This window comes from Pyrgilauda ruficollis, unplaced genomic scaffold (genome assembly GCF_017590135.1).
Source record: "Pyrgilauda ruficollis isolate IOZ18807 unplaced genomic scaffold, ASM1759013v1 scaffold3, whole genome shotgun sequence".
Classification (NCBI taxonomy): Eukaryota; Metazoa; Chordata; class Aves; order Passeriformes; family Passeridae; genus Pyrgilauda; species Pyrgilauda ruficollis.
The window spans coordinates 23,610,236-23,739,032 of NW_024524377.1; the positions used below are offsets into that span (position 1 = coordinate 23,610,236).

The 128,797-nt window shown below is 37.6% G+C and overlaps 3 protein-coding genes across 6 annotated transcripts in view; 2 read left to right on the forward strand and 1 right to left on the reverse strand.

Moving 5' to 3' along the window:
- The window catches only part of CMKLR2 (chemerin chemokine-like receptor 2), a 13,510-nt gene extending 9,357 nt beyond the window's left edge, over positions 1-4,153 (reverse strand). Inside the window, exons 1-2 of one of the 2 annotated variants that reach the window (XM_041473444.1) lie at positions 4,036-4,153; positions 3,839-3,952 (exon numbers count right to left, since the gene is read on the reverse strand). The gene's annotated coding sequence lies outside the window, so the exon portion shown is untranslated. The remainder of the gene's footprint in view (positions 1-3,838; positions 3,953-4,035) is intronic. The other variant, XM_041473443.1, reaches the window with a different exon arrangement.
- An 11,692-nt stretch (positions 4,154-15,845) lies between these two features.
- On the forward strand, positions 15,846-31,573 carry ZDBF2 (zinc finger DBF-type containing 2). 3 transcript variants are annotated; one of them, XM_041473270.1, is made up of 8 exons: positions 15,846-16,106; positions 18,158-18,264; positions 18,857-18,908; positions 19,472-19,523; positions 20,083-20,188; positions 21,036-21,163; positions 24,248-26,960; positions 27,103-31,573. In XM_041473270.1, the coding sequence occupies exons 2-8, from the start codon at positions 18,163-18,165 to the stop codon at positions 27,142-27,144; spliced, it is 3,195 nt and encodes a 1,064-aa protein (XP_041329204.1). In that variant the 5' UTR covers positions 15,846-16,106; positions 18,158-18,162; the 3' UTR covers positions 27,145-31,573. The 3 variants fall into 3 exon arrangements, with proteins under 3 accessions (XP_041329204.1, XP_041329205.1, XP_041329203.1); XM_041473271.1 differs by having other exon boundaries at positions 24,248-26,825; XM_041473269.1 differs by having other exon boundaries at positions 24,248-31,573.
- A 20,162-nt stretch (positions 31,574-51,735) lies between these two features.
- On the forward strand, positions 51,736-111,055 carry ADAM23 (ADAM metallopeptidase domain 23). The gene is made up of 25 exons (XM_041473494.1): positions 51,736-51,988; positions 53,025-53,251; positions 62,385-62,461; positions 72,019-72,082; positions 74,239-74,321; positions 74,995-75,058; positions 77,299-77,371; positions 77,840-77,916; positions 78,793-78,858; positions 81,751-81,822; positions 84,193-84,359; positions 86,283-86,367; positions 87,143-87,233; positions 88,833-88,881; positions 90,428-90,527; positions 92,935-93,006; positions 93,773-93,859; positions 94,041-94,121; positions 96,014-96,064; positions 96,535-96,598; positions 97,833-97,938; positions 99,373-99,492; positions 100,466-100,634; positions 102,511-102,622; positions 110,961-111,055. The coding sequence occupies exons 1-25, from the start codon at positions 51,835-51,837 to the stop codon at positions 111,053-111,055; spliced, it is 2,406 nt and encodes an 801-aa protein (XP_041329428.1). The 5' UTR covers positions 51,736-51,834.
- Positions 111,056-128,797: the final 17,742 nt, after the last annotated feature.

Sequence of the window (128,797 nt, forward strand, 5' to 3'; positions counted from 1 at the left end):
AGGTTTTCATGCAAAAATTACTTGGAATTTTTACTTTGCAACTGTTTCACGTATTTCTGATGAAAGAATATTCTGACTAGCATTCATGTGATCATTACATGATCATGCAGCTCCGAGCATGTTCTAAATGCTTGTACTGTTTCAACAAACACATGCTTTAACCACAACTCCTCCAAACAAAAAATAGTAAAGTGAGAGTAGAGGATACAGAGTAAATGCAGAGATTTTTTTTTTGTGCAGTTGACTCACCAGACTAATTAAGGCAATTAAACATATGTTAGACAACAGCCATTCAAAAGGTATTGCAGGTAACAACAGATCATTACAGAAAAAATCCAAAGTAACATTCTCTCCAGCAAGATACAAAATATCTATTGAATAGCAGATAAAAAATAGGTTACAATCTGCTATACTTACAGTCCTTTAAACAAGAAGAGTTAAAAAATAACTCAGAGAACCACAACTCATTCCTCTAATATGCCTTCTGATATCCTATTCAATTTCCTAGTCATCTATTACAGTATGCTTGGTTGTGTACTGCCCTCTAAATTAATCTCTGTTTTCCTAGGTTTATTCTACCCCTCATTTATATAACTCAGCAGTTTATTCTAGCATAAATGTAATATTGCTATGCTTATATTACTCTTGACACATACACTTGCATGAGTATATAAGAACATCCAATTCCAAAATACTGACAGTACATGTCTTATCAGCTGGAATGTTTTGGATAACATACTTTATTATGTCCTCACAGTTAATACATTAGGGTCACTGTGTACAGTAGATTAAGGGTGTCTACTCCTGTATCAGTGTTATTCTAGTTTTCCTACTCACACAAAGCCAACTATTTTTTTTTTTTTTTTTTTACTTTAAGATCAAGTCTGTAATAAGTACTGGCTTTATTCCTGCAAAACTGAAAAATTCACATTGTTAAACACAGTTTCAGGAGCACTGGATATTTATCCGTTTCCCTAACATGGTATTGGGAACACTCCCCAGCACTGATAGGAACAGATGGCACCTGTGATTAAAGTGTTAAATTAGGAGCTTGGAAGTACTGGTTTTACAGGCTTCCCATATTACCTTTACAAATCACTTCTCACTTGACTCTGCCAGATATGGTACAACACCCTCAGTTAACAGTACTCAGGTTTCTTAAATAGGCAATGGTTCTTAACATCTCCAAAACATATCATGAAAATGATGTGGGGCTGAAACTCATTAAAAGGGCATCACTAGAAAGAAGAGATGGGAGTGTAGGAAGTGGCATTACATTGACAGCACAGAACTTTCTACACATCACTTTCTCTGTCTCCTCTAGAAGGCCTCAGAAGGGAATAAAACTCGTGTGCCAGGCTCACACTTGCTGAAAGAAGCAAGTATTTTTTGTTGGGAAAGTACCCAAAGGCCCTAGTCCTGGAGATCAAAGCCTCACAGAGTCTAGGCACTATAGCACATAATGAAAGACAGTTCCTGCTTTGTTTATAATTAAACAGAATAAACACATACAAGAGTAGGGAAAGGAAGAGGCATATCTTGCCCTAAGCCAAACAGTAAATTTGAAGGTAAAGTTGGGAGCAGAATAACTTGCCAAAAGAATAAAGAGGCAAATATCTTCAGTGGATAGAGGGAAAAGATTCTGGTTCTTCATACTTGTGCCTTTTGATTCTTGAAATACATCCTTCAAGAATTATCAGAAAGGGACAAGAGAGCCTGGGTAGGGGAAGAGAAATAGGACCAACAAGCCAGCAGGAATTCCTTTTGGAAAAAAGCAACCACGGGCTAATATGTGGATTTTTGCTCCTGCTTTAAGGCCCCCAACCCCTGGAACATACTGGAGATGGAAAGAGTACAGAAGTAGCTGAGCTCTCCTATACTATATGTATATAAGTACTATATGCTACCTTTGAGGAAGGACACATAACTTTTCTTTTTGGCTCAGGAGCCCCAAGCACACTATAAAAATAAAAGAAATTGTGAGAGAGCTCATGTCCACATAATGGCATCTCCCCTCTAGAAGAATTGTCTCTTGGACACTGCCTACCCCAGTCACAGCAGTCCCTTTCCTCTGCTAAGAGACCACAAGGAACTGCTCCTCACAGTCAGCTCTCTTGTGCAAAGCCAGCCACAACAGAGCCCAGCACTGCGGTGAAACTGCTAGCTTCAGACTGAATGAACACAAATTAAACCATTATCAGAAATAATGAGTGCAAATTAGCCAGAGAAGCAGCCACCACAGTAAGAGAGACAGCTGAACTGCTGGCACATTCCATAAGACAAAATAAATAAATAAGCAAATAATAAGACCATTCAAAAGATTTAAATCTCCTGGAAACCTGGCTGCTGCTTTGTGCTGGGAATAGCAGAGTTATTAATTCAAAATTAATATCGAATAGCAGATCACAAACTTCAAGTGCCTGTTAAAAAACACAACGAGAAGAAAATTCTTTAATGCAACTGGCTATGTTAGGAAACAGATTTAAGTTTTCCTCTTGAAACAATTTACCAATATAAATGATTAAAAATAAACAAAAAATTGAAGCATTTCAGAAGTTGCTCATTTGGCTGTCAGCAGAAAAAGAAATTCTTAAAATTAAAAGAAAGAATACATAATGCACAGGACATGGAAACTGCATTATTTTGATCAACAGTTTTCTTCTGCTCTCACCCATGCAATAAAAATTTGTAATCAGGTCCTAACTAGGAATCCTTAGACAGAGCTTCCCTGACTTTTCCACAAAGGCAATTAGAGAATCCAAACCATAAATTCATTCTCCAGAGTCAAATAACTTCCACTGTGCCACAATCAAAGAGATTCTCCATTCAAGAGAAGTGGACTCACTTATGGCACATAAAAAATCCCTAGGACTGAAGTAAAGTTAACAGAACCTCTATCCTATCTGTCTGGCATAAGATGCTGATAATGCTTTAAATTTGGCCAGAAGTTTCAGTGACATCAAACAAAATTAAATTGGGTTATAAAAATATTTGCATTTCCCAGTTCTGAGGCAGAACAATAGCACTATGATAATGAAAGTAAGCTATCCTAAGTAAGTTAATCCTGAAATCAGTTTCTACAAATCTCCTCTGACAAACTACTTTACCTTGACATACCCTTAGTCACTCTCTTCTCCTTAGCTATGAATTAATAAGCTTTTTATATTATTCAGTGATACTATTTTATTCAGGTAGAAATCAAATGTGTTTTAATTCACAGACAAGGTTCAGTGTATACATGTTTTCTAAGTCCACAAAAACAGGTCTGGGATATTGTTTAGCTTGCAAGATCACATCTAGAAAGGCGACAGGTGACAATGACACTGTTATCACTAAGTGTGAATAGCAGGTGGAATTTATTCCTGTCTCATTGTGTGGTAGCACACAAGGCTTCAAATCTTATTGTCACTTCCAATACACTTACTGAAAGCTAGATCCACATCCTACCTTATTCCACAATGGTTAGGGAAAACACACACACTTTCCAGCTGAGACCACAGAAACCTTATTTAATTCTGCAGAACTGCAATTCTTCAGAAGTATTCTGTTAATCTGCCATTTAAGTGGAAATGATTTCCAGTTTCTGTTCTAGAATCTGTTCTGTCCAGATCAGAACTGATGTATTTTTAACTAATTATACTGGAAATTGCTATAGCTATGGAAGACACACTATCCCTGAGCAAATAAAAAAATTAAATCCAACACACTAGGGAACACAGAGGGGAGAGAGAGATTTAAGTCAGGGTCACTTACCATTTGCTGACGGGTAAAACTCCTTGGAGTGTGTATTAACATATTCAAAAGTAATTAAAAATTAAATTCACACACATTTTCATACCTTTTCTTGGAGCTGGGGTGGTTCAAAGTAACCTTTGAAGTAAATGAGTATCACATTCTTTCTTCCAAGAAGCTCTTTTAGCCAATATATGCTATTCCACCTTACAACATTTGCCTGCAAGTGTTGTTGCAGCTGTAGACTCACTATTTAGAAGGGAAGGGAAAGAAAGATCATAAATATAAGAGAGTTTGACCTACCTTGCTTAGTTCTTTGAAACAAAAGGCACTGTAAATCAGGGATCTGAGCTCTGTAGCAGAAGGAGGAATGAAATGATCTGCAGAGTTCAGAGTCACTTCAGTGTGATTCCAGCTGCTTCACTTGGCCACTGCCTTCCCTCTAATAAAGCTGCAGGATGATATAACGCCGTGTTTGTTTTCAGCTGAGGAAGTTGTTTCCAACTTCCCTTGGTTTTCTAGACCCATTTTTGAAATATTGCCACGCTGTATAATCCCAGTATTTCACCAAAAATAAATGTTAGACATTTGAATGAATCATTTTGGTCGGTGTCCAAGCAAGCAACAGATGTGGTGGCTGATGAATGGAAAGAGACCTTACAGTTGTGGGCTGCTTTTTGTTCTGCAGAGGAGAGGATGAACAGTATTCCTTTATAAGCACTCTGTTTTATAGAAAATAGTGTTGAATGAGCTGAAAGATGTTTAAAAAGTCACACTGAAAGCATCATTTTGTAACTGTACAGTGTGATACATTCACTCGGTATTGAGGATTAGTAGATTAATCTCCTTTTGTGTGTAAGAGAGAAGTAAGACCTTCAAAACACTAATTAGTGACTCTCTCTGTCAGATAGTGTAACACTGGCCAGGAATTTGAACTGGATTTTAGGTGACTGGGCCTGGCTCCTAGTTCTGTAAAGAGCCTGATGAGGTTTTGTGGCCATGCCTCATGATCTCCATGTCGCTCAATTTCTCAGTCAGTAAAATGGAAATATTATTCCCCTGGTATCTACCTACCACAGCTTACATGACTCTGATGGTACCACACTAACCATACCATTTTAAATCAGCTAAGCATCTGCCAGCCTCCCCTGCCAGTGCAAACAATAATCTAATAGTGGTAGTCCGCTGTCACTAATGCAAAACATGTAAGATGTGCAATACTGATTGAATCTAGTAAAGGCCAAATTTTCCAGATAGCAAATCTATTGATTCCAGTGAAAAATTAGGAAGAAAAATATCCAACAAACCAACCAAGCATTAAAAAAAAAAACAAAAAAAAAAACAAAACAAAAAAAAAAAACCACCAAAAAAACCAAAACCAAAAACCCACGGAAAAGTAAAATGCTTAGTGAGATCAGCTAAACTGGGATTTCAGCATCTGGTTAACAAAGCTATCAGCTCTTAAGCAATTCTCTTTAGGTTCACAGACCACAGATTGTTTTAACAGGAACCAAAAACTCCTTCTAGCAAAACTAGTCTTCTCTGTCTTTCCTCCATGACAGTTCTTCTTGTTCTGCCATTATAACTTTGAAAGTTATACATGCATATTAAACTTTTACATGTACATTGTACATGAGTGGGAAAGCCTCTAATTCCATGAAAGGAGGATGGGAATTATGCACAGAGATCCTGGACCATAAGGAAAGGACAGGGGAGCAGGATTCCTGGGAATATATTGGGGCAAACAGGGGGGGTTGCCTGAGGAAAGCACCTCACTTGTCTATTTCTTGTATTTTAAAGATTTACTGTTTTCTCTAGTTACTGATTGGTGAATCTTCACTAATTAAAGCTCTTTTAACCGTAATTATTTTCTTTTGTAAATACTGGGATAGGGTAAATAGAGGCACCTTTTAACAGCAGATCTGCTGAGGGTTTTTTCACCTTTAATGGCACACTAGTCTGTGTCTCTCTAGGTATTTTGCCAAACCTAATTATTGTAAGGCAGTTAATTCAAAGGTTTGCTCAGTACTATTTCAGCAGGACAGAAGAGGAAATTAAGAGGTAGATACCCCCAGACATGATCCACAAAAAAGATAAAACCCCCAGCAAACAGTCACAATTTTCCAAATGCTCTTCACCTTCTCGGTGAAGGGAGTATTCTGGAGAGTGCAAAAGATTCATGCAGTTTGGGGTAGTGAAGGATTGTCCCTAAGGCATTGTTCCCTTCACCATAAATTAAAAACAAGTTTGTGACTACTGTAACATACTGGTGTTGATACCTCAGCTCTTCCATCCTTCAGAATCAAGGGAGGATTAAACCCCACCGAGCAATTTTCCCCACCCTTCCTTACCACTGCACCAAATAGGAAATACCTAATGCTGAGGGCCCAGAAGTCACTTTGCAGAGGAAGTTAGAATGAATGGATGAATGAATTCCTAATTTCACAGGAAAATAGATTTTTTTTTTTCCAAGAACAGCAGATTACTGCATTTAAAATAATTTTCTACCTCTCTGTCCTACTGACATTTTCTCCTTTTCCATTGAAAAGGACTTTTGATTGATGAGCAATTACCCAACTTGCACAGTATAACCAGCATAGTAACATACCTGGGAGAAAAAAAAAAAAAAAAAAAAAAAAAAACCCCAAAAAAAAACCCACAACCCAGATTTTTACAGACAAAATTGCATTAAATAAGAAAGGGTTTAGTTCTGCTTGTTTACTCTTTATATCTAACTGCAGCATTTTAGTCATATATAGTTTCAATTAACCACAGTGGAAATCTTAAACCCCTAAAGAATGTAAGCTTAGGCTCTAAATCTTTCAGTGTTTTAGTTCTTTCTATGCTCAGACACAGTGAAACTGGAATGGTGAGTCACAAATTACATGGCTTTTTAATATACACTTTTTTGCAACCCATTAACCACTGACATCATTTGAGTGTGATCTTTGCAGATAATTTTGTGCAAGTTACATGCTTGGAAGAAAATTAGTGAATAAAAAAGAACACCTTTTTTCCTTTCATGTATTTTCCTTCTCTATTTGGAAGTTATATTTCTATTTTGCCGTGTTATTTGTGCTTTTTCTACTGGGCAAGTTATCAAAGCCAATATGCCAGAGGGCTCTGAAGAGGGATGTGCATTCATGAGCATACAGTGCACCTGGATCTTGCAAAGCAGGGAAATTCTACTTTATACCTGATGGAAAAACAACAAAGGAGAGGATTTACATACAGATAATAGACATTGGGTCGTCCAGCAGCGAATAAACTGGGTTTATTGTTATTTCTAAAAGCACTTCTGATTCTTTGGGGGCTTTTTAACCCTATAAAACAAAACAAAAGCACAGGATGTATGGAAAAAATATACAGGGGAGAAACTTCCAGAAATGCATTGCTGGTATTAACCAAAGCACAAATTACAAAGCAATAAAAAAAACCCCAAAGTAACTTTAATTTCTCTGGATTGCCAACAATTGCCTGATAGTTCTGACAATTAAAGCCACGGCTGGGACCACTGGATCTTATCAAGTTACCTATTAGTATGTGCAGATAATCTCAGCCCTAATCAACATCCTATCAATGTTTCTTAATTCAGGTAAATTGTACAAACCAGGAATTTGCAAATTAGCTCAAACAAAAGGTATTTAGTTTTTCTCAGGGTTAATTTAAGCTGAACAACACAAAAAAGCAACTACTTACTGCTGTTTACAGTTAGGTCTTTTTTTTTAGAAACGTAATTCTTCACTGTTCCTTTGTCCTCACTGTTTGAATACCTCATGGACTAAAATCCACCCTGGAAAGACCGCGTTTAACTACCTGACAATCAGGAAAAGGGTCATTTCCTCCCTTCCTGTGAAACTAATGGCTATTCATGCCTATCCTTTAGGTAAAGCTGTAATGTTTACTTGTGGCTTAACTACCCACTATATACCAGAGTCAGCAACTGTGACAAAATTCTCCAGCGACACATTTGAACAAACCACCCGATGAAGGAAGGTTTGGCTCATTTAGGCAGGTCCACACCTCTTTCCATGCTGATATTAAGGAGCTGAAAGATTTTCATGTATAACACATTGAAGAAATTCAATAATTCTGCAGAAGGCAAAATCTTTCCTCATTACTTTAGTCAGGTCAAAACACACAAGCATATATTGCTATACATCTATGAATGAATGTATGTATGTACATACCAGTTCAAGCTCCAGCAAGATGTTCAATTCCATGAAATAATGAATATTAGAGAACAATTTATTACAGTATATATTTCTGTGATGTTTGTATTATACGTTATTATATAATATAAGTAAAGTATTCTTATGTAATGTATTTTATATGATAGCTGGGAAAAAATGCCATTAGAAATACCTTTTTTCCTCCATAGATTTTGCTTTTATATGTGCCTTTTTTCTCATTTTCCACAAGTAAGTAGGAATTATTTTCTACATAACTTTCAGACCACAGGTATTCAAGTTCTGTATTCATATGACAATAAGAAATTATACCTGCCACTCAGATAACACTTGAAATCCATGGAATTTTCAGTGTGTCTTGACAACCAAACTTCTGATCTATGTCATTGAGTGCTAAAGATTATATTAATTGAATAGCTAACCAGCCAACTCAACGACAGTATTTTTCCATTTTAGCCAAAGTGCTGTCTCCTCCCATGGAAAGGAATGTCAGTGTTTGGAAAATTTATTTCAGAGAGATCTACAGAGATTAGAGGCACAAAAAAGGCTATGCAAACTACAGTTGTTTCACTACATATTCCACAAAATGCTTTCATATCTTCAGTACTGGTTTACGGATTAACCAATTTGCTCTTGTTCACCTCACATCAATTACCTGGAACTATAGAGTTATCTCTGTAGACAGGACTGACGAGTGAAGCCAGAATTTACTGCACCTTGGATTGAGTCAGATGTCTCAAAATCTGCCCAAAGCCTAGCCAGTCTGGGTTCAAAGAAACCCAAAGCACAGGGATGAACTTTAACCACATTTTTTAGGGATTGAGGTTGCTCTACCCACTCAGCATTCAAGTCTCAGCACAGTTGTTTACACCTATGCTTACAACAGAGATCTTTTCCATTTCAAGTGCAAAGATTGTTTCCACCTTTTATATAATGTTTCTTTGCATTAAAATCCACAAATCCCCAAATCCAGAGTTCAAATAGGATTACATTATGATGCTACAACGGGCAGAACTCCTGACCCAAGAGATGCTTCTGTTTCACATTCTGCAGTCAGCTATTAACAATTCACAGCCAAGTTGCTAAAGACTATTATGATGAATAACAAGACAAAAAGCAAGCAGATTTGCATGAAGGAAACAATCACCAGTTCCTGTCCCTCACTATTCTACAACTAGACTATTGCTCTTGGCTACCATGATCACTGAGACACAGCTGGTCTTAAACACAAACAAAATGGAGACAGGGAAACTGAAAAGGATCCCTTTTCTCTACAGAGGACACAGAGCAAAACTGAGTGTTGAAACAAAATTTGAAAATAAATGCTAATAGTCAGGGTGCCTACACAGGACTCGCATACGATCAAGCAAGGTTGTTGCTTTGCACCATTAATGCTCAAAATCTAAACTAAGAGAAACACCTGTGCACATGTGGAATTGTACAGCCTGCTGGTTACTCTTTACAATACTTGATCAGCCATTGACATTCCTTACAAATTATGAACATGCTAAGGTTTTAAATTGGACAGTTGCTCCTTGCAATGAGGAATGGTTCCTGACCACCAAGTGCAAAGCTGATGCAAATCAAATCTAAATCAAACTCAATCACCTATAGATGTTCTGAGCATGTTCTGAGATCCTCCTGGTTTGGTGGTTTCAATACCTATTCATTTGTATTTTTAAAATTGCTTTTTATAGTCAGCTACGTTTGTCAGTCTATTTTTCTGTTTAGTGGATGCAAACATGTTTTGTGAAGAACATGACCTTGACTCCACAAGGACTTAAGTTATTTATCCATAGAAATGAATGTGAGATAGGGAGAACCAATGCAAGTTTCTGTCTACTGCTCTGCATTTGTCCTCTCTGATATCAATTTTGCTTCTAAACCCTACCCAGTTCTCAGCGTCTAATGAGTTGGGAGCTGATAAATCCCTATAAACCTGCTACTTGTGAGAGAGGCAAAGCAAATTATTAGATGCTCTGAAAAACACTTTGCTAGTTAAGGGCTCAGTGTATAAGTCAACCTTCACTCTTTCTTGGCCTTCAGTAAAAGCTAAACTACCACCATCTCTAATAAATCAGCAGTGGGCTCAGGGGATGAGGCATAGGACATCAGTCTAAGCAAAGAGACAGCGAAACTCTCCAATATTTATTTGTCCATTCTAGTTCTGATTCTTAAGCTCTATCAAGACACATAAAGCTTAATTTGAAATCCTCCTCACTTTGCAATCTATTTTTAAAGAAGATTATATGACCCAAATTCAGCACTTAGCATGAACTTCAATATGGAATTTACATGAATTGGAAGTCTATATCTTTTACATAAAATGCTAAATCCATGTGATTGAACTCAGCATTTTATGTAAAGGATATTTAAGTTGCTACTTGTATTTTAAGGACAAACAGGCTCCCTTCTGAGAAAAGAGAAGAGAAGAGAAGAGAAGAGAAGAGAAGAGAAGAGAAGAGAAGAGAAGAGAAGAGAGAAGTGAACAGCCACTTCTCTATTTCAGGTTGAGAGACTAGGCAAAGGGAAATTACACTAATTGTATGAACCTTGGGTGTAAACTAGAAACTGAACTCCAATTACTTCAGTATTAGAAACACAGACAATTAACAACATAGAATAGATCAGAAAAAGAGAGAGGCTAAATTCTCATCCAAAGTAATAGTATGTGAAATGCTGAAGAAACACAAATCAAATAAAAGGCTTTTTGTTTCAAAGTTCTTTTTCTCCCTTTTAAAATTTTTCTATGAAAACCTCTGTGTTTTCAAACTATAAGAGAAAGAGACTTTTTTTCAAAGGCTAATGTTTTTGCATACCAGCATTCTTAGCCTAAAATTAAGTTCTGTCCTTGGGAAAAAAAACTCAGGACTTCTCTTGTTTAACTTTCTGCTTGCTTCCTGAATAGGAAAAAGAAAACTTTCTTTAAATTATTCCCATGGTAAAGCAAAGTAGAGTCAACTTTTTCTCAGATGTAAGAGTATATCTTATGTGGTTTATTGCGGGAACATTAAAAAAGTTTTACATTATTTAGAAGAGCCAGAGCAGAGAAAAATAGCACTTACTTAACTTCCTTGGGAAAACATTTTGACCCCACCTTAAACTGCAGAACATCCAGTGACTCAACATAATAGCATATATTTGGAACTCCTCAACTCCTAAAGATTGCACTACAGACAAGGAAGCTGCAGAATAATTTTACATTCTGGATTATCTTAAATTCATATCCATCTATTTAAAATCAGAAAAGGTCCATTAAAATAGATGTATATAAACATTTAATTCAGAATATTACAAGGGGTAAAAGCTGGTTTGAAACTTCTGGGAGCTTGAAAATTCTTGATAAACAGAATTAATAACCTCCAAGCAGCTTTGAGAAAAATATCTTCGTATCAGAAAGACATTATTGTCTTCTGGAGTAATGGGAATTAATATTTACTTATGCAAAAATGCCTTGAGTTCCTACTATGACAAAATGTGATGTAGGCTATAAGAGAGTATTAGTCATCTACTATACTTATTTAAAATACTTCAAGACACTCACATTGGCATCTGATTAAAAAAGCCACATTAATTTGTTACCTTATCTGTTAATAAAATTGATGGTTTAAAACAGGCTAAAGCAAACATTGTGTATGCAGATGAGATTAATTCATTTCTGAGTATAAGTGCATTTCCATCATGTTGTTCTGACTGTGGCTAGCACAAGAACCTCTGGTGTTTCTGTTCCCTTCATAGCTAAAGGCTCTCAGCTTCAGAGTCCCCTTCAGCGTAGAGGAAATGGAGTAATGTTACAACTTTCCATTGCATCTTCCAGCATATACATGTCAGAAATTATCATACATTTCCAAGTAATTTGGTGATCAATAATACTTGAAGATCTTGCAATTCTGAAGGGTAAATCTGACTACATCAGTCAGACAATTTTAAAATTTGAAATTAAGTATGAAATATTTGAAAGTAAATATGAAACAATGGAAAAAACGAATAGAGAAATTCTAAGGAACAGCTGTTTTTGAAGTTATAAAAAAACTCCATGCACAACATGAAGGCAAAGAATATCCTGCAATTCTTGAGCAGGCACCAACAGGCAACTCCTAGCCTAATTACTGACCTAGACTCTTCCTTTACATCACTACCCTAAAAAATCAGGCAGAGTTATTTTGGAGAAAATAACAGACTGATCATTAACTGAAAACAGAAATTACTGTAACAGTAAACTATTCAGCATTTTATGATGAAAACGTGTTCTCTGAAAACAGGATGCTCTTTAGCATACAAATTCTCAACTGCTGATTTATGTTCTTTGCATTTTCTTTTAGAACAGAACACCCTAAAAACAAGTTAATTTAAACTGATGGAGAGATTCAAAACAACTGCAGCAGAGCTAAGGTATGGATTTGAAATCTAATATAAGATGATTAGAAGCCCATCATACAGAAACTTTCTGAAAGCACTGGATTTGGATACATTTTGTAGCCATACTGTTTAAAGCAATCCTTTCAGAGTTGTCTGATCAGCTGTTCCTTCTGGATGACCTGCCAGCAAATGAACAGCAGCAGCAGTCCTAACAGCAGTAATAAAACCTTCTGGGATCAGTGCATCCCAGAATTTTTCTCAGCATTATTATAATAAGAACCTCTAGATTTTGTACATGTATACAGAAATAAAATACAGAGAGCAATTTTAGTGGGAAAAAAAGCAGAGAACACACAAACTGACAAGGTAAGCCTGTGAAGGCAGCAGCATGGCCTCCAAATAACAATAAAAAATAGACTATAGGAGAATTTTCTTCTAATAAGATATTGGAAAAAGAGTCAAACTGTTTCATATTTCAAGTCATGTTTCAAAAAATTAAGACCTGATTACAAGAAAGTAAAATAATATTTTTAGGAGAAAATTATCAGCCCATGCATTCCAAAAATGATTTTTTTAAAGCTGTCTTTTAAAACTTCTAAATGGTATCTCAAATTTTTTTTCTTGGTCACTATCCAATCATGTTTCAATTATTACACAACTGTCAAGCTTTGTGGTTGATTAAACAATTAAGCAATTAGAAAGAAAATTTAAGTCTCAAACTTAAGAAGATTGTTCTGGCAAGAAAATGAGAAGCAAAACCAATAACCTTTACAGTATCTTTTAAGTTTTGAGGTTAAGCTAATATCCTGCATATTGAGGTTGTCTTTATTAGCTCAGGTAAAGCTCTTATGCTAAAATTAAAAAAACTTTGAATGCAAAACAAAAAGCAAAGTTCAGTTTTAGATAATGAGAAAGCAAGCAGAATGCCCATAGTCAATTTGCCTCCTTCAAAAAAGAGAAAAAATTGGCTTTGGTTTTAATTTAGTTTCAGTGCCATATCCAAGTAAATAAAAGAGCATTATTATTTTTTTAAACATACATTTTTCATTCAAAAATGAGAAAAATACTTATAATAGAGAAGAATCAATGTGTAATAGTAATCTGTCAATCCCAGCAAACTGTTTGAGAAAAGCTGAGCAAAGACAACAGGAACCTCTTTTTTGTGAAGAGATTATCCTTGCCTTTTACACTCATGAGGAATTATTTTCTTTTATTTTGAAAAACCTTATTAAATATCACAGAATTGATAATAAAGTGGAAAAACAGAATACATAGAGGACCAGATAATTGTTCCATAAATCTCATACCTGATATCAGCCAGTGGCCAACATCAGATTTTTCAAAGAAAAATTACTTCTACAATTCCTTCTTAGGAATTAAAGGTTTTAATACAGTGCCAGGCACTATGGAACAGCCACTCAATTGTAAAGATATTTCTTCCCTAAGGTTACTCAGAATGTGAAGTTCTCTAAAATCTACACACATAGTCACTCTGCCTTGTTATAATCCAGGCCAAAACCAGCAACCCATCTTTGGGAACATTTGGCAAAAATAATGCATGGCTCAAGCCCCAGACCTTCAACTGTCAGTCAGTCAACACTTAGCTCAGATCCTTTGAAGAACTTTACCAAAACAACGATTTAAGGATAAATTAGGCTTATAACATCAGAATGTATAAAGTACATGTGCAACAAACTAAAAACCTAGCCAAGAATGTCCTGCCAGCTAGTTTTACCAAGCTTGATTTTCTTTCATCACATTCTCTCTTTTCCAGTCTGAACCCAGCTGTTGGAAGCTATTTGATGCTCTTTAGGAAAGATCTGTCTTTGTTAATTTGTCTTAATGATTTCATAGGTACAACCTTGACTTACATTTGGATAACAGAAGTGAAATTGTAACAAATCAAAGCAAAAGTAGAAAGCAACACAGTGATAGGTATGGGGTAGTTTTTAAAATCTGAATACATGAGTAAAGACACCAACAAAGAGAAAATGTCTGATGCTTAGATCAGGAGAAAGTATAATTTTTTAAGGGGAAGGGAAGTTTGTCAGCCCTAATCAACGTATGTGAGGAGTGGCTCCCTAGTGGGGAAGAGGAGACTGAAGGACAGTAATCTCTCTCAATGCCTTACCTGAATTTGAATCAAGGTGCAACCTCTAGCTCATAAATACAGAAAGAGTTGAAAGCTAAGAAACACTTGGCAACACAAGCCTAAATTCTGCTATCTTTGAGTGACAGTCCAAGAGATAGAATGTTACATTCTATCTTGCAAAAATATTCGGGAATATTCTGAGGACATGTTGTATGACATTATAAGATAGACTGCATAGATTTCTCATAGCTAAAAAGGGCTTCTGTTTCACGTGAAAAGAAACTGGAAAAGAAACTTCAGTGCCTCAGCTATGTTACCAAGCTTCCTTTGTTTCAATAAGCTATGGAGTTAGCAGAGCCACAGTAACTCACTAATCCTGCCATAAACCACCATAAAAGTAAACTATTTTAGCCTAAGATAACGTCTAAGGAAGCTATGGAGTTAGCAGGATTATGGAGTCTAATCCTGCCATAAACCAACATAAAAGTAAACTATTTTAGCCTAAGATAATGTCTATGTATGCGTTTGCCACATGTTTAAACAACGAAGCTCTGCTGATGTGCAATGATTTGGGCACGTGCCTGAGCCTTCCATGCGAGCAAATGCTCTCAGCTGAAAGTTCCATCTTTCCCAAGTTGTGCATTGTACTAGGCAACAAAATATCATCAGACAACTTTTGTTTTGTAATAAATATTTATTTTTTCAGCAAGAAAGATATATTCATAGGCATGTATGTATCAAAAGTATCTGACAGCAACTAAATTCAGCCTTCCTAAAGGGAGGCCTTCTCCTACTCTTCTGTCATGTGAAATTTGTATTGAATTACTTGCTCAGCGTGGGTGGACATTTCTAAGCCACGGTTTCCTAATCACATAGCCACACAGCAGCGCCTTTTTACAGCAACCACTTTAAATTTGCCATATTACAGTGCATTCAAGATTGTTTTCCCCCCCATTGCATAATCCAAGCCTGTATCTGCACCTGTCTTCACACATAAGGGTGTTGTGTTGACTTTGTGTCTGCCTGGATTACTTAAAACACCCTGCTGCTTCAGCATAATGAGAGAAATATGCAATGGCTGGTTTCCCACAGGAGATGAGATAAACCTTCAAAACCCTACAAATGAAAATAAAAGAACCTGAGGTAAAGTCACATTCTTAAGCGAAGCAGCTCTAGCACTAACTCTGATAAAGTCAGACTTTAACGTTCTGATAAAACCTGCTTGAACAAGCCACACCATGTCAAGCAAACTACTTTTAAATGGCCGAAAATAAATAAAATAAAATAAAATAACGCTTTAGCTTGCTTTCAAGTACATCAAACAGCGTGTTTTGAAGGAGAAAATGACTCGTACAGTTGTTGAAATGAAACTTAGCTAAGAGGTTACTTTTCCGTGACCCTGCCGGGGCTGACAAAAAGACGCCACCCCGAGATTTCTGCAGCAGTTTTGCGGCGCCTGCGCTGAGGGAAGCGAGGCCCGGGCTCCGTGCGAGCCGCGCTGGGCCGGCTCCCGACAGCCCGGCCGCATGGCGGCGGCGGGCCGGGATCCCGGGCGGGCGGAGCGCGGCGCTGAGGGAAGGAGGCGCCCGAGCCGGCCCGGGAGCAGCGGCCCGGGAACCGCAGCTCCCGCCATTCCCTTCGCGGGGCGCGGCCCGCCGACCCGGAGCAGGAAGCAGAGGATGGCGTCCCTTGACCCCAGGGCGGCACTGAAGAGCGAGTGGGGAATGATGGAGGTGAGCCGGCGCCGGTAGTGGGGAACCGGGAGCGGGCGGACGAGCGCCCGGCCGCGGGTGCCGGCTCCTGGCGGGGCGGGCGGCGCTCCCGCGGGCACAGCCGGAGCCGGCCCGGGTCCCTCGGCTGCCAGCCGGCCCTGCAGCTCCGCCCCGGGCGGCGGGGCCCGGCGGGAGACGGGGCGAGGCGAGGCGGGCACCGCGGGCTCGGTGCAGCCGGGACGGGACGGGACGGGACCCGCGCCTTGCGGTGAGGCCACGGGGCAGAGGCCGCTCCCGAGAGCAGCTGCCGCCTCCCTGCTTGCGGTAGTGCTGTGGGAAGGGGAAGGCAGGTGCCTGTGTTTAGGGGAGGGACTTGCTCTCCGCCTGCCTGCCCAGCACAGATGCTCTCAGGTGCTGAAGGGGTGGCTGAGTGTTTGTGAGGCGTATTTCGAGGAGCAGTTTTTATGACCTTTTCACCCTTTTTATTTTACTTGTTGAGGTGCAAGAGTGACACTCTGGAGAGTTTATCTGGTGCCTTTGACACTCAGACACTATCAGAATGCACCACCGATTTTTTATTTTTATTTTATTTTTTTTTTTTACATTTCATTGTGTACATTTCATACCTTTTTGATTGTGTTTTTAATGAAGTTTTTCATTCTCTACCTGCTGTACACAGAGTAATTCAATGAAGCCAAAACAAAGCATTGGGTTTAGAGACAGCTGCTAAAATAGCTTGATTTGAATTTTACAACATCAAATATTTCTGTATGTAACTGGTTGTTTATATATTTGTTACAATTTAAAGGATTTTTTGGTTGTAAAACATCTAAGCTTTATCTTGAACAGATATTATTTATTTACTCTTAATCCAACAGTTTAAGATAGTTCCCACTGTAAATATCTTAACTAAGGCAGAATTATGCAGTCTTTCCTTGGACATCTGAAAAATCCTTTGTGGATTTATAGCTGTAGTCCCTGTTTTAAAAAAGTAAGGATCTCAGTCAATCCAGATTTTGGCAACATAAATAAAGCATCTACGTAGCAGATTTCCTTAATATCATTACCTTGTGGGTTAGGCTTGACTTCAGATGGTAAGCAAGCTGTATATCATGTAGACTAGTGGTTTTTCAAAACACTGATATAAAGGGAATAGGTTTTCCTCTAAGAAACTCCTGTAAGACAATAGGTCTTCCTCCATCCTCCAACATACTGCAGTTACCACTCCTTAGCATCTTTGAGATGGAACCAAAGCGCTTTAATCTCCTTCTGGGGCGGTGATGGGGATGAATGGTTGTGGTGTCCCGTGCTGGCTGTGGAGCTCTCTGACTGCCTCAGCCATGGGGTGGCCTCCTCTGTGGTTGCTACACTTGCCGTACCTCTAGCTTTATCATAAGATTGTATGTGTGCAGTAAGACTCAAAATAGCAGGAAGTTGACTTCAAGCAGGTAGAACAAGTTATTTTACATAAAGCATCACTCATGAGGGATCATTTTCTGTGTTTTTTCTTCACTTTCTTTCAGATCCTGGCAGTGTATAGGAAGTAGAACAGGATGGCTGAGATTAGTTGATCTATCAAAAAAGCTTTTCTCAGCTGCCAGATGAAAAGGTTAATAGGAACAGCAGGGGTTTCTTGTTTATTTTGTTTTTTAATATTATTACATCAATTGCCACACAGAGGAAAGTAGAAGGAGTTTGGTGTTTTGGCGGGTGAGGGGCCGTTTAAAGTTGAGCTATTAAGATATTCCTTTTGACCATAATTGCTATAACGGCTCAGGTATTTTATCATGAGCAGTGCATAGTCAGGGAAATGACAACAATGTTTAGTACACAGGTCCCACGAGGAGGAAAGAAGAAACAAAATTATTCCAGAAGGAATGGTTAACATTTATATAGGAAAGAGTGTCAAAATTACTTCCATATTAAAAAAGATGTGCTGCAGACTTCAAAAAGATTTATCCTTTTGTTCAACTGTTTGCAAAGTGGTACAGAAAAATTTACATGCCTTAGGGCATGGAAAACATGCATTATTAATGTTATTTTAAAAGGCTCTTTAACTTCCATGTTGCCAGATGGGATGAGAGAAGTGTCCTGCACTGCAAATGGCCTCCTGTTTGACATTTATTGCTTGCTAGTCTGGAGCCAGCCTTGGTGGATGAGGAAGGTTGGTGACTCTAAGGTAGGTACTAGAAAGCTGATGTAATGTTTACATTCCATAGCATAAAAGGCCTGTGTGACACCTGGAAATCCTTTGTGTTTGGACACCCTAAAGCATGTAACCGCTTGTTGCTGCAGCCCTATTTTTATTAAGAATTCTGAGATTCAAAATTGATTTGCAGATCTTTTGATTAATAAGGCTTGCTTTTCCAGCCTAGATAATTACTTTGTGTGCTATAGGTCTCATATGGGTTTTCTTACATATATCTCAATTGTTAAGGCAACTTAGGAAATTAAGTAATTAAATTAATTTGACAAGGTTACTGCCTAATAACCTAACAGAGTGTGTACTCTGCTCATAAGTATAGTATTTCATTTCATTAATTAAAAGTTAGCCCATTCTATCAAAGCTAAAACGTATTGATAAATGTAATATTAGGGTAACCTAGTAAAGCAGAAGTTTCTTTTTAGAATGCAGCTTCATTTAAATCAGGTATTGGTCTATAGCTGAAACAGTTTAGAGCTTTTAAAGAGCTTGTAGCTTGGACTGAAGGAGGAGCTTCAGGATACAGTGAGTTCGAAGATGGACTGACTTTAACAATTTTTTGTTACAGATGTTTGAGAGAATCAAACCATCTGATGGAGCTTCTGCTTCTTCAGCACAAGGTAAGAAGTTGAAAAAGTTCAAAGTAGTTTTTGTTGCAGTTACATTTAAAAATGTAATAACTATCAATAGAAGTATTAATTCATTTTGTAGTTAAATTGCTTACTTTGATTTCTTAAATTTCATTATGGAACTTGGATGGAAGGAGTGACTTCTGAATCATCCGCAAAGTTTCCATGTAGGTGTAATTTTCTTGTCCTGTTGTAAGCTGTTTGAGACAGTTTACGTTTTATCTCAGTAATCATGGATGTTGCAGTACCAATGTAGATTGCCTAGTCTTGAACCCAGACAAATCAGTAGAAAATCTCACCTCAGCTATGAAAGAGTAAAGCTTATTTTATGAAGTTGTTGGGTGAACTTTGCTGACAAAAGGATCTCTTCATGCTTTTTTGAACTTACTAAACCTTTTATCTTCCTTTAAAATAATAGTTTTGATAAATGCATGTAAGAGAAGTAGCTAGCTGCAGGTGAACCTCTCCATCTCCTTGATACTCTGTTGGTTTTTGTGTTTTGTACATGTGTTCGGTTGGTTTATTTCTTGGTTGTTGAGTTTGTTTTTCTGTAGGAATCCAAAGACATGGTGTTGAGAGCTCTCCACGACAGGACAGCAGTAGCAGGTAAGTTAGGTGATGATCTACCTGGCATCCAGCTTACTGCTTACCAAAGTAAAATGGGAAGAATCTGCTTTTCAGCCTGTCTATTACCTTGTCTAATGGATGACAGTGACACAAAATGAATTAAGTGTATGGTTGGAGGTCCTTTGTATCTTACACCCTTGTATTGTTAAAAACTGTGGGGAAGGCACGTTGTGGTGCCCCAGACAACTGTGGGGTTGTCAAGTTTTTTTGGTCTTTTCTTCTTTTATTTCAAAATACTAACAAACAGACAAAGGACAAGATGACTGCCTTTTTCTTTAGAGGCAATTATTGTCAGCTTTCAGCTAACTGTGCTTTCAAACTGTTATCTTTTGTTCTGTGTTTAAGGAAAAAGTTCTTTAGTGAAATTTGCATGAGAATACTTTAAAATACATAGTCTCACCATTGCAATTCTAAAATAGAAACATTTATCTTCAAGTTTTTCCCATCTCTGTAGTAAGATAGATATTTAGACTTTCCATGCTAAGGACATGGATTAAACAACTGAACATGTCCTGACAATATTACCTGCTTCTTTCAGTTTACACAGAAGAGGGCAAGAACATCCTCGGCCTGGAGCCCCCACTGTGCGAAATAGACAAGGGTACTGCAACTGTTGCCACGTACACTACAGCAATCTGGAACAGGTGAGACAGCTTCTGCATAATTTGGCAGCAGATAGCAAGGGGTACCTAGGGCTTTATCCACTCATAAATACCAGTTTCTACACCAAACAACCAATACTGAGTGAAAAATGAGCAGTTTGTGAATTGCACAGTATGTGTCCTGAGGAAGACACCTTGCTTATTTGTTACGTGTTGTAAAAGATGCCGATGGAGTGGCACAGCTGCTGCAGTCTGCTTTTCTGAAGTGCCACACAGCTCTGCTCCATTATGGTTTTCTCTGTGTCGTTAATCTTGAGATCTCTATATATTTTAAAGTATTAGGGTTATAGTAATATGTAACATATCAAGGCTGGAGATGTTTGATCAACCATTTTCAGTTCTTTTGTCAGTCTCCTGTCTTATAGACTTGTTTAATGAGAAAGTAGAAGCCTATTTAATCTTCTGCACTTAAGAAAATTGTTGTTAATTTCAGTGAATTATAGGATGTTTGCTCATGTTAAGTTCAAGAATATTATAAGTAATTTATAGATACATTTATAGTATTGTTCTGGTTAAGAGACTTGTGAGCAGCTGTGAGATTTGTGAGAGTATTTGTACTAGTTAGAAGAGATTTGTCAGCAGCTCCCAGAACCACTAATTTAAGTTCCAACTCAGAAAGATGCTTCAATACATTCTAGTATTACTTGGGACTGACTAAACATACTTAAAAATCTCAATTAAGATTTTAAAATAGTAAAAGAAGTTTTTTCTTTTTATTTAAATATTTTCATAGCAGTGGTGTAATGTTTAACCTGGGAAGGAATTTTTAGGAACAGGCCTGTGTGTTAGCAGTAGTATTAGATTAATCATCTGTTGCATCTTTCACCAGCATATTTTCAGCTCCCAGCACAGACATTTTACAACATACTGTAGGAATCGTACGGGTACCAGTAGCTTGATGGAGCGTTTCCTTCAAGATGTTTTGCAGCATCATCCCCACAGATACCATGACAGCAGGTATAATACAGAAGGCTTTTTATTTTAATATGTGTTAGTGGAATGCATGTGTTTTGAATTTCTGTATTTGTTCTACTGCTGAGCAGTAAATTTGGCTCATTTGAGGTGAAACATGCTCAATGGAGACAATTACTTTTTATATGAAGACAAAACTTCACTAGTTATGGATTTGAAACAACACTACTAACAATTCACTTTTAAATGTGAAGACTGAAAAAGGAGGAATATATAGGTCAGCACTTACAATGGCAGACTGTACAATCTCACATGCATTTACAAATTCTTAAAATTTGAGCTTTATATGTTTTATTCTGAATATTTTAATTCTGGGCCTTACATATACTGCTAAACATATATACTGCTAAACAGAACACAAGAGAATGTATGTTTTGAAAGAGCTCATAATTTTGGTTTGTTGATTATGTCAGGTAAGTATTTACATGTTTATTTTTTCATTATCCTTGCAGTTTGCCTGTTCAATTAATACTTGAATTAAATTAATTGGCCAATTCATTAATGCTGAAATTTTAAAAAGTGTTCTCTTTATTTATCATGTGCATGTTTCAAGAGTGATAAGAGGATCAGTGTGTTAAATTTTTCTCTGTAGATGAAGGAAAATCAATTAAACCTCATTTGTTGTGTTTTGAAAGGCAGACAAAAATGCCAGTTTGATTCCAGTACAGTACAGTTTCTCAATATAGAGCTCTGCTATATGTCTTGACAAAAAGCAGAAGGGTGTTTTGTCTGAAAACACTCATTGGTGTTGTCATGGATGTGCCAGAACTAGCTAATATGCATGGCTATGCCAGACTAGCCCAGGATATGTTGTACACATCACTGCAAATAAATAAATTGTCCTCCCATCTTAAATAAATAGATTTTATTGCACTGTTGAGAACACTCAGTGTTTTTTGCTGTGGAGAAAATATAGGATTCACTTTAAGTCAGGCTTCTCTGGAGGTGTCACTAATACAAGGTTGTTGCTTTGGTAAACAAAACCTACTAACAAGGAAAAGCAATCTACCCATCTTCCTCTAAGTTGTTGGAAGAAGGAATAGAATGAGAAAAATAATATACAAAATCTAGATTATGTTGGAGGAAGAAGGGGCAACAGTAATCCCAAATCTAGACAGAGTTTGGAGGAAGAAAAGCAAAGATGGAAAAGAAAGTATGAATAGATTTATGCTGTGGTCCTGCTCTGAAAAGAAAGTCATGGTCTTAACTGACACTTGAGGTAAGACTTTGATTCTCTTCTTTCTCATGTTAAAACACTTGGATTTATACACAGTTTCACACAGTTCTTTAAATACCTGTTTTTACTGTTTAGATGAACTCGTACAAGAGATCTTTATGTGTAATTTTAAAAGATTATGGAAGTATTTGTAAGACTTGATTTGTTTTACAGAACCAGTATACGTAGTAGTTATGTGGAAAAAGGAAAAATTCATCAGAGCTTTGCCTTATACTGAATTTCAAAGGATATTGTTGCTCTCCCCCAGTAAAAAAACAAAACAAAACCAAACACCCACAAACCACCAAATCATTCCTTCCTCCAAACACTTGGTATGTAAGTTTTTTACCTAAGGAAATAGTATTGAGCATTTTAAAAAGTAAACCTTTATTCTACTTAAGGGGGTAATTTGTAGCAAAACTGTCAAAAGTTCCTAACTGTATAAAACTTTCGTTCTGTTCTCTTCCCCCCAGGGACATTTGCTTAAAAGTAATTTTTGAGAAGTGCTTGTAGGCTGTTAACTGACCTAGAAACCTAGGAGTTTGCTATAGTTTCTCCATATGAAAATCTATTTAGTTTTATATTCAGTCTTTCAGCAGGGTCCAGATGCCAGGATGCAAAGATGTTTCACACAAAGATGGACAAACTCCGAAGTCAGGAAGTTAAAAGATTAATTGTTGCATCTGGCATTCCATTTAGATCCTATTTCAGAGCTTAGGTGACCAAGAATTCATGCAAGGGCAAAGCAGCATTTCAGGTGATAGGCATTGTTTGATCATCTGATGTGTTTGATTACTTTGCATTAATTTAGTAATAGTTCTTTTTTAATGTTTCATTATATGAGGTTTCTCTTGGTTACTCAGCCCTATGTCCCTTAGCTGTATGTAGTCTTAGTTATATAACCAAGGAAATTACTGTACTATAAAATTTGTTCACAATACTTCAGTTAGCTGATGTCTGCCATGTATTAAAGTAAGCATCCGTTTGGGTCTCACAAGATGGTTATAATTTTTGAGTGAAACACAATATTCTCTTCTTCAGTTATATTTACATTTTTTAAAAGTTGTTTTCATTGGATTTGCCTGGCTGCTACACATTGAAGCCTTGTGGGTTCCTGTGTTGCATAGGAAAAATAGTCCATATCTGTCAGCTGTGTTAATTCTGGAAGACACAAACCCTTGTGTTTGAGGCAGTCTTTAAGACAGAACTGCCAGTTACAGAATGTATAAAAATCTGTTGTCACGGCAAGGCTGAGCAATCCTAACTTGGCTTCTTGCAGGAGTGAGTCAGAAGCTATGGTATGTCTGTGAGAAACAGTAAACATGGAATTCTTTGGCCACATGTGCAGAGTTCCTCTCAGGCAGCCATGTTTTATAGGGAAAAGGGCATTTATACTCAACAATGGTTTTATACTGTGTCCTATTATTATGTTCCATTTCTCTACAAAAGCTCAATTTTAAGTAATGGTAGTATGACCAGTGAAATCACCTCTTTATAGGCTTACCACTCCAAACAAAGGAAATACCTTTACTTTTTCTGCTGTGCTGTATTCATAAAATTATTGTAATCTATGTGAGGGCCATTCTTAATTTATGATTGCATAAAGAGGGTGCTAGACTAATGCCCAAATTGTTATCTTTAGTTTTGTGGAGCATTTCCCCCTCCATAATTCTAAAAAAATTGAATATCTGAGATAGATAGAACAACAGAAATAGTAATTTCAGTTTGTTCATTGGAAGTGATGCAGTCTAGGTAATGACTCTTAAAAAGCCCCGACACTGCTGTTGTTTGAAAATTTTTAAGCATATTTACAGTATTTCTCTAACCTGTTTTTTTTCTCCCCTCCCCTTTAGACCAACCTATGATGACATGCCATTCCCCGTCACTCTAGAGGCTCCTAGGATTTCTTGTCCGTCCTCAGAAGAGATGCAGAAAAAGAGAAATAGTGAGAAACAGGAGAGTTCCAGTAAAGACCAGGAGTCCCTTCGTGAAATAGGCTCTTCTGTTCCGTGCCTGTCTCGTGAGGGCACAAAGAAAACTTCTGTTACACAAGCAGGTTTTCAAAGACTTCAAAGAGACCAGGAACGTGTTCCAGGAATATCCCAGCAGTCTGTTGGCATTTGTAGTGATAAGAAATGGGTAAATCTGAAACACGCTCGAATTGCAGATCAGAGCCATGAAGGTCAGTCTACAGCTGTGAGCCCTGTACCTCAGCAGTTTTCTCTCAGTCCTACAAGCCACAGTTCCTCTTTTAATCCTAAAACAGGAAAAAATGTTATGGATTTGGCGGCATCAAATCTGTTTCTGCATAGAGGATGTGATGAAAGAGCAGGGGAGGACTGCAGTAGGGATATGTTATTGAAGCCACGCTTGAATCCTGCTTCAGCACTGGTTCACCCAAAATGCCCTTCGGTTTCTCATCGGATTCCTACACGCAGCCACAGCAATTCTTCCTTTATTACCTCAGGTCAATCTCTCTCAAAGCGAGATAGTTTACGAACTCAGGATGAAACTTTGGTGTCTGATCTCCATCTCAGGGATACTGTGGGTATCAGCAGCTCCCTTGATCTTGGGACATCCCCACGGCTAGCAAGATGCAAAAACATAAAGACAAACAGAGGTGATGAAAGTTCAGTGGATGAAACTATTGAAGATGTAATTGTGAAATACTGCCATGAAACTACATCTGAAGAAATCTATTTCAAAGAAGAGAATAATCCCAGTGTACCTTTTTCATCACTTCTGGACCATACTAATTTAGAGGGCTCTGAAATGAGTTTTGACTGTGATGCACCAATACAGGTAGGAACAGATTTACCCAAGGCAGCTATAAAAGATATAGAATTCCTGAAAGAAGTCCAAGTATGTTTGCAAGATAAAGGCTATGGAACACAGCTCTCTTCTGTTTTAAAAACTGAGTCATCAGAGAAAATAGAAGCAGTGAAAAAGGATGTTGTAGTTCATACCGAAGAACCAGTTCTTCCAGCCCTGCCTCACGTGCCTCCTTCTTTTGTGGGAAAAACTTGGTCTCAAATAATGTATGAAGATGATATAAAAATTGAAGAACTAGTGCGTGATTTCAGGGAAGGTCGTTTTCGCTGCTACTTTAACAGTGAATCCTCAGCCAACTGTACGGGGAAGAGAATGAAGAAAAAAAAGCAGAAGGATGAAAAAAGGATCAATATTATTGAGGGTAATAGAACAGAAAGTGCACCAGTTAAAGCACTGCCAGAATTTAATGATGCTTTGAGTGGTGGCTCTGATTTTGATAACCCATCTTTAGCCTCAGATACACTATGCAACCCACAAATTGTAAAAATGCCTAGGAAAAGGACGTGGCGCCTGGCCTCAAGGTGTCAGGTGGTTAAAGTCAGCCATGGCACACAAACAAGTCTGCTGAACTACCCTGTAGCAAAAAGGAAAATGTCTAGAAGGGAATCTGATCCAGCTGATCAGAAAGCAAGCATTGCATGGCTGGAGAATGAAAAAACTCCAAACATGAAAACTAGACTATGTGCCCTTAAACTTCCAGAGTCCTATAGCAAGATCATGAGTCCTGTACAGCCCAAGACAGTGGTGTATGTACTCTCGTGCCCAGAGGTAAAACAGTGCAAAGGTAAACCTACAGATATTCCCAAAATGAGGAAAAATCATCACTCCACAGATAGCAAGGACTCTGTAAGATATAAATACAAACAGTGTTCTCTCAAATATTATGACCCACTGACAAATCGAATTCTGAAAACACCTCCAAAGAGTACAGTTGGAGAAAAGGCCAAAAAGCCCTCTCATGTTCGACAGCTTTTCAGAAGTCTCAGCTTTGATGCAAATATGAAGAAACTAGCTGATACACAGAGAGAGAGCACACCATCAAAGTCACTCAATTGGTCAGACTTCTGTAGTTCTTCAGCATCTTTCCTGCCCGATCGAGATAAAGGTAGTGATGCGGCCTCAAGTCAAAAGGCAGATGGACCATCTGTTGCCACAGAAAGAACAGATTGTCTTGTATCTGAGAACTCTTTTAAACACCTAATCATTTCACCTTTGAACTCTGTGATAGAAGGAGATTGTAGATTAATTCCATTTAATAGAATTACCAAAACTCCTCTGACCTCCATCAGGAGTGAGTGGTTAGAGAGGGAGACTCCAAAAGCAATATGGAAGAGAAAAGAAGGCACTAACAAAGAACCAGTTTTTTCCAGAAAGGCTGCAGGATCTAAGTCTGTCAGATGTACTCTTGCGAGGAGAGGAACCAGAGTAACCACAGGCAAACAAACATCCAGGACTAAAAAACAGCAGAAAGAGGGGATGAGAAGACAACTTCAGCCTTGTGCCCAAAAATCTGCTTTCTCCATCCATAGGTGCCAGACAAGGAAAACTGCAGTGGGAAAGCACCCTAAGAAAGAGAAGCCTGATGCTAAAAAATTAAAGGTGAGGAGGAAACCAAAAAGGGCCTTTCTGAACTCAACAGTTGTAACAGGGATTCCTGAAAAAAGGCAGAAAGTCACATCAGAATCTTTTCCCAAGAAACCAGAGCAAGCTTCCTCCAAAGTCAGGAACTGGGAAGTAAGTGGAGATCGGGGTCATCCTGGCACTGTGAACCGACCCTCTAGAAGAACTTCTGCTGTACCATTACTTCGAAACTGTCTTGTTCTACCAGGTGAGAGCTAGCTACCAAAAGAACTTTTTTCTTCTTTTTTTTTTATAGCCAGCACCTGGAAGAAGGAAGGAGAAAAAAAGGAGGCCATAGACAATGCAGTTGAAGAGCTAGAGCTCCAGAAAGCGCAAAGCCAGTCTAATGTGAAATAAATACAACTGTAAACTCAGCTCTTGTTCCTGGAATATGGGGGCACTATGTATTGCACTGTTCTACTGTGTAAAGCTGCAGAAATTGTGGATTTGATTTAAAAGCACTTATAATCATACTTACTAGTCTTCACCAGTACATCAGCAAAATGACCTTGAATGGTATCATATTGTTATTATGGTATTATGAGTGCATAACAGTGCACTATAATAAGGTAATTTAGAAGCTGTGTTAATTAATTGTGCCTATTTTAATTTTGTCACGTAATTCTAAAGTGCAGAAGATAACTCAGTTGCTATGCTAGAAATTTAATGAAGATACATCAATCAGGGCAGAATTCTGTGTATGTATTTTGTGTTTGTGTATATGTGCACCTTCTTCAACACATAATATATACTTGCCTGTGGAATGGCATTAAAATTAATACAGTATGATACAATTCAGATCAATTCAATGCTTTCTTGAAATGAAATATAATTTTACACATTTTTGTATAGACTTTGTTCCTGAAATCATGTCCAAAGCTTTTTTTTTTTTTGGGCTGAAAGTCTCTGCGGCTCTCATCAAGCAATAATGGACCATGCTGGTAAGGAAATATGTTTCCTTAGGGGACTGTTCAAATGGTGGTAGCTGAAGTGAAATCTTGAATTCTGAAAGAAATACAGGGTGATGTTTGGGGGCTTTTTTGTTTGTTTTTAATAGCTTGTTGATTAAGTTTGTAGGTGAATTTCACATTCCTTAGTGAGGGGGATGGAAAAGTTATAATGCAAACAAATAGCAGTAAGTTGTTTTAGAATGTCAGCCTTGAGTTTGGGGTTCTGTGCTTTTCTAGCTTTATTTGGTGTAGTGTTGGTTAAATTTTTATGGACTGGAGTTCAAACTTTCTTTCTAAATTTTCGGTAAAATATTTAAATAAACCTAATACAGCATCCATCTAAATGTATTTGAGTTCAAATATTTGGTTAAAAACCTGGCTGAATAAAAATTATATTCCACAGAGATTCAAGTTCGGCCACTGATATTCCATCTACTATGGTTTTGTGGCAAAAAACCCTAAACCCATGGTGGTTTAGCTTAGTTTTCTTTCTTTATTTAATAGTTGTTATGACGACAGTTTATTTGCTGTGGTTAGAAGACATAAAGCCAGTCTTATGGATGTTTCTGTGCTTTAAAACCGAAGATTAATGGTTCATTTACAGTAAATTAAGCACGCAGTTAAACATCATCATAATCCAGGCTTTGGTTTTCAAATCTTCAGCTTGATATATTATATAATCTATTTTACCTTGAAGGTCTTCATAAATTCTCTAGTGGTACAGTACATTTTTCAGAACACAAGAGAAACATGGAAAAGAGCAGACCCCGCTGTCTCTGGCATTGAACATATCTGTGCGTTTTCCCCTCAGAAAATGAAACTGTTCTTGATTCTTCATTCACTTCTTTCTGAAGTGTCAAGGGTCACAGATTTGGGCTGAGATAAAGGTGGACTTGGAAATGGTTTATTTTAATATACAGTATCTGAAGGAAATATAAAAGCTGTCATCATAAACCACATATTCAGAGAATATTTTGAGGATGTTTTTAATGTATATGCCTATTTCCTAAGATAAATAAAAGATGTGCATGTGTCTGCTGGAAAATAAGTTCCTTTACAATTCAAATATGGTCTGACAGATTTTTTTATTTGTTTTGTTTTAATTTATTTTATTTTTTATATAAAAGTTGATTTCTTTGGACGAGTTTTCCTATGGTTGTCAGTAGACACAGAATCATATGACTGTATTGCAAGTCACTGGAAAATGAAGGGCTATAATATAAATTTTTATAGCCCTCAACTAATTGTGCCTGTATAATTTAATATTTTGTCTAATATAAAACTGATGTTTTTAAAGCAAAGTTTTAAAGGAATGGTTTTTATAGAAAGGCTAATTTTTAGATAAAGCAAAAGAAGATTTTTAAATAAAGTTTGTTTTAAAGCAAAGCTTTAACTATAGATAAGTCCCATTCTAACATATTTTTATGATACAATAATGTTTTCCTATCTAACTTCTTCCATCTTATTTTTCACAGTATTTCACATGTGAAAAGCATGAATTATTTTGTGGGTGAATAAGTTTTAATGCACATTGTACTTTAAGAACACTAGTGTGTATTTGTTTAGAGTCAAAATACTGTTCTCTGTACTCATTCATTGTACATTTGTCTTATTCCAGTGCACAACTTTTCCTTGAAATCTTGAGTAATAAAGATGTGTTGAGGACTATAAAATTACTAATATTTTTAGACTGTAATGTCTTTTGTTTTTGGTAATAGACCCTCTTATCAGGGTGGGATTTTTAGAAGAAAAATGTTATATTTAAATAAGAGTGTAAGTAGCTATATATTTTCCTTTAAAAAAAAGAAAAATGAAAAAAAGTATGTAAGAATTTATTAGAAGAATAAGACTTGAGGTACAAGTCTGGAAACATTTATGTGGTTGATGTTGGCAAAATAAGATTTACTGTAGGCTTGGATGTCAATCTGTGCCTCACTTCTGAATGTTCAGAAACCTCTTCTGTGCATGCTCAATGACCACTAGGAAAAAGAGGAAAGACTGATATGAGAAGTAAAAGCAGAAACTGCTTTGGAATGAGAATTATGAACATATTTGCAAAACAAAATATTGCCAAGATACTCAATATCATGTGCAAGAAGGAGAAAATTCTGAGGTCTTGAGAAATAGGCAAGCACTTTCCTGTTAGATAAGTAATGCAATTTCTGCCCTTATGGAATAGAACATTGTTTCATTAGCAGCATGGCCAGTACTTCAAAATGTGGTTGTGAAGTCTACAGCAATGGTAAACTTGAGAACTGAAATACTTTCTCTCCAAAACTGGTGGGTGGGTTGGTTGTTTCAGGGTGATATTTCTTGTTTCTATTTTTGTTTGTGTTTCTTTTTCCCTTTTGTGTGTGGTTTTTTTTGGTTTTTTTTTTTTTTGGTTTTTTTGTTTGGGGGGGGTGGAACAGGGTTATTTTAATGTTAGTAGACAAAGATGTTTTGTCAGTATGTTTGCATGTCTTAATATAGAGAAACAAGAAAAGAGCTGGAGTAGAGAGGAATAAAGTCATGCTTTTTGAATTAAATTGGCAGCAGTTAGAACCAGTACCTTTAATAGTTGAGAAGAATGTTACCATTTCTTCTTCAGTACTTATGCAATTTTGACCTGTAAGTTTGTAGTTTTTATTATACGTTTCATAATTTTTAAAAAGTCTCTCCCCGCATAAAGTACTCATTCAGCCTTTCAAAACAGTCTTATTTTAAGCAGATTTTTATTATTCCTTAGGATTGTGAACCATGGGTGTGACCCCATCATATTGTGCCAGGTGCTAACCAAACATAAAATAGCAATCCCCCAAAATTTTAGATAGCTGACACTTGCACCTCGCAGTTCTTTCTGACAGGTTTGTATCCAATGTTCTGGTAATTGTGTTATGAAAATACCTCTCTCTGGGACTCAGATAAATGAGGTTATTTCTGTTTATAATGAGCCTATGGCTTCATCTGAAATTGTGTTTTAAGTTTCATGCTGAATTTGTGCCCAAATGAGAATGTGTTTTGTGGTTTTTATGTTGTTGTTATTGATAATGTATTTTGCAATAATTTTGCTTGATGTTGTATTTTTTTATCTGCTTCTCTATCTCTTTTGTCTGTGGTTGTTTGACACAATGTGGTTTTGTAAGGATACAGTGATACTACAGACTCATCCAGTCCTGTGGCTGGATGTTCTTTCTCTGTATCTTCTGCTCATTTTATCCATTGTTTTTCTGAGTCATGTATTTGGATTTCTTATTTTTATGTTGTAAAGAGCTAAATTTCAGGGCAGTATGTTCTGTTTGGAAGTAAATCTGACAGGTGACAGAAGAGGATGTTGTCCCAGTCTGAAGTGCAGAGGGCAGGTTGGCACAGGTGCTCCTGTGCTTGGGAGCTGCTTTACATCACTGAACAGTGTGAAACAGGAGTGGGATGATGATTTTTGATTCCTTTGCCGGTCTTCCTTTCTTCTTCCCTTAGGGTCACTGTGCCTGAGAACAAAGTAATCATACTGGAAATGAGGGGTTTTCAGCTTTTGGTGTTTTGGGGACAGATAGGAAAAGCAAAATGTATCTCTTTCACTAATGTAACTAAAATCACTGAATTTTTGCCTTTAATGTTTTACCTGCTGAATTGCAACATTCCTGATAATATTTTTCAGAAAAATATTTGTAATAATAGCATAGTTCTGAGCATGCCCAGAAGCAAAGGTTTTGTTCCTTGTTCGTTTTGCAGTTATAAATTCATTCATTCCTTCAGCAGAACAAATCTTGTTTTAATAAAGTAAAGATTGAATATGTGCTTTTGGAGTTTCTTTATTCTTGAAGTGGAGTTTACCTTGAAGCTATTTACTGTAATTTGTTGTGGAAAGAACACAACAGAATGCTATGAAATAAGCTACTACTATGAAGGCAGACAGTCATAATTCAAACAACTGTTCACAATGGTGTGATATCTTGACTCAGTGAAGCCAAGATTCATCCTATTCTGTGCCAGCTGAAGCAATGACACTCTAGGATGGCATTGAAAAGATGACAGATACATTTAAAATGTCTAACTTCATTTTGGCAGCATGAAAGCAAGAAGCCTCAACCACATGGCAGGCCAGATGCTTGCAGCGCTTACTCATTAAGAGTTTTTTGAGAATGTGCACTTACTATATGAGGGCAGGGGCTGGAAGCATTACAGTCTTAAGCAGCTTTCTACCTTATGCAAAACAGTTTGGCATCTGTAATCATAGACCAAATTAATGCAGGCAGAACTCTCTTCAAAACTGTGTACAACAATACCTTTAAGAGTATGGTAAACAAATTATTGGGATGCCTTGAACAGTATAATACCTTGTTCTGTACATTTGGTAGTAATTTGCTGTTTGTAGCAGTGCCTGATTAAACCAGTGTGATTTTTTTACAGGAGCAACACACAGAGATGTGTCAGATCAGTAAATGGCTGAGAAGCAGAGGCATGTGGTTTCCTGAGGCTTTAGTAAGTCATAAAATTTCAGGACACACTTTACAGTTTTCAGTCCATGCTTGAAAATACCCATGTATTATGTAGTTGGCTGAATGAAGTCAATACTGTGCTATCAAATAGTGATTAACTAAAGAAATAACTGTTCAGCCATCTAAACATGGAGTTTCAAGCATGATACTATAACCAAAGTTTAAGTCAGGTGATTGCTCTTTCATGGGAAATAAAAGCAATTAACAATATGCTTATAGAGTGTAGAAGGGAGATCCAATCCAAATTGGTGTATTCCAGAGTTATGATGGAATTAATAGCACAGTTTTAGTTGGCTTGGGATTCATTGGAGTAATTAGTGTCCTAATTATTGTGTTTTGATGGTTCTGGAAGTCATAATTATTTCTTGGAGTGCAGAAGCATTTTTCATGAAACGTACGAACACATCATTATTGCAGATTGTGATTTAACAGTTTCAACATTTCTAAACTTAGGTTCTTTTTTGTCAGTGTTCTACCCTTAAGAAAAACTGAAAAACAGCTTTTCCCAAATATTGGGATTCATAAGCAGGCTTTTCAGTATCACACATCCTCAAATATAATTGTGTTTTAATGTTTTAAATCTGGTCACCTTCTCATATTTGCTGTGTCATACTGCATTAATGTTGGCACTGGTGCATCTGAAAATGTTGGTTATAGCTTACTGAGTTATGATTAATATTGCACAAAAAAGTTGCAGAATCAAAATACACCCTTGCTAGCTCATGCAGAGAGCTTAAATACTGTGCTGGCCTGGAGATTGTGCTGTGAGAATGAACAGAGAAGCTGAAGCTGTGGATGCAAGGCATGTGTATGTCTTGCTTTTTATTACACTGAAATTTTAAGATGAAGAGGGATGTAGAAGTGATGCATAAGACTTAAATATGTATTTTAGATTGAAACTAGATCAATGAATATTCAGCTTCAGAGGGTTTTGGTTTCATTTGGTTTGGTTTTTAGTGTTTATTTTATCTGAACCTTGGCAAACAGTTGTCAAAATCCATCTACTCCTATAGTGGTGCAGCTCAGAATCTATCACTCACTCTTCTGGTATGTTACTTTTATTTGCTTAATGCATGGATAATACTTCTCTTTACTGCTGCTTGTTTCATATTTTCAGAACTGGTAAGAGGGGAGAAATGTTTGTAACAAAGGTTGTGCATGTACATCTTGTTGAAGGCTAAAGAGAAAAGTTGTAAGGCAGTGCATGGCTACCCTTTTGGCTCTCCACATGCCAAAAGGAGCTTTCTTAAAATTCAGGTCTAATGATGAGTAATAAATCAATTGTCCAAATGGTGATAGAAACACTTTTCATTTTATTGGCATTAGTTGCAATCTGCATATAACTAAAAATAAACATACTGACTTTTTGGTGACAGATATTTTGTAGATTTCTAAATGTATCTAGTGCTTTAATTTTTCGATCTGTTCTAGCAAATTGCCATTTCCAGAGTTATTGCCAACACACTCTAGTTCTGATTGAATCTGGAGTCAGGGTAATAATGGAGTCAAAGTCAGCATATTTTTACCTACCACAATTAGTTACTGTTCATGCAGCACTTTCTGTAGATGTAAAGAACTCTTAAGTGTTTAATATTATCAAGAATTATCTTCTGTATTATTCTTATTTTAGGCATTAGTGTTAAATTTATTTTTAAAAATGCATGGATACATTTATATTTTTGTGAATATAAATGTGTATTTGTCATTGATAAGCATAATCTTTTTTATTTTTAGAGCTCAAAGGAGAGCACTAATGAAACAGTATTTTACGTATTTTTATTTCCAATTATACAGAGACTATTAACTTTTTCTGTGCTTAGCAAATTTCTGTTTTCCTCCCTCACACTCCACCATTTTAAAATAAGAATTCATCTGCAATGCAGAGTTCTCCATCTTTATTTTCTTAGAGTAGGGTTTGATGACTGTCATTCGGCTGTATCACAAAGATAGTTTTATGTAATTATGTAGTTATTGCATATGCCTTCATAACTGCCTTTGCCTTTTCATGGAAGCTGTAAAGGGGAGCCAAGGATCTCTGTCTGGCCCTTGTCCTTTTGTCTTGTTTTATTGCCTACCCCATCCTCCTTGAGCTCCCTATGCAGCCAGTGCCTCAGCTCCCCTCTTTACCTTTATTTCATTGAGCTCTACGCTGTGTTGGAAAACAACCATTTTATTTATTTTTAACCAGTTTTTCCTGTAAGGCTCACATTCTAGTGCATGTGTGGGGAAACAACAAAATTCTGACTTCTATTTTGGCAAGCCTTGTGTTCCCACCATCTCCCCATAGCTCACAGAAAGGACTGAGGTTGGCAGGCACCTCTGGTGACCATCTGCTCCAGTCCCCTGCTCACTGCAGGCTCAGCTGGAGCAGGCTGCCCAGGACCAGCCACATCCCACAGATTCTGGGCATCTCCAAGCACGGACATCCACAGCCTTTCTGGGCAACCAGTTCCAGCACCTGGCTACCCACAATCTCATAGTTAAAAAGGTTTTTATCTCTGTGTTTAAACAGATGTGTTTCAGTTTGTGCTCACTACATCTTGTCCTTTCCCCAAGCTCTGCCCATTTGTTCCCTGGGTGGCAGCTGGACCAGTGCTCATGGTCTGTGTCCCTTGGGGTGCTGGCACTGTCCACAGGGGCTGTGGAGAACAGGTGGCACTGACACCCTTGCCCAGCTGTTCCAGGGGAGATTTTCTTCAAGTGGGGAGCCCAGCTCCTAAAGGTGAAGGTGCCCATGAGTGCCTATGTGTGGTTTGCCTGGGTTTACCTGGCTTCTGGGGCAATTTGAGTCTTCTAAGCCAACTTCCTCAAGCTTGATTCTTCTTTTTATCCTACAGGAGTTCGGTTGGTTGCATTTTTGGGTTTTTTTCTTTTTCTCCACTAGATGTTTCCTTTATTCTTTTGAATATTTTAAGTTATATGGGTTTGCTGACTGAAAATCTAAAACTTCATACTTATGTGCTACAATTATAATTTTGTTACAAGTCTCTAAATGCCTTTTTTTCCTGTTTGACTATAGTTCCATTTGCTCTTGATTGAGATTTCTGATTGAGGCTTCTGTACTGAGTCCAAGATTTTGCTCTAACAGCCTTAGTATTAATTTGGTTTGATAAATATTTTACAAACATGGCATTCAGGGTAACTTGCTGTGGTTTATTTTGTTACAGCTTTTTTACACTATAAGTTTCTTATTGTTTGTTTTGCTTCTTTCTTTTTTCATGGACTTTCTTGCCTGTGTTCACAAAGAGCTTCTGTTTGGTTTCCCACTGCTGATAATTAAATAGCTTTTAATGAGGAAGGCTGGAGGAACAGGAGTTAAAAGAGGTGACTTGTGCTGCCATTGCCTTCTCCAAAGCAGGCTAGTGGCATTGTGCAAAAACCCAGGCTTTTCTCACTTTGTCACTTTCTTCTTTATTAAGGATAAGGGATGTCAACTCTGTAAAAATATAGGTATGTAGATTAAAAATCTTGTCGAACAGCTAGAATAGTAACATTAGATTAGCACATTTTGCTGCTGCACTGTCTCCTAAATTTGCTGTGAACAAAACCTTGATAAATTTGTGTCAGATATCAGAGAGATGATGTTGCAAACATTCCCAGTGTGAAAGCTTGCAATGTTTATCCCTCCTTTTATGCTTAGATTTCTCTTTAAAGGGCATTTTATATTCATTTTCTTTTTGTGTGAATACTGTGGCATGTCTCTGTCATCAGTCTAAGTTCTTTCTCTTAGTCCGTCTTAGATAGAATGAGAGTGCTGTATCTTTTCTTTGTTAAAATACTTATTCCTCTTAAGTTTTTAGGTGGAAATAATTAATATTTCAGTTAAAAAGTGACTTGTAAATCTGAACTTCCCATCATCAGTTTGTGTGTAACTTAGTAAATTCTTTAATTACATCTGAAGAGGTGGGGAAGGCATGAGTCTGCAACTCACTCTGAAATTTTGTGTAAAATACTTAAGTTGTGGTGGGTTTGAGTTCTTTTTCTCCTTTCTCTTTCTTCAGCACTGTTTTAAAAAGCTACTTTGTGCTTTTCGCAATGTCTTGACAGTCAAAATTCTCACCCTCTAGGTGGATTTGAAAGGACTGAGTAGTAAAATTCAAGCACAAGTTGACTTGATTTTAACTTTCATTTTCGTGTTTTTAACACTTAGAAGTGGACTACCATTTGCATCACAGTCTCAGCTTTGTACTTTCAAGGAAGAATTTTCTTTCAAAACTATGAATTACGAAATTATTTGTCTGTTAAGCGTGGCTGCTTGGTGGAGGAAAGGTTGTGGTAGTTTTTATTTTTATTTAAAGTAAATCTTTAAACTTAATGGACTCCATGTAAGCTAAGGTCATGGAGCATCTCAGACGTCATTTTGCAAGCAGCCCATAGGAGGATACTTGCTCTTTTTCAGCCTCTTGATATTATGTCACTTAAGGCACATAGAATTTCTCTTGCAATTGCAAAATACACGTCTACAACACTGAAAATTAATGTTGGAAGAAGTACTAAGAGGCTGGAAACACTCTTCTTGATTAAAAAAAATTGTTGCATGTAGTATGAAAGGCCTTTATGATGGCATTCACTATGTGATGTCAAGGTTTTATCCATTCATATTTGTGCATGTACTGGGCCTATTTGTCAGCTAGGAAGAATCTAATTGAAAGATGGATTTGAAACAAATTATGTTGAAGTAACTGAGATTTTGGAAAGTTTGGGTGTGGATCTTAATTTTGCAGCTTGAGTATGTGAATCTAATAAATTCAAAAGAAACTTTAGTGTTGCTGCATCTATTCCAGTTGAGGGAGGGCAATAGGACATTAATCCAGTAAGTTACAGCTAACTTCTGTGTTCAGCAAGCTTCTGTCAGTTCAAGGGGACCGACTTCTGAGCTGTTATCTGAAATCTGTAACATTTTGTGCTGATTCAGAGCCAGAGTGCTGCAGGTATAGCAGAATATTCATCCGTGTGGTTGAGCTGAAGTCACCTGGTGTCACCGCAAGGACCTTCAGTGCCAGCCAGGAGCCTGGGTCAGATCCCAAGTGTGATGTGCCATTCCCTGAGGTATCCAGTCCACTATACCTACGCCAAGAATATTTGTTCAAGTTACTTAAATATATGAATTATTTTGATACATAGTTATCAGCAGAGGAAAAGCTTTACAACTATAGCACACAGTAATTTCACCGTGAGTCTACCTGCCTAGCCCAAGAAGTTGAGCTGTGTTGGTTTCTTACCTGCTGCTTCCAATTACGGATCTGTTTAGCTTGCCTTCCTCCAGTGGCTTACATGTTGGATGGTGTAGAATCAAAGACTATTTCCTGTCTCTCTGCCTCCAGCCAAAATGCTACTTCTTCCTGTTCTCAACTGGTGCTTTGATGGCATGTATCACAACACAGGGGACTGCCCAGCCGGGCTGCCAGCCCATGTTCTCCTCCCAGCTGTGCAGCTGCTCCAGGCAAGCCAACTATAGCTTAGTTTTTGTGAGTGGCATGTCAAAGCCATCTATTTATAAACCAAATTAGAAAATGCCTTGGAAGTGTAATTTTTCTTTCAGGTTTCACTTCCAGCTATCCAGAAGCTCAGTATTCCATATACATAGATTTGGTATAAAATTTGAATTTGACTGAAAAATAAAAAATAATATATTGAAAAAGCCAAAACAAAAAAAAAAAACCTGTTAAATTATTAAACTTTGGAATATAGATGTCAGCCAAAAACCATTTAAAATATTTTTATGCTTTACCTGTAAGATGAATCAGGAAGAATGTGCAGAGGCCCTAATAAAATTATTCATATTTATTTTTTCCATTTTCCATAATTTCCAATTAGTTGTTTATTTTGAAAGTATTTCTTACTAAGAAACTGGTATTATGCATGTTTTATGTAAGGTAAAATGCTTGAGAAAAACATTTTAAATGTGCTCACTGGTTTTGACCTCCTTCAGTTTCAAATCAAAATGCTGACTAATGCTAGAAGTTTGTAATGGTCTGGATGCTGGTCCAAGTATTTGCTTGATTTTTTTAAGGATCAGGCCCTAGAGAACCTGAAATGAATATCAATAAAAATGGCATTCAACATAAATGGAGTTACTTCATCATGTGGGGTTAAGCAACCTTCCCAAATCCACAAAAGTAACACAAACCATCCAATTCTTTCTGATTTATAGATCAATATATCAGTATTGGAAGGACTCAACTTTTCTTACTACTTTGTAGGGGCCTGGTAAAGTTGTGGAATTGAGATCTGGATTACACAGGCTGAACTACACTAAGGCCTGTGGATAATATTTCAGTCTGTAAGCAGCCAGCCTTTGTCTCTGCAGTGCCGTTCTCTGATCGTGAGGGTAGGACAGCATGAGGAGCCAGTACACTGTAGTTACCCATATGGGTAGGTGATGTTAGGAGTCTATGCAAATGGTCTGGGAGGGTTTTCTGCATTAAATAATAGACTTCTCTCACAGATTAATCTCCTATAACTAAGCATTTTCTTTTAAATATAAACGGCTCTGTGCCACTTTTAGAACACTTGGATTACTTTGTTAAATTATTAACCAGTTTTTATCATCGGTAGGGGAGTTTTTATAGAAATGAGAGCAGGATCTTACTCACTAGTTATTTTTAAAATGTGCCAGTGTGAAGGCTTGTACTTGTGACAAGGCTCATGAAGCCTAACAGAGCTGTTGTACTGATTTTAAAGGAATCATAAAAATTAGAGATAGAAAACATTCTTTTTAGGCATAAAACTCCATCCAGGTTTCGTGTTTGCAGTGTATTTGATATTCTGCTTCTGAAACCAGTGGATGTTGAGGCTGTTTAGCAGCTCTTGGTAAGTTTTTATTATATTTCAGGATATGGCTAGTAGGCTGTGAATATTGAAGCAAGGGGGAAACTGGTATTTAAATCTTAATTTACTGATAAGTATTTTCTGCCCTGACACAAGACATGGGTTGACAGTAGGCTGTATGCAATCTTCTTTCTCTTCTGCTTTTTCTGTCCCTTGAAATAGAGGCTGCAGGTAGAGAAGCACTGAGATCTTGTTTTGCTTGAAGGCCTGGCAGGAGAAAAGTCCAGCTGTAGGGGCATAGCTCAGTGGATTACTGTCAACTAAATATTTGGAAGTCCTTACTCCCAAGTTCTCCATTATTTACCTGGAGGATACCAATGTACCTGTTATCCATAAATTCTAAATCCTGGGCTAGTGGAGTGTGGTCAGGCATGAAGAAGTCTCTGTAATGATGTCTATCAGATCCTGAGCAGCTCAGCTTCTGGACAAGAAAGACATAGACTTTTCCAAGAATGTAGCTCCATCCTCTTTGGTAGGCAACCGAAAACAAAACAGGTCTGTTTTGCTCCAAACTGTAATGAAACATAATGTAAGAATATATCAAAATGCACCAGAAAACAGAATTACCTATCAGCAGAGTGCAACTTGTCTGTTGTAACTGAAAACATTTTGGTGAAGGATGGTGTAACAATTTAGAGTAGAGAGAACATGGGTGTCTCTTCCTCCAAGGCCCTACCACATTACTTTTTCCAAATAAATTTAGAAGTCCCTGCTTTACATTTCACATGCCTCTTCCAATTTTTCTATTTAAAAGGTTAATCATGAAAGTATGCTGAACAAGTATGGATGTCATGAAGGTGGTTTGTGAAATCTCTGAGAACTTGCATTACATGGCCATTTTTAACTAGTGTCAGTGTGCCCAAAATTAAAACTTAAGATTCAATAACAGCACTTTCAGTGTCTCATTATGCTGTGTTGTATTTCCACTTTTCCTCTTTGCACTGTAAAAAAGCAGATTTTATTTTCCATGGAAAATTACTAAATTTCAAAATTGTGTATGGATATATGCTTTGTGCTGTTTATGTAGCAAAATGCTCTTCTGACATTGGCAAGGCATATTCAGCAGATGGCTGGAGAGAGTCTAATCCTTTCCCTCTTGGCACAAGGAATGCTAATTACTATGTGCCTTGAGCAAAGAGCCTTCTAGATAGTCAGCCACCTTTCCTATTGGGGTAGGAATGTCTGCTGGAGAACCTAATGGAAAGATCTCCATGTAAATTCCTTGAGGACATCTTTACTGTGAAAATTTTTAAAAAATTAATTAAGAAATCTCTACTATCTCCAAATGTCAATTGGAAAAGAAAAGGGCCCTGCTGGCAGCCTAATGCAGATCATACCAAGGATTCATGTTGGGTGGAGCTTGGGCTTGGCAGGATAAGTGGGAAGAGATTACAACCGCTTTCATCAAAACAGAATCAGTTTTCAGGAGAGGCAGCAAAGGATATCTCTGTCTCCTCCTGACACAGCCATCTGAGACCTGTGAAAGATGTGGTAGGAGGGTTACCAGATGAGCATTTGGCACTTCTTTTCTCATTATTTGCAGTTTCTTTGAATTGACAGTGAAGCATTGCAGCAAAGGAGCCAGAAAGAGGTCAGGAAAAACTGCTTGCCTGATATGGGAAAATCAGTCAATGAAACCTGAGACATTCCACCATGAAAGTAAGCAAGAGAGCTCAGGTCCTTCCAGAGCTGTACAAATAGGGAAGGCCCCCCTAGTGCTGATCCAAGGTCCTTGTTTGCAGCTGCCTCATTTCCAGCAGCGACATGACAGGAAGCCAAGGGATGAGAAAGACAGAAGGAGACAGCCTTGCCCTAGCACCCGCTGAGACCTGGCTGTCCTTGCCCAGCTCCTGCTTTTACTGAGCCTTTATCTGCTCCTGCCCCAGCACTCAGCATGGCAGTGAGTGTGAAAGGTGACCTGGCTGCAGCAGCGATTCTGCTGTGGGGCTGCTCCTGCCTGATCCAGCCAGCAGCAGGAAAATTCAGAGAGATGTTGACTGACATCTTCACTGGCGGTGAGATTTCCTCCAAAGAAGAGCCTGAAGATGGCCATGGGTCAGAGAAGGAGCTCAGTGCCTGACCCATGTGCCTACCTGTGAGTGTGTGGTGGGGAGTCCTCTGGGCTGGTGGGAGCGAGCCAATCACCCAAGGGCCTCCTTTGTCTTTTTGTATTTCCAGCAAAGGCCTTCGGACTGAAACCATGTAGGTTTGGGTGTGGTGTTTAGCATTTTTCCCTGTTCATCCTCACAGTCTTTTACGCAGGAGCTTACTCTGCCAAACTGATTCTCGCCAGAAAAGTCCCCCTGCCCAAGCCTGTCCCCAGAAGGTTGATGGCACTTGTCAGCCCAGCATCTGGAGCTCCTCTGTGGCAATAGGCCAGCTGGGAGAATCACCCTGCTCTCAGCTTACGTGGGCAATACTGACCACTGACATGGTCCGGCTGGTGTGGTGGCATCAGCCAAAAGAAGCCCCAAAGGAAGATTATTATTTATCCAATATCTGTGCTTTTTAAGAAGCTGAAGTTGTTACCACCTGCTATTTACCATCTTTATACTCTTACATACCAGCTGCTAAAGCCTCTGTGCTGACTCTTTTCACTTGCCCCTCAAGACCTCATTTCTGCTCACAGCAATGCCTGGCTGAGCTCTCAGGCTCGGGGTCATCGCTCCTGTGTCGCTGCTGCTGGGAGCCCTGCAAGGCCCAGTGCCAGAACCGCACTGGGAGCAGCTGAGAGGCAAATGGGGCAGTCCGAGCTGTGGTAACAAGCTGGCAAATATGCTCTCTGCACACCCCTGCTATGTGAGCACATTATTTCCTCAGTGACCTAGTTTTATGAATAAGAAAGTCTTCCCTCTTCATAACCACAGTAACAGAGAGTTTTATTAATGTTTGCCACTATAAAGAAAAGGTTACTGTGTCTTAATTTTACTAGGTTGCTTTAAAACCGATAAGATTTTATGGAGGTTGGGAGATGGCTTGTGATCAGCTGTCAGTTCTATGTGCACGCTTCTTCAAGAAATGAGTCTGTAGGGATGACTCAGGCTTGGCAACAAAAGATGTTCCCTCTGTTAAACAGTTACCTCTGGAAATGTAAGGCTGTTTCTTCATTGCTCTCTTGGAGAAGGGAGGGGATGATAAGATTGCTAGGATTATGATTATGAATATTTTAAATTTGAGCTCTCAGTTCAGCTGCATGACAGCTCATATCAGCCAAATAACATTTTCTACCCTGACTGGATAAGCACATCAATGCTTCCAGAACAGATTCTAGTTTTGGCGCTACAACTGGCTGCCTTAACATATTTGTCTGTGACCAAAAAGGGTACCAGAAACCTACATTTAAATGTTACTGGAAGACTATTTGTATCTTATCTAAGCCCAGACTGAGGGCTGTTACCATATGCCCATATCTGTAAGGGCTGTTCTCAAAATAGAAATAACTAAATTCACTTGAAAACCAGAGAAGGGCAGGTTTCAGGCATGGTACCTCCTAGGAGGTAACCTGTGCTCTTTTACACTGGTCTGGGTGCTGGGCTGCAGCACCCAGGTAAAGTCAGGTTTAAAGCAATTAGGCTGAAGAAAATAAGGTCATTCTTTAGCTGGCATTAAACAGGCTGACATTTTGAATGGAACTATTGAGAGGCCAGACTTCCTGAAGCAGAAATAGAATTGCAGGGGTTTCTTGTGATTGTTACTTAGCAAAATAATGCAAAAGAAATACTATAATTCTGATCCCATTGTTTTTGATCTAGGAATTGTTTTATTATTTTATTACAGTGATGCTCCTTGTCTGCATCCATTCATCTACTGTTATTTCCCTCTTAGAGTTTGTAGGTGGTATAATGTTGTGATATACTGTTGTATTGCTTAAACAGAGTCTGAATCAATGGATGGTAAAGGCTGTTTAAAAGCTGTTTTCTCTCCTACAAGAAAAGTCAATTTATCCGTAATCAGAATGAGCAAAAAGAGATATTTTGTGCTCAACAGGATCTCTTTGGTAAATGGAGGTTTCATGGATTATGCAACTATATTGGAGAGCACCATAAATTTTGAGATGGGGCTGAAATAATGTTTTATAAAACCCCAAAAACGGGCAGGAAAACACTGTCCAGTGAGAAGGGCCTTGAAATGCCTTTGGCCAGCAGAGGTCAGACTGTCCTTTAGACTGTGTAGTTAATCTGCTTTGTACCTTTGGGCATGTTCCCCTGCTGTTTAATGCTCCAATCCACCTCTGCCAGCTGAAGCATGTTAGTTTATTTATTTAAGAAATTCTTCTGCAATCCAAGCTCCACATGCAGTATCAGCACGTGTAATAAAAATTGAGGAAAACTCAAGTTTCTCTGAGTAAATACTTTATTTTGCAGCCCTATGATCCAAGTTTTGTGTATGCATTTGATATGGGAATACAATTTGGTCTGAAATCCAATTTCATCAGCAGTGAGATTTTTTTTAAATTTTGGTTTTTGTTTAGGCACTTGATGCTTGCAATGTTTTGACTATCATCAAACTGGTCCTTTTCAGCTACAACTAGGAACATCTAATTTTCTGGAGTTGCTTGCAGTAAGCAAACATTTTCTGCTGCAAGTTAATGCATTCCTATGGTTTTCTTAGTATTTATGTGAAATTCTTTAGCTGTGATATTGTAGATGGTGCAACTAAATCTGAATTATGGGTATGGACTGCTTTTGGTGATGCCTGTCTCTGAGCAGTAGCTGGCACCTGTGCGCACAGACAGATGTGCCATGTCCCTTGTGCTCATCTGCACCAAGAAATTGTTCTGGCATCATTGTACATTGAAACCTTTGGTTTCTTAAGGCAACAACCTTGAGAAAAGAAGCAACCTTCTTCTGTATTTATGGGGCTTCTGGTGTCCACATGCAAAAAATGGGATGAAGAGATGAGAATCTGAAAGGTAGTTAATGTTGGAGCATTTCTTAGTCATAAGGTATGGATGGAATTTAAGAAAGAAAAGCAAATTATTAATTCCTCATAAGATCCAGTTTTATAAGTAATAATATAAAAAGTTGGTTTTGAGCTATAGGTTTTGAATAATAAACCTGTTCTTGATAGTGGGGGGTATAGGAAAAGTAGCACTTTTTCAATCATGTATGCTACAAAGATACTCCATGCAGGATAAAATAGTGCTGATATAATTTCCAAGGATGTCTTAAAAAACATGCTACATTTCCATAGTAACAACAAATAATAATGTGTGTTTAAACTTGTGGTTAACTAGTGGGATAAGCAATTCCCGAAAACCATGGGGAACATATGCTTGTAGAGAAATAATAAGATCTTTGAAGGGTGACTAAGTATGAGTTCATGTGGGTGAAAGGAAAAATGAAAGCAGCGGGGTAAAGGACATAATTTCACATCCCCCAGGTGTGGGTTCTTGACATGACAATCCACATGGGAGGGCTGTGTGTGGCTCCTGTGGGTGTGAAAGAGGACTACCCTCTTTCATGGTTGTGAGGACTTCAGTTTTTTTGTGCTCTAAAGATTTGTGGCTGAGATTTTTGTCCAGAAAATTAACATGAAGCCTGAGGGTTTCATACTCCATTTGGGAAAGACTTTTTGGATCTTATTTGCATTTGTACCATGATGACAAAGCAGAAGATGTAAGCCCCTGAATTACCTGCTGCATTATGGCACCATCAGCTCGAGTCTGGAAAAGCAGTAAAATATTGTTGGGTCATGATCCTTTCTGTGCTTTGAGAGGTTGAAAATTTACTCGAGCTTCCTTAGGAAGCAGGAAATTAATAGCAGAAATTATGCAAAACGTTCACGAGGATCTGTGCGTAATTTCGATGCAATGTTACAAAACAACTACGTTGATGCTCTTTTTGAGAGATGGGTCATGAGAATGACCAAATCTCTGACTAACCTCTAAGATTTGGGAATCCATAGGTCCAGAATGACTGGCAGGGAGAAGCTGAAAGAGGACTTTCTTTGGTTGTATATAAAACTTATAAGGAAATTAGTTTAGAAGATCTTTGGTGTGGGGATCATAACACACCAATCTGTGATCCATGTCCAATATTGCAAGTTATTTTTGTGGTAAAAAATATATTTTAGTAATATGTGTTGGGGACACCCTAAGGCTTTAGTGCCACAATTTGATAATACTTTGCGCTGATTTTTCTTAAAAATTCAGACCATCTCTCTCTAGAGAAATGATGGTTAAATGTTTTAGGCTCTTTAGGGGAATCAGTGTCAAAGCCTAGATACAGCATCAAGTAGGAATCTTTTAGGGTAGCGTGTTTCATGTCTGATTCATCCCTATGCCTAATTAGGGAAAGAGCAGGGAAGCTGGTCCAAATTTGTCTATGAAGAAAAGTCAGGATGCCTAATTGGATATAACAGTTTCTGGGGTTTTTTCCGCCTGTTTCGTAGAGCTGCATTTTTTGGAAACACCAGGATTTTCCTCATGTGATGAACATTGCCACTTCTCAGCATTTTTACCTACCTTTTACAGCACAGTAAGACAGCAGTGATGACAGCAGCAGCAGCAGCAGCACAGGTGTCTCTCTTGAATGCAAGACTGTGTACCTGAGCAGCACCTCAGCACCTGCCAATTATTGAAGGAAGATTATTTCTATTTTGTGGTGAACATTGGAAAAGCAACTGTAACACCTTTAAATGCTGTGTGTCCACACCCAGTGAACCATCTTCCAAGCAGTAGCAGCTATAGATAGTGAGTTCCTTTTCCCAGTGAGGTTTAGTAGCTCAAGCATGTGTTGTACTGGCATGGCCATATTCCTTCTGCTTCTTAGGCTAATGCAGCCTTTACTCTTCAGGGCCTCTCTGTGCTAAGAAGTATTTTCAACTTCGATCTCATGAAATTTTCACCTACCACTTGGGCTTACATGCTGTCAGCATTGAGAGCCTGGTCCTTTCTACCAGAAGAGGGAATGAGTCATTAGTGCTAGTGTTGCCTCAGGAACAAAAGGGGAGCACAAGAAAAAATGGGTTTCTGTTGGGCACGAATGAATGAATTTAGTCTGGGAAGGAAGGGATTTGCTTAGTGATTGTAACCATGAGCTTCTGAAACAGCCTTCCAGTGGTAGTAGAAGGACAAACTCCCCAATTTACTCTTGAGGGCAATGTATGGAAGGAACTGTGCAGTGGAATAGCCGGGGGCTGGACTTGATGGTTCCAGAAATCCCTTGTAGTTCCCTTCTCCCCTGCACAAGTGTGTCAGGGAATGAGTGATGACATCATCCCTCCCCTTTCCAAAGCCGCACTGGAATAGCTGCAATCTAGCTTTTTTAGAACCTACCACTTGGAAATGTTTGATCAGCTGTGGCAAGTGCTCGGGATGTAGACTCCATGTATTTTTTTTAAGGATATATAAATCAAAGTACATATCTAAGATTTCCCCTGCCACCACATCTTACTTTCTTGACACTATTTTTACATTTTACCTCACAAGAGTGAAACAAGCTAGCAAGAAGCAGGATGCTGTCGCAGCCAGAGTTAGAAGTGCTTGCTTATTAGAAGAGCAGCCTTTTTTTCCCTGTTGGTGGCATATGTTTTACTTGCTAAGTATATCTGTACCAGAACAGCTGACAAATGTGTTCTAGGTAGTCTCATTGACCAATATGTTTCTGCTTCTGCTCTCTCTCTCATTAATAATTTGGACAATGTGGTGATTAATTGGAGTTTTTAGTATGAGAATATTTCCATTGATGGCATAAACTCTCACTGTGGTGTCTTGTGTACAATTTCTTACATGCAGTTGCTTAAATGCTGCTGAGGAATCCTACTAAACAGCTTGTAAAATCCTTTGGCTATGAAGGCTTAGTTAATTACACAGGAGGACACAGTGAATTAATTCTGAAATTAGTCTAGCACGTTTATTCAAAATAATTTTTCCTGCATCCAGAATTAAAGGATTTATTTCAAGTTTCACCTGGATGCAATTTGAACTGCAATTAATAAACCCTCTGACCCATTTGGTATTAGCAGCACAGCTGTGTTCCCTTGCCTTCCCTGCTGAACACTGGTAAGATATATTCTTTTATCATTTTACTTTCTTCACTTGACCTTAACATTAATATTTCATAGTGTTAAGGGGAGAGGGCTGGCAAGTATGTCCTAATTACTGTGTATATTCTACTGTGGAGTGCTGGAACATACAGTACTCACAAAAAAGTTCATTTGTGCAGTACCACTGGTGAGTGGAGCTTTTAATGAAGATGTGCACACAGATCTCAGTAAATGAGTGACAGTTCTGAGGGAAAAGTGACATTTTTACTGTATTTTATTCTATAGTATTACTGTGTTTAAAATAGTTTTGTGCTGAATATTGTACATAGTTCCACTACTGTACATAGATGGGAAAACTGTGTTTAGGGCTCTGTTGAACCAGGAAGTAGCAGGAGAAAGCTCTTCCTCTAAAGTGTATGAGGTTGAAACAAAGATGGAAAAGTGAAGGGTAATGGAAACCCTTTTCTGTTAGATCTGCAGTTTGGAAAGTCATGTCTGCTTCTGAACAACCTAGAGACAGTGCTCTCTTTCCTGAATCTGTCATATGTGTTTCTCACATTACTGTATCACTTAATGCTTCCCTGCCTCCTCAGTTACTTGAAAGTATTTAAAGAGGCTAAAATAAAGAGAATGAATGAAAAGTATTGATTTTTCCAACCAAATGCTGTGTTGCTGCTGCATTGTTAGGTGGTGGGATGTGTAGCAAGAGATGGTCATATAATTACAAAAAATTCTAACAGCCAATATTCTCTTTCACTCTACTTACTGAGGAGCTCTTTAAGAATAGCTGAATGTGAAGAATTGGTGAGTATTCAAATATGAATGATTAAAACCAGTTATGCTAATGCAATGCATTGTTCATTGCAATTACCAGGTTTCTTCTCAGTATAAATTATCCATACTTACACTGCATATGATACAAAGTAAGGGAATATGGGTGGCATGAAGTTTCAGTACAGCTTTGTCTTCTCTGTTAACCTCCTGTTGAGAAATAGAGAACGGCTACCACCCTCTTTTGCGTGCAGATTACAGGTTTAGTGCATTACTTGTGCCAGCTAATGAGGTTCTATTGTTCAAAGTCCCCCATGTAATTACCACTTTTTAGACTTGCAGCATGCTTGGTACCCCTCCTAGAGCTGTTAGATTTCTTCTGTTATTTACAGCATTGGCTGGGCTATTTGCTATTGCAAATAAAAAGGAAATTTCTTTTTACAGGGATCTGTCATTTTGTCCTGTGTGTACAGCACAGAGCACAGCAGGACCCTAGCTGAGCCTGCTAGTGTGGCAGTAATGTGAGTAAATCAGAATCAGACCTGACTACTGCCCTTCTCTGGGAGCAGAGTTCAGCAATAGGTGCTTCTGCCATGCTGTTTGTGCTGCCTGCACTCCATGGCATTTATACCTTTCACTGGCCAGGGTCAGTCTGGAACTGCCCAGCTGGAATCACCTGTTGTTGCTGAAGTGACAGACTGTGCTAGTGCTTTACTCCTCTCTAATGATCACTGTTATAAATTTGATTTGTTCTTATGGCATCCTTGAAAAGACTTTTTGATAAATCAGTCACCCATGTTTTCATCTCCTGAATTTGTCTTCTTCCTATTCCATCTGCAACAGAAATATTCCTCTTCCTATTAAAATGAAAACCAGTTTTTCTCTGTGGGGAATATTCAGGAATATCCCACTTGCTGATTTGTTACAGGACTTGTTACATGGATTCTCGAAATAAACATTAGACAAGAAACTACTGTTGAAATCTAGAAATATTTTTTTTTTCGTAGTAGGATACTGTCTTATTGTGCTCACTCAGAAAGATCAATATTATTTATGCCTTGTAAGGAACAAGTTCTTTAAACCCATATTTTATATGAAGATTTTCCCAGGACAAGTGATATGGTGGCTTTTTTCAGGTGACATCAGAAAAGGCATTTGATTGTGTTGGAAGTTTGTTATCTTTATGGCTGGGTTAACAGGGTCTGGACCAACATGTTCCACCTGAGCATCAATATGAACAGACAGGATTATAATCAGCAGTTTTGCATCTGGAGCCTTTTTTATTTGAATTGTGACACTACAAAATTTCATCCTGTGTGCTCACTGCCCCCCACCCTGAAAAAGGAGGAAGGAATTGGAAAGTCTGGGCAATCATCTGAAGTTGTGATGTAAAGTCTGTTTAACACCTGATGGAAAGTATGTGTATACCTTGCATGGTACACATTTGCTCCCCAGCCAGTCTTGACGCTCCAGCTGCCAGCTGCTTCCTGTGTGCTTCTGACTTAGATGTTTCAATTTCTTTCACTGGATACAGATGCTACAATAATCCATGCTTCTGGTGTTTTGTTTTCAGACATCTGCAGTGCAATATATCTGGGATTGTTTCGCAGTGTCTTTCAAAGTTGAAAGCAAGTTAAAAAAAACAAAACCAAACAACAAAAGGCAGCTGTCATTCGTAGTAGGACACTTCATCTTGAGCTGATTATGCTCTGTGAACTGCATATGACCATCTGAAGGTTTCTAGCAGGTTTATGAGGCACAGCTTGAGCTACATGTCCATCAGGGATTTGGAGAGTAAGCATGGTTCATGGAGAGCTAGATGGTTCTTCAGGTGATTACTTCTGCTGGAGGCTTGTACATGAGTTAAAAGAACTTCAGAAAATCTTTGCCCTAGGCCACCTTTGTACAAAAAGGAAATACCTCAAAATCTGGCCAGCAAATTCAGAACCTAATAGTTTCAGAGAGCAAGTGTTTCCAGCATTCGTTGTTGCTAGACTTGTTTTTAGTGTGTGGTGAAAGTTTCTGGATTTTTTTTAAATTGCATGGTCATTCTACTTTTTTCTCTTTGCTAGTAAAATATTTTTGTAAATTGTATTTATTTTAGATTTGAAGCACTGACATAACTGATCCTTTGTTCTGTTTATATGTTTATGGGGAGAAACGTGAGCTGCTGTTGTTTGAAATATTCTAGTGATATCTAATGATGAAGAACATCTGGGCTGGGTGGGCTGCATGGAAAATGGCTGGAAATGTGAGATTTAAGGAAGACCATTTTATGTAGAAAACGGGTATAGGTTTCTCATTAGACCTAGAAAACAGTTAAATCCTAAGGCACATTTTATATTTTTATTTACCCCGGCAATACCATGGATCTGTCTTTTCAAAGTGTTTGTCTGCTGCTACACACCTAGATTTTGAGTTTCCACAAACAATATCTATTTAACCAGCATGAGAATTCAGATTTAATTGTTTAAAAAACGAATGACACTACTGCTATAAAGTAGTCTGCATGGTAATGATCTGTAAAACTGCTTATACTTTCTAAATTAATAATGATAATGAACTCAGGCTGGAATGTAGAGAAAATTATGTGAAACAGAACACTACCTATCTTTCTGGAAATCCATGTGGTATGCAGACTCAGCTTAGAAGGCATTAACTGACAAATAAAAAGCTATATCCAGACCGAAAAAAAACCCAAAACAAAACAAAAAACAAAAACCAACAAAAAAGAAAAAGGAAACATCTTTATTTCCTCAGCAGCAAGACTTGCATCAAAATAAAACATATCTGTTCTTGGGTATTAGAAGTCTGCTGGGCAAAATGTTTGCTAACAAATCCATATCTAAACTTGCCTCTGAACTCAGGTTTTCTGACTCCTAAAGTCACAGTATGAATACAAAACAGCAGATTCATCTTCTCATATCTCTTTGAAGTTATTTTTATCTTTGCAACTATTCTTCATGTTGGTGGTTCAGCCCAGGCATGCTGGACTGGAAGATGAGAGCTACTATTCACTGCACAGAAATGCACCAGTCCTTGTGTTTGTGGTCCAGGCTGCTGCTGAAGGCAGCACCGCAGAGTGGACTTACACCAGGTCAGAATCTGACCATGAACCTCCCTGCAGTCCTCCTCTTGCTTTATTGTACACATATCCATTTTCTTTGAACTATCTGTGCACCTTTTTTTGTTAGCATTTGGTTCTCCCTCCACCGCCCTTCATTGCAGGGGTTAGCTAGCTGCAGGCAGTAAGGATGAACGGCGCCCAGGACCAAAAAGAACGCCGGAGGGATGCAAGGAACAGAGCTGGGAGGGAGGAGAGGGGGAAGCCTGAAGCTCCGCACAGCACTCGGAGCTGTTTATGCATCCCTCGGCAGCAGCGGGCATGCCTGCTCTGCAATGCCTCGCCCTGCAGAGCTGCCCGGCTGCGGAGCCCGGCCTGCCCCTGCTCTCAGGAGAGCAAGCTGCCCCTGCTGCTGCCCAGCGCCTCCGGAGCCTCTTCCGAACTTTGCTCAGGGCTGATGGATTTCAAAGCAATTGCACCCTGCGTGAAAGTTCTTTAAAACAGTTCCTAAACCCAGCTGTTTGCAGCTGTGCGCACGTCAGGAGAGCGGGCTGCGCGCTACGCCTCGGGCAGTCGCGCACCCGCTCCCAGCTGCCGCTTCAGCCGCGAGACCCCGGCTCGGAGCAGCTCTGCGCGCAGCTGGCGGCGGTCACCCCGCCGGCAGGCAGCACCTCACTCTCGGCCGCAGAGCGGGCGGCGGCACCCGGGAGCGGCGGGGCGCGGGCGGCCCGGGAGAGCCGCGTCCCGCCGATGTCCCTCGCGGCGGCGGCGGCGGCAGGAGGAGCCGCACGGGCGGTGCCGCTGCGGGGACCAGCCCGCGCCGCTCCGCCCGCGCCCCCCGGGCACAGCCCGCCGGCCGTGAGGGCTGTGCCGCGCTGCCCCCCCGCCCCGGGGCGCTATGAGCCATGAAGCCGCCCGGCAGCAACTCCCTGCGGCAGCCTGGCTGCGGCGGCCGCCGCCACCCCGCGCTCCTGCCGCTCCTCGGCCGCCTCGTCTCGCTGCTCCTGCTCCTCCATGGCTCCTCCTGCCCCCGGGCCCGCGCGGCCGCAGCGGCCGCCGGTGGGTATGGCGGGGGTGCGGGTGCCTGAGGCGTCTGCGGCCCCTCGGTCGCCGTCCCCCGCGATAAACCCCGGCAACATCCATTTCCCTTCAACCATTCCTTCCTCCCTCCCCGCTCCCAGCTTTGTGTACGTGTCTGTGTCAGCGTGTGTAAAGCCGGGGCTCAGTTAAGATTTCGCTGGTTTGGTTGCTTTCACAAAAGAGAGGTACGTGCGGTGCCGGTGCTGCAGTGTGTTGGGTTGGGATGCTGTGCGTGGAAAGACGCCCGTGAGGGATGCGACGCAAAAAGCTCCGGTGGGCTTTGTCTGTGTTACGGCGATCCGCTAATTTGTCTGCTTGGGGTCGGATTTTCGCGTGTGCTTTGTTGTTTATTTTCTCTTGCTTGCATGTAGGTGACATGTGGAATGCTCTGAATGCAGGCTGTTTGTGCATCGTGTTATTATTGCTGGTACATTGCCCTTACCTTGTAATATTGTTATGTTGTTACATTGCTTTGATTGACTGTCTTGAAATTTTAATGAAGAAAGATACAGGATTTCTTTTCAAAAGCTGCTACTGAAGAAAAGGGCTCTTGTCAAAGTTAAAAGAAGTAGAAATCAATTCCCTTTACATAATAGGAAGTTTAGCATTCAGTGCACATGGACTCTGAATTCAGTATATGTTAGCAACACTGAGAGTAGTCTTAGCTTTTTGTAGGTTTTTTTCTTTTGGTGAAAGAATTCAGCTATGCAAGAGGAGGTAGGGGGTAACTACATATCCATTAAGTTGAGGGTTTTTTCCTCCTGAAGGTGGAGAGGTATTAAAATATTTATAATCTATGACTGCATATGAAAATATAGATTAATGCAATTAAATAAATTATGTTCTTTCTGAAAACATTTTGTGTGTGAAAATCTAGCTCAATGAGTAAGCTATCTTTTTGTTTGCTTGAGTGATTAGTAAAATGTTAGAAAACTGCAAGCAAATATGTAGCTTTTTCATGGAAATAAACACATTCTGCCATGGAATTTATGGCTGGCATATCTTTCTTCCCCAGGCCTGCCCTGGAATGAAACAGCAAGTGGTATAGAGGAAGTACTGGCAGATGAAGAGAGTACATTTCAACAGAGTAACAGCAGTAACAGTAAAAATAACAGCTACAGCAATCCAATCCAGAAAGAAATCACACTGCCTTCAAGACTAATCTATTACATCAACAGAGACTCTGAGACCCCTTACCATATCCTGGATACCAGGGCAAGGCACCAGCAGAAACATGACAAGGTAGGGTGAAAAGAGGCTCATCTGCAGAATTTTCAAAACTGTGCTATGTGATGTGAAACTGTGTGTTTGTTTTAATCTGTAGATATTCAAGACTTAATGGTGGTCCCTACCACAATTTTTAGGAATTAAGGGAGTATATGTAATTAAACAAGAATGTAATTTCCCTTGTGTTAACTTAATTATTTTGAATTTCAGAATGGTTCAGAAACGGAACTGTAGATAAAACAAATGAGAATTAGGTGAAGTTGACTTGATTAATCAGCATAGGTTCTGGTGTCTTCACTTTTGGTACACCACCATCAACAAAATGTTTCTTCCAAAATAGCTCTAGACTGCAGAAGTATCTGCATAGGGAGCTTTTTTGGAATTCTAAACTTGCAGCATGAGTTACTTAGCTTTGAGCGTGCTGTGCACTACCTAATAAATGCAGCATTCATTTCCTGCCACTGCATGGCCAGTGAAGACCATGGTAAATGTTTCTGTTTTTTGTCAAACACTACCTGCGTTCTTCATTTATTATGGCAAGATCTAGTATTACATTTTGTATGGATGCAGCTAGTAATTTGTTTGGGTTTTTTTTTTCCCTTGAAATTGTATGGAATTGAACAAACTTTGGTTTTGGGAATAACTTTGTAAAGAAATAAACCAGTCTAAACAATATCACTTAGTACCCTTTAAATTCATTTCATCCTATTTTTATAAATCTTCATCAAAAAAATTAATTTCTTCCTACAGGGTATAAGGTAAAGTGAAGATAAAAATTGTTTGAATATAAAGAAGTAGGGAAGAGACAATAAAGCAAATCAATGTGTATGGTATTACTGAAGGACGTAGCTATAATGGAGTTCCTACCTATTGAATAGCATTTCTCTTGAAATTTTAGACACCAAATTTAATACATGTTCTATGACCTTATGTTGATATTGATTATGTGCCATTTCAGATGTGGAATTAACAAGAAGGCACTGAATAATATTTGAAAAAAAAGGTTGAGGTGCCTGTATAATTTTTTATGTTTTAATAGGAAGAAAGGTTGCTTCCTAGCTTATTGAACATGGACACTGGTGTGTGCATTTGGATGCATCTCAATACACCAATATGTTATGGTTGGCACAGAAAAGCTTTTTGTTGGAAACTGGAGCTAGTTAAGAGAACGCTACATTCAGAACTAATACATTTTCAAGTGACTCCACTCTTTTAAATACACTTAAAAGACTAAGGCCTTGCTGTTCCCCTCTTGGGAAGAAAGGGATTTGAAAGTGCTTGCAGACTTGCTTTTGGGAATAATGTTTCCTCCATGTTGCTGTATGTTGGTTTTTTTTGAAATCTGTTGGGGACAATGTCCACCAATCTCTACGCTTACCCAGCACTGCTCACGAGAACATTGCTGTTCTTTCCTATGCCCTGCCTTGTATCTACATGTTGGAGTAAAGCTCTGCAGAAATCAGTGCTGACAGAATTGGTATTGATTTCCTTGGGCATGCTTGCTGCTGACTATTGTGTAAAGTGGATCTTCTCTCTACTCACTGTGTCCCTTTTAAGCACAGGGAGTGCTAATGCTGCAGTTTTTCCCACAGAAGGGTTCCTCACTCCTGGGCCTTCATGGAGAGTGACATTATGTTGACTTCATTCTTCTGGCATAAAATTTCTGTTGTTTTATAGTTATTATTTATATTTAATTGAAGGAAAGAGTTGATTATGTTTATTGTCAGATGGATTTTTGTATGTCTTGCTTCTGGATCATTGTACCTGACACCTTCACCTCCAGCTTGCATCTTGTGCATTTCCTTGCATGAAGTAATTCTTTGCCCTTTCATCTACTTTACAACAGCTAAAATATTTGTTATTATATTATTTTCTTCTGTTTAAGATTTGCTAGAATCTTCTCTGTAGAGCAATAATTGGGGCCCGTGGGGGGTAAAAAGGTGGAAGGTGTAAAAAGAAAACAACCCTAACAAAAACCCATAAACAAAACAATGCAATTGATTGTGAAAGATACCCAGGGGTTGGCTTTGACTATGTGGGGGATTCTTTTCAATATTGGCTTTTATCCTTCCCAAAATTAAAAGAAATGCTATATGGTAATAAATCCTACTTGTGAGATTTTGATGTCTCTTACATTGGTAATAAAGAGAAGTAGTTAGGTAAATAATTACTAAATAACAAAATATGGTTAGGTAAAGAAAGGTATCTGTATTTAGGATTTGTTTTAATAATGTGAAAAAAGCCTTATATATGTATAGAGTGGAAAATGTTGAGGAAAAAATGCTTTTGTTCTTCTTTTACTGTTCTTGGGACTATACATCTTAACCTGTATTTTCTTGTCAAACTTAATATGCCATTTGTAGGTATATGATGTGAAAACAGTCCCTAACTATTGATAATATTCAGTAGGCTCCTTTCTGTGGAACTTCTATATATTGGTCAGAATAATGTAATATGGCCAGTTTGTGGGATTAGGCCTGAATGCCTCAGAAATGCTGAGTCACTATAAGGAGAGGGTGAGACCAGAAGAAATGGTGTGCATGTGGGAAGAAAGATGTTGGAGAAGTTGGAGAAATATAATTATGCCCCTCAATTTAAAATGTTTTTTAAAAATCACGTCCCAAAAGTAAGGGTCTGCAATGTTCTTCATGAAATGTTGGTAGAAGTTACACACTGGAGAGAAAACAGTGTAACAGAGAATAAATAAGTTACTTTCTTAGCACTGATTTTCTTTATGCCCTTTTGATGAAATGTCATCATATTGAGAAGGTGCTTGTGATCAAGACCCTCTTGCATTCCTTCTTCTTGGAAAAAGCTTTTTATCACTGCTAAAAGAAGGAAATGTCAAAACTATGGTTTTGACAAAGTGATCTATCTCCAAGGGGGCAGAGTTCTAGTATATACTTTATTTTAACTTTGTGCTCTTACAAAAGCAGATTTTAAATACTTGATGGTTGAAAACTCTTAATTCTGTGTACCTGTTTCCTTGCAGTCAAATTAAGGCTAGCTGGTTTTGAGTTCTTCTGAAGTTATTTTTAGTGCAAAATGTTCAAAAATGAGCATCTATTTATAAAAACACACTGAAGAAACTGGAATCCTTAAAATTGATGAAGAGGTCTGAGTCACCTGTGTACTGTGTTTTTAAGCTTCTGCAGGTGGAGGTAGTATTTTGAAGGAACTGTTAATCTCTTCATTGAACCGGGTGGTTGCTTTGGTTCGTTTTCACAGGCTACATACACAAGATTTTTAGGAGCTAGCAAGAAGACTGCATTGGGCACAACTTGTCACAAAAGGCTAGGAGCAGGTCCTTACAGTGGCCAGCAGAAGGAAAAATCCTGCAATGCAAGGTGTTTGAACAAAATAGGATTGCTGGAGAAACACAGCCCGGGGCAACCTTAGCAAATTTTGAGTGGAAAATAACTCAAACTGGATTCATATGGAGGCTGACTGTATCTGCTGAAGAGTTTCTGAATCAGAAGCTTTCAGGAACTCTAAAGAAGCCATCTCTTCATGCATAATTATAAGCTGTTAATGTGATTTTGGGAAGGAGAGAGGTGTTAGAAAAACTGTTTTGCAGATTCTAAAAAGGAAAAAATAAGGAAGAGTATTTTTGACTATGAAGATGTTCCCCCTTCCCCCAAAAAGTTTGATTTATTTTGAGCTATTTTTCATGAGGTGGAGCTCCAGGTGTTTCTGATCAGGTCAGCTGTTTGTCATTTACATAAAGAAAATACTCCTGCCAGGTGGATGCAATAATTTTTGCTATGTTGCCTTGCTTTAAAGGTTGAGATACAGTTCTGTCTCAGTCCTCTATGTAATTTTAGTATGCAGCATATGAAAGTTGGGCAGGAAAGCATCCTTAAGATGAAGGAAAACAGCTCTTTTTCATTTAAAAGGAAGCAGTATTGAAAAAAAGTATTTTTTGCAAAAGACCAGAGATCACAATTGATGAACTCTCAAGAGGTGGCATCATGTGAATTCTTATTAAAATCCAGAAGAAAATCCTATGCACCAGTGAGTCATCCCTTTACATGCCTATTTTAGTCCATGTTTTCATTTTTAATCCCCGTGTAATGAAAACTGGTCAAAATAATGAATGGAGTCCATGTGACTTACATGTGTTAGATTGTTGAGGAATCTTTGTAGTATTTCACCTGGCTTTGTCTTTTCTGTTTTTTCCCCTCATCTTTCTGTGGTGCAGCTTCAGTTTGCACTACTTGTAAATGGAAGATTGTGTGTACTTTTTATTTTTTTCTATTCTATATGGAATTTATATTAATACAGAAGGTTTACCTTGACTCTGTGTCTTCAGTAGTTACTAACAGGAGGATTGAAATTGGTCTTCCTGTCTTTGGTTTTTCAGCGTAGGAGATTTTCCTTATGCCAACTTCAACTAGATCTAGATCTTAGTTTCTTAGCTGAAATGCAGGTCATGTTATTTCTACAACTTCTTAATTTTTTTTTTAAATGTATTTCTGAATTCTCTCATGAGCTTCACACAATAACCTATAAAAGGTTTCATTTCCTAAGCGTTAGGGAGCACAACTCTTGTACTTGCTATGCCTTGTTCTGAAATAGAAATAAATTAAGTTTATAGGTTTTCTAGCATTTGTGGGAAGCTGGGTACTGCAGCAAAGTGGCCCAAGATAGGGATGCACTACTTTGTAGAGTTTACAAAAAGATCCTCAAGAGGGATATGACTTTGGAGGCCAGTGTTACTACAGAAGGGTATGTAAGTATTGCCATGTTGGGAGAGAATGGTGAGTTTTGGCCCCTGGTGTTGAGATGCACAGCAGTGGGATTGCTTCCAGAGGTCTTTTTTCACATGCCCATAACCTTTCTTTCAAAGAACAGTCTTCAAGGCTTGGAAAGTGCATCAAAGTAACTCCTCTACTGTTAAAGTCCAGGGACAAATAATTGACAGGAGGTTTTCTGAAATGCTGAAATATATGTTTTAAACATCAAATTTCACATGCTGCTGGGACATTTATGTATTCTGTTTCATTATGAATTTTTTTATTTCCAGGGAGTAGTGGAAGGTTGTTTTGGTGGATGTGCCATGCAGTGGAATGTAACAAATGCTCGAAGAGGAAATTGTTTCTGTATGGGGTCTGAGGATAGGCCAACAAGCTGGAAGCAGGATTATGAACTGATATGTATAAGTCACGTTGACTTGTGACAGAACTTAGGCTATTATTAGAATGGAGGTCTAGAGCAAAAAACTGTTTTGATGGTGTAAAATCCATCTAAATTTGAATTACATTTCTATTTCCATAATGAGAGTGATGAAACCCCTTGCTCAGCTTCTAAATACAGAGGTAGCTTTTGGCCATTATTTTAGTCAGCAGAATTGTATGAAAAAATAGATTAGTAAAAGCAGTGAGCTTGTCCTTTGGAAACTGCATCTGCATGAATATAGCCAAAGACTCATAGCTACCATTAGTCAGTTAAATAATGCTGTTACTTTTGTTTAAAGACTTGCGACAGAAGTTAGTATTTTTGAAGGGATAAGACATTATTGCATTGGGCATAGTTTTACTGTGAAGAAAGTAAAACTAATATAGTAGTTTATTTTTCGTGGTGATGATTGTAAATTTCCTGAAAGTCTGAAAAAAGTGAATTATTGACAAATGATGCCCAAATATGACAATGAAAGCAATGAAAGGATTGAAGTTGTGACATAGATCAGTAGAACTGAGATTCCTGTTATAGCCATTTTTATATTGAAACATACTGTAACCTAATGACTGATTTGGAAGAAACTAGAATTCTTCATATATATATGGATTTTTAGCTTGGAAAAAACCCTGAGAGCTACTGCTTTGCATAAGCAGCTATAGCACTATTAGAATGTCCCTAGTATGAAGAATATCTTATTACAATGACTATACCAGTAATTCAACTTCCAGAACAGGGGGGAAAAAAAGACTTTTTTTTTTTTTCCCTTAAATTTGGGTATGAAGACAGGAAGAATTTGAGAGACTCAGACCTTTCTTCAACCCACATCATTATACATCATCAGTAAGTCTTTGCTGAAGAAAAACTTTATATAATTTTGGAGCTTTGCTATTGGACTAGGCTGTAGCTGTCAAAGCAGGAACCTCTGCAGAGGTTTTTAGATGATAAGCAAACACAGACAAAGGAACTTGGTCTCCTCTTTATGTAAATAAAGAATACTTTTGCAGGTGTAAGCATTTGCGTGTGCGCAAGCTGGACAAGAGGATGTTTAATATTTTTCCAGCGAAAACATATCTGTTCTTCAAAATATATGCTGATCAACATTATATGCTTGTTTGAATTTATATTTCTATGCCAATGGGAGGAACACTGTATTTCAGATTATACTTTGGGTATTTGTATTACACAGTACCTGTTGAGAGAATGCAGTGAAATTATAAGGTGGATAACAGAATTGCAGGTACTTTTTTGAAATGTTTTCTCCCATCATTGTGATATGTGATGGTTGTAGTGCTTAAAACACCTGGTGATAATTCACTGGTGGCTTTCTATGCTAACTTCTTGCAGGAAAATAATGTTTCAGGATTGGATATTTAGTCTCATCACCTTCAGCTGGTTTATGGCTTTTGGGAGTGGTTATCTATTGTTAAACTGGCTTAAGAGAATCTGTGTTTGTTGTAGCAGCAGTGTATTGCCTTCACCTGAATTCAAAACAGTGCTTTTGCTAAACTGCAGGGATTTAAAATCTTTTTGTAAGCAATGGTTTCAGCTGAATTTGGTGGTGAACATGCCCTGCTGCAGGTCATCAAATTAGTGTCAGCAATTGCTTTTGTGCATAGGCTGCATCTGCTAGTGAGTCACACTAATAGATAACAAGTAGTGTTTTTTTACACAGAAGTGGTTGTTTTCAGAAATAGCCATGTTGCTATATGTAAGTCTACAGGAGGAAGGGGTTTTAAGATAATGCAGACCAAGAATAAAAATTACTTTTAATAATTTGAAATTGCAGAAAGATAAAGAATACATGGTCCATGGCTTAGAAACTTGAAGGGTGATACACAGGTATCATTGAACAGGCTTGACTGGACAATAGGAAAGCTTTACCAGGTCAGACTACTCATTCATCTGTCACTGAAATCAGTAGCTGATGCCTAGGGAGAGATTTCGTGTATTTCAGAATGATCTTAATGGAATAGTTCATGCTCTTGTAAATTTTGCAGATATTTAACATTGAAATCTTGTTTGTCACATGAATATGAAGACACATCCTTTTAGGTAAATGTTACATGTGGAGGAGATTCAAAGCAGTAGCTTGTGCAACTCTAAAGAGGAATCTTTATGGCATAAAGCAGCCCTTTTCCCATAAGAAATTTTCATGCTTAAAAAAAAAAAAATTACATGTGTGTTTTGAAAACATAATAAGGTTTTTGTCATGAACAGATGATTGGAAAGCTCCTTGTGATACTTGTTCCTTTATTTAATTTGTTAAAAAAAAAAAGTGGATTTGGGGTTGAAAAGCCTCTCCTACTAGGCATGTGTTTAACCTGACATTCCCTTTTTTTTTTTTTTTTTTTTTTTTTTAATGTATATGCTAGCAGAGTCTGATCATGCCACCTGTTTGTGTTTGTACTTAAACTGTTTTGCTCTGCTGATTCAGAGCAGCTGTAAACTCAGATCTGCCAGGCCAGTGCTAGCAAATTGGTGAACTGGGAAGACAATATACATTTACCAAAAAACAGAACACAGAGAAAGCTTAGTACTGGTTTGCTTATATGATTTGATATATCAGCTAGGAATATTATATTTTTAGTTCTCATTTAGACTCGTATTTTTTTAATGAACAAAACCAGGCTTTAGCTTAGATTGTTTAATGGCATTAAAGGTATTTAAAATATTTGTACATGACTTCTATTTTTAAAAAAGAAGATTGACAACAAAGCTCTGTGACCCTATTGAAAGGGAAATGATAATTCTGGCAGCAAAGAATGATAAAGTAATACAGGAGATGTCACAGCTGATTTTAGTCACAATAGCAACTTAAAAATTATATTGAAGAATTCTCTGAAAGATTATTAATAACTTTGCTGAGAAGGAAGATGAAAATCAGTGCTGCTTTGTGTAGTGCAAGAATGGAAGAAACACATAAAGAACTTACCCTTTGTGGGGAAATTTCCAAAAGGGAACAGAACTGTGGGCCATAAAAGCTAACCCTCATACTATTTAAGTTATGCTGTAAACCAGCAAGAACTTGATATATTTTCTGTGACATACCTGAGAATTAATTGTGGTGTTTAATCAAAAATAGGGGTTTTTTAATCTTTTGACTAATGGGCTTAGTCATAATATTCCAGCTTTGTGTAATTATTAATACTGTATCAAATTAGTGTATAAGTAAGCATGATTTTACCAGAACATTATTATTGGGAAAGATACTATGAAATTCAGATCTAATCTCTTCAACCCTGCTGTAACAGCTCTTCACAAAAAGAAATTCTTGGATCATTTCTTATCATCTCCCTATTTTTCTAGAAAACAGATAAGCATGTTTTACATGTCTTTGGCTACACTTATTACAGTATAGAGAAAAATAAAGAATACAATTTATCTGACAAGAACTGCTTATCCTGGAGTTAAACTTAACTCTCTGTGTAAGACAAGCTAATGTTGATTTGTTGTACGACCAGCATTAGTATTCTTTATACTGGTTTAGCTACAGTGCCAAGTAGAAAGCCATTAATTGTGAAGGGATTCCTTTGAAGCACTGTTTCATAATGGTAATATGAGCCTTGCCATAATTTTCATATTTGAAAGTGTGTATTACAAATGCTTTAATTATTTCAGCCTTTTAAAGGGAATGATTGCAATAACTAAATTAAAAGAACAGTGTACTACATTGCTTATGTTACATAGCCATCTGGTTATGGCAAAATATAGACGTTTGTGTGAAACTTTTTTCTCTTTTTAAGAGGGATGAGTGTGTATTTGAAAGTATGCTTTTCAGGTACTGTTTGCTTCCCTCTATAAAAGGAAAATCCTTTTGAATCAGAATTTGGTACAAGGGCTGGAGATTTCATATGCCCATGAGATTCATGAAAATAAGCATGTTTTCCGTAACTTTGTTTTTCACAGTCCCATTTGTTGTATATAAAACTCAGTGAATATTTTGACAACTGTGTGTTTCTGTTTGCAGGCTGTACATCTGGCCCAGGCAAGTTTCCAGATTGAGGCCTTTGGCTCTAAATTCATCCTTGACCTCACATTGAATAAGTAAGTGCATGATTTGAAGTTTCTTTCACTCCTGCTCTTACCATCTTATAGTACAAGGTCAGGGCATGTAATATTCCAAGATCTGTTGAAAAAAGATGCTGTTATCCAAAGTTATTAATACAAAATGACATTTAACATTTTTTAATGTAAGATATCAGTAACACTTGCTGACACCCATAACGTAAATACCCTTAAAATTTTGTTGTTCATGGTAAAATAAATTATGATAGATGGAGATATTCCAGTACTGGTAGTGTTTGCAAAGTGTGGATTTTCTTGTGCTTTTTTTAAACTAATCTATGAATTATCATGAGATGTTTTAGTTGCTCGAGTCAGTGTGTAGCAATACTGTAAATTCTTGCATGAATAGCTCATCTTTAATGATCTGGAAATCATACTATTGTCACTACAGTCATGAAGTTCCTAATGAGATGGGACTCTTAATGGTGTGGCTGCACTGAAAGGTGCAGCTAGAGTCTGTTTGCTGTCAGACAGACAATTTGACATAATTCTTTGGTCTAGAAGAACTGACTTGTAATACAGGATAGTGATGGTTTAGTTGTGTATATCCCACATGCTTTTATATCAGTGCTGCAGGTGTGGAACTATGGTTTTCTAGGGAGTTTAAGAATAAGGTAGAAATATAAAATTCATACTAAATACTGGACAGGTAAAATGTAATGCTCTGAAGTGCATTTGCCCCTTCTATGTCTCTTGAGACTGAGCATGCTAAAAAAAGGAGAAACAACTTTACAGAAACAATTGCATACTGATTTTAAAAAGCATTCTTCTGGTCTTGAGGTTCATATGAGGTCTTTTTTTGGTCTTAAACTGTCATGAAAGGGAAGTTTTGTTAAAGACACTAACTTATTAAATCTATTAGCTTTCAAAAGCAGCAAGTTATGGCTTTAGAAAATTTGCAGAACTTATATTTGTCTGTTTGGCTTCTTGGCTGCTAATTGTCAGATATTTTGCTGTAAAGGTGAGCTGGAAACGTTTTCCTTCATCCATGCATAATTTTGAAGTTAGGTTGCTTTTGCATTTTTATTTTCATATTTATTTTATATTTTCAAAATGCTATGTGAAGTCTTGAGTGACTGGCAAAAGATGAATTAGTGTGAAGGCTGGGAATGTCACACAATTGAAGGAGAAAGAAAGTTTGAAGATCACTGGATGTTCTCTAGGCTCTGGAAAAAATTATAGTGTAATGCATGACTGTGTTGTTTTATGAGGGCTGGACTTGTGCATAGTAATTCCAATCATGACATATTTGTGAAGGGAACCAATATTTAGTGCCCTCTAAGCTACAGGGAATTCCTCCTCTTGGTCTGCTTTCCCCTGCTCCTGTCTGCACATCCAGCGAGTAGTGCGTGTGAGCACACATTCCCAAGATGGCAGTGTATGTAGGGTATGGCTGGTCACACAGACAGTGACAAAGAAAAACATTGCCTTTACTGGCACCCCGTAAACATGCTGACAGTACTTAGGTGAATAAGAAGAAAACAGGTTCAAAAAGTTCTTCCACAGCTGATGAGAGCTGAAAGTTTGCTGGTGAAAGGTACACCAGCCCTCTCCACGGGCTCTCCTCTGATTTATGGGCAGGCCAGCATTCACTGACACAGATGTTAACACAGGCTTTAAGTTCATTCAGTATTGATGCCTAGGCTTGAGGTCTCTTATGTGGTCACTATCTTAGGCCTTAGTCTTTCCACCTACAGATCTCCCTGTAGTTGTTGACTGACTCTCAAGTTCCCTTACAGATCACACCTATGCAGAATAGAGAGCAAGGTCACAAAGGGAGTATTACAAGTAGGGCTCGGACACACAGCAGTGATCAGGTGCAGGGCTGTGACAAACAAGCTGTCTTGCAGCTTACACTAGTGACTCCTTTTTAGGCCACCTCCTCTCCATTTTCTGACATGTTATGTCCTGATTCACCTTTTCTACCCTTGGCACATTCCCTAAATGTTCCATAAAAATGATTGCACATATCCACAAGTCTGGGCAAACATCCTTAGATAAGTTTGCTCCTTCCCAGGAGACAAATTATGTTGTTTACCACTTCTTATCTGTTCTAAATTTCTGACTGAACCTCTTCAAGACCATGCTTGAGTGGCTTCCTCCATGGCCTGTTGGTCAGTGGCCTAACACAGGCAATAATGAAGACCAGAACTCTTATCTCCTGTTCATTAGGATTTGGATTTCGTTCCATTTCCTGTCTGTGTCTCATGGTGAATGGCTGTTATCCAAGTTAAAATCACAAGCCCATTGACATTCCCCATATCCTGGCAATGTTACCCTTTGTGCAGTCCTGCTGTTTGTCCTTGCTTATTTTTAACAACAGTTCATAAGTAAATGTACGGATTTTTTCTAATTGTGGCTGCTTTCTCAGCAATCAAGAAATGCAGTGCCTATCACTTTAAAAAGAGAGGGAATGAGCTTGCTGTGCACCTTAGCTGAAGAAGTTCTGCTCTTGTGATATCAGGAGTGTTCTTACTGCCTATATATAAGCCACAGGGTGTTTGGATGCCTTACTGATATCCCTGCTGCTTTCTTGTTTATACTTTAGGTTTCCTCCTAGCTGCTTTAGTGTTGTTTGACTCTTTATCTGGTTCTGCTCCAGAAAATTACTTTAAAAACTTGTGCTAGTTTTTGACTGGACATAATACTCTAAAACTGTAAGTCATAAAACTTGTAATAGAAATTGTAAATGCCCGTAGACAATGATTTGAAAAAGACCCATTCTTGTAATTCAGTTATGTTTATGTGTTCAGCCAAAAGCAGACATTTTGCTACTATGTTGGGTTGTAGTTGGCATACTGGTACTGCTAATGTCTAGTCAGAAGCAAAGGCAGAACAATTGGGAATACACTTATATATGATGAATATATATTTGTATCAGTTGCTCTAAGGTGAGTTAATGTCACTCACACTGTGTGTGTTCTGTGCATTTTGGTTTTGTTCCTGTAGTTTTTTTGAATGTTCTAAAAATAATTAAAGCTAAAATCGACAATGGTTGTTACATGCAAACAGGATCTAGTTTTTGGTTTTCTTTACCACTGTTGGAAATTATGCAATTGCCTACCTTCTATGTTGCAGATGATCTTTTTTCACAGCAAATACTATAACTTGGCAATAAAGTGATGAAAATTGGATATTCAATTTCATTAATAACTGTCGAGATTTTGTAAGAAGAGGTGGCAATCTGAAAGTTTATGGAGCTTGTTACTAGAAAATTTTGCTTTGTTTTCCATCTTGCTGTGATGCAGTGGCACAAACAGCTCGAAAGAAATGCAAGCCCCTCAAGCCCTTGAATCCAGTGTGCAGAGACAATTAATAAGTAAGATTTATATGGAGCTTGAAAGGGTTACCAACTTTGCAGATTCACGTGGTCTAAACCAGATGAAATATAATTTGTTATCCTAAGAATGATTTTTGGTAGCTTTTTCTGACAAGAAGACTGGGAAAAAGAACTCATCTTTTGAAGTCCTTGGGAAGGTGGGTTACTCTGAAATTTTAGACATCTTGCCCCTTGCTACACTCAAGTGTTGACTGGTTGCAGGCTCTCAGTGTGATGCTAGTTATGGTGATGCATAATAATTGCAGATATGTTGATTTTGGAAATAACTTGATGCAAAAAGTAATAGTTTTATAATCTCTAATGGATTAAATAATGTTTTTAGTTAATACTCTTAGTATGAAAATGGAAGATTGTAGTGTGGTAGCGGGGTAACAATCCCATTTGAAAAGTTAGACTTACAATTCAACTAAGATTGTCTGCCCAAACTCAATAAACTTCCTATGCAATGTGTAGTATGTCATTGTCATAAAACACAATTTATATAAAAAGCCTTTGTTGACTTATTTCAGTAAGTTCACTTTTGTCCTCAAATGGCAGTGTTGTAACATTGTATTTGGGTAATCAATGATCCTAGTATATGTGACCAGTTTCTTATTCTATATTGCTGCATTATTTATGCAAACAAATGTTTGCAAGGTGCTAGAAATTAGTTTTTAATGATCTTATTTCCAGCAGCATGTAAAATGGCTTTTAACTTGCTGTTCTTCTGCTGTAAGAGAAGATTTTTTGCCGGTAACTCTTAATGTCCTATTTAAAGGTAGCAGGCTTTATGTTCTGGTGTAGTACTAAAACACATTAAAGAGCAGTACTACCAAAAGCAGTAAATTGAAAATGTCTACTTGCTGCTTTTTTAGTGGGGAGGGAAGTTGGCTGTATTTTCTGGCAGTTTGCAGCTATGGTATAATTCCAGCCTCCACCAGCATAGGGGGCTGAGGCTATACTGGAACCTTCACCCCTGGGACTGTGGTGGCTGAGACACATCCAAGAATAGGAAATTAGTTAATTGATATGGACAGAAACAAAGGGAATACACAAAGACAAAAATTCCTCTTCCTTCCTATGGATAACTTGCCTCAAAATTTAGGATTCTTGGGGAAGGGGAGAAAAAAAAATCACCAAAGTCATTCTATATTTTTTAGCTTTTCCTTCTTTTCTCCATAGAAGTCCATCTTTCCAGGAAACTCTGTTTCCAGGAAAATGGATTTCTTTTCCATGAAGATATCACAGAAAAAAAATTTGGCATCTTTGACATGAACGGAAAAAACCCAACCCCAATGCATTTGACCATAACATGACTTAACAATTTGAGACATGAAAATATGATGACAGTGGTGGAAAGTTAGTTTCATTTGTGAAGTGCAGCCAACATAACAGAAAATTTTACCTAATTGTTTAAACCTTATAATTGGTGTTTATTCTTTGTGGTGTATGTTTCTGTAGCACTGAATTAACTGGAGAATGGTCCCAGAGGAAATTACAATGTTAGCCTAATTTAAAAAACGGTGGGGCGATAACTGAATTATTTGAGAAACTACTTGATTCTTGGGGTTTTTTCATAATTCTTTTTTAAAATAAAATTTTTTAAAAAATTCTTTTTAAAATGAAAATGGGAAAGCTAGTCACAGTTTTTCAGAAGAAAACTGAGTGTTTATGACATTTCTTAAATAAACAACAGACATTTAATACATTCATGTAAAAATAGTGAGTTCAACCAAGTTTGTGAATATAATTGAAACTATTAATATAAACAAGGGTGTAGATGGGCATTGCATTAGATGATGGTGCCTTGATTGTCTTAAAACAATACTGCAGCAAGGTCTCTTTGTTTTCCCCATCTTTATGTGCTACTAAACTATTTCTGTCAAATGGACAAAAACATCTGATGGGTGTTCTGTTAAATAATTCAACTAAACTAGGTTGCTCAGACACTGGTACTGAGCTTGAAACATTTCAGAATAGTTAATAAAGTATTGCCTGGTGATAGGTTAATATAAAGATAATAGAGGGAGTATGCAAGAAAGGTAATTTTTGCTGTACTCTGATTTTCTGCAGGCTGTCTACTAGGTTGCTGGAAGATAATTTGCTTACTTGTGTGTGATATCTTTTGGTAATTTCATAGCCTTTTCCTACCCAAATCAATTCTCTTCATCAGGATAGTTAGATGCCAGCTGAGGTAAGCCACTTTTACTCTGCAGCTCTCCTGCTAATGAAAACATCAGCAGTGAAGTACATGCCAGGGAAGTGGATGTGAGTTCAGAAAGCATCTGCTGCTTACTTTAACAGCTGGTCTATGCCTTCAAAGGCAGCAGCTACAGGGAATGGCATATCCCTTTGCTGCTTATTTTGCATTTCTCAGTGTAACTAAGATAGAAGAGCCAGGGAGCAAGACAGCTCAATAAGAACAATTATCTGAGATAAACAAGGCAGGGTAGAAGGAACTGCAGAAAAGGACACAGCAGACAAATTATTTTGTCATGAGTTCATTCAGTATGTTGCAACTTTGTGTGTTCATTGTATAGGATCATGCTAATGTGTCTGATGTGTTCATGATTGACACTCATTTCAGTTAAAGCTTGCACTGTTTCTGGTGCTTGTGGTACTGAAAATGAAATTTGCTGTGCTGGATGCCTTTCTGCCCGAAGCAGGATGTGAATGGTTCAAAATGGATCAAAGGTGGCAAAACACAGTCCAGTGTAGATGAGATGCAAATGTATTTCATAGAACTCAGGTTTGCCTTTCAGAGGTAAATATAGGCATTCTGTAAGTGATAATGAAGGAAGAAGAGTTATTTTGTGCTGTGGAGACCCCTACTTTATGCTTGAGTTCTGTGCCTCATTCCTCAGGCAATTGCTCTTCTACATGAGCTCTTAATCAGTGTGTTCTAGGTCTTTCTTTTTGATGCCACTTACATAAAGAGCCCCATCACACCTCCTGGTGAAATTACAGTGCTCTTCTGTGTATGTCTTTTGTCTAAGGAAAAAATGTTTGAAAGTTATTTTGGTTACGTGTTATTTTTTTTCTTCTCTTCTTTAAAACTTTCTTATGTCTTTTGTCAGATTTGTCAGCATTAATAACAGGTAAAAGTTTCATAGGGGAAATTTGCAGTAGCAGTTCTATGTATATTTTTACATCTGTTATTCCCAGAGTTTTAGCAAAATGTAGAACAAATTTCCTTAGCCTTCCTGTCTTTCTCAATGTTTGCAAGCAAGGTGTTCTTTTGGATGTTTTGCCAGTGTATCACTTGAAATGAGACAAAGTGATACAAGGTACCTGACAAAAATGAGGTGCTTGCCAAGGGGGAGGCACGCAGTTTAAGGAACAGCTGACTGGGTTTTTTTTATAATGGAATGTTTAGAATTCTTGCTATCCTGAGGGAAATGTTAAGGGAAAAATGCCCTTGCATGACCTTGGTGGGTACGTGTGGCAAGCTTAAAAACATAATAATGACCAGAAACTAGAGATAAACACTCTGGTCCAGCCTTGCATGAGAAACAATTTTGTGAAATCCAAAAGTCTTATAAAAGATTTTCCACTCCACCTTCTAGGTGGTGGATACTGTGTTGTTTGCCAAAAGGGTGCTTCACAAATTAAAGTTGCATTTTGTTTATAGCGTGGCATTTGGGAAGTGTATCACAAACAGCAGGTCTTAATTTTCTTTGGAGGGAATTCGTTCAGCATGGAGAATTTCACTGATGTGCCTTCTGTCCTGCAGATCCCAAAGGTCCATCTTGGAGCTGGCTGGCACCAGCTCTGGTTGGACATGGGGGAAGCTCCCAGCAGCTTCTCAGAGAGCCACTCCCACAGCCCTCCCCGTAACCAAAACCTTGCCACACAGACCCCCTAGATGTTAGAAAGTCAGAGATGAGAAAAGTGTAGAGTCTGCTGGGAAACTGTCTGCATCCTTGCTTTGTACTTGTAGTATTTGTGTATATACATATAGGAGTTTTCCATCATAAGTATGCCGTGTTAGATATCCTGTCACGTTGGACGCTGTATTTGGACAAAACCCGACTGGGAATTCTTTTGGCAGTTGGAGCTAATGAGAAGCTAAAGAATGGAAAAGGATGGCAGATGAGGAATCAACTAGGTTACAACAGAAGCTGAACCAAAATCCAAGAATACTGAACTCTGGAAAGGTGCTGCAAAGAGTAGACTAAAGAAGTTTTGAGCTGCTCTTATGTAACATAAAATAGGATAAATCTGAGAGAAATGCTGTAATTAAGCTATAGTTAATTGTGAGTCAGTACACATAGTGGGAAATCACTTACTGCAAGTCTTATGAGATGCAAAAAGCACTAGATAGCATAGTAAGAATTTCTGAGATCAGTCATATAAGAGTCATACTAAGAGAGGGCAAAAAAGAAGGTATGAAGCTGTGAGCTTGATAAGTGCTGATCCAGGAATTAGTTTGAGGAAACCCAACAGTCTTCATGAATTGAAGCAGAATTGTCTGTAAAAGTTGGAATCTGGTCAGGGCCCTATCATATTAGCACAGTTCCTGTATTTAATAATTCTCAGTATTTTTTTTTAATACTTGTATTGTGATTACAGTTTTCAGGTTTCTTACTTACATCAGTTACCTGCAGCCTTGTCTGTACCATCCCCTACTGGGAACAGTAGTCTTTATGCTTCATAACAAGTATGAAGATGCAAAGAATAAAAGGGCATTATTAACACTCTAAACTTTAATTGTTTTGTATATGTATGCCTTGTTAGAAGCTTCATTCTTGCCATGGTAAAGAAATAAATATTTGCATTGCAGTCAGGTATTTACACTATTTATACAGCATTTGTATTTTCTGCAGAAAGTTTATAGCTTACTATGACACAAAGTTAAAATTAATTCATGCAACTGAATTTATTTTTAAATCTGCACTTGAAAAAAAATATTTTAATAATGCCTTCACAGTGATGTTTAAGGCAAATTATTAGACTTCAGTAATTATTCAGGGCTATTAGCATTGGTTTTGCAGGCCCAGAGTGTGCTGTGTCAGTTTCATGAGAAAGAACTTCTAACTGGTAACTGACTTCTGCAGGATGCTCTCTAATGAGTGTAATGCCTGATAAATATGGCATGAAGAATTGATTTGAGGAGCCAGGAGTCCCAGAGTTGAAGTGTTATCAGGATTGCTAATAGCCTAATCTGAGTTTGAGATACACATTATCATAAGTTGTTTTTAGTCATGAATTCCCATCAGAGCTATTTTGCCACACCAACTTCCATAATAGTGTTTTTTATTTGTAGCAATGATATTTTTGTTTTGATATATATACCAGTATCAGACCTTTTAATGATTTTTAAATTCTTTTTTTTTAGTTGCAAGTGTACATTAGAGACTTCAAAAATGCTAAGAATTCTGGATCACATTAAGTAAAATGCTTATCTTGCATATTTGGTGGGGCCAGTTAATGTCTTTAATTGCTTTGCTCTCCCTGGACATTATGCTGCAACCCTGATTGTAAAAGGGTGAGATGTGAATGGGGCACGGAGGTTATTGCAGGACGTGTACAGGCTGGCTAAGCTTGGTTAAAAAAAAAAAAAGAAAAACTGTAAATGACATATTATAGAATATTATTATGCTTCTGAAATTTTTTTGCTAGAGTTAGAAAGGAAATAAGAATGAGAAAAGTATCTGAAAATAAAAAGTGTAAGTAAGAAAAAGGGTAATATGGACTGTGTTTCGAGTTCTGCATTGTGTTTTCTTTTAAGGAACATTATTGCTTTTGGGAAAAAAAAACCAGAGTATTTTCAGCTTGTGAAAGTGATTATACACTCCTGTCTTCATAACAATGGTGTATTTATTTGTTCAGCCTTACATACACTCTATTTACACTTTAAGATAGAATGGAAAAGCTGTTTGAAAATGGTGATGAACTAAAATACATATACTGTCAGCAAGGAAAGTTCTGAAGCCAAGGGGTATTTTTTTTGCATATTTAGAAGGCTGGTTATCTAATTGTAAAGCTAAAATACAGGGGATTAGACTGCATTTCATTCACCCTTCTATACCACACTCTCACTTCCAGTGTACCTTCAAACCATTTACTGACTACAAACTGCTTGATTTTTCTTTAAACTAATGTACAAGGAAAATAAAAATGGTTTGAAAATGCTAACAAAACCCCTCAAACCTACCCATAGCAATAGAAAGAGTACTCAGATTTTTCTCATCTTTGTTTATCCTTTCTCTGACAGTGACTTGTTATCTTCCAATTATGTGGAGATCCAGTATGAAGACGGAAAACCAAAATTTTCTAAGGTATTGTGTTCTTAAATTGTCATTCTGAGGGAACAATGCCAAAAACATGTTATAAAAAAAAAAAAAAAACAAAGAGGGAAAAAAATATTTAGCAAGACTTATAAACTTCAGAAGTGTTTTTCCACACAGGGAAAGTAACTGTGATCTCATCGTGTACAGATACCTCAGCAATACAAGAGGAATTGTACAAAAAACAAAAGCTGTGTTTTGGGGTGAGGAGTAGGCATTTGTAGTGCTAGTAGTGAAGATAATCCATTACTGCCAGGACAATTACATCATGTAAGATATAGGAGGTGGAGGGGTTGAAGTCACCATCAGATTAGTCTTCATTAACTATTTATGTGTCCTTTGCACAAAGTGCAAGGAGAAAGAATAATGGTAATGTTAGACAATTAAACAAGCTCAAAAGTCTTCCAGTGACTTTTGTTTGCAAGGATTATACAGTCGTGAAACAGAAAATGAAAGATTTAACTGAAACCTTAACCTCTGGAGTTATTACAAAATCAGCATATTGCTAGACATCCAATTAATTTTGTTTGTCAGACTAGCTCCCAAATTGAATTCAGTGCCATGGGCTATTGATCCAAAGCCAGATTGAAGTTCTGCAAGGTAGCTCAGCCCTAAGGGAACCAGACCAGTCTTTTTGTTTGTTTGTAGTAACAAAATGAGGACTGGAAGGTTCCTAGGAAGTTTATAAACTACATTTGCAGGGAATTACTTTTTCTGTATTTGGTAGAAATGCCAAAATATTTCTTGCAAACTTATTGTGTGTGAATTATATCTGTATTTAGAGTGGAGGCAAGCAAGCATTCTGGTTGTATTCGTGTCTTCGGAAAGTCCGGACTGTTGTTTGTCCAAGTATTAGATGTCTGGTTTATTATTTTGACCTTTCTGTAGAGAATCTCAAATAAAATAATAAATGGCAGATTAGGGCAGAATTAAACAACTCCATTGCTGTGTAATTACTGAGATATGCTGTTTTGTTTTCTTCCACTGAAGAAGAAAAACAGTTTCATGTTACATACAAAGGAAGTTGTTCCATTAAGACTCAGTATTCTGCAGAATAGGCAAAAATGCTAAATGATGCAAGAAAACAATTCCCCCTGGCATTTAGTCTAGCTCATGCAATTGTCAGCTGCAGCACTAGCATTGAGCACTGCGGTTGCTGAATCATGAATCTGACTGGAAAATTATATTAGAACTTCAGACTCAGCAAATGGGCTACCTTTGCATGCTGCAGTAACTTGATCCAAACTTCCTAGGGGATGTTTTCTGAATTGCTGTATTTAGAAGTGATAATAGAGCTCCTGAGGTCACGTTAATGTGGAAAAGGTTTCATTATAGATGATAAAAAGACCCCAGAACCCCACACAATTTGTGTAGGAGGTCAAATAAGGACTGTGTCCTGGTCCTTTGCAGTGTCTTGTAATACTTTTTATGCCCAAGTAAAAAGTTGTTTTGTTTACTGATGTGGATCTAAAGAAGTGAGATCTCAATTAAAACTATTTACTAGAAAGAGTTAATTGCAAAAATGACCGAAGAACAAACAGCAATTTCTTTACTCAGGTGATCATCTTTAAAGAAAAAAAAATCTTGAAAGGCTTTGTGTGAGAAACATAATCAAATTTAGCGGTTAAAAAGCATGTTTTATGCATTCTCACTGATGGAAGAGTAAACGCAGAATGATTACTTTCTGTGAAGTACTTTGATTTAATTATATACAATATCTTGTAAGGAATTTAAATTAGAATCTGAATAACTCATTAAGTAAGATGCAAAGTGGAAATAATGCTGTCATAGACAAAGAGCGTTTACATTTTTTGTACTGTCTCGAGTTATAATCATTACATGAAGAATGGGTTTAATATGCATGTTGGAGTTCAGATGACATGACACAAGAATTAAAAATTCTCATACTATTTTTATGATGAACAGTAGGTTTTTCAAACAATGGCTGAGAGACAACCACGCTTGAGTTTTTAATAAAACTTTTTGAGAATACTTTTTAGTTTACCTGAGCTTATTGCTGATAGACAGTAAAGACAAGTACATAAATGAGATTAATGTTACTGTTAGATTTTTTTGGCATTGGTTTTACGCAACAGACATGAAATCAGGATAATTTTGTGTGTGTGTTTGTTTTTTAAAATTATTAGGGGGGAGAGCATTGTTACTACCATGGAAATATCAGAGGTGTGAAGGATTCCAAAGTTGCTCTTTCAACTTGTAATGGACTTCAGTAAGTGCATGTTCTCATTTTTTAAACAAGGCTATAACTAATTATTATTCTTGAATATTGTCTCTTAATATAGAAGGAGCTGAAGCATTTGAGGCTCAAAGATTTTTTATGTTTTGAAATTTTTCTTATTGTCATTGGAATTAGTGTTTTGATGCTGTCTCATGAAACCTTTGAATACAGTAAGTGCAGGTAAATATTTCCCCAGATGACTTATTATGGTAAAGGATAAACAAGAATTATATTTCAGCAGTTTGTATGCTCAGTATTCATGTATGATTCTGTCACAGAAAAATGGATCTTTTTGTTAGATTGTACAAGGAAAAAATGCAACAAATTAGCATTAATTCCTGCTAAGTACAGCTCAGCTGTTGATTATATTTTGCATGCTAGGGTGTGTCATAGGACTTCCTTTTTCCAAGGTCAAATCTTTACCCCTTCTGGTATTTTATCATTGCATTGCCACTACGTTTAGTGTTAGTCCATTAAAATGTGTCACATATCTTGATAATTCCCCAATCTTGGCTCTAGCTACAGGTGGTAGTAATGAACATCTATTTAATATTGGTCAGTTTTTCAGCCCTAAGTTTGGTTTTGTCTTATCAAAATTCATATCCTGGAGTCAAACTCATTGCCTTGTAATCCTAAATATCACTTCTTTTTCTCCATGTTCTAGTGGCATGTTTGAAGATAATACTTATTTGTACTTGATAGAACCAATGGATCTGACCCACACTGCAGTAAGTTTATTTTTGTCTAATTTAATTGGTTTAGGAGACTGCTCAAGGAACACCAAATAAAAGTATTGGAATAAATCAATAAGTGATAGGTCTCATGCATTAATATGAAAATGAAAAGTATTTTAAAACACTTGATTTGAATTTGTTTAAGGTGGCAATTATGTAATTATGATTTACCTATGATTTTTTTTCTGCTTTTCTTTAATCCTTTGTTTCCTACTTGCTGTTGGTCATTTAGATGGTGGAAACAGGCAAGTAAAACTGTTTCCCAAAGCACACGGTTATGGACTGTCATAAAGTGCTTATCAATTTGCTCTAGTACTTGAAGTAAAGTTTTTATAAATTCATTGGAAGGATCTCTGAAACTCATTTGTACATTCCTCTCTAAATAGCTGCATCAGATTGCTCTCGGCCTGCCATGATTCCACAAAAAGCAGAATTAAATAGATAATTACATCTGGGTATCTTAAACTTTGTATGTCTTCAGTCAGTGATCATTGTATATCTTAAATGATTGTGATCCAGCATATTCAAATTCAAGATTATGCTGGATCGGCATATAGGACTGCATTTATGCAAGTATTTTGCCTTTTTTTTTTTTGTATTTTGTGTTTCACAAGTACAACCGTTTCTAAAACTTTAGCTCTTAGTACAGCTGGCAGAGTTTCACAGACAGTAGTAAAACTAGGTATATTTCTAACCTCTGAGTGATTTTCAGCAGAATGATTTTGCAACATTGAGACAAAGAATTCCCAAGGTTTGTATCCTGCTTGATCTGTGGGCTATATTGCAGATGCTGTGCCACAGTTCCGAAGCTTGTCTCACTCTAGTATGTATTTGACAGTATATGTATAGTATGTGACAAATAACTGATGCTGCTGAACTGACACGTTGTAGTGACTGGAAAGCTGAAATTGGAGTCTGAATAAAGACCTGCAAAATCATTGGCTGATACTGTCAAACTGGATCAACATTCAGAGGCCTCGGTGTCATGTGGACAGTCAATTATTGGGCTACAAATGAAACTTCAGAGACATGGGAAAATATTACACCTAAAAGAATCAGTCTGCCCAGGAGCAGCAGTACCTGCTGTGTATCTGTGATGTAGCACATGTTCGTAAAGGTTGCAATTCTAAAAACTGACAACACAGACACAGTAAATTCATGGAGATTGTGTTTATACAAGGAAGAAAAAAATTTGACTAAACTGTTTGCTTGCTTGCTATACCACCAGGATATCTCTCTGAGTGGTATTTCACTAAAAATTGTAAGCAGAGCAAAAGTTCTGGTTATAAAACTGAGATACCATTTGCCAATTCAAGGTTTCAAGTTGAGCTCTAAATAAGAAAACAGATGAGATGCATAATTTTCTCAAACGTGCTGGAAATAATACAGCTACAGAGAGCTTTCAGAGGCTCATTTTTTATTACAGTACATGAGATAAATATCTTGAACACAGCCTTAAGCATGTACTTTATTCATCTTGATTAATCTTAACTATTGTAGATACTATGTAAAACTCCCTCTCCTTCCCCCCAAAATCCAGCAAATACGTGCTGTATTGTCCTTCAGTGTGCTGTGTATTTCTTATGGAAGTTACAGAACAGTAGCAACCTACCCTTTGATAAGAATTGCTTGTTTTGGCAGGCTCTGCAGAGGAGGTGTTACGGAATAAAGGAGTTATTTTCTAGAGTAGTTACTCAAATGTGATAATTTGGGGCATGGCAGATTTCTAAAGAAATATGCATTAAAAATCTTGTCTTTTTAAAGTGTGGAATACACCAATAAAACTGGGTGAAAGGGTCCTCTTGAGGATAGATAAACTGGTTGGTTTCTTGCAATTTGCTGCAATTAGGGTTTTTTTCATAAATAGTAGTAGTTCCTTTTCATCTGTGGAAAGAAGATTTCAACCAGATGCCGACATTCTAGTTTGATTTTTTGGAATAAGGGATCTGTGTTCTCTAATGCTAAGGCTTTTAAAGGACTTTTTTAAGGTAATCTCCAAGACATCTGTGACACTCTTTTTTTGTAGACTGGTCAATTTGCTGAAGCAGAGAGGCTCCATGAATTGCTCAGGTTTGCAAATAAATTGCTTCAGATTAGTACTGTCCCAAATTGGTACTATAGTTGCTTACGTTTTATAGAAAAAATGATAAAAATGATAAATACTGAAAGAAGTGCCACATTTTTCACTTGATGTTATTAATTAGAATAAAATTTTCACATATTTTTCTTTTTAGGACGGTAAAAGTAGGCCACATATTATCCAAAGAACTTATGGGACACAAGCCTCCAAGCAGTTGCAGGACCTTGGTATGTTTTTCTTGTGAGTTTTTAGATATTGGAAAATTTTACTATTAAGCTAGCAGTATTTATGAAATTGCTGATTATTTAGAAAATCTTGAAAAAATAGATATTTACCTGCCTTTTTTCACAATTACTGCAATGCAATATAGGTGTTTCAAAAGGCAGCTGTAAGATTTTCATCCACAGACCTGTATTTAGCTTTTCTCTGAAAGTCACTGAATTTAATCAGTGATATTAATGTACTGAGGCAAATGAGATGGAAGAAAATGTATATTCTAAGCCCAGGTTATAATTTCTTCACATCTCCTTGCATGCTTTAAAATTTCTGAATTACTTGAGTTTTGATATGTCTTCTATCTTTTTAAAAATGAGCTTTTGGATAGCAAGGGTGTTTCTAATTTTTGTGATCTTAATGTACTTTTGGATGGTGTACATAAGTAGTTTAAAATAATTTTTAAATTGTAATTTTTACAGAGACCGACTCTAGTTCTGAATGGCCCTTTCTGTCTGAACTGCAGTGGCTGAGGAGAAGGAGAAGAAGAAAGAGAGCAGTAAGTAGAAGTCTGACTCTGAGTTAAGACCATTTGTAAAACCAAACTCATTAATTTCTGTATTTTTTTAATGTCAAGAGAATACAGGGTTTATGAAACGAGTGTTTTTTAGAAGCTTAATATTGTCCCATAATAGAGTTACCAAATGAGAAAACAAGACTTTGCTTCAAAAATAGAAAATTTGGAAGAAAGGTGATAAACTTTCTAAAGTCACAGCAATGTTATGCATCAATTAAATCGAAATTTAGTAGTGGAAATTACTTTAGAATTTTAATTTTTTTGTCTGCTTGAGAATAAAGAATAATTTTGAATGAACTCTTGCTACTTTATAGATACCTGTTTTTATTGTCACTTGGCTCATTAAGTAGCATGATTAAATCAAAAGTCCAAATGAGGACACCCAAAACTGGGTTACTGGGAGAACCTAAGTGGGCAGTCCTCATGATCTTCACATGCATATATATCAGTTAGGGGAATAATTGAGTTAAATGAGATTTTTCTGAATTTCTTCACTGAGTTGCATAATTCACACCATATTTTTGAGGGTGCTTATGTTTTTAGTAACTTCCTTCCTCATTAAATCTGTGGTGAATAGTACATAATGTAAGGAGGAGGAAAGCAGTGGTGGTGTCTGCACTGAAGCAAAAAGAGTAGACCCTGAACTTTCCTAGTGATGTGGCTCAGATTCTGAGCCAGTGTTTAAGTTACTGGAGCTATGATTCTTTACCCTACTTGCATTTGTCACCCAGTTGTTTACTGCTTTGCATACCCTAAACAATAGATATTTTATATGTATGTATAACAAAATCAGCTGTAGATATTTTTGAAAATAACTACATCTTCATGATTTCTCAAAGAATTTCTTTAATTCATCAGTTATCTCGTGGTGTCTTTGAAGAAATGAAATATCTGGAGCTCATGATAGTCAATGACCATAAAATGGTAAGTATATCAATTCAGTGGTAGTCTGCCTTTTGGTGACAGTTTGTAGGCTGATGTACAGCCTACAAATTGTCACCCTTTTCTGGGCCCAGGATTTTATTTATCAGCAGCTATTAACATTTGTACTGTAAGACACGCTGTAGGCCATAATACCTAATGAAACTTAATGTTACCTAAGAATTTCTGGGGCAATTATATATTCAAAATGAATCTGGAACACTTTGGTTTCATATGGATAAAGTAATATGCTCATCACTAACAAAGTAAAACAATAAAACATTTTTGTCCAGAACAAACACACTAAATGTTCTAAAATTACATCCTATCTTTGAAGTTATATAGAAAGAGGTCAGAATTTGTTACTTTTAGTTTTACTGGTTAAAATTTAAATGCAGCAAAACATGTAGACAAAACTCTGATTGTTCTTCATGACTATTCCATACTTATAAACAGGAGTGATAATGGAGTGCAAAGTAAGTTGTTTGTTTGATTCAGAAAGTGTTTGTCATTAAAAAAAAAAACAAACAAAATGCACGGGGGGATGAAAGCCAAATTTTTTCCTCTTTTTGTCTTGAGAGATAACTGGAAAAAGTCAGACTAAGTGATATTTGTTGTAAGCACGACTTCTTTTTTTTTCAAATCAAATTTTGCTGATTCAATAGTTTTTACTTATTTTATTTGGAAGTAAAGAGCTTTTTATGTCTCTCACCCTGCTGCAAGTTTCCCAGTGCTTTATGGAGTTATGGGTTCTGTTGTCAACACTAAAGGATGATATTTAAGAGCAAGAAATTGAAGATATCAGAACAGGTTGCAGTAATTAATACTTGTTCCAGTGCTGAATAGACACATAATGTACCCTCCCCTCACCTGTCTAATAAATCATAGAAGTAGTCTGGGCAAACATAGCCTATATTTTATCTGTGTTAATTTAGCACTGTGGAGGGAATTTGAATGGGTGGGAAAAGTAGGACAGAAATTTCTTGAGCTGTTTTCATTTGTAAAGCCACCTGGTAGGAAACTACTCTTAAGAGTGCTCAGGTGTTTGTTATTTAGCAGTAGGGCACAGTAACTGAAGTTATGGCCATTTTGTCTATGCTTGGTGTTCCTTATGAAGAAAAAATATTCCTATGTCTGTCTTGTTCCCCTGGCCTCTTGTATTGCAGACGTGCTTGAAGGTGTTCACTACACTTATTACAGACACTGTTGTCTCCTCTAAAGCTTTATTTGTTAGAACTTACAGCACAAGATTTTTTGCTTCATAGTTATCAGTGACTTAGAAGCAGATAGTAGTGCTTTTCAAAGAATAAAGTTGACATACTTAGGGAAGTGTTCACAGTTAGGAGTCACAGCTTGCCAGTCCAGGAGCTCACTAAATAGGTTTTCAAGGTTTTCTACTTACCAGGAGAGGGCATGTTTCCCCTGCACAAAAAGTCTTCATCGGAACAAGTATCTTAAACCTCCTTGATCATTGTGTTAAATCATTAATACTGTGTATTTTCACAACATTTCCTTTCCTCTGTCAATAAAGATATCTCAACACATTAAATTAGGTTGTTGTGTTTTTTACTGGTTTAGATTAATTTCTTTTAAAATCTGTGTTTAACCACATTAAGTTTATATTATTGTTGATTTTAGCATTTTAATTTTTTCATGAAAACCAAGAACATTTTCCAAAAGAACATTTTCCAAAGCATATTATTTTACCTTTCCACTTCTGGAAAGGTTTGGGATTGGCTCAAAACAAAAAGCCAAAGCTACCCTTTCCCCCTTTGCCATTGTCCTTGCTCTCTGGGGAGCAGTCCATGGTATAATGCTCCTCTCAGTGTGCACCCTAGGCACCTACTAGCACTGGACCTGAGAGCAGCAACTCAGTTAGTCAGAGAAGACTCCCTTCTTCCAAGGCCTCTTTTTAAGTACTGTGTTTCATAGAGAGAATAACTTACACATTCATGGAACACTGTGAGGCAATGAGACTTGTTGCTTTTAACCAGCAGTGGAAATTAGTAAGTTTTTTGATAAATCCTTTTTTCTCCTGTTCTAAGCAATTTCATGTTCATTTTCTGTGAAATTTTGAAGACTTCTTTTTCCTATCTGCAAATCATACTGTGTAATGTAATCTTGGTTTATAATTTTACAGTTTCTTGAAAGTTATAAGGATTCGTGTTCAGATACCATAGCTGCATCCTTAAAAAATTTGACTTGGAACAGAAGGGGCTTATGAGGCAGGATGAGGAAAGACATGAAACCATTGCAATGACATGCACAGACATTGTGAAGCAGAATTTGTAATACAGCTCATCTAGGTCTATTAAAAAAAAAGTGAAGTTAGGATTTAAGAAATTCAGCTTAACTGTTTTCATGTTCATACATATATTTACTTCTACCATGCACTCCCTCTCCCATTTTGCCTTTTCCTATGACTACTGCTACATGTCACAAAAGTATTTGTGCTGTGGTAGAAAAGGAGGGCTTTGCAAAGAGCTGTGCACAGGATAAGTGGTAAATGCTTCATCTTCTTGTCTTACAATTAAAGTGATGGAATGTGGCTACTACAGTCTGATATTTAACTCATCAGGTTAAGTAATATTAATGGGTAAAGCATCCTCTCAATTTTGAGCTCATGTTTATGTTCATGTTTACCTGTAATTTTGTCTCAAACATTTGAACTCTGATTCTAAACATAGTATTTTTTGTGGTTAAATGCCCCTTTTACAGTTGGGAAAGGCTGCATAACATACATGGCTTCCTTTATCTTCCAGGGATTCTTGAATATGAGATATAAGCTGTGATCTGAAAGGTGTTTAGAGTTTTCCCATACTCTTTCTTAAAATATTAATTTTACTTTCATGCTGTAAAAATAAAGAATTAGTAATCTATTTTCTCTTCTTTTAGTTCAAAAGGCACCGTTCTTCAACTGCATACACAAACAATTTTGCAAAGTCTGTGGTAAACCTTGTAGATGCCGTAAGTATCAAGATTTCTTCTGAAAACTGATTCACTGGCTTCTACTTTAGCACTGTATTAAAAATGATATCATTTTCAGATACCAAATTTCAATTACACTTTAAAGTGCACTTCTAAAGTTCCTCTGCAGAAGAATAGCCTGGGGTGAATGTTTAAGAAACTACCAGATTATCTGTGGCATTTTTCTTAAAGCTTGTGACTGAGTTTGCCTTTGGCAGGGGTGATTTCATTATCTGTCACCAATTAAGAATGAGATTTAATCAAATTTATATTTGTATTTAACTGCAAGTGATTGAAACTGCAACTATAGCTCACAAGGGATACATATATCTATTGGAAGAAAAAGTGAGTGTGAGTAAAATAATCTGCTTTATAAATCTCTATTTATAGCTTAAAAACAGAAAAAAATGCCACTGTACTACATTATAAATGGGTGGAACTGACACAGATACCATAATTGTATCTGTGTTAAATTTAAAACAATTTTGCATACAGCATATAAACTAAAAGTAATATTTGTGGTAAAATTAATTTGGTGGGTTTTTTTCCTCTTTTTGATACACATGGTCACACACCTTTCAGAGCTCTGTGTATAGTGAAAACAGGTAGATTTTCTAGTAGGGATGAATACAAAGGCTACCAAATGCTGACTCTGAGTCCCTTTTCCATGTGACATTATTGATACCAGTGGAACTGTGTGATATGATTCAGTGCAAAACATTGTCAACAGTTTGACTCGGAGGAAACAGTGCAGTATTTGTTCTTACATATAAAGTGTACTGGACGTATATTGAAACTTTAGGTGAATATACTTATAATATATGGAATACCTGAAGTGTTTTGGAATATTTTTCTGTAATGATCTGAAAATGCCAACAGCCTAAAGAAAAATTTCTATAGCAGATAAAAATGTAAATATGTGTAATATTTCTCCAATTCATATTGGACATACCCAAAGAAAAGGTGGCATCTTTATTTTTTTCCTCATCTGATAATTATTTTTTCTCTTTTTTCTGCATTTTAAGAAAAGTTATTTAATGCATCTTTTCTTTCTCTACTACGTCTGTTTTTTTCCATTTTTATCTACGTGTATGCAGAAACACAAGCTTCATTCTTGTGTAGAATTCAGTCCCTTCATAGAGAACTTTCAAAATGACATCTTAATGGTTTTTTATTTAAATAAAGCATGAAAAAGAGCAGGATTTCTGCCTTGTTATTCCCTTGTGTCCATAGGGTGTGGGCTGTATTCCTTACTGATTTATTGTTGGGAAAAGGATAATGGCTTTCAGAGGTCTTCAGGTTCTTTGCCTCCTCTTCCATTCTTTTGTTTTTGTTTGCTTCAGGAAATAGAGTTTTCCTCTCACAAGCAGAAGTAGAGTCTTTATTGATCCACCCCTTTGTCACTTCAGGCAGTTTAATTTCATTGGGTTTGCTCATGTTGTAAACCATTTTCTGTGGATGCTCTCAGCCTGTCTCCCTGAGACTGAAGCATGCTAATACTCTCTTCAAAGGTCTTGGACAAAGCTGAGCTTATCTGGTTCCTATCTCTTGTTTTTATATTTCCCTTTTTTATCTAAGCTGAGTATTATACATTGACTTTTTAATAAGGATAATGCTGTCCTGATACAAAACTGGGTTTCTGGTCAGGGTGAATAAGGAATGCATCTTTTGTAGATCTATGAGTTCTGCATAAACTTGACATATTTTGAACTGAACCTAAAGACAGCAGTAGTTTTATGTCAGAATAAAGTATCATGCCCAATGTTAAAATGTGTATTTTAAAACTGTTTTGTTATTATTAATGCCTGATTGTTGTTTCCTTGTCTATTGCTGCAGTAACATTAAAATTTATAGAAAAATGAATATTTTTCCTTAATTCCACTCAGGCAATGTGAGAATTAAGTGATCCTACTATATAAATGGAAATCCAGCATTGATTAAAATTTGGATTTATTGGAAAACTGAGAAATTAAATAATTCCTACTTTAAAATTGTCTTTTGCTGCTCTTTGAGATACAGTTCTTTTCCTTGAGATCACCCAGTGTACCTTTACAATTCTACTTTCCTGATTTTTGCGCAAGTTTTCTGCAAAATTCAGTGGCAAAGTTATTTGCCATGATAATTTTTAAAAAAATTGAGTGGCTCGAAAAAAAAAGCAACTAGGGTTGGTTTTTTTTTCCCTTCTAAAACATAAAATTTAAGTGGATCAGAATATCAGCTTTTAGGAAATGCAAGGCATTGCCAGCTAACTATTTCCCCATGTTTTCCTCCTGCTTTATCCCTCTTGTCCTTCCGCTTTACTCTTACTGGCTAGCTGTGCATGTTTGACCCAGTGTTCTACTCCTGTGCCTGTCCTGTCTCTGCCCTCAGATATACAAGGAGCAGCTGAACACCAGGGTGGTTCTGGTTGCTGTGGAGACTTGGACAGACAGAGACCGCATTAACATTCACCCTGACCCTCTGCAGATGCTCCACGATTTCTCCAAGTACCGGCAGCACTACATCAAGCAGCACGCCGATGCTGTGCACCTGCTCTCGTATGTATCCTTAGAATGTTAGTTCCTCTCTGCTGCTTTTCTCTACTTGTCTCTTCTTTCTTACTTTTTTTTGCTTGGTATTCTCTGTATCAATCAACATCTGCCTTCCTTAGGAAGCTTAATCTATATTTAACACCTTTTTTTATAGGTGTAGTATATACCATGGTCATGTCGATAGTTATCTGTAATGATATTTGAATGTCTTTGCAACCTGGAGACAGTGTCACATGTGAAGTGTCTTTAGATGAGCCCTTAAGGACATTTAGCTTTGCTAATCATGTGTGTAATGTGCTGCTTTTCCAGTTATGATCAGGAGAGGGCAGAGCTGACAGGATTATGTATTGCCACAAGAGTGTTCCAGTTAGTAAATTTATTCACACATGTGGCTGCAGTGATGATTTGTTAATGGAAGGTCTTCTCCTTTAGAGCTGTAATGAATTGTTCTGAAAGACAATGCATTTTGAAGGGAAATTCCACTTGCATCACTAGGCACGACTTCAGCCTGGAGCAAGGATTATTTTACTTCGTGGCATTGTAAGCAAAGAGGAGGAAATGTGTGTTCCCCTGTGCAGCATAGGGAAAGATCTTAAGCTGTCTCCCAGCAGCATGACGTACTGTGAGGATGGAGTAACCAATGTCTTCCATGGTGAATATAATTTCTCCAGTAGTTCATCTTCTGCAGAAGAAGATAAAAACAGGAGATGAAGAATTTCCTCCAGGTTTCCTTAATACAGGCATCACAATGCAATGCTGATTTTGTTCTTCATAATACAGGCACAGTGCTGCTGACATGCACTCTTAGTGACTTTCATGCATGCTTTGTGTCACCTGCTGAAGAGTTTGCCAGCAACAGGCTCTTCTCATGGTGAAAGGTATCAAATCCAACCTCAAATACCAGAAGTTCCATTTAAACGTAGGGCAAAAAACCCCTTTCACTGTGAAGTTGTTCAGATGCTGGAACAGGCTGCACAGAGAGACTATGGAGTGCCCATGCTTGGATATGTTCCAAAGCTAGTGGAATGTGGCATGCTCCAGCTGAGCCTCTTTGGAGCTGGGGAAGAGATGAACTAGAACATTTCCAAAAGTGCCTGCAATCCTGTCTGTTGTAAAGTCCCTGGCTGTAAATGTTTAGTTAAGCTGCAGCCTGAATGTTCTGATGGCTGTTGGAATGTTCCGAAAAATAAATACATACCTGTATGGGGTAACCTGTCATTTAAAAAAAACCCATCAGTTTTCAAAGGCTAGGTCATTCATACAACATGCAGGATCACTGTAAGTTGTTTGTAGGCTGTGTAGATTTATTGTTATGACCATGAAGTTAAAATAGGTGTAATTCATAGTAATTTGTAGGCATTTTATTGAATAATTTAGATCTTCCAGATTACATTACTTAACTAAATTATTTGGGGCTTATTAGCAATTAATGAAAGGAGGCAAGGTTAAAGAGCAGTATTAAATTATTTTCCCATTAGGTGTCTTTCTCAGTCTTTTCATTTGGATTTAAAACTTAAATTGGTTTGGATTCAGATAATAATTTTTAAAGTTCTCAGTAGTGGTACATTTCAGAATAGAATTCCTTCATGACAAATCATAAATTGGAATATATCGTGAACTTTTTAAAGAATTGTTACCACTGTATTGTCTTAGGAGTCTGGCACTCAAGATTTCTGTCCTTGGTTTGTTTGTGGGTTAAGACTGATTCTGACTCTACAAGAGAAAAATAGTATTTATGTCAAAGCTTATAGAAAACCATCTCTCCCAGTGCTGGTATTCTGTCTGTAAACTTGCAGTTGCTTTTTATGCTAGAAATAGATGTATGTGCATGAAATCTATCATAGTATGTGTGAGAGTATGCTCTTTCAATAAGCTCCTGGTGCCCAATGTCAATGTGTTATAGTTTCTTCATTTTTATTTGTTTGTAAGGAATGTGACATTTCATTACAAAAGGAGCAGCTTAAGTTACTTTGGAGGTGTTTGCTCTGTGGCCAGAGGAGTAGGAGTGAATGAGGTAATTTTTTTTTCATGACTAAAGTGAAATAAAGTAGAATGAATCTCTACATTATATTCTCAAGAGTTCATATGTTTCAGTATTCAGGGCTTTAAAGATAATATACATATTAAAAAGTTAGGATTCTCACAGCCAGCCTTCTTGATTATCGTCAAACCACTGCTCAGAGTGCCTTTCTTTTTAGAGAGTATTTCTCCTGTCTGCATTATTCTCTTAAAAAGAACTTGAATTGGCTTTTATTGTATTTAATAGGAATTTAGACCCAAAAATCTCAGACAGGAGTATTTGAAACACAGCACTGAATATCTGTGTTTTACCATTGTAAGACACTTGATCTTCTGAGGTACCAATGGCATGTAATTCTTCCTGAAATTTTTTGACATTGAAATTATAAAACAAATTGTCCCTGTGTATTGATTTTTTACTGCTATTGTTTGGGTTTTTTCCTCAGTGCAGTGTTAAATTGATAATGAAATTCTTCTGTTTTTACATGGGTTAAATCCTATTATTACAAAACTGTATTGCATATATAGCAAATAAATTTCTTTCTTTAGATTAACAGTGGGGAGAGATTGCCTGAGATTAGGAGAGGAATATTTTATCTGTTACATACTTTATTGAGTTTATTTTCTTTATATGCACACAGAATTGTGATTGACTGCACTGAATTATTGAAGTAGTAGGTATGTGGTAGGGCAGAATGAGCCAGTGTAGTGTTCATTGCAATAACTAATGGGTTTTTGTTTTTTATAATTGTGCTTCTCTTGGAATGCAGTACGGCCTCCCTTTGCCCATGGCACAGGAACTAGCACAGAGTCTTGCTCAGAATCTTGGAATACAATGGGAGCCAGCTGCCAGGAAGCCGAGTATGTACATGGAGTCTTTTGTCTTCCTTAGCTACATACAAACACTTCTTTTATTGTGTTTGAAAGAAATGCCAAAATTGCTGTAACTATAGAACAGGAATTGCTGCTTTTGGAAATGTATGTAGTGAAATTTCAGCCTCACCAAAATAAGAGCCTCCAGTCTAGTGACATTTTGCATGACCTCAGTGATGTCCTGTGTTGAGGTTAGATTCATAACCAATATTCAAAGGTATATTGATAAAAGCACCATTAATTCATTTAATTTAGAACTCATTTTCTATCATCATGAAATCTGTGAATGCAATAGAACAATTGCTGACTTCTTGAAATGCAAAAATACCTGATTTACAACTAAAGAAATGGTAAGGAGTTGTAACCTAGTCCAGTGTGACATTTGCTCAACTCGTTATCTTGCTGCTTCACAGTCAGACCAGATTTGTGTTACCTTAACAGCTGTAGTGTTGGTACAAAAACTGCTGCAAACCCTTTTTCAGGGCTAAAGAAAATTGCTTGGTTTTCACTTGCATTGTGTAAGGAGTTTGGCTACCTGCTCTCTTTGTTTCCTCTTAAAAAATGTGAATGATAATGTTGACTTTACTGTGGAATCACTTCAAAAATCTGCGAATTGGGAAACCATGCTTAGGAATATTGTTTTGTAAAGCATTGCTTTTGAATTGTGTAAACTAGCAAATTGCTAAACTATTTTCTATATAATTGTTTTACAGGTAAAACAGAGTTCAAACAATTTGGAACTCAGAATATTTTTTAACTGAAAAATAGAGGTTTTTGATATGATAGCTTAGTGTCCTTATTTGGATGCCCTTTATAGGGAAAGACTAAAGAAAGACCTGGGGAGAGTAGAAATAGCCACAAAAATGATCTTTGGATATTTTCCACGGAGAAACTGGATTTCCAGTAGTAACTACAGTGCATCTACCTTTGGTAGATAATTTTATGGGCAGTTTGCAGCTTCTGTTTTACCAACCATAATGTGCTGATCTTTTGTTTTTATGTTATGAGTTTGGTCACTGTTGACTTACGTGCTATAGCTGTAAGTAAACTGTAAATCCATTTTCATTCAACTACTTTTTCGAATGAATGTTTGATTGGCTGATTGACATATTACTGTTAATAATTTTATGCCAAATGGAAAAAGGCTGGCCTGTCCAGTAACAATCCTCTTTCAGGATATTCTGTATTTTTAGGGAGGAGAAAATTTAAACATTTAAACAAAAGGTGTTAGTTTAACATTTAAAATCATCAATATTATGTGTGCTGCAGACAGCCTTGTGCTGCCTATTTTGAGAGCACGGAGGGAAGAACCTTGCCAACTATTTTTAGCTTTGTGTAGTGCCTGAAATTTTGTTGAGTCTGCAGAACCTGCAGATATGGTAATCTGAAAGTATTGTATTTATTGAAGGTATTAGTATGTCTTCAAGTGGGCTGGTTTCCTTTTTGGGGCTAGAGTTTGTACAGCCAAGCAACCATCAAAATCTGTGTATAATTAGTCAAGCTCCATTTTTGTAGTACTTTATATTTATTGTAAGCATATTTATAACTTCTCTCCTTTTCTGTTGTATTTTGGTCTTGTCTGAGAAGAGTGTGACTGCACTGAATCCTGGGGTGGTTGCATCATGGAGGAAACAGGGTATGTCATAAATATCAGTAATTGAGGGCTCTGGAATGAGTTCATAGTTTACATTATGGCAGAAATTCTTATGCATTCAGTTTTATCCATGTGTTTTAGCGCTAATAAACGAAAAACTAGAAACAGTTGGAACTCAGTCCTTGGGTAAATAAATGGTCAGTGAAGTCTGAAGGGGAGACACATCTATATGGGAGGAACTTCATTGCCCTCCACCCTCACACACTGCCAAAGATTCTTTTCTCTATACTGTAAGTAATTGATTAGAAGAGAATAACTTCTGAAATATAGGGGTTTGAGTCTTACAAATCACTTCCTGTCAGTATCTTGCTCATTGTGGAAGCTTGATTGCAAAAATCATAGAGAAAATTAGTTACAAATAAGACTGAAGGAGCTTAGTTCTTCAGTAGAGTTACTTGTGGCTTCCCTGCAGACTTGTAATTGCCAGCCACTGTAGGAGTGCAGCAGAAAATCATTCCATAAGTTTGCTTCTGGAATCCGAGGTAAAGCATTGATCAGAATAGATACTGCATTCCTTCATATGGTGAACTGATCAAAGTATTGATCTTGGATGGAAATATCAGAAGAAGAGGCTGTGGAATAAGCCTCTTCTGTAAAAAAGGTTAACAGTAAACAAAAAAAAAATCCAGGAGCAGAGGATGGTCATGTAGAAGCTGATAAAGGATTGACTAATGAAATGAGTGAATAATTAGCTGCACTTTAAAGCCTTCTCACTTAACTCCATCAGTATCAGGAGACATTTTTTCTGTATGGAATAATTCAGTGGGGAAATAGCTCAGTGGCAGTGAGCTGTTAGGAAAGGAATGGCGAACCTCCTTATGGCATGGTTACCCCAACTTTTATAGTGTGAATAGATCTCATTTCCAGATCTCAAAACATGACTAATAAACATATCAGACAATTTCTGAGCGAGAAATTACTACTAAAGGGTTGTAGTGTGCTTTTATACTTTGTAATACTTTGTAATAGTTTTGATTGTACATTTTTAATAGTCTGGGAAAAAGATTGCATTGAGGAAATATGAGAGAAATCTGTAACATTATGCAAAAATAATTACTCTTTCTTCTAGTATAAGAATTAGGGAGACATGAAAAGAGATTAGCAAATATGACAGACGAAAATGGGATGAAATTGTTCTTCTACCAGTCTGTATTAAGCTGTGAAACTTCTTGTAGCATCTTGTAGGTGTTAAAAAAAACCTGAGAGGATACTGGATTATGCATACAATAGAAAGGGTGAATAGCAGCTACTATGATAATGTGGGTTTACCTTATTAAGAAGTTTAAAACCTACAGTTTCATATACTGTACATAAAGAAGAAATATAAAAAAGGCAAAACATTTTAAAATTTTTCTTTTGTTCTGATTTTGTGATTTGAGAATGAGACTGAGCTGTCATACTGTTGCATACAGTGGTTGTAAGAAACTGGGATTTACAGTATTTAAAAAAAAGTTGTGACCCCTTTGCCCCTTTCCAGTAGCTGATGGTGTTTCAAGGCATTTACTCACCTAATTCTTTGCCATTTTAGGGTATACCATTCCAGGAAATTCTCCAAATGCAGCATTGCAGAATACAAAGAATTTTTACTTCGTGGGGGAGGTGCCTGCCTTTTTAACAGGCCAACAAAGGTAATAAATAAGTTGGTAGTCAGGACATCTGCTACACTATTGCTATTTGTAATGAAAATGTAATGATTTTACTGACATCATCTGTTCTCAAATTTATTCCGATATCTGTGTGGGTATTTTCTTGAGGTTGTAATTAGCTGTTCAGCCCCTTAGCATTTTAAAATAATATTGAGAGGAATGCAACTTGATTTCCATAATTCTTCATACTCAAATAATGATAAATGTCACATTCAGCATAAATGCACTTCTTATTAAGCTGGAAGTAGTGCAAAATAAATCCAGAAGTGTACACTCCACCTATACTCAATTCTTGGACTTTCTGTCTGAGGTTGTTAAAAAGAATGCCAGATACCACATTGGGAAATAGAAATCCATAGCTGATTTCATATAGACAGTAGTAACTTTTGGTTGTTCTCAACATTAGCTTAATTTCATTTCAAATATACGTCTAGCAAACTATAATTCATAGATGTTTCCTTCTACCATTGCTTTTTTGCCTAAAACCTCACCAAGGTCATAATTTTTTCTAAGACAATGTTAGCCTGACATCTCTGTATAGCTGAGCAGTATAAAAATATTCCATGTGGCTCTTTTTGCCAAGTAAGAGCAATCCAAAGCATTAATATTCTATTTAATCATAGTGTCAAACTGCTGTCCTTGTAGAATTTAATACCACATGAGGCTATTAGGCTGTTCTGTTTACTATGCTATACCCTTTGGTGGACCATCACCTTGCACAATTAACTAAAAAAAAATTTTGCTTGTTCAAGTGAATCTTTTGAATCTTTTCCCAGGGTAGCAATCTTTGCTTATGGAGTAAGAATGCAAGAATTCTTACACAAATGAATAAGTAGGGAAATAGAAAAGCACAGCTTCAGTTTTGCAAAGTAATGTGAAGTTGTCAATTTGACTCAATTTGACAGAATAAAAATCGGATTTATTTTGGGGGAAAGGCTCATGGGGAAATGGTTGAATTATCTTTATATATTATCTGTGCCAGTGCTTCACAGCTTTAAAGTACATTGGGAGGGAAAAATAGTCATACAATGTTTAGAATGCTTTTATTTAGAGGTCAGGAGGTAAGGTAGAAAATTGTGTGTTTAATCTTTTGGTAAGTAAAACAGAGTTGTTAAGCAGTCACCATGATGCCATTTTTAAAATTATATCCTAAGTTATGCTCTGACATGTATATGAACATTAAATGGCTCCTGATTGCCATAGGAAATTTGTGTGTGCCTGCTTGTGTTCTGTAGTTTTCTTGTTTGATAGAGAAATGAATTTCAGTTTCAGAGTAAGAGATCTTGCTGTTTGCACCTAAGTGTAGTAGAGACAGAAGCTTACAGAGGGGGGGAAAAAAATTGAATGCTTTATTTAATCCTGTCAACATTACTGGTGAAGAAGAGCACATATGGATATTTCTTCACTATTGTTTTGCTTCTGACAGCCAAAATTGTAGGTGCTGTTGATTAACTATGTGGTCAATACAACAAAAGTGAAATGTTGTATTTCTTTTTTACTAGGCATTATAATTCCCCCCTGCCCCAACCAAAACCACCAAAGAAGAATTCCATACAAGTTTATATATATATAATTTGTATTGTATTATATACAGTGTTTCATATCTTGCTGGTTCTCCATAGCTTTACTTCCACTAAGCCCGTGCCGAAAGGTTTGCTCACATCTTTCACCCTTAGATTAATCTGTTCACATTTTAACTTGGTAACTTCTAACTTGTCATTTCAAGCATGTGGTAGTGGATGTCTTTCTCCTGCTAATATTCCAATTAAATTGGTGATGCCTGATATTCCTATATTATTTTAAAGCAGAATTATGTTGAAAACAGACAAGCTGCTTACAGAATTATTTCTGTGACAAGACTGAAAAGTACCTTTAATCAAAATTAGAATGTGTGAAACCACTATAGAATCTGCATCATCCTGAGCTGCAGAATTTATCTGCATTGTATGTATCTGGTTCTAGGATTAGCTGTTTAGTAGTCTCTGTATGTGGTTGTGTATAACTTACTAATAAGGCACATAGGACTTCCTTTTGGCAGCATTTCTTTCTATTTATTATTTTCATGCACAAGCGTTGCACAGGAACAGACAGTAGCTCATTGCATGAGCAAGTGTGGTTACCTGAGCAAATCCCAAGAATGACATTGTAGACCGATTTCTTGAAGGAATTGACAGAATACTGGGAGTCCATGGAACAGGAATGAAGTTCAAATGTCATTCCCTTAAATGTTATTGTAGTGTCTCTATTTATCATGTTTTTGATGGCATGGCAGCTGCATTGTCTGAGACAGCACATTTGTGTAGCATTGCAGAAATGGGTTGTGTGTAACACGGAAGTCACTTAACACTAGTTTTATTCTTACTTTGGGATGGGGGCTTTTTTCTTTTAGCTCTTTGAAGCCACTGAGTGTGGAAATGGATTTGTAGAAGCAGGAGAAGAATGTGATTGTGGTTTCCGAATGGTAAGTAGAGTTATCAATTGCTCCATGACTCTTTCTTATGAAATTTATTAAGATAAATTAAGTGACTGGTAAGAGAGGGGGGAAAGGTTATGGAAATGAATTTGTTTTGCCTGTTGTTTGGAAACAATTTTGTTAAAAGCCTGTGTTAAAACATTTTTTCAAATGACAATGAATGCAAAGACAGTGTCCTCTGAACAGTTCCTGTTACACCAATGACAAGATACAGCTGTTTCCCAGCAGTTTCTCAGTTGCACTGGACAAGTGCTTACCTCTTTGCTTTTCCTGAATAGCATATGTGGAGTGGGAGACTCCTCACTGATACTTTGGAGATTGGTGCCTGTTTTCAGACAGAACAAGTAACTTTTGTTTTCTTCTGTATTGCAGAAATAGTCCAATAATGTTTTTGCAAAAATCTGCCCTCCAGATTTGAGTTCTCGTTCTAGTATTTAAATATAATTGCACTTGTAATTAGGTTGGGAGTTTTTTTCTGCATTGAATACTATTGAACTAAGCAGCATAAATTTGGCGCAGGCCTCAGAAGGTGTGAATCCCTGTGTTGCTGTAGCATTGTATGTCACTGTTTCCCATTTAGTATTTGAGTACTGCAAAGGCTTCTTCCAGCTGATAATTTCAAATCATCAGTGCTCAGTGCTAAGCTGAATCTTTTGTCCGCTGGTACATAATAATTGGATGTTGGAAAGATTATGAAGGAAAAAAAACTTGTTTAAAATGGAAAACTACACTTTTTGCTTATTTTTTTCCTCAGGAATGCTATGCAGACTGTTGTAAGAAGTGCTCTCTTTCTAATGGAGCTCACTGTAGTGATGGACCCTGCTGCAATACGTCGTGTCTTGTGAGTGTTGCTGCCATATATCAGTCGCTCTTTTCAGCTGTCCATGGCAGTCAAGTCATGTTAGTGACTGTTTGTGGAATAAAAGGAGACAAACAGCCTGTTAAAGTTCAGAGTGTGTTTCAGGTAGAAGCAGCTTATGTAGATGTATTCCCAGTGCTGAACTATGTTTTTAATTTTCTAGTTTTTCCCACGAGGTTATGACTGTCGATACGCAGTGAACGAGTGTGACATTGCAGAGTTCTGCACTGGGGATTCTGGACAGGTATGTGTGCAGAAATGTTCTCTGCTTGCACTGCTGATGTTTGTTTGCAGTCTTTTTCTTGTATTCATTTAAGAGGAAAATTGTATTAACAGACTGCACAGTCATATGGCCAAAATGATGATGTAATAATGGAGTGTAAACTATTGTAAACTCATGAAAGCAATAATCTAAGTGGACTCAAAAGATTACTTCTCTAGGTTTATTTGGTTTTTATAAGTCTTGGGGTTTTGTGTATAATATTTGTGTCAGGCATCCTTCTTTACTCTTTGCCTGGTCTATAACTTAAATAATAAGAATACACTGCAAATGTGAATGTATTCAAAGGTAATAACACTAAGATTTTATGAGATAAAATGGCTTAAAATATAATTGTAAAAAATTACAACTAAAGGAATATAGAAACATAGAATCATTCAGGTTGGAAAAGACCTTTTAGATTGAGTGCAACCATGAACCCAGCACTGCCAACTGCACCACTAAACCATGTCCCTAAATGCTGCATCTACACGTCTCTTACATACCTCTAGGGATGGAGATTTTCCTGTGTCTCTGGGCAGCCTTTTCCAATGCTTGACAACCCTTGTTGTGAAGAAGTTTTTCCTAATATCCAGCCTAAACCTAATATTTTTCCTAATATCCAGCACAACTTAAGGCCATTTCCTCTCATCCTGGCATTTCTTACCTGAGCAGAAGAGGCTGACCTCTATGACCTCCATAACCTCCTTTCAGGGAATTGTAGAGGGTGAGAAGGTCCCCTCTGAACCTCCTCTTGTCCAGGCTAAACAACCCCAGATCCCTGAACTGCTCCTTGTAAGACTTGTATAAAGTGTCTTATGTTTTCTAAGAGTGTGCACATGTATGAGAATTTTAAAAGTTGAGGATCTAATGCATTGTCCTGAAAACATGGCTAATATAAAATATGGGAATAAACAACAACCAGAATATTGTTTGAATTTGATTTCTTTTAAATGGTCAACATCCTGTATGTTTTCCATTTTCACAGCAACTTTGATGTTTTAGGTGACATATACTCCTTTTCAATATTGAATGTTTATATATTTATTCTGTTTATATAAGAACTTCATAACTTGAAGAAATGAGATTCAGGACAAATCACAATCTCTTTGGGCATTGGCTGTAGTTAAAATTGCCAATAAATTACCAATTACTTCCTTTAATTTTATCATCTGAGACATCAATACATAGACAAGTAGCTATTGCCAAAACTTTAATGTAAATCTTTTACTGTGTAGGTGGAGCATTCTTAACGAGAGAGAGAAGGGCTTTCTCAAGCTGCCCTCAGAGTACTGGCTAACACAGTCCAGTGCAGCAGCATTCTCTTTCCAAATTTTCACAGGTCCCTTTTAGATGAGGAAAAACCTTAAGAATGGTTTAATACCAAAACTTTAATAGTCTGAGGTTTCTAGACCGAGCGATTTGTTTGTACAAAAGAATTTCCAGTGCCAAGGGAACATAACAATTACGATCATTAAGCCCCCTGAAGCTGTGTAAGGAATAGCCTGCTAGGCTGTGACCCGGTGCTCCCTCACTGTTGTAGTGGAACTGAAATGCATGTTGTGGCAGTGCAGCAAATGTGGCCCCAGTATTAGCTACCAAATATCCTCTTACTGAACACATTCGCTTTCATTTTGTCTCACCTCCTTAATTTCTTCTTGGAATATGCAGGAAGTTAGATTTGAACGTTGTATTAAATGGATCGAGATATTAATTTTTTCATTTCTATTTGTAGCTATGAAGATTATTGCACTAATTGTGTTTTCAACCCCCTCTACATGTTGTCCAATTTTCTTAAAAGTAGGAAAATTCCATATGTGATACTCTGATGTATTATTACAGTACACATGACAAAAAATATTCTTAATTTTTTTCAGTGTCCACCAAATCTTCATAAACAAGATGGGTATGCCTGTGATTCTAATCAGGTATGCAATGTTTTAAAATCCCTGCACATCAGCAAATAGAAATCAGCTAAATACACATTCTTGTTTTGTTTTGGTATTGATTTTTAAAAATCCTGTGTTCCATATTTCTTCATAAATTTTATCCTTTAAACATTAATGTTGCTTGTGTTCTATGCACTCTATGAATAGTAATAATATCTACTTAGAGTGAAATCCACTTGGTATCTCTACATTTAATATGTAGATATTTTATTACACTCCATGTTAAGTTCTTTCCAACGATGTTCCTTCCAACTGCTTAAATGTCAGTATGTATTGGACACAAACTGGCTTTGGGAATCTGGGCCAAAATGTGTACTTGATCTACCCAAATTCATGGAGCCTACATCCCAACATGCATCTGAAGGGTGAAAATGAGACATTTGTTGTGAGAGGGGAAGGAGATGAAGTTGTTTTCAGTTCTCATTCCTAACATGTTGTATTTTGTTTAGGGTCGTTGCTATAATGGTGAATGCAAGACAAGAGATAATCAGTGCAAATATATCTGGGGATCTAGTAGGTTGACTTTAACTTCCTTAAATGTATTTTATTTCTAGTTCATGCCTGCTTTTGCTTTGGATTTTTCGTGTTTTTTTGGGTTTTTTTTTGTTCTTGTCACTACAAGCTGAAGTTTTCTGATCAGTAGAGTGAGTAGCCTGCAGTGGGAAAATGGCTTGCTTGCCAAGTGGAATTCTGCATCTGGGAGTGGTGTCAGTGAGAGCGATGATGTGGCTGCAGATCTGGGTAGGGCAGGCAGCAAATGCTGCTGGGGGGAGGGGGTTGAGGATTTTTTGGCTTTTCTTTAATGACAGTCACCAGTTCCATTATCCCATCAGTGGTTCATGCCAAAGCTGCTCCACCTTGCCTCTCCTTTCTATACAATTCTCCAAGTCAGGAAAGTTAGTACATTGGTGTGAACTTAAATATGCATAGTATGGATTTAAGTCCAGAAGTGTTGAGTTAAACAGAATTGCAATTGCAATGGGCTTTGCTTGCAGCAGAGGGGGGCTGAATGTTCTGTGTAAGGACTTGGAGACAATTCAGCAGAGAATTACCAGGACGTCCGGTGCTCTGGCATTTAGTGTGTTCTTGTGCATTTTGTCTAATCATAACTGCCACTGGGGCCACTCTGTCTTAGTATTTTATCTTCCTCTATATAATTGTTGTGCTTTTCTATTTTCTTTTTTTAGATTAATTTTTAGAAAAAACAAATGAGCTCATCAGTAAATAATTATGGCTTTAAATCCTATTAGTTCAGAATTTTACTGCTAAAAATAAGTAAAAATTACACTCTGTTCAAGATTGGTTTCCTGTGAACATCTGAAAAATAGAATAAAATCAACATTGAGTTGATGTCAGAACATATGCTTATCATAAATGTCCTATATAAAATTTTCTGAAATGCAGATCAGGAAAAATAGCAATGAAAAACAACTAGATTAAATCTACGTGCAACTGTTATGAAGCAAACAAAATTACCACAGATAAATTTCATATGCAGAATACAATACAGACACCATGGAGGCTACTTTTAGAAGTTCAGAGCAAATTTTGAACGTATCAGTAGGTATTTCAGTTTAGTGTGTTCTCCCTTTTAGTCACTGGAAAATACCATCTGCGCACATACATGTGTATTTAAATTGATGTTTTGTATTAAAAAAATTACAGAGAATGGCTGCAATAAATTATGCAGGTTTCAAAGCTGTCATGTTGCTAGTGAAAAACATGTTTCTTTTTCCTTCATCAACAGAGTCTTCAGGATCTGACAAATTTTGTTATGAAAAGCTTAATACAGAAGGCACAACAAAAGGAAACTGTGGAAAGGATGGAGACCGATGGATTCAGTGCAGCAAACAGTAAGTTCAGCTTGGTAGAGATTATTTGTAATTTAAATAGATTGGTAATGGCTCTACTTTTTCTACTTTTTCATGCATGTTTCTGCAGCTTCTTTTGCTTTATTTTGAATCTCTTTTCCGTCATGAGATTTGCATCTTGAAAAACTTGCACTCTGACAAATCTATAAGTGACTCAGCAATAGACTTGTAAATAATTCTAGATTTTCAGAAGAATATACTGTGACTTCAATTATTTCAGAGTAGCTGAGGGACAAGACAGCAAAAAGTCACAAGTTCATAACAAAAAAAATACCTCAGCCTTGGCAGGGATAAATTAGGCTGCAAATAGACACATTCTGTTCACTTGCTCTGGGACTGACACCAGATTATGCTGTTTCAAGTTTGTTCCAATCTTTATTTTGACCAGAGAGGACCATTAGACATTTGGATTTTTTAGAGAAAAGGCCTGATTCATTTCCATGTGATCATTACCAGATGAATGTTTGATTAAATTTACTTTTCAAGTTAATGATCATTAGTAGATAGACTTAAATTTCTCCTGATTTACTTCTGCTTTGTAATTTTTAATTATGTACATACAAATTTCAGTTTTGGAATAGCATTTTCCTTCTTTGACTATTTGATGTTTGCATAGTGGATTTTTTTAATATTATTAGTTTTCAGATAGGATCATAAGAAAAGGAGTTGTTTAATTTAGATGAGGCTAGTTGTGTTCTAATGTGTATATTAAACCCCTCATTTCTGTAAAAGCTTTTCTTTGTTGGTAGAGAGATGCAGGACAGTGCTCTGGCTGAAGGGCTATTTATGTTCTTTTCAGTTTTAACAAAGTCAATTTCCAGCATTCATTCACCTGCTTCTGTGACTTAGGACAATCAGTGTTAGTTAACGTCCTTCTATTGAAGATAAAGAAGATATGTTGTATATATTATAATAAAATATATTTAAATATATGCATGTATAAAATAACATTAAAAAAGAAGATTCTTTACCAAAACTTGGGCACACACAACTTCACACTAAAAATTTTTGTTAGGGTTCTGTTGTCCTGTAAGGGAAATAAAATGCAATGAAGATTTCAAACATGACATTAACGTATGGTGTGTAAGCTGCCAGAGAGAGAGAAAAGCAATTCAGCCTAACTTGACAAAGCTTTGTGCAGTTTGGCTCCTCTTACTTGTTCTGGATTGTTCTTAGAGCACAGATACATTCTGTGCTCATGTGAGCGTTCACTGGTGCATTGGAATGAATGATGACTTGTTTCTGCCTTTTGTCATTTAAATAATATTTTATTTCCAGGCTTGCATTCTGAAAGTCTGTCATATGGCTTATGGTAATATATTACTGTGATCAGCAGCACCATTGCCAGACTCTTTTTTTTGTAAGTTTACTTCATATTATTCCAGTAATATTCTGATTTTTGTTTTCATTTTCCAGTGATGTTTTCTGTGGCTTTTTGCTCTGTACTAATCTCACTCGAGTTCCACGAGTTGGTCAAGTTCAAGGAGAAATTATCCCAAATTCTTTTTATCATCAAGGACGCATAGTGGACTGCAGGTAAAAGATAATGCAGTATTCCAACATGATTTATCTCTGTCAAACCTAATTGAATCAAGAGAGACATAAATATGAGAGTCTGTGAATTTTAGGTAATTGCAGCAAAATCATTATTCTGAGTATTTCTTTTGATTAAAAAATATCCCCAAACCATAAAAAGCCTGATATTCCACATTTAAAGAGGGTAAAATGGGGGTTATACTCCTGAATCTTCTGCTTGATCCCTGTTCCAGTAGCAGAACATCAGTCAGAACTTAATGCTCAGCATTATGTTTTTCTGGGGGTGGAGAAAGTCTGTGATTGCCAAAGACCTGTATTTTAAATATAATGATTTTGAGTGTTAAATACTCAAAGACACAGCTGTAGTGAAGTGAGGGCTGAGAAGGAGGAAGCTGCAGAGTTGTGGCAGGGTAAGATGTTCAGCTACAGTTCACTTAAAGAACAGGTAAATGAGTTTTCAGTCTGCTGCACTGCTGGGTCTGTGCACAATACTGGGTTTGTATTTTGAAGACATTGGCAACATTGCAGTTTTTGTCACCCTGAGAACACTCTTACATAGTTGGCTCCTGAGTGAACAGTGGTTCTTAATTCTTCCATTATTCCACTTGTGGTTTTATTTAAATCACATGGGAAGTTAGTTTTTTAGTATTTTTTTTCAAGCAATAATATTTCACAGCATTTGGGGGAAAAAAAAAAAAAAAAAAAGAGGAAAATTATCTGTCAGAGACTTAAAAATCCCCAAAGACTGAGGTGCCCTTCTTGAGTATTTAAGTTCTAATCTAGACTTATTTTTATTTTGACAACTGGAACACTGTCTTTGCTGTGGACAGACAGAAAAACTCTACAGTTTTGTTCAGTCTGTCTGAATGAAAGAATGGTGTGGGGCTTTCAGTGTCTACACCAACATGCTTTTAATATTTTCAAAGGATTCCAGTCATAATACTAATACTGTCTTAAAACTTATTTCTCCTAGTGGTGCTCATGTTCTTTTAGATGATGATACGGATTTAGGTTATGTGGAGGATGGAGCTCCATGTGGACCTCAGATGATGTGTCTGGACAAAAAGTGCCTGCCAATTCAGTCCTTGAACATAAGCAGCTGTCCCATTGGTTCCAATGGAAAAGTCTGTTCTGGTCATGGGGTGAGTCTGTACTGGGGGTGAGCAGCACAGCTTCCCCAGCTCTCTCTGCTCTACCTGATCCTAACATCTGAAAGTCTTCCTGAGACCTTTTGATGTGAAACTACAAATGTTGGATTCAGGGGAAGACTGCCATTTTGTGATGCATAAAAAAAATTTAGAAAGGAAACTTCTCAAATTGGTTCTGCAGTTATATCCAAAGAGTCGGGTTTGTAAGCAGCAAGAAAGACCTTTGACATTAGTTATTGGAAGGACTTCTGTAATGTACTACCCACATTTCAAGCTACTTGCCATCTTGAATTAAACTTTTTCCTGCCCACTAACACCTTTATGAAGTTGGTCTTGTGTTCATAGATTTATAGCCCATGGCTTAAATAATTAAAATTCCAAACTGTGGGTCCTCAGCAGAGAGGGAGGTCTTGAACAGTTCCAAACAGTTGTTGAACAGATCCAAGGTGTATCAATTTACATTCAGGCACATTATGTTCTGTTATTCTACCTACAAGTTCATTTGTCTAAGATGTTACGTCTGTTTTGATGAACAGATCACTGTTTTAAATACCAATAAAACCTTTCCACTGTGGGATTCAGTGAGACACATACTTGCCTAAAGGGCTAGACTGTACGAGAAGGGGTTATTTCTTCTTGTTGTCTATGCTTGAAAATAAAATTGAGTGTTTCAAAGTAGAAGGTTAGGTTCAAAATCAAGAATATAAAAATTTTAAAATTTGCAAGTAAGAATTTGAATCTAGGAGATTAGAAATCATCTTGGTACTTTTTGAGAGTGACATGAAGGGTGAGTGAACTATCTTACCTGTTCTGTTTTGGATTATTACAGTTCCTAATTTTAAAAGGGTATTTCAGTTGATCAAACCTGCCATAAAATGTGTTTATCTTCAAGTTCTTAGGTAAGGTTCTCCAGTGAGTGCTTCTTAAAAGCAGAGCATTATAAAAGTTGAATTAAAAAATCACATGTGTTACTTAGAATCATTTGTTGGTAGGCTGTTTCCTGGATTTTTTTCACGTGATGTTCCAGTGTCCAAAGACATTATTAGCTGTTTGTCCAATGATTGACTTCGTTTCTAGTCCTATAATAAAAACTTCATCCTTTATGTCTGTTTCTTGTGTCATGCATTTTTCCACAGTAACCTCTTCTAGCAGCACCATTCCATGTTCTTTTTCATATGGAAAGTTTATAGCTAACTTTGTTAGTTTATAACTAACAAAGTCTTAGTATTGATATGATGGTTTAGGTTTTGTCCACTGGATAGGTTTTTCTGTGTCTAAGAAATATACTTCAAATTTTAGAGTGCTGAGTTCTTTTTTAGAGGTCATTCAGGTAAATGTAAACTGAGGAAGAACTGTTCCCTCTCTTTTAGAAGCCAGGCAAGCATTCCTCATTGCTGCTTAGGAAAAATGCTGACAAAACCAAAGAAAATAAATCGACTTTGTTCTACATGGGTGCGAGCTGTAAACGAGAGGTTGGAAAGTGTAACCATATCCTGAACCTTTCAAAGGCAAATGTTTGTATCCCTTCTGGGCATCCAGGCTCAAAGTCCAGATAGCTGGTGAAGATCTAACTAATCTAGCTAATTGCTGTCATGTTTCACAGCCTGTGCAGGTGTGTGCCAGTGATGATAGAACCAGTTCTGCTTCTCCCAGCATGTGAGAGGGGTTGAGATTAGGAGGGTTGAGGCAAACTTCCAGGAGTGTTGTGTCATTCCAAACATTCAATGTTATTGTTACAATATACAAATAGGCAAGTTTTATACCATGTATTAAATGTCTAATTGCATATTAAATAAATGCAGTGTGATATGTTAATAAAATGTAGTTAGAAATTAAGTGCTGTCACTTTTTCTTTTTTTTTTTTTGCTAGGTTTGTAGCAATGAAGCCACTTGCATTTGTAATTTCTCCTGGGCTGGGACAGACTGCAGCATTGATGACCCTGTCAGGGATACTGGTGGCAAGAAGGATGAAGGACCCAAGGGTTTGTGTTTTGTTTCAGTTTTTATGTTAAGTATTTATGATGTTTTTCTATTGATACATGGTAGCAGAATTAGCATATAAAAAGCAAATAATATTGTACAGCTGCGTTTAGACCCAGACAGTAAAATTCTGCTTCATGTAGAGGAAATAGGTTTTTCTACTTTGAAAATTGATAAAACTTTTACTTTTCTAACTTAAATTTGGGGAAGATTTCAACAGGTAATGTTTTTTCCTTTGTCCCTTATTCTCTATTTTTTAATGGTAATTTTTGTTGTGATTGGAATCTGACTTAGTGTAGCTCTTATTTTTTTATATGATAATTGAATATTTATATTTTACTAGAGATTTTCAGTTTTCTTAGTCAACTAATTCAGAGAATTGTGGTATAAAAAAGGGAAAAGTGGAATGTTCCTGGTAAAATCAGATTCCTTGAAATTGTATTGCAATGAAAGAATAAAAATATTAAGATTTTTGATAAATTATTCTTACAATCACTGGTGCTTGCTCTTATGTACGTGGTATGTATTTCAACTATATATGAAGTACAAATACAAGGAGGAGGTATTGAGGAAATAATCCAAAAGTTTTTTCAAAGAGGAAGGAAAGTATTTGAGTTTCTCTCCGACTCCTCTGCCAAAGAATATCTTTGGATATCTTTGGACTTGTACTGTCCAGTTTTGGTTTTTTTTAATGTCTTTCCTGTCATCAGGGCACTGTTCAATATCAGACTATATTTATTCAGTCTTACGCATTTACAAAGTCCCCAGTTCCAGGTTCTTCTGCTCCATTTGCAAGGTAGATGGAGAAAAGATAAAAGTTGTTCAAAAACCTGGTCCTGAGGACTCAGACTGTAATTGATTACTCTGAAAGTACCAAGGTGTCAAGGAAGGACAGGATTTTGGAATATCCCTCTGGAATGGCTCTATCTGTCTTGTGTGCCTTTTTGTGTTACCCCTTGGCAGAATGGTTCCAGTAGACCTTTGCCAAGAAGTGTTTGAAGAGATCATCTTGAAACAAGTTACTGTTGTGAAGGAGGCTCTGTAGACCAGTCCAGATTTGTATAGGAAATCTGTACAGGCGCTTCCTGGACTCCCAGTTCCCAGCATTGCTCAGTGTAGAGCTGCCTGGTTTGTACCCTGCCTTACAAGCCACTTATCATTCCATTTCCTCTAAAAACCTTCCTGACAGTGCAATGCTGCTTAGAGAGTCTTAAAAAAAAAATAACTATCAATGGTGCCATCTCGTTGCAAAGGTTTCATACCTTCTTGGTGATTTCTCATGGGCAGCTCCTCACAGCACTGACTCCTTCTTCTCCGCACAGCCAGCAACCTCCATCCAACCTTCTTGACCAGCCAACCTGCTCTTTTACAATACCCATTCTAATTGGATCCAGCTGTGACCTGTTAAGGGCAGGCCTGTTCCTAATGCTTGATAATTAGCACAGCTGTAACTCCTTAGGGGTGAGATTACCTTCACTACTGTATTCTCTTACATTCTATCTATCCACAGACTAACACTGCAGAGCTGTTCAGTTCTGTGTGTGTGGATGAGGAGAGCAGGATTTACAGCTGTGACTGAGAGCATATGAATTTTACTTTGTTCATTTCTAAATCTGGTAGGTAAGAAAGTATTCCCTCCTCTGTGAAAAGGTCTATAGGAAGGGTAACACAGAAGGTACACTTATTTTTGATAAATTACTGTAAGTCAGATTGCCTCATCTAGTTCAGAATGGAGATACCCTAGTGAAAATTAATACATCAATGTTGAATTATTGCGGGAAAAAGCCTTAAATGGATAGTATGTGCATGGAATTCTGCCAGCAGGTAGAGGCAAAGTTTAGACTGCATTTTTCAGTGGAGTCCTCTGCAAAATGGCAGACTGTGCTTTTGTTCAAGGTGGCTCAATGATCTCAAAAGATGGATTATTTTTCTTACAGTGTTACAGTAATTTATTGATGTTGAATCACCTAGAAATGAATTTAAGAGACTGAACACTATGATCTCTTTCTGTGTGCTTATAGAGGAATTCCTTTGTGAGATTTCAGAAGAGTACAGCAGTACTTTGCTTTGTTGTAATGACTCAGCATACGCAAGAGTAGCTTCCATTAAGTTTTTATCCTTTTTTACTCCCTATGTCATATGCCAATTTACAAGTCTAAGACAGAAACCAAAATAGTTGTTTTTCCTTAGCCATAAGGTTGAATGAAGTGAAACACTCATGATGTGAAAATTCATCTAATAGGCTTAATCTTTTTCGCACCAAAACTCCAAGCATTTTTCTTGCTACAATTAGAACATGTATAGTTAGGGAGTGTTGCTATTTTTTAATGTATTGTTGTGATAAGTGACAATTGACTGCTATTCTGCTACACTTTTCAGACTTTTCCATCATCCATCAATTGCTTTTTGGCTCCATTCTCTACTTCAGGATAAAAAAATATGTGGTCCTTAATTATGTTGCTATTAATACATGACTCTTTAATTACTCTAAACTCAGCAACCTACTGTATCCTGTACTAGCAGATGTACACAGCATTTAGCAGTTTGGGGAAGACAAAGAGTTCTTGCTGTTAGTTTTTGGTTACTGCAGAAACTCAGTTTAGAGTGTGGGTTAGCAGTTTTTAAATCAGTGGGACTCCATATACACATGAGATTCTTCTCTGCAATTTAATTTGCAGAATTAGGCCTTTATTTGACTAGCAGAGTACTGTTTGTTTATTTAAATATAGAACTTATGTCTCAAGTGTGTGTGTGTGTTTGTGTGTGTATAGTTATGAAACAGGATAAAAACCCCCAAAATATTTTAAAACACACTTCACTCAGCATGGAGTCCATAAAATAGGAACTTTGTCCCTAAGTTCCCATTTGACAGGGAATTCAGCTCTTTGCTTGTGGTCCGTTGTGGCTCCATGAACCTATCAAACTTGTAATCTCTAACATAGGAGATGTACAGAATTTTTTCCTGAAAAGTGTTCCCTTAAGGATTAAAAGTAAGGCCTCAGTGTCTTGAGAGACTATCTGAACATATCAAAATTTCTACCTGAAGCATGTTTCTAGGGTAGGTTTTTGCTTTTAAAAGGTATTACCTGCTTTAGGTCATATAGATAGAGAGTCCTATTGATAAATGCAGTAACAAAGAAAAATATTATTAATTAGTAAAGGAATTACTTTAAAAGTTGGGGGGTTTTGTTTTTTTCTGAGGTGGAATTGTTTCCAAACAGTTTTCATTTTCTTAATTATATTATGGATACAGTAAGTTTCTGGTAATCAAAAAGAAAGTTTGTTTATTGGCAATTTATTTATATTTTGGCTGTTTTAAATAAGTTCCCTTTTAGAGTAAATAATAGAAGCACAAGCTGAAAGGAATTTACAGGAAAACTTCTTACTTAAATGTTTGCAAGCATTCAAAGAAAACCAAATAGAGCTCATTTCAGAATTTTTAAAGCTACGCTATTTGGTAAACAAAGGTTTGTGAGGAGATTTGAATTGTTTATCCAACAGTGGATTGTAAAGTATTCCTTTGAGGAATTATTTCATGTTTTCATTTCAGACATATATGTGATGATTTCCTGAAAAATTCTTCCCTTTTCCCTCCACACAGTGAGCATGGCCGCTAACAGGCTAATAGGTGCAGTGGCAGGGACCATTCTGGCCTTGGGGGTGATTTTTGGAGGCACAGGGTGGGGAATAGAGTAAGCACTTTTCTCAGTTTGAGTTCTCTGTCTGGTGCCTTAGTGTGTGAGGTAACCGTATGCACCTGAGCCCTCTGTGTTCCCCTTAGCTTTGTCCTGTGGTGACCGTATTTGTCGTGTGATTTGACTGTGTCTGTGTCGTGTGATTTGCTCATGCAGTGTTAAACCTTCTCCTGTCTGGGATAATGTGGGGCATAAAAAAATAAGTTTGTGAATTTTTACATTGTCACCATAAAATTAAATGTTTAAATGTTTCCATTACACCAAATTACAAAAAAAAAAAAAAAAATGAAAAGGAGGAAAAAAACTAAATGTTTCCATTACACCAAATTACCAAAAAAAAGAAAAAATTGAAAAGGAGGAAAAAAAAGGGATTTCTTGATTCTTTTGCAAAATAGACTGAGTAATGTGAACTGTTCTATTACATGCAGGGCTTTCAGTCTAATGATCAAGGTAGGCAGATGAAAGCTGGTGATAGTCATACAGACAGGTAGTTTTACTGTAAAGCTGCTGAAGGTTCTGTTGCTAGGATTCTGTTACCCAAAGGTAGCACAGTGCTGGAGTGTAGTATTCATGTATAAAGAATATGTATGAGCAATTTTTGTCTTTTCATAGTTCTAGAAAATGGTAATCCTAAGTGTTATCCCAGTACCTCAATTTTAACAATGGCTCTGATTTATATAAATTTGTGTTCATGTATATATATACATAAAAAGGCCCATGTAAAAGCTGTCTTCATTCTGCATTCACTGTGCACACTACAGATGTTATGACTGCTGTTTTGCTGCTCTGAGAGTTCCAACTTCTCCATGTTTCTAGTACTATATATGACATCTGGCATGTGACAGTGGCACCCCTCTGAAGGGGGGACTCATTAGCAGGAGAGTCTGTGATTTCCAGTCAGGCTGAGTGCGAAGGCGTTCACACACAGCTCTAGTCCAGTGAGGCAGCGCTCCATGCGTCTGAGTCTGCAGCCCTAGGGACCTGTCTGTGCATGAAAGTGATCCAAGATTCTCAGAAGAGTAGAGACCTTTGTCTTCACAGAGGACAATTATTAGAAAACAAATAGAAGAAAGAAGGTAATAGGTCATTTCCTTGAGAAAGATCAGATCTGTGTTTTACTGGTAGCTTTTACAACTGTTTGCTAACACTGAAGACTCTGAAAGTTGTAGAGGTTTGGGGGACAGATTCCGGAGTAGAAAATTTATCTACAAGTTGAGGACCACTTGCCTTTTGCTTACATTCTGCCTTGTTCTCTTCTGTTTGTCTCTTCCTGCTGTCCTGAGACCTGCTGTCTCAAGCCACTCAGCTCTGACCAGTGTCCCTGACCATTTGTTCTTGCTCCTGTATCCTTCTATACCAATGCCAGCTTTTCTTCATCTCTCCTTTGCTTTTATCGCTCACTTCCTGATTCATTCTTTTTGTTTCTATTCATTCTTTTTTCCTGCATCTCATCAATATTTCTCTGTCCTCTGGTTTCTTCAGATACAAATGTGCATTCAAGGCAAGCCACTGCTACTTTTTGTTGGTTTATAGAAAGCATGCAGGGACTGCAAATTCCCTCTGTGTTCCTAATGCCTGGCTGGCCATTACCAGCTGCAGGGGAGGGTGTGAGCATCATAGCCTGATGCCAGGACCTATCCTTCTGCTTCCTCACCACTTCACTTCCAAATTGTAAGTGCATGTTCAAAGTGCTGAAATAACTTTAATTACTTAATGATTTATGAACTTATTTCAGGAGTCATGTGGGACAAAATAGTGCAGTAGTTTTTTTTTCAGATTTCATACCAAAATGGATACTTAGCTTTGATAACCTAAACCAGAGGATTTGGCTGGCAAAGCAACAGGCAAGAAAAGACATCAGATCACCAGTTATTGTTACCTGCAGGACAGTCTGCAGTAAACTTGCCTTTTCTAATACTGGCAGAGTTTCAAATGGTGTGTGTTCGTTCTTGTAGAATCTATTGGATGATGAAGATTTTGGGAATAGTCTGAAGTCTGCTGAAGTTTCAGGTGTGTTGTGATTTAACACCTTCAGTAGGATTTGTATCAGAGTCCTAAAAGATGACCAGGGATGGAACAATAGCCATGCCAGAGCAGTGTCCTTGCAGGAAAAGGAGGTGTGCCAGGCAGTTATCTGCAGGAGATTCCTCCTGATAAATCTCTGTCTGCAAGTTATAGCAGTAGTGTGGTGGAAAGAGCGACGTACCAAAGTGTTGCCTCTCGTGATAGTCTGGATGGAAAATGATCCCACAGTGTGGTGGTTATTAAGACCTTCCTCTTACTTCTGGTTTGTCAAGCATCTGAATTCAGTGACTGGAGAGGTTTATTGAGCTGAAACATAAGGATTTTTATTTTTCTTCGTAAACGTCCTTTTACTGGTAGCAAAATTCTGGTTTATTAATAATACAATTTATTTGGTAATGCTTAATAAAACATAAGGCATAGATCCTTACAGTAAGGTATGACTCATCAGTGATCCTCTTAGATCTCTGTATGTTGAAACTGGGATTCAACACTTGGAGTACTCCAGTCTCATAAATAAATGGTTGCTGTTTAGTCGTATTACCTATTGCAGGCTTGATTTTTTTCTATATTTATACTTCTCTATTACCTGAGCCTGATTGTTTAGTATTGTATCTTCTGTTTAAATTGATTGAATTATTTAATATTTATAGTAAATAAAACCAATACTGATTTTCTTTATTTAAAGAATAAACTGGTGTTTGGTGATTAGGTGTGCTCTATGAAATGGATACACATCCCTGGGCATTTAACAACCAGGGAACATCGTGAGAAGAGGGATGTAAAAGTTGATTTGGCACATCTTTATCTAATTTATGGCTATGTTACTATCAATTAATCATTGCACCTCTTTTGTGAGAAGATGGCATTCTATAGCTAGGAAGAAATTGGCTTTAGAATTTTTCAAGGCTTATTTATTTTATATTTTCAAGGCAAATTTATTACAGATAAATCACTTGCTGTGTTTTCAGTCTTTTGTTCTGTGAGATCATTTGATGAAATCCAGAGCAAACAGTAGATCTCAGTCAGATATGGTGGCTCATTAGGCTGCTGTTACAAGCAAGCCTTAATTGGAACAACAATGCCTGCAGGATGGCACTTGCCCTCCACTGTGCTCAAGCCTGTTCATTTGAGCCAGGTGTGACTTAAAGGTAAGTCCAAATAAGATACCTTCTTCCAAATTGTGCAGAATTACCTTTTGATTTTTGTTGTCAAATTTGTGCACTGCTCACCTATAAAGTTCATTATATTTTTCTTCAGTCCAACTATTTTATTCATATTCCTGAATACTCTTTGTGTAGGAACTGCAGGAAGCAATTTTCCAAACTTGGTTTCCTTATAGCTAATCAGAATCTCCAGAAGCACTAAGGTGAGAAACATGTACTGGAGGCAATAAAGTTAGGTGGCTGCAGTAAATTTTAAAACTTAGGGCAAGTGTTTATTGCAGTGTGTGGGCTTGGGCAGGAGGTTTTGTAGTATCGACCGAACAGCTTAAAACTTTCAGTTGTTGCAGCTGCCCTTGCTCTTTCTTTGCTGCTCTCTGGCTGCTCCTCTTTCTTCCTTGTATTAGCTGTGTGACAGTTTTCCAAACTCAGCTCAGAACGATTAATTAGGAACATTTCAATTGCTGTGTAGAAATGTTGGTTTGGGGAGAGTGGAACAGTAAGAGCTGTTTTTGAAGGCTATTGCTGAATATGTAAATGGTTAAACAAAAAGTGTGTGACATGCTGCAGAACTGTTGAGTTGCTTTCATTTTGTAAGGTTTTACATCAAAGACTGCAATAGGAAGTTTTTGTACAGAGCAAATGTTACTCAAGCCTGTTGTCAGTTTTCCTCTGTCCTGTGTAAACAGAGCACTTAAGGGTCAATTTTTAGTATGTTATTTAGGTGTTCTCTTGCCCTCTTCAGAAAATTGCACGAACGTATTTTGTGCTGCTTCTTTTTGTTGCTCTTTTTTCTGCTCCACCCTTCCCCACTTTGTTGTTCATAGCTTCTTGAGGATGATGAAGAGGTGCTTTGATGTTTGGAAAGCTTAGTGGAAATAAACTTTTATTTCAACTTTCGTTCCCTATTATATAATCCTTTGCTTTTGTCAAACAATTGTAAATTTAGCATTGATGTAACTTGTAGGGTGTCTGGATTCAGAGTAAGTGGTGCTAGATGCTCTCAACTCATATTAAAATATCTACACCTTTCAGGAGCTCTATGAAAAAAGAGAGGGCTTTTTGATTTTTTATTTCTCTCTCATTTTCTGTAGTCTTAAAACATACAGCATTCATACTTTTCCCCTCTAAGTTAAGGAATTATTCACAGCTCTCTTGGTGTTCTCAGCTGAGTGTTCATGAAGCAGATAATGGAGTAAGTTACAATGGAATTCACTGTCTAATACTAGGTTTTTATCTATGGTAGAAGTCAGCATAGCACAATGCAGAGACCCACAGCTTTGTTTGTTCGTATTGTTAAAGAAAAGTAAGTTAAGTTGGGCTTGTTGAGACTGTCTAGAGGTGTCACCTTGTGTGCTGTCCATATTCCCTGAATTGTTTGACTACCCTTCAGATGCTTCACATAATGTGAATGAAGTTGTTGGTTCTTATGTCTGTCTTACCCTAATCCTTTACCACAGGTCCTAGTGCCACCAATCTTATAATAGGCTCCATCGCTGGTGCCATCCTGGTAGCAGCTATTGTCCTTGGGGGGACAGGATGGGGCTTTAAGTAAGCAATGCAGCATGTCTTCTCTTCGGTGGCTCTGGCATTTCTATTTCTTGCTTACATCACTCAATTTTGAGTTCCTGCTACAAGAGTTCCAAGTTGGTTAACCCCAGACTCTAACAGACTGCTTTGAACAAGAAAAGATATTACACATGCAGTAAACAAGTGAAGGAAATGGATTTGAAAATAGCAAATGTTATCAGGGTGCAAAGTTGAATAATTAGGTGAATTCATGAAAATTAAATTAACACTTGAGGAACAAGGTCTTTTTTCACCACCAGTCCATAGCATTTAAGCTGATTACATTGGTTAAAAAACCCCCAAAAGATACATGTCTTATTTTGCATAGTAGTACTTTCAAACTGCTCAACTTTTTGACAAGAAGAGATGTCATGTAAATGGTCAGTGGTGGAAGGAGCAGTGTAGTTTTCAGGAACAACTGTGTTGACATAGTTGACTCTGGAATAGCAGAGCTAACTTGTTTGTGGTTACTGATTTTTTTTTTTTTAAATTGATACACAATTTAAAAAGCAAATTCATGTTTAGAGAGACCATGTTGAAATATTGAGCTGTTTCCTGAAAGATGAAAGCATTTCTCTCCCAATGCTAGTTTGATGTGTTTTGTAACTATAAGGACTAACGGATTAGTCATTCCTCTTGACTACTCTGTTAAAACAGAGTCTTGTACAAAGGTACTGAACTCCTACCCTTTTTGTAGCATCCATTCTGCCCACATGCATGGCCTGTATTTGGTAAAAAAGTTCTCCCTTTAGAAGCAGTGTTTATAACCTAACAGATCATGGAAGTAATTAAGTACAAGTGATTTTTCATGGCTTTTAAAGTTGCTGTTTCTTTTCAAAAACATGAATCAAGGTTTAGCCATGATACAACAATGAGCCATAATTCTTCAAGGAGAATAAGTAGTAGTAATAATAATAATTCAAAGAAATTTTTCTATGGCCTCTATTCATATTTCATGGCAAAGTTGAGAAGAAAAAATTATTCCCTCATTGATTAAGGCAGTTATCAAAGTAGAATCTAGTGATAAGGTCTTATCTTGTAATTCACTTTCAAAGGTCACCTGAAAATGTTTTACTTCTGGTTTATACTCTTATATTTTTGACATTTCAGCTGGCCTTAATTAACTATGCATATAGAAGGAAAATATTTCAAAATCTCTTTCAGGCCTGCTGAAAGCAGCAAATCAGGCTTTGCCCTTTCTCCTGGGCAATTAGTCCCTTTTACACTGCATTACACTGTTGGTGTTCTCAGAAAGACTTGGCCACATTCATTTTTCTCTCAGTGCTTGTTTGGAGGGTGCCCATGGGAATTAACCAAGCAAGATGCTATTGAGGGGAAAAAAAAAACTCTGCTTACCCTTTTGGATGAGTTTTCTACAGTAAGAGTCATTTGTCCATTACTTAGCAATTCACAGACTTTGCAGAAGCAGGGTGTGCATCCCTAGATGATAGGTTTGTATTGCACAAGGTAGTTTGCTGAAAACAAAATGCATGTCATGAAAATATAAAATAATTAGTCCTTCCTCTGAGCCTTTTCAGCTGTCTTGTGCCCTGGCCATCTTTGCCCTTTGCCATCAGCACTGCAGCCCCTGCCTCCAACAGACACAGAGCTTGAGCACTTGCATGGAAGAGAGGAGTAGGACAATCCCTCCCTCTCTAAAACAATACAGGATGCAATGGATTATTTATTCTTTGTGTCTCACACTTCTCAAACGGCTCTCACAGGTGATCAGCTTTGCACCCTGGTGTCATTTGTGTGCCCAAAGGGAGAAGCTCATTGTGACTATAGAGGATCTGCACTGGAAGTGCCTCCTGAAGCTCTCACTCTCACAGGAGCAAGATACAACTGTTTATTCTGTAGCAGAACCTCAAATACACTGGCCTGGCCTAGCTCACAGCTTGAAGTGCATGTTTCTTCTGGGGGCCAGAGGGGAAGAGAAGAGGCTTTTGAGCTTGTACACAAAGAGGGCTAGCACATGTAGACCCCCAATACTTGGCTTCAGATAGATCTGGAGGGACAGATGAGGATAATAAAGGGATTTTAACTTTTCCTTTTTTTAAGCAAGTGATATATTTAGTCTCTGCAACTATGAGAGAAGGTAGCTAATGCTTTACAAACTGGGAGATGTGATTTCTGTTTCACAGGTTATCAGATGTTCATATGAACATACGGTACTGTGGTGTCAAGTCCATATCAAACGTAAGCTGCAACTAAGCAAACTTTGTTCATGAACTGAGGTGGGGGGTGGGGTTGGAGGGGAAGTGTTAAAGAAACCTTGATGCAAGTTCAGAGAAAAAAAAAGTAAAAACAGCTCAACAAACAACCTCCAGTTTCAAGAATGAATCCAAGGTTAATTTTAAATCAAGTTAATGTGTGGACAGAATAGGAAAGAAAATATTAATGGGCAATTTTACAGAATATAGAATCTCATTAGACATTTGAGGTGGCTTAAAGGCTGTGGGTAGAAACCTTGTTAAGAAGTAGATTTTACACAGTTGAGTCTTGCATAGTACTTTTAAATCTGTTTAAGTACAGCAGTAAGAACTTGATTTTGGTGCAGCAAGTCTGTGCAAGGTTTCAGTATACAGTGTTTAACATAGGAAGGACATTTTTACTGTTAGAGTAGTTCAGGGGCCTACACTTTTTTTCTCTAGCATATATTCACTCACTTCTGCTAAGCTACTGCAGTGATATAAGTCAATTAATGCTTTTGTTACTGACTTTAACAGCAATTTTGGTAACAAAACACTGCTAAGAGGTAATACTAATAAGAGTGATGTGGAAATGTACATGAAAAGCTGCTGCTTGTTATAGCAGAATACAAAAGTGGCAGATAGAATTGTGCCTACAATCAATTCTCAATTTCCAGCAATTCTTCTTAGCTAAAGAGCTGCAAGGTTTTCTGTTTCTTTAACAGAAGATGAAAGGAGGGACCAAAGACTTATCCAGCTATAACAGATGCTGAGGTTGAACTGGTCTGGGCGGTTGCATTTAGACCCCAAAGGTTTCCACAAGTTAAAGCAGTGGAATGCTGGTGGCAATTTCGTGAGGAAGGAGGTTTTGATCCCTTACCAGCATTTCCATCAAGCATGAATTGTAGACCAATATCCAGTCATCACTGCACAAACAGCAGCTAGACTCAAATGTGAGGTATTTTCTAATTTTTTTTCCCCAAACTACTGGAATAAATGGGAGGTCAGTGTCTTATTTTAAGTTGCTTTTTTTAGTCCTTCATTTTGATAATTTTAACCAGTTTTGTAGCAAAAGTTAATTTAAGCTGTTCTTCAGCATTTGAACCTTGCTTTAGGAATGCCTATGAAAACATTAGGTAGTTGAAGTGATTAAAATACTAGGTTTCCATAAAATCTGCAATAAAGCTTTGTACTTACATGAACACACACAGGGGCACACATTTGCAAGTAACAGACTCTATGACCGTGTTCCTACTTAGTTGCACAAAAGAATGCAGCAGACTGCAGCAAGGTATTTCTTGAATACATCCAGCCCTTTTTGAAACCAGTTTTTCTTTTCTGAAATTTCTTTTTTTTTGGTAAACATGACCACGTTAGGCAGTGATGTGCTGTAACACGGACTGCTTTTTTGACTAAAAATAATCTATACTTTTCTTCTTGTTAGAGACCCTCTTTCTGGTTAGATTACAGACAGAAAGGCTGACCCTCATTATTTAAAAAGGAATTAAAATCTAAAATGCAAAGATGTTGATGTTGTAAGATCTTCCACATAAACCAACAAAGGACTGGGAAGCAGCATCATTCTCAGTTGTGTCCTTCCCTAGAGGACACTTCTGCCCCTTACCAGTTAACTGAATCATAGCAGAAGGAACCTTGTACTGCTCTAACTCAAAGCTGTAAATGGTGGAAATATCCAGAACCTGCTACTCGCCTACTCTCCTTTATCATAATTTTCTTGGGGAAGAGGGAGAGTTGTTCTATTTGCCAATTTAAGTTAGACTGCTAATTGTCTTCATTTTATTATTATAATGCTTGGTAATTCAGGATGAAGTTGTTAAAGCAGGTCAGGTAATCAGAACAGAATTTCAATTCCTGCAGGGTAGCACCTCCCTGCTCACCTCTGAAGTGCTACAATGGCAGCTCTTGTTAAAACTTTGCATGTGTGTACTGTTTCCTTATTGACACTGTACCTCATGTTCCCTGTTCCAGGCTCTTATTTTAGTTCTTCACATGTTTCTCTCCCTCATACAACACTGTTAGCAGAATATCCTAAGTGAAGAAAGGCAGTGGTTTGGTCAGTGTCTTGTTCCTCAAAGGCTGTATTTCTGCTGAATAAAACTAGGAAATGAGTAAATATGTGGTTTGGACACAATGCATGATGAGGTTTGTACTAGAACACTACACTAGTGAAGATCAGGATAGAAAAGAACAGATAAGATAAAAGTCAAAAGAGTTTAGTTAGATTGTACTGGGAAGCTAGTATAGCATCTGTCCTCTGTACCATGTTCTAAGACTTTATAATGCCCATTTCTTTAATTAAAATAAGCTCAGGTAACAATATAATTCAGTGTCTGTTTTAAGGACTTGTCCTCTTCAAGCAAATGGGAATATGGTACTTCCATATCACTGTATGGAGAAGTTATGTCACCTGGATTTTTCGTCTGCATTGTTGGTTTAAAAGGACTGACTAATTAGTTGTTTATCAGTAGTACTTGAATTCAAGGATGCTAGACAGTATTAAAAGGAGGAGGTAGGGGGAAGAGAAGCAGACATGTCCTTTTCCCATTGAAACTGGCAGGACAAGCAGATACACAGCAGCCTTTAACTCACATTTAACCAAGTTCTGTGATATTCATACTTCCTATCTGGCAGTTTTGCAAGTTGGCCTGAAAATTGTTTTCCTCATCTCAAATCTACCTGTAGTGTAGAGGACCAGGAATTGAGATACTGACCTAATGTCAGCCTCATTCCAAAGGAGCATTAGTACAGTAATCCTGGAGGGGAAAAGTAATCTTCTTTCAGAAACTAGCAGTTCTTAAGCATTCATCTTGCACAAATCCAATCACAGGTATCCAAGGAAAAAACCAAAATCAAGGATGCCCAAGAATTACCAGCCTCTGGAAGTCCTCTCAAAAAGAAGTTGCCTTTGCATTAGTCTCAAACCACCAGTTAAACCTTATGTATGGAATAAATATTATAGCAGTGGTAGAGGTTAGCAGGGTTGCACAAGATTGAAAATCCAGGGGTTGGTCTGCAGCTTTAGGGAATATATGAATTCCTGTTCTGTATTTTTTGCATGTTGGTTTGGTGGTGGTAGTGGTGTGTATGCCCAATGGTAAAACTAAATGCATGAGCCCCTTGCTTGATGCCTCACATAAAGCCAGATACTGGGGAGGTTGCACCCAACTTTTGTTGTTGCTTCCTAATGTCTTGCTGTTTGACATAGGACATCAACATCGCAGGAGATTGGATGTCACCAGCTTGCTGCCCACTGTTAACATTCAGTTCTAATCACACAACTGACAAAGCTGGCCAGTCTCCTTCGAATGCAATGTCTCAGCTGTCTTTTGCACCTTTCTGAGATTCACAGCACTTATGGTCAATAGTGTGGTAAGAGCTCACAAAGGCACACACACTTTTGTCACACTGGATTACATAAACTAAATTCTGGTGTAGCCAGAGCTGGGCACTTGCTCTGAGAACTCAAGCCTCTGCTGGCTGAAGTGTTGCCACTCCTGGCACTTGTGACTCATTCTCTTTAGGTAAACACGTGCCTTCTTGGCCTAGTGCACACATGTGTTACTGGGAGCTGAAAAGTTCTACAAATTTAGAGCACCGCTTGAAATACTACAGAAATAATTGATTTCTGTATGCCAGCATGATCTTTAAACTGCCTAAGGAAACCAGTGCTTGGTATCGTGCTGTAGAAAGCATGCAACCAAATTCCTTCAGTAGTTACCCATTGAAAAACTTACTGGTTAAACTGTCAGTGTGAGCCTTTTACTTTACTATGACCTTAGAATGGCTTTGTTCCTGTTATATCTAACTAATGTCTTGCATTTTTCTCTTTCCATCTTCTTGTGATGCAACCTGGAAGAAATGTCAAAAAACGAAGGTTCGATCCAACTCAACAAGGCCCTATCTGAAGAAATACCATTCAAAAAGCTGCTTCTTGCACTACTGGATTTTGGGTATGATGTCTTTGCTGTAGCTGCACAAGAACTAAATCAGTATGGAAGAACATGAGAACAGTAACTATAAACACAAAGTTGAGATGTTGAAATAAGTTGGAAATACTTCCTCTATTCACCTTTCTCTTGTTAACATTAACTGACAAGCGGTACAAGCAAACTGCTTCAAAACATCAGGTGTTTTTTTCCTTTTCTCAAGTTAAGAAGGAGACACACAGACCAAGTGCAATAAGAGAACTGTTCCAAAATAATGGAGTTGCAAAAGATTCTTTCCCAGCCTGCTGGCACTCTAACTTCACTTGAGTTCGCATGACTTCCTTTTTCTTATCAAACTCCAGTGGCATGAGGAGCTAATTTTGAAAGGGTAACCTGCATGGCTCACATACAAACAACCAAGTTAGCAAACTGACCCCAGGCAGAATCTGCAGCCCAATAAATGCAAACCACTGGGAAGCCAGTGCCAGGCTTCAACAGCATTTCCAGCCACGCAGTGCATTCTGCTGCTGGACTTGAGGGTTCCCTGCTCCGTGGGCTCACTGTCCACCTTGGACAGGAGCCTCTTGGGTATGGAAGCTAGTGAATGATGGATGGAACTCTTCCAAGAAGGAAAAAGTGTAAATATGGAAATAAGATTTTGATGTATCATTTTCACAGATTATATATAAATATATATATATATATGAGAGGAAAGAATTTCCATATAAAAAAGGTTCTATTCTTTATGTAAATCTATTTTTGATGTTGGGTTTGGTTTTGGGTTTTTTTTCTTCCCTTTTTTTCTGTAGCATGTTGTACAGCAGATGTTCTAGGCTTGCTCAAAAAAGGCAGATAACAGCATGCAGATGCAGGGAGTTCTGACACCAAACAGATGTGATCTGAAGTTTGTATGCTTGAAACCAAAAACAATTAAAATGTATAAATGCATATCTATGTATTGACTATAAGTCTGAATTACTTCTTTTGGCTGTTATACAGAATTTTCCATGATATAAGTAACACACTCTCAAACTAATCACAGAAGTGCCAAGCTCTTTTTTTTTTTCTTTTAAGAAAAGCTACTTTTTTTCCTGCCTAGATCCTGTAAAATAAAAACTCAAATAAGCCTTAAAATACTCAAAAGATGTTAAAGCTTGGAATGAGCTATTATTCTCTTGCCTTCTGCCCATCCACTCAAAGCAGCTTGCAAAGGTGACTGACCTTTTTAACTCTCTCCCTGTATCTCTTTGATGCATGTCACTTTTCAAAGTTAATGCAAGATTAATACTTTGACCCTTGGCTACTAGGTACTAGGATAGCCAGTTACCACCACTGCAAAATCCCAGGTAATTTCATGTGTGTTGTCATTACTTTTAGAGACACCTTCTGCACAAACACAGATTTGTACAGAGTGGTCCTGGGCAGCAGTCCTGTGTCCCTAGGAACCAGGCTCACCTGGCTGCAGCTGCCTGAGAAAGGTTTGTGAAGAGGTCTTAAAGTACAGAGCTGGACAGTCTGGCTCATCCTTTTAATCCTGACTTAAAACTTACCTCATTTGGTAAGTGAAGTAATTTTAATTGCTGTGTCTGATAATCAGAATTAAAGACTTTTGGATCTAATTTAAAAGTTGTAGTTTAGGAACAACAGAAGCCCAGTTACTCTACTTCCTGCATCTTTGTTCCGAGGAAAACCATTTCCCAAGTTAGCTTTAAGAGCCAAAATATTAAAAAATGCTGCAGACATTTTCCTGTGAGTTAGAAAACCTCATTTCAGTTATTTTTCTTATTATGATAATGTTCAATTCAACACTCTCAATAGATTGGTTTTGATTCACAGTTGTTATTAAATATTTTCAATCAGCTTTAACATAATCACATTTACACTTACTACATTATAAGTTAAAGGTGCTGCACACACAGGTAGTTGCCATTAATAGAAATTATAAACCTTATTCTGAAAATTTCCTGCTTGGCTTTAAGCAGAATTAAATTAGTGACATTTCTCTGATGACAAACCAAAAATACTTGCAACTGTATTACATTTCTCTAAAAATACTGTGATTGGGAGCACAATGTCTAACTTTTTTTAGGTTCTGCTTCCAAAGCAAGCATAACCCACAACAGAAACACCAGTGGCATCAAAATTACATTAAGTCAACTGGATATACATAAACTACCTGTGTAATAAACCTTGGAGAAGCATTTCACAAACAACATTGTTAGTGTGTGATGTGATGGTTTAAATCAGACCACAGTGGTCCCCAACTACTATGTATATATGTTCAGTGCTGGAGTAACTTTTTTATTTACACCAGCAGTTTCATAGCAATTAGATTTCTTGACTGAATTTATGCTCCAGTCCTCAGCCATTGTGTGTATGGGAAGAAGACACTTTCTGCCCTGTGTGCACACAACACAAGTGACAGTACAGCTCAGAGTGGGTACAGGCTCAAGTGCTTCCTGTGCTGGTAGTCAGTTATAAGACTGGATTTGACAGGTGTTGATTTTTACATCCCCCTCGCTGTGCTTTGGGAAGTGCATATCCATTTAGCAGTAACTTCTTCGTCACAAAGTGTCACCAAAAGAAGACCAGGTTGACTCTGCCTCCATTTCATCCACTCTACATTTGCTCCATTATTTACCTATTCAGCTGGACAAGAAACTGTGGTAACTGTATAGCTCATTCCAGTCTGCCGCATGATCTCACTGATTTGATCTGATACTCCTAAAAGAGAAGTCTGCCAGGCAAATTAACAGCTGTATAGGTGCATGGTCAAGAAACAGATTACTCAAGGCTGGAGTCTGACCAATTTTTCTTTACTATGCAAAGATGGGTATTGCACAAACAGATGACACAAATGTCTGAGGAAATGCCATAGAATACTTGAAGTTATGTTTTAAGCCTAATCAGTCATGTTTTATATTCATTACTGCTTCCACTGTTACTCTTCCTTTTAAAAATGTTTTGTAATTATTTTTTTAAGTGCACAACTCAATGTTGTTATAAATCAAGTTTTTGTTTGAAGTTAATACTCATTCATATCCTGTTGGCTGCTAATGAATGGAAATTCAATAGTCCTTGTTCTGCATCTTAGCAAGATGAGTATTAAAAATGTCATGAACATGGAATGGAGTAGTTTTTAATTTTTAATCTTTTCTTATTTATTCTCTCAGTTTAATTTAATTTCTGTGTTCAAAGAATCATCACCTTTGTAGTAGTGGAAATTGAATGGAGTTTTCTTTTATGAAAGATCTCAAGCTGTGTCAAATCTCACAGTGAGGCTCTGTCTGTGGGAGGACGTTGCACGCAGCCTTTCCGCCGTGCATGGAGCCAGTGCCTCTGCACCCAGGATGGGCCCAGCCTGCTTCAGTCCCAGCTGCTGGCTACACTGAGTTCAGTGAGACCTGGAGGCTTTTGTTAGTGGAGGGAAGCCTTTTCCAGCTCAAAAATCTGAATTATATAATTACAAGAAGTCCAAAATAAGGCCCTTGAAGTATTCTTTAAATAATTACATCATAACTACCAGATACTATAGCCTTCACTTTAATGGAACACTGTATGAAACTGCATTTCCCTTTTCTTTTTTTGCCAGACTAACTCTAGTGAAGCCAGCCTGGGAAAGTCAAATGCATGCATGTCACGGTTACCAGATAACTACTGATATTGTTTTGCTTTCTCCAGCTCCAGACAGGGAAACAAAATACACTTTTGTGTTAGTGTCTCCCAAGGTTCTGTATGAAAGCATCTTTCTCATTTAGAATTATAGAGTGAGGGAACACTCTCGCTAATGGATGCACTATTATCCACATCTATTTCCTGTCATTTAATATAGAATTTATCCATAAACTCAATAGAAACATGCAACATTTTGGCTATAATTAGAATAGGCAGTCATTCCTTAAAATAGGAGTTAAGTCTTTTGCAGCATATGAGTAGAAAAGTAATATAGAGACAGATGCATACCTGCTTTTGATTTCACAAGAGAAAATTCTTAGAATTGTTTTTGAAAACTTTCTCAGTTCCAGCACAAACACTGAAGATTGCTCTTGCTGGGGCACTTACTATCATGAACGAAACCAACACAACACCAAGCCACATTGTATAAACCCAAAAAAGCCTCTCTCTGTACTTCTGATAGATTCCTACCTACAAGAGCTGAAAAGTTAATTTAACATGAATCATCCATCAGTAATATCACAGAGACTGTTTAAGTGCCCACAGAAAGCTTAAATTAAAAAAAGTAATTAAGAATTTTAATAGTAGAGATGCTCAAACCAGTACAATTGAACGCAAAAGGTCACAAAAACATTATCTTAAAGCTACACACACTATAATTCAGTTCAGTGATGTATTGTGCACAACTCAGCAAGCACATTGTTGTAGGTTTGTGGAATAAGTAAGTTATTTAGTAGGAAGAGGTAACACAGGAGGGGACACAACCCCTAGATAAGTACAAGGACTCCGCATGAGACCAGCATCACCAGCCACTTAATGTGTTACTTCTGAGCAACCACAAACTGCTGAGGACAGTGTAATTATGAATGCTCTAATTTGTAGAAAACCCATAATCAAGTGTCAGCTGATTTTTTCTTATTAAAATTTTCTTCTAAAAAAACTTGGTTTTGTAGTAAGTCATGGGATAGCCCTCATCTTTACCACTAATACTGTAACAAGCCATGCTTTAGTGTGGCACTTTCTGAGCCAGTATAAGAATTTCCCCCATCAAAGCTGGTAACTCAAAGCATGGATGAACTTAAATGCATTTTACATGGTCCGGGTCCAGTTGTCAGACTTCATAAGCACAACACTCACCACTGTGTATCATACATTCACAGATTCCCCCAGCCATCAGTCCAGCTGCTGGAGGCTTTGAATTTCCTTTGGAGACTGAAGCAATGTTTGCATCTGCACTACACAAGAAGCTGAGAGAAGGGCTGGTTATTGCAGCTGCACTTAATTGGTGACAAAGGCACGAGCACGACACACTCCTTACGTCACACACCGGTAACATGCTGTGGGTTATAACATTGCTTTTGCCTCTTGTGCAGAAAGTGTCCTCACACATAACAGGTGCTGCTTTCCTGCAGTCTCGCCTGGACACCGCCCAGCCAAAAAATAGCAGAGGCAAACTGCTTTTGACTGGTTTCCTATCTCCAGCTGAGATGGTGATCAGTTTATTCTCATGAGTGAAAAATGTCTAAATACCTCAAATCTACCCGAGGGTTACAGAAGAAAATGGCACCAGCAGCACCAGCTGATATTTCTGTGAGTCTGCAGCTTTGACAGTGTCCTAAGGACCCTTGGTGGGAGCTGTGCTGAGCACCTTGTGCTGTCAAGCTGAAGGAAGTGCACAACACACCCCTGTGTTCCTCAGTCACTGGTCTGAGCTGTGTGGCAGCAGCGCTGGGGACACCTAAAGCTCCATCTGTCTATAGCAAAGCCTGACTTTCAACCTCAGTGCAGTCACACAAAGATGCTTACATCCTCTCTTCAGCTCATGTAAACAGAGATGTTTATCTCCCTAACAAGGACCTTTTCCCAAAACATGATTTCTAGCCGTCTGGTTTGCTCCAAAGCACGCTAATAATGTATTATTAGAGAATAAATGTACAGAATTTGCAGTAGCAGTGCTCATGGTTTTGTTAAGCAGTCTCAATCTGTTCTTTCAAAGAGAAGGCTCAAGTTACTTTTAAAAGTAAGTACAAGGACCACAGTCTAAACCTCCATACTCCATTCATATATTTTTGTTGGGATTTGACGTATTCTGACCATCCATTTCCTCTCTTGTCAACATGCCCCACTCTGAGAGTGGCACAACAATGAAATCAGATGGAGGCAAAGTACACAAGCAAGCCTGTTTCCTTTGGAGTCAGTCACTTCTCCCTATTTTCTTTCATGTACATCTGAACTCTGTATTGCTATTTCAAGACTTGCTCCATTATGAAGTTACTCTTACAGGTATTGTTAACAATAACATAGTTTACAGACAATGAATGCTTGACCAGGATTTCTGTGCAATGAAAAAGCAGTTCCAAGAAACAGAACTAGTGCCCTCCAGCATTCACTGAAAAGCTTCAGGGAATTAAAGATTTTAACTTCTGCTTTGTGTAATGAGGAGGTCCTGAACACAAGACTGAAAATTGCCTCATTTGCAGAAGGCAAGAAACAATTGCCTTACATTACAGAACCCTATCTGTGTGCTGTTGGATCAGAGGGCTGGGCAGGTAGGTAAAAGATTAAGGTCTCATTACATTTTTGCTTCAGTTTTCCTTCCTCTGATTTGGCTGGGCATTTTCACTTCAAACACAAGATCTCTAGGACAGGAACTGTTGTGCGCAAAGGTCACCTTTACACCTAGGCCAGGAAGCACTGGTTTTAGGCAGAGCTGGTTGGCTGATAAGTTTGAGACAAACCCCCTCCCCAGGTATTAAAAAAAAATATAAAATATTCATGAAATATGCAGCTTTTTAGCTGTGCCTAACCAGTAATAGGATAGGAAATAAAGGACCTTGTTAAATTAAACTGTAGTCTTTTCAGAAGTTCCAAATTAAACTCACTACGTAGAAATTCACTCTAGTATCACCTTTGTAACATCTCCTTTGAGAATAGGTTTCAAAGGGTACATTTGTGAAATAAAAATGGGAGTTTCAAAGGCTGAGTGGACTGACCTGTTAAAAAAAATAAATAAACTGTATACTTAATTAAAAAAAAAAAAAAACAAAAACAAACAACCAGTGTTCTTTCTGCCTCTATCACATGGTTCTTTACTGATAATGTATGGGTTTTACTCATCTAAGTATTCTAAATGACAGAGCTTGTACTACTTCATTCAGGAAAATGATTCGAGAAGGCAGATTTCTCTGCCAATAAATTATTCATGACACATCTTGCACATTAAAAACCCCAAGTTTGTCCTCTGACAGCAGCAATAGTGTACATATAAGGCTCCACATCTGTGGTTTGAAGAGTAGCAAGTACTTTATAAGTGCCAAAGAACCCTAGTAGGAGCTACCAGCAAAACAGAGCAAATCAGATAGTCCAGCCAAGAGTCTGAGAATGAACAGGCAACCAAGGAGAGCTGAAGATGCCCCAATTCCCTTTCCCATGAGAGAGAATATCCTCATTACTCTCCAGAATCTCCTGTGACCTGTTTCTTGGCCCTAAATAATTTGCTATCCCCTCCTCCAATTTCTTCTTGGAGACTATTTTCCCAAACAACTTTGAGTGGGAATGTGCAGGCTCCCTGCCTGGGGTCAGGGTGCCAGGGGAATATCTGTGCTGTGGGATGAGTGACAGTGGCAGGGCTGGCACCCCTCCTTGGTGGCCCACTGGCATCACCCAGGAGCTGCCCTGAGGCAAGTGTGCTCCAACACCCTTGTCTCCAAAGAGCTGCAGGAAAGAAACAAGGAAGAGGTAGGAGGTTCCACAGTGCAATCCGCTCAGCCACAGGAAAGAATGCACTGTGAAAGCGCTTTTCTTCCCCAGAAGATTTGGCTGTAACTCCCTGGGGAAACTGATCCTGTAACCGCCTTGCTTTCTCAGATGTTAGTGTCAGTTTTATGAGAACATGTTCCACTGAACTGCTCTTCTAGCTGTGACATACCCAGGGTGACTCTCCTGGCTGCCTGGAGTGCTGAAGGTGAGAAGGGTTTCCCCATTGTCTGTGGGAACATGAGGGAGCAGGAGAGCTGAGTCAGGAAGAACCAATGACTTTATTCTGGAACATGTTGACATCAGCCCAGCGCCCAAATGGCAACAAATCTTTTAATTCAAAAGCCAATAGTTGTCTGGCTATAAATACCCAGAATGCCCTTAAAATTAATCAAAAGCTCTCTAACTGAATGGTTAATGTGAGACAACTTGCTCAAAAGACACAAATTAACTTTTAATGTACTATACTATCAGTTTGGGGTTCTTTCTTATTTTCTTGGAATGTTTAAGTCTGGAGAGAAATATGGTCACATCCTTTATAAAGGTTATTTGCATTTATAGCATCACATATCACCAGATTATGTTTTCAAAAATATATATAAATTTTTAACCAACAATGCTTAGCTTGCACTTGTAAAAATACCTGCTCCACACGTCTTTTCAAAGCTTGTGTTAAATACATTTGCCAGGAGAAGTGTTACCTCTTCCAAAAATTAATTCAAATACGTGGCTTCAACAATGAAGCCAGTTCACACTTCTGACATGTCACCTAAATTTCCTCTTGGGGAAACACTCTGAATATGGCACTGGAGACAGAGCCTCTCACACACAACAGTTGGTAGGCATAGACAGAGAGAGAAGCATGATCACAGAAAGACAAATCTGTTCTAATGGGGAGCTGCAGTTCCTCAAACCTTCTAGCAGAAGGTCACTTTTCAGCATAGGCCAGAGACATGCCAGGATGTCCACAGGGCTCCAGCTCCTGGCACAGAAATATCCTGGTCTCCTGCCTGTCCCATGTTTTGTCTGCCAGCTCTACGGAAATGTTTCAGGCCATCAGCAATAGTGTACAGCACTGAAGAATTGTATGTTTAGGTAACTACATCTGGTTAGATGGAACACTGGTTAGAACTGCTTAAGTGTTGCTTCACACCCAGTGCCTTTCCTGCTGGCCATTTCAACAGAGAATAGACCTAGACGGTTGTTTAGAGCAGTGTGGGGTCATCAAACACTTTGGGAATAGAGATTCAATCCACCAAAAGAAAAAAAGAAAAAAAAAAAAAGAAAAAAACAAGAAGACAACTTGACATCAAAAGTTTAAAAAAAACAGGTTTACTCAAAACTCTCTACCCATCATTTTAAAAATGAATAAAATATAGCTGCACACTTCAGATCAAGTATTTAATTTCATTTCCAAGAAGCTCTTAAGTATGTTTGTCAGGGAGCCAATTTTAAGGACAGTTTAATCTTCTGCTTAAAAGAGAACTGGAAAAGTTAAAAATGGGAGTAGGATTCCACACTTTGCCTTTATGGACTTTGAAGAAAAATCAAGCCAGGTTCTATGAATTTAAAGCTAACAGACCTTTGGGTATCCCCCACTCTGAGAATCACAAGTTTCGCCTTTGCCATCACTTAGCCAAGTTTCACACAAGGCTGGAATAATTTGGAACCCAATTCAGCAAAACTCAAACTTTCAGTTAAGAATATGTCTGTAAAGCATTTTTTTTAGTAAGTCTAAAACAGGTGTCTTTCATCATGTGGGACATTTTAAAAAGCTTAATACTACTTTCAGGTGTGGCTTCTTATGGAAGTGAGAGGCAAGCTGTGCATCCTATCACACGTTACTGTCTCTCAGCCTCAGTGCTGAATCTCTTTTTATGTGTAAATGCTTACTTAGCTCAAGCAACCATAAGCAACTGCCTGTTAACTTAAATGTTAATTTTAAACCACCAGAAGTTTTGCTGGGAGCAAATGCAGGAAGGAAGCAAGTCTGTATATAGTTATTTATACCTTTGCTCTATTCAAAATGCAAATACCAGTGAAATGGCCTCCTACTTTTCTTACTTATCCCTTATTCCTTTATCCTGATCATTTAAACTTTTATTTTATTTTTGTATTTTTCTGGTAGAAGTAGCATCCTTTCATTAATGTTACATGATCTGAAACCTCTGTCTCATCTATGAGCAGATAATCTCTGTCTCATCTGTGAGTAAATAATAAACTTTTCTTGATAAAAATACCCTTCTGCAAATGACTCTGGATATGATCTACAGCTCATGTGAATTATATTCATAAGATATGGAGACCCACAGAAGATACGAACACTGACTGCTATATGGGGAATATATCATGTGCTGCAATGAAAGAAAGATTATTGATAGCTTAAGAAGGGCACAGAAAGCTTGACTGAGGGAGTGTGTGGAACTGAATGAGATTGCCAATCCTGGTATATTTCTGCTCCACTAGGAGGCTGAGGTGATCAATCTAATTATCAAAAACCTCTTTCCCAGAAATAGAATATAAGTGCTCTGGTTCAGAGGGAGCAGAATGTGGTAGGCTCAGGAAGTATTTGTGGAGCCAACTATTTTATCTGCAGCAGTATTTCCCTTGAGCAGCAACTCTCATTTCTGTGAGAGCCCCTGGTTCAATACCCTTGGGTCTGCCAGGATTCTGAGTGGAATGAAACCAATGTTTCATGAAGCCAGATAAAGTGCACCCCAGAAGGGGACTCAAACTCACTTCTTAGCAATGATTCCACAAAGGTTGCAGGTTGACAGAAATTTATCAGCTCACAAGAAACATTTTATCATTTCCTTTCCATTTGGCTCTACCCTTAACAACCATGGGGGATAGTCCTTAGAGTGACACATCACAGATAACAGAAACAGCAGCAAAAACCACTTCTGTGGCATTTTAATCTTGCTCAGCTCTGGCCCCTGCAGCCAGGCCAACCATGAACACAAGCAGCTCCAGAGCTTTTTCTACCCAGGAACTGCCTTCCCAATACCCAGATCTTACCTGCACACCTTCCTTCCCTCCTTTGCCTCGTTCAACACCCAAACACAGAGACAAGATGTACACTGGCTACCCACTTGCCAAGGGGGCTCCAGTCTGCACATGGGTGCAGAGTCAGGTACAGAGCAGATTTTAAAAGTAACAAATAAAACCAAAAGCTGGTCCCTAAGGATCATTTCAGCCCTAGAACCCAGGAGAAGTAAGTCTACTGGAATAGCCTGTATTCCATAGCACAGAGAAGAAATATTGGAGATCCTACATAAGAGGGTCCACATTGCAAGTGTCCCTTGTAAGGTATTACACTCTTCATTTCATCCTGAAGTCTGTTTCAGCAGTTGGTGACCACTATTCCCGCCATTCCCAAACTCACACTTCTAGCCAAATAAATGGAACATTTGCAAGTTGGCCAAAGTCCTAGGGTTCTAGCCAGTGTTCTCTCATCCCCAAAAAGTTCTTTGCACTTTTGTTAAACAGTAGCATTACTTACACAAAATACACTTTGACAGGGATTGTTTATTGAGGAGATAAAGCATCAGAAGAAAAGCAGTGTTTATTGTCATAAGCACATTGCAAGACCAAGGGTTTGGAAAGGAAGTTGCTTCTCTATTTACATGGACTGGATGCACAGAAAGAATGCAAACCATAAAGGTATTGGTGAACATCAGAGAAATCAGAGCCTCAAGCCAACTTTCCAGCTGATGTGAAACAGTGCAGCCTCACTGTCTTCAATGAAGATAAGCTTTATGCTACTGAAACACAATTGCTTTCTGGAGAAGGAATTATGATTCCACATGCAGAGATAAAAGGGAGCTGCCAGCGAAATCCTTGGAAAGACAAATAGTTTGCTGCCAAGCTGGTATGGACTGGTGCAGCTGCACTGGCTTCAGACATGCAGCAAGGTGCTACATGATTTGGCTTAGAAACCAGAGCGAGGAAAAAAAGAATGGTCTTATCTGCCTATTGCTCCAAATAGCTGGTGTTAAGCAAGTTCTGCCCAACACTGATTATCAGCATGGCCACTGAGCCCCAGCTCTTTGAGTAGTATGTTTTCTGTACATGTGGGCTGAGCCCTAGCCAGCAAATAGCTCTAGTCGTGCCATACAGATTCCTGCTCTGAGGTGGAGGGATCTGCAACAGCCAAGC

Bases quoted from the DNA above. Each gene is read 5' to 3' on its own strand.
- ADAM23 (XM_041473494.1), top strand. From the start codon at position 51,835: ATGAAGCCGCCCGGCAGCAACTCCCTGCGGCAGCCTGGCTGCGGCGGC. The intron at 72,083-74,238 runs GTATTGTGTTCT...TAAAATTATTAG, and splicing joins GAAAACCAAAATTTTCTAAG to GGGGGAGAGCATTGTTACTA. The intron at 93,860-94,040 runs GTGAGTGTTGCT...TTAATTTTCTAG, and splicing joins GCTGCAATACGTCGTGTCTT to TTTTTCCCACGAGGTTATGA.
- ZDBF2 (XM_041473269.1), top strand. From the start codon at position 18,163: ATGAGAGAAGTGTCCTGCACTGCAAATGGCCTCCTGTTTGACATTTAT. The intron at 18,265-18,856 runs GTAGGTACTAGA...TTTTTGTTACAG, and splicing joins GGAAGGTTGGTGACTCTAAG to ATGTTTGAGAGAATCAAACC. The intron at 20,189-21,035 runs GTGAGACAGCTT...ATCTTTCACCAG, and splicing joins ACTACAGCAATCTGGAACAG to CATATTTTCAGCTCCCAGCA.